Below are 139,022 nucleotides of genomic sequence, written 5' to 3'. Positions count from 1 at the left end.
GGTCTGGTTTGAGAGTGCCAAGTGGGTCCTGAAAAATGAAACTCAGAACACTGGCTTGTGAATTTGTTTCCCAGGCAAAAAGCCAGTACAATGGTTCAGAGTAATGCCGCCTTAAATTGCCGGGCGACTCTGGGAGATCCGCCTCTCGCAGGATGCCTCCAAGACGCAAGGTGGCACCAGTGCCAACCTTGTCTGGTTTGAGAGTGTCAAGTGGGTCCTGAAAAATGACACCCAGAACAGTGGCTTGTGAGTTTTGTTTCCCAGGGAAAAAGCCTGTATAATGGTTCAGGGTCCTGTGGCCTTAAATTGCCGGGTCCCTCCTGGAATTGCACCTCTCGCAGGATGCCTCCCAGACGCAAGGTGGCACCAGTGCCAAGTTGGTCTGGTTTGAGAGTGCCAAGTGGGTCCTGAAAACTGACACCCAGAACAGTGGCTTCTGAGTTTTGTTTCCCAGGGAAAAAGCCTGTACTATGATTCAGAGTAATGCCACCTTAAAGAGCCGAGTAACTCTGGGAGATCCGCCTCTCGCAGGATGCCTCCCAGACGCAAGGTGGCACCAGTGCCAACTTGGTCTGGTTTGAGAGTGCCAAGTGGGTCCTGAAAACTGACACCCAGAACAGTGGCTTGTGAGTTTTGTTTCCCAGGGAAAAAGGCCTGTAGATGGGTTCAGGGGCCTGAGGCCAAAAGAGGTCAGGTGACTCATGGAATTCCGCCTCTCGCAGGATGCCTCCCAGACGCAAGGTGGCACCAGTGCCAACTTGGTCTAGTTTGACAGTGCCATGTGGGTCCTGCAAACTGACACCCAGAACAGTGGCTTGTGAGTTTTGTTTCCCAGGGCAAAAGCCTGTACAATGGTTCAGGGTCCTGCGGCCTTAAATCGCCGGGTGACTCCTGGAATTGCGCCTCTCGCAGGATGCCTCCCAGACGCAAGGTGGCACCAGTGCCAACTTGGTCTGGTTTGAGAGTGTCAAGTGGGTCCTGAAAACTGACACCCAGAACAGTGGATTGTGAGTTTTGTTTCCAAGGGAAAAAGCCTGTACAATGGTTCAGGGTCTGGCCGCCTTAAAGAGCCGGGTGACTCCTGGAGATCCGCATCTCGCAGGATGCCTCCCAGACGCAAGGTGGCACCAGTGCCAACTTGGTCTTGTTTGAGAGTGTCAAGTGGGTCCTGAAAAATGACACCCAGAACAGTGGCCTGTGAGTTTTGTTTCCCAGGGAAAAAGGCCTGTAGAAGGGTTCAGGGGCCTGAGGCCAAAAGTGGTCAGGCGACTCATGGAATTCGGCCTACTGCAGGATGCCTCCCAGACGCAAAGTGGCACGAGTGCAAACTTGGTCTGGTTTGAGAGTGCCAACTGGGTCCTGAAAACTGACACCCAGAACAGTGGCTTGTGAGTTTTGTTTCCCAGGGAAAAAGGCCTGTATAATGGTTCAGGGTCCTGCGGCCTTAAATCGCCGGGTGCCTCCTCGAATTGCACCTCTCGCAGGATGCCTCCCAGACGCAAGGTGGCACCAGTGCCAACTTGTTCTGGTTTGAGAGTGTCAAGTGGGTCCTGAAAACTGACACCCAGAACAGTGGCTTGTGAGTTTTGTTTCCCAGGGAAAAAGCCTGTACAATGGTTAAGGGTCCTGCGGCCATAAATTGCCGGGTGCCTCCTGGAATAGCACCTCTCCAGGATGTCACAAAGACGCAAGGTGGCAGCAGTGCCAATTTGGTCTGCTTTGAGAGTGTCAAGTGGGTCCTGAAAACTGACACCCAGAACAGTGGCTTGTGAGTTTTGTTTCCCAGGGAAAAAGCCTGTACAATGGTTCAGGGTAATGCCGCCTTAAATAGCCGGGTGGCTCCTGGAATTGCACCTCTCGCAGGATGCCTCCCAGACGCAAGGTGGCACCAGTGCCAACTTGGTCTGGTTTGAGAGTGTCAAGTGGGTCCTGAAAACTGACACCCAGAACAGTGGCTTGTGAGTTATGTTTCCCAGGGAAAAAGCCTGTACAATGGTTCAGGGTAATGCCGCCTTAAATTGCCGGGCGACTCCTGGAATAGCACCTCTCCAGGATGTCACAAAGACGCAAGGTGGCAGCAGTGCCAATTTGGTCTGCTTTGAGAGTGTCAAGTGGGTCCTGAAAACTGACACCCAGAACACTGGCTTGTGAGTTTTGTTTCTCAGGGAAAAAGCCTGTACAATGGTTCAGAGTAGTGCCGCCTTAAATAGCCGGGTGACTCCTGGAGATCCGCCTCTCGCAGGATGCCTCGCAGACGCAAGGTGGCACCAGTGCCAACTTGGTCTGGTTTGAGAGTGTCAAGTGGGTCCTGAAAACTGACACCCAAAACAGTGGCCTGTGAGTTTGATTCCCAGGGAAAAAGGCCTGTAGAAGGGTTCAGGGGCCTGAGGCCAAAAGTGGTCAGGCGACTCATGGAATTCGGCCTCCCGCAGGATGCCTCCCAGACGCAAAGTGGCACGAGTGCAAACTTGGTCTGGTTTGAGAGCACCAACTGGGTCCTGAAAACTGACACCCAGAACATTGGCTTCTGAGTTTTGTTTCCCAGGGAAAAAGCCTATACAATGGTTCAGGGTAATGCCGCCTTAAATCGCCGGGTGACTCTGGGAGATCCGCCTCTTGCAGGATGCCTCCCAGACGCAAGGTGGCACCAGTGCCAACTTGGTCTGGTTTGAGAGTGTCAAGTGGGTCCTGTAAACTGACACCCAGAACAGTGGCTTGTGAGTTTTGTTTCCCAGGGAAAAAGCCTGTATAATGGTTCAGGGTCCTGCGGCCTTAAATCGCCGGGCGCCTCCTCGTATTGCACCTCTCGCAGGATGCCTCCCAGACGCAAGGTGGCACCAGTGCCTACTTGGTCTGGTTTGAGAGTGTCAAGTGGGTCCTGAAAACTGACACCCAGAACAGTAGCTTGTGAGTTTTGTTTCCCAGGGAAAAAGCCTGTACAATGGTTCAGGGTCCTGCTGGCCTTAAATTGCCGGGTGCCTCCTGGAATAGCACCCCTCCAGGATGTCACAAAGACGCAAGGTGGCAGCAGTGCCAATTTGGTCTGCTTTGAGAGTGTCAAGTGGGTCCTGAAAACTGACACCCAGAACAGTGGCTTGTGAGTTTTGTTTCCCAGGGAAAAAGCCTGTACAATGGTTCAGGGTAATGCCGCCTTAAATAGCCGGGTGGCTCCTGGAATTGCACCTCTCGCAGGATGCCTCGCAGACGCAAGGTGGCACCAGTGCCAACTTGGTCTGGTTTGAGAGTGCCAAGTGGGTCCTGAAAAATGACACCCAGAACAGCGGCTTGTGAGTTTTGTTTCCCAGGGAAAAAGCCTGTACAATGGTTCAGGGTAATGCCGCCTTAAAGAGCCGGGTGACTCTGGGAGATCCGCCTCTCGCAGGATGCCCCTCAGACGCAAGGTGGCACCAGTGCCAACTTGGTCTGGTTTGAGAGTGTCAAGTGGGTCCTGAAAACTGACACCCAGAACAGTGGCTTGTGAGTTTTATTTCCCAGGGAAAAAGGCCTGTAGATGGGTTCAGGGGCCTGAGGCCAAAAGAGGTCAGGTGACTCATGGAATTCGGGCTCCCGCAGGATGCCTCCCAGACGCAAAGTGGCAGCAGTGCCAACTTGGTCTGGCTTGAGAGTGTCAAGTGGGTCCTGAAAACTGACACCCAGAACAGTGGCTTGTGAGTTTTGTTTCCCAGGGCAAAAGCCTGTACAATGGTTCAGGGTCATGCGGCCTTAAATCGCCGGGTGCCTCCTGGAATTGCGCCTCTCGCAGGATGCCTCCCAGACGCAAGGTGGCACCAGTGCCTACTTGGTCTGGTTTGAGAGTGTCAAGTGGGTCCTGAAAACTGACACCCAGAACAGTGGCTTGTGAGTTTTGTTTCCCAGGGAAAAAGCCTGTACAATAGTTCAGGTTCCTGCTGGCCTTAAATTGCCGGGTGCCTCCTGGAATAGCACCTCTCCAGGATGTCACAAAGACGCAAGGTGGCAGCAGTGCCAATTTGGTCTGCTTTGAGAGTGTCAAGTGGGTCCTGAAAAATGACACCCAGAACAGTGGCTTGTGAGTTTTGTTTCCCAGGGAAAAAGCCTGTACAATGGTTCAGGGTAATGCCACCTTAAATCGCCGGGTGACTCCTGGAATTGCGCCTCTCGCAGGATGCCTCCCAGACGCAAGGTGGCACCAGTGCCAACTTGGTCTGGTTTGAGAGTGCCAAGTGGGTCCTGCAAACTGACACCCAGAACAGTGGCTTGTGAGTTTTATTTCCGAGGGAAAAAGGCCTGTAGATGGGTTCAGGGGCCTGAGGCCAAAAGAGGTCAGGTGACTCATGGAATTCGGGCTCCCGCAGGATGCCTCCCAGACGCAAAGTGGCAGCAGTGCCAACTTGGTCTGGCTTGAGAGTGCCACGTGGGTCCTGAAAACTGACACCCAGAACAGTGGCTTCTGAGTTTTGTTTCCCAGGGCAAAAGCCTGTACAATGGTTCAGGGTCTGGCCGCCTTAAATCGCCGGGTGCCTCCTGGAATTGCGCCTCTCGCAGGATGCCTCCCAGACGCAAGGTGGCACCAGTGCCAACTTGGTCTGGTTTGAGAGTGCCAAGTGGGTCCTGAAAAATGAAACTCAGAACACTGGCTTGTGAGTTTTGTTTCCCAGGCAAAAAGCCTGTACAATGGTTCAGAGTAATGCCGCCTTAAATTGCCGGGCGACTCTGGGAGATCCGCCTCTCGCAGGATGCCTCCAAGACGCAAGGTGGCACCAGTGCCAACCTTGTCTGGTTTGAGAGTGTCAAGTGGGTCCTGAAAAATGACACCCAGAACAGTGGCTTGTGAGTTTTGTTTCCCAGGGAAAAAGCCTGTATAATGGTTCAGGGTCCTGTGGCCTTAAATTGCCGGGTCCCTCCTGGAATTGCACCTCTCGCAGGATGCCTCCCAGACGCAAGGTGGCACCAGTGCCAACTTGGTCTGGTTTGAGAGTGCCAAGTGGGTCCTGAAAACTGACACCCAGAACAGTGGCTTCTGAGTTTTGTTTCCCAGGGAAAAAGCCTGTACAATGGTTCAGATTAATGCCACCTTAAAGAGCCGGGTGACTCTGGGAGATCCGCCTCTCGCAGGATGCCTCGCAGACGCAAGGTGGCACCAGTGCCAACTTGGTCTGGTTTGAGAGTGTCAAGTGGGTCCTGAAAACTGACACCCAGAACAGTGGCTTGTGAGTTTTGTTTCCCAGGGAAAAAGGCCTGTAGATGGGTTCAGGGGCCTGAGGCTAAAAGAGGTCAGGTGACTCATGGAATTCCGCCTCTCGCAGGATGCCTCCCAGACGCAAGGTGGCACCAGTGCCAACTTGGTCTAGTTTGACAGTGCCATGTGGGTCCTGCAAACTGACACCCAGAACAGTGGCTTGTGAGTTTTGTTTCCCAGGGAAAAAGCCTGTACAATGGTTCAGGGTCCTTCAGCCTTAAATTGCCGGGTGACTCCTGGAGATCTGCCTCTCGCAGGATGCCTCCCAGACGCAAGGTGGCACCAGTGCCAACTTGGTCTGGTTTGAGAGTGCCAAGTGGGTCCTGCAAACTGACACCCAGAACAGTGGATTGTGAGTTTTGTTTCCAAGGGAAAAAGCCTGTACAATGGTTCAGGGTCTGGCCGCCTTAAAGAGCCGGGTGACTCCTGGAGATCCGCATCTCGCAAGATGCCTCCCAGACGCAAGGTGGCACCAGTGCCAACTTGGTCTGGTTTGAGAGTGTCATGTGGGTCCTGAAAAATGACAACCAGAACAGTGGCCTGTGAGTTTTGTTTCCCAGGGAAAAAGGCCTGTAGAAGGGTTCAGGGGCCTGAGGCCAAAAGTGGTCAGGCGACTCATGGAATTCGGCCTCCCGCAGGATGCCTCCCAGACGCAAAGTGGCACGAGTGCAAACTTGGTCTGGTTTGAGAGTGCCAACTGGGTCCTGAAAACTGACACCCAGAACAGTGGCTCTGAGTTTTGTTTCCCAGGGAAAAAGCCTATACAATGGTTCAGGGTAATGCCGCCTTAAATCGCCGGGTGACTCTGGGAGATCTGCCTCTTGCAGGATGCCTCCCAGACGCAAGGTGGCAGCAGTGCCAACTTGGTCTGGTTTGAGAGTGTCAAGTGGGTCCTGTAAACTGACACCCAGAACAGTGGCTTGTGAGTTTTGTTTCCCAGGGAAAAAGCCTGTATAATGGTTCAGGGTCCTGCGGCCTTAAATCGCCGGGTGCCTCCTCGAATTGCACCTCTCGCAGGATGCCTCCCAGACGCAAGGTGGCACCAGTGCCAACTTGGTCTGGTTTGAGAGTGTCAAGTGGGTCCTGAAAACTGACACCCAGAACAGTGGCTTGTGAGTTTTGTTTCCCAGGGAAAAACCCTGTACAATGGTTTAGGGTCCTGCGGCCATAAATTGCCGGGTGCCTCCTGGAATAGCACCTCTCCAGGATGTCACAAAGACGCAAGGTGGCAGTAGTGCCAATTTGGTCTGCTTTGAGAGTGTCAAGTGGTTCCTGAAAACTGACACCCAGAACAGTGGCTTGTGAGTTTTGTTTCCCAGGGAAAAAGCCTGTACAATGGTTCTGGGTAATGCCACCTTAAATAGCCGGGTGACTCTGGGAGATCCTCCTCTTGCAGGATGCCTCCCAGACGCAAGGTGGCACCAGTGCGAACTTGGTCTGGTTTGAGAGTGTCAATTGGGTCCTGAAAACAGACACTCAGCACAGTGGCTTGTGAGATTTGTTTCCCAGGGGAAAAGCCTGTATAATGGTTCAGGGTCCTGCGGCCTTAAATCGCCGGGTGCCTCCTCGATTTGCACCTCTCGCAGGATGCCTCCCAGACGCAAGGTGGCACCAGTGCCAACTTGGTCTGGTTTGAGAGTGTCAAGTGGGTCCTGAAAACTGACACCCAGAACAGTGGCTTGTGAGTTTTGTTTCCCAGGGAAAAAGCCTGTACAATGGTTCAGGGTCCTGCGGCCTTAAATTGCCAGGTGCCTCCTGGAATAGCACCTCTCCAGGATGTCAGAAAGACGGAAGGTGGCAGCAATGCCAATTTGGTCTGCTTTGAGAGTGCCAACTGGCTCCTGCAAACTGACACCCAGAACACTGGATTGTGAGTTTTGTTTCCAAGGGAAAAAGCCTGTACAATGGTTCAGGGTCTGGCCGCCTTAAAGAGCCGGGTGACTCCTGGAGATCCGCATCTCGCAGGATGCCTCCCAGACGCAAGGTGGCACCAGTGCCAACTTGGTCTGGTTTGAGAGTGTCAAGTGGGTCCTGAAAAATGACACCCAGAACAGTGGCCTGTGAGTTTTGTTTCCCAGGGAAAAAGGCCTGTAGAAGGGTTCAGGGGCCTGAGGCCAAAAGTGGTCAGGCGACTCATGGAATTCGGCCTCCCGCAGGATGCCTCCCAGACGCAAAGTGGCACGAGTGCAAACTTGGTCTGGTTTGAGAGTGCCAACTGGGTCCTGAAAACTGACACCCAGAACAGTGGCTTGTGAGTTTTGTTTCCCAGGGAAAAAGCCTATACAATGGTTCAGGGTAATGCCGCCTTAAAGAGCCGGGTGACTCTGGGAGATCCGCCTCTTGCAGGATGCCTCCCAGACGCAAGGTGGCACCAGTGCCAACTTGGTCTGGATTGAGAGTGTCAAGTGGGTCCTGTAAACTGACACCCAGAACAGTGGCTTGTGAGTTTTTTTTCCCAGGGAAAAAGGCCTGTATAATGGTACAGGGTCCTGCGGCCTTAAATCGCCGGGTGCCACCTCGAATTGCACCTCTGGCAGGATGCCTCCCAGACGCAAGGTGGCACCAGCGCCAACTTGGTCTGGTTTGAGAGTGCCAAGTGGGTCCTGAAAACTGACACCCAGAACACTGGCTTGTGAGTTTTGTTTCCTAGGGCAAAAGCCTGTACAATGGTTCAGGGTCCTGCGGCCTTAAATCGCCGGGTGCCTCCTGGAATTGCGCCTCTCGCAGGATGCCTCCCAGACGCAAGGTGGCACCAGTGCCAACTTGGTCTGGTTTGAGGGTGTCAAGTGGGTCCTGCAAACTGACACCCAGAACAGTGGCTTGTGAGTTTTGTTTCCCAGGGAAAAATCCTGTATAAAGGTTCAGGGTCCTGCGGCCTTAAATTGCCGGGGACCACCTGGAATTTCACCTCTCGCAGGATGCCTCCCAGACGCAAGGATGCAGCAGTGCCAACTTGGTCTGGTTTGAGAGTGCCGAGTGGGTCCTGAAAAATGAAACTCAGAACACTGGGTTGTGAGTTTTGTTTCCCAGGTAAAAAGCCTGTACAATGGTTCAGGGTAATGCCGCCTTAAATTGCCGGGCGACTCTGGGAGATCCGCCTCTCGCAGGATGCCTCCAAACGCAAGGTGGCACCAGTGCCAACCTTGTCTGGTTTGAGAGTGTCAAGTGGGTCCTGAAAAATGACACCTAGAACAGTGGCTTGTGAGTTTTGTTTCCCAGGGAAAAAGCCTGTATAATGGTTCAGGGTCCTGTGGCCTTAAATAGCCGGGTGGCTCCTGGAATTGCACCTCTCGCAGGATGCCTCCCAGACGCAAGGTGGCACCAGTGCCAACTTGTTCTGGTTTGAGAGTGTCAAGTGGGTCCTGAAAACTGACACCCAGAACAGTGGCTTGTGAGTTTTGTTTCCCAGGGAAAAAGCCTGTACAATGGTTAAGGGTCCTGCGGCCATAAATTGCCGGGTGCCTCCTGGAATAGCACCTCTCCAGGATGTCACAAAGACGCAAGGTGGCAGCAGTGCCAATTTGGTCTGCTTTGAGAGTGTCAAGTGGGTCCTGAAAACTGACACCCAGAACAGTGGCTTGTGAGTTTTGTTTCCCAGGGAAAAAGCCTGTACAATGGTTCAGGGTAATGCCGCCTTAAATAGCCGGGTGGCACCTGGAATTGCACCTCTCGCAGGATGCCTCCCAGACGCAAGGTGGCACCAGTGCCAACTTGGTCTGGTTTGAGAGTGTCAAGTGGGTCCTGAAAACTGACACCCAAAACAGTGGCCTGTGAGTTTTGTTTCCCAGGGAAAAAGGCCTGTAGAAGGGTTCAGGGGCCTGAGGCCAAAAGTGGTCAGGCGACTCATGGAATTCGGCCTCCCGCAGGATGCCTCCCAGACGCAAAGTGGCACGAGTGCAAACTTGGTCTGGTTTGAGAGCACCAACTGGGTCCTGAAAACTGACACCCAGAACATTGGCTTCTGAATTTTGTTTCCCAGGGAAAAAGCCTATACAATGGTTCAGGGTAATGCCGCCTTAAATCGCCGGGTGACTCTGGGAGATCCGCCTCTTGCAGGATGCCTCCCAGACGCAAGGTGGCACCAGTGCCAACTTGGTCTGGTTTGAGAGTGTCAAGTGGGTCCTGTAAACTGACACCCAGAACAGTGGCTTGTGAGTTTTGTTTCCCAGGGAAAAAGCCTGTATAATGGTTCAGGGTCCTGCGGCCTTAAATCGCCGGGCGCCTCCTCGAATTGCACCTCTCGCAGGATGCCTCCCAGACGCAAGGTGGCACCAGTGCCTACTTGGTCTGGTTTGAGAGTGTCAAGTGGGTCCTGAAAACTGACACCAGAACAGTAGCTTGTGAGTTTTGTTTCCCAGGGAAAAAGCCTGTACAATGGTTCAGGGTCCTGCTGGCCTTAAATTGCCGGGTGCCTCCTGGAATAGCACCCCTCCAGGATGTCACAAAGACGCAAGGTGGCAGCAGTGCCAATTTGGTCTGCTTTGAGAGTGTCAGGTGGGTCCTGAAAACTGACACCCAGAACAGTGGCTTGTGAGTTTTGTTTCCCAGGGAAAAAGCCTGTACAATGGTTCAGGGTAATGCCGCCTTAAATAGCCGGGTGGCTCCTGGAATTGCACCTCTCGCAGGATGCCTCGCAGACGCAAGGTGGCACCAGTGCCAACTTGGTCTGGTTTGAGAGTGCCAAGTGGGTCCTGAAAAATGACACCCAGAACAGCGGCTTGTGAGTTTTGTTTCCCAGGGAAAAAGCCTGTACAATGGTTCAGGGTAATGCCGCCTTAAAGAGCCGGGTGACTCTGGGAGATCCGCCTCTCGCAGGATGCCCCTCAGACGCAAGGTGGCACCAGTGCCAACTTGGTCTGGTTTGAGAGTGTCAAGTGGGTCCTGAAAACTGACACCCAGAACAGTGGCTTGTGAGTTTTATTTCCCAGGGAAAAAGGCCTGTAGATGGGTTCAGGGGCCTGAGGCCAAAAGAGGTCAGGTGACTCATGGAATTCGGGCTCCCGCAGGATGCCTCCCAGACGCAAAGTGGCAGCAGTGCCAACTTGGTCTGGTTTGAGAGTGTCAATTGGGTCCTGAAAACAGACACTCAGCACAGTGGCTTGTGAGATTTGTTTCCCAGGGGAAAAGCCTGTATAATGGTTCAGGGTCCTGCGGCCTTAAATCGCCGGGTGCCTCCTCGATTTGCACCTCTCGCAGGATGCCTCCCAGACGCAAGGTGGCACCAGTGCCAACTTGGTCTGGTTTGAGAGTGTCAAGTGGGTCCTGAAAACTGACACCCAGAACAGTGGCTTGTGAGTTTTGTTTCCCAGGGAAAAAGCCTGTACAATGGTTCAGGGTCCTGCGGCCTTAAATTGCCAGGTGCCTCCTGGAATAGCACCTCTCCAGGATGTCAGAAAGACGCAAGGTGGCAGCAATGCCAATTTGGTCTGCTTTGAGAGTGCCAAGTGGCTCCTGCAAACTGACACCCAGAACAGTGGATTGTGAGTTTTGTTTCCAAGGGAAAAAGCCTGTACAATGGTTCAGGGTCTGGCCGCCTTAAAGAGCCGGGTGACTCCTGGAGATCCGCATCTCGCAGGATGCCTCCCAGACGCAAGGCGGCACCAGTGCCAACTTGGTCTGGTTTGAGAGTGTCAAGTGGGTCCTGAAAAATGACACCCTGAACAGTGGCCTGTGAGTTTTGTTTCCCAGGGAAAAAGGCCTGTAGAAGGGTTCAGGGGCCTGAGGCCAAAAGTGGTCAGGCGACTCATGGAATTCGGCCTCCCGCAGGATGCCTCCCAGACGCAAAGTGGCACGAGTGCAAACTTGGTCTGGTTTGAGAGTGCCAACTGGGTCCTGAAAACTGACACCCAGAACAGTGGCTTGTGAGTTTTGTTTCCCAGGGAAAAAGCCTATACAATGGTTCAGGGTAATGCCGCCTTAAATAGCCGGGTGACTCTGGGAGATCCGCCTCTTGCAGGATGCCTCCCAGACGCAAGGTGGCACCAGTGCCAACTTGGTCTGGATTGAGAGTGTCAAGTGGGTCCTGTAAACTGACACCCAGAACAGTGGCTTGTGAGTTTTGTTTCCCAGGGAAAAAGCCTGTATAATGGTTCAGGGTCCTGCGGCCTTAAATCGCCGGGCGCCTCCTCGAATTGCACCTCTCGCAGGATGCCTCCCAGACGCAAGGTGGCACCAGCGCCAACTTGGTCTGGTTTGAGAGTGCCAAGTGGGTCCTGAAAACTGACACCCAGAACAGTGGCTTGTGAGTTTTGTTTCCTAGGGCAAAAGCCTGTACAATGGTTCAGGGTCCTGCGGCCTTAAATCGCCGGGTGCCTCCTGGAATTGCGCCTCTCGCAGGATGCCTCCCAGACGCAAGGTGGCACCAGTGCCAACTTGGTCTGGTTTGAGGGTGTCAAGTGGGTCCTGAAAACTGACACCCAGAACAGTGGCTTGTGAGTTTTGTTTCCCAGGGAAAAATCCTGTATAAAGGTTCAGGGTCCTGCGGCCTTAAATTGCCGGGGACCACCTGGAATTTCACCTCTCGCAGGATGCCTCCCAGACGCAAGGATGCAGCAGTGCCAACTTGGTCTGGTTTGAGAGTGCCGAGTGGGTCCTGAAAAATGAAACTCAGAACACTGGGTTGTGAGTTTTGTTTCCCAGGTAAAAAGCCTGTACAATGGTTCAGGGTAATGCCGCCTTAAATTGCCGGGCGACTCTGGGAGATCCGCCTCTCGCAGGATGCCTCCAAACGCAAGGTGGCACCAGTGCCAACCTTGTCTGGTTTGAGAGTGTCAAGTGGGTCCTGAAAAATGACACCTAGAACAGTGGCTTGTGAGTTTTGTTTCCCAAGGAAAAAGCCTGTATAATGGTTCAGGGTCCTGTGGCCTTAAATAGCCGGGTGGCTCCTGGAATTGCACCTCTCGCAGGATGCCTCCCAGACGCAAGGTGGCACCAGTGCCAACTTGGTCTGGTTTGAGAGTGCCAAGTGTGTCCTGCAAACTGACACACAGAACAGTGGATTGTGAGTTTTGTTTCCAAGGGAAAAAGCCTGTACAATGGTTCAGGGTCTGGCCGCCTTAAAGAGCCGGGTGACTCCTGGAGATCCGCATCTCGCAGCATACCTCCCAGATGCAAGGTGGCACCAGTGCCAACTTGGTCTGGTTTGAGAGTGTCAAGTGGGTCCTGAAAAATGACACCCAGAACAGTGGCCTGTGAGTTTTGTTTCCCAGGGAAAAAGGCCTGTAGAAGGGTTCAGGGGCCTGAGGCCAAAAGTGGTCAGGCGACTCATGGAATTCGGCCTCCCGCAGGATGCCTCCCAGACGCAAAGTGGCACGAGTGCAAACTTGGTCTGGTTTGAGAGTGCCAACTGGGTCCTGAAAACTGACACCCAGAACAGTGGCTTGTGAGTTTTGTTTCCCAGGGAAAAAGCCTATACAATGGTTCAGGGTAATGCCGCCTTAAAGAGCCGGGTGACTCTGGGAGATCCGCCTCTTGCAGGATGCCTCCCAGACGCAAGGTGGCACCAGTGCCAACTTGGTCTGGTTTGAGAGTGTCAAGTGGGTCCTGTAAACTGACACCCAGAACAGTGGCTTGTGAGTTTTGTTTCCCAGGGAAAAAGCCTGTAGAATGGTTCAGGGTCCTTCAGCCTTAAATTGCCGGGTGACTCCTGGAGATCTGCCTCTCGCAGGATGCCTCCCAGACGCAAGGTGGCACCAGTGCCAACTTGGTCTGGTTTGAGAGTGCCAAGTGGGTCCTGCAAACTGACACCCAGAACAGTGGATTGTGAGTTTTGTTTCCAAGGGAAAAAGCCTGTACAATGGTTCAGGGTCTGGCCGCCTTAAAGAGCCGGGTGATTCCTGGAGATCCGCATCTCGCAGGATGCCTCCAGACGCAAGGTGGCACCAGTGCCAACTTGGTCTGGTTTGAGAGTGTCAAGTGGGTCCTGAAAATTGACACCCAGAACTCACAGTGGCCTGTGAGTTTTGTTTCCCAGGGAAAAAGGCCTGTAGAAGGGTTCAGGGGCCTGAGGCCAAAAGTGGTCAGGCGACTCATGGAATACGGCCTCCTGCAGGATGCCTCCCAGACGCAAAGTGGCACGAGTGCAAACTTGGTCTGGTTTGAGAGTGCCAACTGGGTCCTGAAAACTGACACCCAGAACAGTGTCTTGTGAGTTTTGTTTCCCAGGGATAAAGGCCTGTATAATGGTTCAGGGTCCTGCGGCCTTAAATCGCCGGGTGCCTCCTCGAATTGCACCTCTCGCAGGATGCCTCCCAGACGCAAGGTGGCACCAGTGCCAACTTGGTCTGGTTTGAGAGTGTCAAGTGGGTCCTGAAAACTGACACCCAGAACAGTGGCTTGTGAGTTTTGTTTCCCAGGGAAAAAGCCTGTACCATGCTTTAGGGTCCTGCGGCCATAAATTGCCGGGTGCCTCCTGGAATAGCACCTCTCCAGGATGTCACAAAGACGCAAGGTGGCAGCAGTGCCAATTTGGTCTGCTTTGAGAGTGTCAAGTGGGTCCTGAAAACTGACACCCAGAACAGTGGCTTGTGAGTTTTGTTTCCCAGGGAAAAAGCCTGTATAATGGTTCAGGGTCCTGTGGCCTTAAATAGCCGGGTGGCTCCTGGAATTGCACCTCTCGCAGGATGCCTCCCAGACGCAAGGTGGCACCAGTGCCAACTTGGTCTGGTTTGAGAGTGCCAAGTGTGTCCTGCAAACTGACACACAGAACAGTGGATTGTGAGTTTTGTTTCCAAGGGAAAAAGCCTGTACAATGGTTCAGGGTCTGGCCGCCTTAAAGAGCCGGGTGACTCCTGGAGATCCGCATCTCGCAGGATACCTCCCAGATGCAAGGTGGCACCAGTGCCAACTTGGTCTGGTTTGAGAGTGTCAAGTGGGTCCTGAAAAATGACACCCAGAACAGTGGCCTGTGAGTTTTGTTTCCCAGGGAAAAAGGCCTGTAGAAGGGTTCAGGGGCCTGAGGCCAAAAGTGGTCAGGCGACTCATGGAATTCGGCCTCCCGCAGGATGCCTCCCAGACGCAAAGTGGCACGAGTGCAAACTTGGTCTGGTTTGAGAGTGCCAACTGGGTCCTGAAAACTGACACCCAGAACAGTGGCTTGTGAGTTTTGTTTCCCAGGGAAAAAGCCTATACAATGGTTCAGGGTAATGCCGACTTAAAGAGCCGGGTGACTCTGGGAGATCCGCCTCTTGCAGGATGCCTCCCAGACGCAAGGTGGCACCAGTGCCAACTTAGTCTGGTTTGAGAGTGTCAAGTGGGTCCTGTAAACTGACACCCAGAACAGTGGCTTGTGAGTTTTTTTTCCCAGGGAAAAAGGCCTGTATAATGGTACAGGGTCCTGCGGCCTTAAATCGCCGGGTGCCACCTCGAATTGCACCTCTGGCAGGATGCCTCCCAGACGCAAGGTGGCACCAGCGCCAACTTGGTCTGGTTTGAGAGTGCCAAGTGGGTCCTGAAAACTGACACCCAGAACAGTGGCTTGTGAGTTTTGTTTCCTAGGGCAAAAGCCTGTACAATGGTTCAGGGTCCTGCGGCCTTAAATCGCCGGGTGCCTCCTGGAATTGCGCCTCTCGCAGGATGCCTCCCAGACGCAAGGTGGCACCAGTGCCAACTTGGTCTGGTTTGAGGGTGTCAAGTGGGTCCTGCAAACTGACACCCAGAACAGTGGCTTGTGAGTTTTGTTTCCCAGGGAAAAATCCTGTATAAAGGTTCAGGGTCCTGCGGCCTTAAATTGCCGGGGACCACCTGGAATTGCACCTCTCGCAGGATGCCTCCCAGACGCAAGGATGCAGCAGTGCCAACTTGGTCTGGTTTGAGAGTGCCGAGTGGGTCCTGAAAAATGAAACTCAGAACACTGGGTTGTGAGTTTTGTTTCCCAGGCAAAAAGCCTGTACAATGGTTCAGGGTAATGCCGCCTTAAATTGCCGGGCGACTCTGGGAGATCCGCCTCTCGCAGGATGCCTCCAAGACGCAAGGTGGCACCAGTGCCAACCTTGTCTGGTTTGAGAGTGTCAAGTGGGTCCTGAAAAATGACACCTAGAACAGTGGCTTGTGAGTTTTGTTTTCCAGGGAAAAAGCCTGTATAATGGTTCAGGGTCCTGTGGCCTTAAATAGCCGGGTGGCTCCTGGAATTGCACCTCTCGCAGGATGCCTCCCAGACGCAAGGTGGCACCAGTGCCAACTTGGTCTGGTTTGAGAGTGTCAATTGGGTCCTGAAAACAGACACTCAGCACAGTGGCTTTTGAGTTTTGTTTCCCAGGGAAAAAGCCTGTATAATGGCTCAGGGTCTGGCCGCCTTAAAGAGCCGGGTGACTACTGGAGAGCCGCATCTCGCAGGATGCCTCCCAGACGCAAGGTGGCACCAGTGCCAACTTGGTCTGGTTTGAGAGTGTCAAGTGGGTCCTGAAAAATGACACCCAGAACAGTGGCCTGTGAGTTTTGTTTCCCAGGGAAAAAGGCCTGTAGAGGGGTTCAGGGGCCAGAGGCCAAAAGTGGTCAGGCGACTCATGGAATTCGGCCTCCCGCAGGATGCCTCCCAGACGCAAAGTGGCACGAGTGCAAACTTGGTCTGGTTTGAGAGTGCCAACTGGGTCCTGAAAACTGACACCCAGAACAGTGGCTTCTGAGTTTTGTTTCCCAGGGAAAAAGCCTATACAATGGTTCAGGGTAATGCCGCCTTAAAGAGCCGGGTGACTCTGGGAGATCCGCCTCTTGCAGGATGCCTCCCAGACGCAAGGTGGCACCAGTGCCAACTTGGTCTGGTTTGAGAGTGCGAAGTGGGTCCTGAAAACTGACACCCAGAACAGTGGCTTGTGAGTTTTGTTTCCCAGGGAAAAAGGCCTGTAGATGGGTTCAGGGGCCTGAGGCTAAAAGAAGTCAGGTGACTCATGGAATTCCGCCTCTCGCAGGATGCCTCCCAGACGCAAGGTGGCACCAGTGCCAACTTGGTCTAGTTTGACAGTGCCATGTGGGTCCTGCAAACTGACACCCAGAACAGTGGCTTGTGAGTTTTGTTTCCCAGGGAAAAAGCCTGTACAATGGTTCAGGGTCCTTCAGCCTTAAATTGCCGGGTGACTCCTGGAGATCTGCCTCTCGCAGGATGCCTCCCAGACGCAAGGTGGCACCAGTGCCAACTTGGTCTGGTTTGAGAGTGCCAAGTGGGTCCTGCAAACTGACACCCAGAACAGTGGATTGTGAGTTTTGTTTCCAAGGGAAAAAGCCTGTACAATGGTTCAGGGTCTGGCCGCCTTAAAGAGCCGGGTGACTCCTGGAGATCCGCATCTCGCAGGATGCCTCCCAGACGCAAGGTGGCACCAGTGCCAACTTGGTCTGGTTTGAGAGTGTCAAGTGGGTCCTGAAAAATGACACCCAGAACAGTGGCCTGTGAGTTTTGTTTCCCAGGGAAAAAGGCCTGTAGAAGGGTTCAGGGGCCTGAGGCCAAAAGTGGTCAGGCGACTCATGGAATTCGGCCTCCCGCAGGATGCCTCCCAGACGCAAAGTGGCACGAGTGCAAACTTGGTCTGGTTTGAGAGTGCCAACTGGGTCCTGAAAACTGACACCCAGAACAGTGGCTTCTGAGTTTTGTTTCCCAGGGAAAAAGCCTATACAATGGTTCAGGGTAATGCCGCCTTAAAGAGCCGGGTGACTCTGGGAGATCCGCCTCTTGCAGGATGCCTCCCAGACGCAAGGTGGCACCAGTGCCAACTTGGTCTGGTTTGAGAGTGTCAAGTGGGTCCTGTAAACTGACACCCAGAACAGTGGCTTGTGAGTTTTGTTTCCCAGGGAAAAAGCCTGTAGAATGGTTCAGGGTCCTTCAGCCTTAAATTGCCGGGTGACTCCTGGAGATCTGCCTCTCGCAGGATGCCTCCCAGACGCAAGGTGGCACCAGTGCCAACTTGGTCTGGTTTGAGAGTGCCAAGTGGGTCCTGCAAACTGACACCCAGAACAGTGGATTGTGAGTTTTGTTTCCAAGGGAAAAAGCCTGTACAATGGTTCAGGATCTGGCCGCCTTAAAGAGCCGGGTGACTCCTGGAGATCCGCATCTCGCAGGATGCCTCCAGACGCAAGGTGGCACCAGTGCCAACTTGGTCTGGTTTGAGAGTGTCAAGTGGGTCCTGAAAATTGACACCCAGAACTCACAGTGGCCTGTGAGTTTTGTTTCCCAGGGAAAAAGGCCTGTAGAAGGGTTCAGGGGCCTGAGGCCAAAAGTGGTCAGGCGACTCATGGAATACGGCCTCCTGTAGGATGCCTCCCAGACGCAAAGTGGCACGAGTGCAAACTTGGTCTGGTTTGAGAGTGCCAACTGGGTCCTGAAAACTGACACCCAGAACAGTGTCTTGTGAGTTTTGTTTCCCAGGGATAAAGGCCTGTATAATGGTTCAGGGTCCTGCGGCCTCAAATCGCCGGGTGCCTCCTCGAATTGCACCTCTCGCAGGATGCCTCCCAGACGCAAGGTGGCACCAGTGCCAACTTGGTCTGGTTTGAGAGTGTCAAGTGGGTCCTGAAAACTGACACCCAGAACAGTGGCTTGTGAGTTTTGTTTCCCAGGGAAAAAGCCTGTACCATGCTTTAGGGTCCTGCGGCCATAAATTGCCGGGTGCCTCCTGGAATAGCACCTCTCCAGGATGTCACAAAGACGCAAGGTGGCAGCAGTGCCAATTTGGTCTGCTTTGAGAGTGTCAAGTGGGTCCTGAAAATTGACACCCAGAACTCACAGTGGCCTGTGAGTTTTGTTTCCCAGGGAAAAAGGCCTGTAGAAGGGTTCAGGGGCCTGAGGCCAAAAGTGGTCAGGCGACTCATGGAATACGGCCTCCTGTAGGATGCCTCCCAGACGCAAAGTGGCACGAGTGCAAACTTGGTCTGGTTTGAGAGTGCCAACTGGGTCCTGAAAACTGACACCCAGAACAGTGTCTTGTGAGTTTTGTTTCCCAGGGATAAAGGCCTGTATAATGGTTCAGGGTCCTGCGGCCTCAAATCGCCGGGTGCCTCCTCGAATTGCACCTCTCGCAGGATGCCTCCCAGACGCAAGGTGGCACCAGTGCCAACTTGGTCTGGTTTGAGAGTGTCAAGTGGGTCCTGAAAACTGACACCCAGAACAGTGGCTTGTGAGTTTTGTTTCCCAGGGAAAAAGCCTGTACCATGCTTTAGGGTCCTGCGGCCATAAATTGCCGGGTGCCTCCTGGAATAGCACCTCTCCAGGATGTCACAAAGACGCAAGGTGGCAGCAGTGCCAATTTGGTCTGCTTTGAGAGTGTCAAGTGGGTCCTGAAAACTGACACCCAGAACAGTGGCTTGTGAGTTTTGTTTCCCAGGGAAAAAGCCTGTATAATGGTTCAGGGTCCTGTGGCCTTAAATAGCCGGGTGGCTCCTGGAATTGCACCTCTCGCAGGATGCCTCCCAGACGCAAGGTGGCACCAGTGCCAACTTGGTCTGGTTTGAGAGTGCCAAGTGTGTCCTGCAAACTGACACACAGAACAGTGGATTGTGAGTTTTGTTTCCAAGGGAAAAAGCCTGTACAATGGTTCAGGGTCTGGCCGCCTTAAAGAGCCGGGTGACTCCTGGAGATCCGCATCTCGCAGGATACCTCCCAGATGCAAGGTGGCACCAGTGCCAACTTGGTCTGGTTTGAGAGTGTCAAGTGGGTCCTGAAAAATGACACCCAGAACAGTGGCCTGTGAGTTTTGTTTCCCAGGGAAAAAGGCCTGTAGAAGGGTTCAGGGGCCTGAGGCCAAAAGTGGTCAGGCGACTCATGGAATTCGGCCTCCCGCAGGATGCCTCCCAGACGCAAAGTGGCACGAGTGCAAACTTGGTCTGGTTTGAGAGTGCCAACTGGGTCCTGAAAACTGACACCCAGAACAGTGGCTTGTGAGTTTTGTTTCCCAGGGAAAAAGCCTATACAATGGTTCAGGGTAATGCCGACTTAAAGAGCCGGGTGACTCTGGGAGATCCGCCTCTTGCAGGATGCCTCCCAGACGCAAGGTGGCACCAGTGCCAACTTAGTCTGGTTTGAGAGTGTCAAGTGGGTCCTGTAAACTGACACCCAGAACAGTGGCTTGTGAGTTTTTTTTCCCAGGGAAAAAGGCCTGTATAATGGTACAGGGTCCTGCGGCCTTAAATCGCCGGGTGCCACCTCGAATTGCACCTCTGGCAGGATGCCTCCCAGACGCAAGGTGGCACCAGCGCCAACTTGGTCTGGTTTGAGAGTGCCAAGTGGGTCCTGAAAACTGACACCCAGAACAGTGGCTTGTGAGTTTTGTTTCCTAGGGCAAAAGCCTGTACAATGGTTCAGGGTCCTGCGGCCTTAAATCGCCGGGTGCCTCCTGGAATTGCGCCTCTCGCAGGATGCCTCCCAGACGCAAGGTGGCACCAGTGCCAACTTGGTCTGGTTTGAGGGTGTCAAGTGGGTCCTGCAAACTGACACCCAGAACAGTGGCTTGTGAGTTTTGTTTCCCAGGGAAAAATCCTGTATAAAGGTTCAGGGTCCTGCGGCCTTAAATTGCCGGGGACCACCTGGAATTGCACCTCTCGCAGGATGCCTCCCAGACGCAAGGATGCAGCAGTGCCAACTTGGTCTGGTTTGAGAGTGCCGAGTGGGTCCTGAAAAATGAAACTCAGAACACTGGGTTGTGAGTTTTGTTTCCCAGGCAAAAAGCCTGTACAATGGTTCAGGGTAATGCCGCCTTAAATTGCCGGGCGACTCTGGGAGATCCGCCTCTCGCAGGATGCCTCCAAGACGCAAGGTGGCACCAGTGCCAACCTTGTCTGGTTTGAGAGTGTCAAGTGGGTCCTGAAAAATGACACCTAGAACAGTGGCTTGTGAGTTTTGTTTTCCAGGGAAAAAGCCTGTATAATGGTTCAGGGTCCTGTGGCCTTAAATAGCCGGGTGGCTCCTGGAATTGCACCTCTCGCAGGATGCCTCCCAGACGCAAGGTGGCACCAGTGCCAACTTGGTCTGGTTTGAGAGTGTCAATTGGGTCCTGAAAACAGACACTCAGCACAGTGGCTTTTGAGTTTTGTTTCCCAGGGAAAAAGCCTGTATAATGGCTCAGGGTCTGGCCGCCTTAAAGAGCCGGGTGACTACTGGAGAGCCGCATCTCGCAGGATGCCTCCCAGACGCAAGGTGGCACCAGTGCCAACTTGGTCTGGTTTGAGAGTGTCAAGTGGGTCCTGAAAAATGACACCCAGAACAGTGGCCTGTGAGTTTTGTTTCCCAGGGAAAAAGGCCTGTAGAGGGGTTCAGGGGCCAGAGGCCAAAAGTGGTCAGGCGACTCATGGAATTCGGCCTCCCGCAGGATGCCTCCCAGACGCAAAGTGGCACGAGTGCAAACTTGGTCTGGTTTGAGAGTGCCAACTGGGTCCTGAAAACTGACACCCAGAACAGTGGCTTCTGAGTTTTGTTTCCCAGGGAAAAAGCCTATACAATGGTTCAGGGTAATGCCGCCTTAAAGAGCCGGGTGACTCTGGGAGATCCGCCTCTTGCAGGATGCCTCCCAGACGCAAGGTGGCACCAGTGCCAACTTGGTCTGGTTTGAGAGTGCGAAGTGGGTCCTGAAAACTGACACCCAGAACAGTGGCTTGTGAGTTTTGTTTCCCAGGGAAAAAGGCCTGTAGATGGGTTCAGGGGCCTGAGGCTAAAAGAAGTCAGGTGACTCATGGAATTCCGCCTCTCGCAGGATGCCTCCCAGACGCAAGGTGGCACCAGTGCCAACTTGGTCTAGTTTGACAGTGCCATGTGGGTCCTGCAAACTGACACCCAGAACAGTGGCTTGTGAGTTTTGTTTCCCAGGGAAAAAGCCTGTACAATGGTTCAGGGTCCTTCAGCCTTAAATTGCCGGGTGACTCCTGGAGATCTGCCTCTCGCAGGATGCCTCCCAGACGCAAGGTGGCACCAGTGCCAACTTGGTCTGGTTTGAGAGTGCCAAGTGGGTCCTGCAAACTGACACCCAGAACAGTGGATTGTGAGTTTTGTTTCCAAGGGAAAAAGCCTGTACAATGGTTCAGGGTCTGGCCGCCTTAAAGAGCCGGGTGACTCCTGGAGATCCGCATCTCGCAGGATGCCTCCCAGACGCAAGGTGGCACCAGTGCCAACTTGGTCTGGTTTGAGAGTGTCAAGTGGGTCCTGAAAAATGACACCCAGAACAGTGGCCTGTGAGTTTTGTTTCCCAGGGAAAAAGGCCTGTAGAAGGGTTCAGGGGCCTGAGGCCAAAAGTGGTCAGGCGACTCATGGAATTCGGCCTCCCGCAGGATGCCTCCCAGACGCAAAGTGGCACGAGTGCAAACTTGGTCTGGTTTGAGAGTGCCAACTGGGTCCTGAAAACTGACACCCAGAACAGTGGCTTCTGAGTTTTGTTTCCCAGGGAAAAAGCCTATACAATGGTTCAGGGTAATGCCGCCTTAAAGAGCCGGGTGACTCTGGGAGATCCGCCTCTTGCAGGATGCCTCCCAGACGCAAGGTGGCACCGGTGCCAACTTGGTCTGGTTTGAGAGTGTCAAGTGGGTCCTGTAAACTGACACCCAGAACAGTGGCTTGTGAGTTTTGTTTCCCAGGGAAAAAGGCCTGTATAATGGTTCAGGGTCCTGCGGCCTTAAAACGCCGGGTGCCTCCTCGAATTGCACCTCTCGCAGGATGCCTCCCAGACGCAAGGTGGCACCAGTGCCAACTTGGTCTGGTTTGAGAGTGTCAAGTGGGTCCTGAAAACTGACACCCAGAACAGTGGCTTGTGAGTTTTGTTTCCCAGGGAAAAAGCCTGTACAATGGTTTAGGGTCCTGCGGCCATAAATTGCCGGGTGCCGCCTGGAATAGCACCTCTCCAGGATGTCACAAAGACGCAAGGTGGCAGCAGTGCCAATTTGGTCTGCTTTGAGAGTGTCAAGTGGGTCCTGAAAACTGACACCCAGAACAGTGGCTTGTGAGTTTTGTTTCCCAGGGAAAAAGCCTGTACAATGGTTCAGGGTAATGCCGCCTTAAATAGCCGGGTGGCTCCTGGAATTGCACCTCTCGCAGGATGCCTCCCAGACGCAAGGTGGCACCAGTGCCAACTTGGTCTGGTTTGAAAGTGCCAAGTGGGTCCTGAAAAATGACACCCAGAACAGCGGCTTGTGAGTTTTGTTTCCCAGGGAAAAAGCCTGTACAATGGTTCAGGGTAATGCCACCTTAAATTGCCGGGTGACTCTGGGTGATCCTCCTCTTGCAGGATGCCTCCCAGACGCAAGGTGGCACCAGTGCCAACTTGGTCTGGTTTGAGAGTGTCAATTGGGTCCTGAAAACAGACACTCAGCACAGTGGCTTGTGAGATTTGTTTCTTAGGGAAAAAGCCTTTATAATGGTTCAGGGTCCTGCGGCCTTAAATCGCCGGGTGCCTCCTCGAATTGCACCTCTCGCAGGATGCCTCCCAGACGCAAGGTGGCACCAGTGCCAACTTGGTCTGGTTTGAGAGTGTCTAGTGGGTCCTGAAAACTGACACCCAGAACAGTGGCTTGTGAGTTTTGTTTCCCAGGGAAAAAGCCTGTATAATGGTTCAGGGTCCTGCGGCCTTAAATCGCCGGGTGCCTCCTCGAATTGCACCTCTCGCAGGATGCCTCCCAGACGCAAGGTGGCAGCAGTGCCAACTTGGTCTGGTTTGAGAGTGTCAAGTGGGTCCTGAAAACTGACACCCAGAACAGTGGCTTGTGAGTTTTGTTTCCCAGGGAAAAAGCCTGTACAATGGTTCAGGGTCCTGCAGCCTTAAATTGCCGGGTGCCTCCTGGAATAGCACCTCTCCAGGATGTCAGAAAGACGCAAGGTGGCAGCAGTGCCAATTTGGTCTGCTTTGAGAGTGCCAAGTGGGTCCTGCAAACTGACACCCAGAACAGTGGATTGTGAGTTTTGTTTCCAAGGGAAAAAGCCTGTACAATGGTTTAGGGTCTGGCCGCCTTAAAGAGCCGGGTGACTCCTGGAGATCCGCATCTCGCAGGATGCCTCCCAGACGCAAGGTGGCACCAGTGCCAACTTGGTCTGGTTTGAGAGTGTCAAGTGGGTCCTGAAAAATGACACCCAGAACAGTGGCCTGTGAGTTTTGTTTCCCAGGGAAAAAGGCCTGTAGAAGGGTTCAGGGGCCTGAGGCCAAAAGTGGTCAGGCAACTCATGGAATTCGGCCTCCCGCAGGATGCCTCCCAGACGCAAAGTGGCACGAGTGCAAACTTGGTCTGGTTTGAGAGTGCCAACTGGGTCCTGAAAACTGACACCCAGAACAGTGGCTTCTGAGTTTTGTTTCCCAGGCAAAAAGCCTATACAATGGTTCAGGGTAATGCCGCCTTAAAGAGCCGGGTGACTCTGGGAGATCCGCCTCTTGCAGGATGCCTCCCAGACGCAAGGTGGCACCAGTGCCAACTTGGTCTGGTTTGAGAGTGTCAAGTGGGTCCTGTAAACTGACACCCAGAACAGTGGCTTGTGAGTTTTGTTTCCCAGGGAAAAAGGCCTGTATAATGGTTCAGGGTCCTGCGGCCTTAAATCGCCGGGTGCCTCCTCGAATTGCACCTCTCGCAGGATGCCTCCCAGACGCAAGGTGGCAGCAGTGCCAACTTGGTCTGGTTTGAGAGTGTCAAGTGGGTCCTGAAAACTGACACCCAGAACAGTGGCTTGTGAGTTTTGTTTCCCAGGGAAAAACCCTGTACAATGGTTTAGGGTCCTGCGGCCATAAATTGCCGGGTGCCTCCTGGAATTGCACCTCTCCAGGATGTCACAAAGACGCAAGGTGGCAGCAGTGCCAATTTGGTCTGCTTTGAGAGTGTCAAGTGGGTCCTGAAAACTGACACCCAGAACAGTGGCTTGTGAGTTTTGTTTCCCAGGGAAAAAGCCTATACAATGGTTCAGGGTAATGCCGCCTTAAAGAGCCGGGTGACTCTGGGAGATCCGCCTCTTGCAGGATGCCTCCCAGACGCAAGGTGGCACCAGTGCCAACTTGGTCTGGTTTGAGAGTGTCAAGTGGGTCCTGTAAACTGACACCCAGAACAGTGGCTTGTGAGTTTTGTTTCCCAGGGAAAAAGCCTGTATAATGGTTCAGGGTCCTGCGGCCTTAAATCGCCGGGTGCCTCCTCGCATTGCACCTCTCGCAGGATGCCTCCCAGACGCAACGTGGCACCAGTGCCAACTTGGTCTGGTTTGAGAGTGTCAAGTGGGTCCTGAAAACTGACACCCAGAACAGTGGCTTGTGAGTTTTGTTTCCCAGGGTAAAAGCCTGTAAAATGGTTTAGGGTCCTGCGGCCATAAATATCCGGGTGCCTCCTGGAATAGCACCTCTCCAGGATGTCACAAAGACGCAAGGTGGCAGCAGTGCCAATTTGGTCTGCTATGAGAGTGTCAAGTGGTTCCTGAAAAGTGACACCCAGAACAGTGGCTTGTGAGTTTTGTTTCCCAGGGAAAAAGCCTGTACAATGGTTCTGGGTAATGCCACCTTAAATAGCCGGGTGACTCTGGGAGATCCTCCTCTTGCAGGATGCCTCCCAGACGCAAGGTGGCACCAGTGCCAACTTGGTCTGGTTTGAGAGTGTCAATTGGGTCCTGAAAACAGACACTCAGCACAGTGGCTTGTGAGATTTGTTTCCCAGGGGAAAAGCCTGTATAATGGTTCAGGGTCCTGCGGCCTTAAATCGCCGGGTGCCTCCTCGATTTGCACCTCTCGCAGGATGCCTCCCAGACGCAAGGTGGCAGCAGTGCCAACTTGGTCTGGTTTGAGAGTGTCAAGTGGGTCCTGAAAACTGACACCCAGAACAGTGGCTTGTGAGTTTTGTTTCCCAGGGAAAAAGCCTGTACAATGGTTCAGGGTCCTGCAGCCTTAAATTGCCGGGTGCCTCCTGGAATAGCACCTCTCCAGGATGTCAGAAAGACGCAAGGTGGCAGCAGTGCCAATTTGGTCTGCTTTGAGAGTGCCAAGTGGGTCCTGCAAACTGACACCCAGAACAGTGGATTGTGAGTTTTGTTTCCAAGGGAAAAAGCCTGTACAATGGTTTAGGGTCTGGCCGCCTTAAAGAGCCGGGTGACTCCTGGAGATCCGCATCTCGCAGGATGCCTCCCAGACGCAAGGTGGCACCAGTGCCAACTTGGTCTGGTTTGAGAGTGTCAAGTGGGTCCTGAAAAATGACACCCAGAACAGTGGCCTGTGAGTTTTGTTTCCCAGGGAAAAAGGCCTGTAGAAGGGTTCAGGGGCCTGAGGCCAAAAGTGGTCAGGCAACTCATGGAATTCGGCCTCCCGCAGGATGCCTCCCAGACGCAAAGTGGCACGAGTGCAAACTTGGTCTGGTTTGAGAGTGCCAACTGGGTCCTGAAAACTGACACCCAGAACAGTGGCTTCTGAGTTTTGTTTCCCAGGCAAAAAGCCTATACAATGGTTCAGGGTAATGCCGCCTTAAAGAGCCGGGTGACTCTGGGAGATCCGCCTCTTGCAGGATGCCTCCCAGACGCAAGGTGGCACCAGTGCCAACTTGGTCTGGTTTGAGAGTGTCAATTGGGTCCTGAAAACAGACACTCAGCACAGTGGCTTCTGAGATTTGTTTCCCAGGGGAAAAGCCTGTATAATGGTTCAGGGTCCTGCGGCCTTAAATCGCCGGGTGCCTCCTCGATTTGCACCTCTCGCAGGATGCCTCCCAGACGCAAGGTGGCAGCAGTGCCAACTTGGTCTGGTTTGAGAGTGTCAAGTGGGTCCTGAAAACTGACACCCAGAACAGTGGCTTGTGAGTTTTGTTTCCCAGGGAAAAAGCCTGTACAATGGTTCAGGGTCCTTCAGCCTTACATTGCCGGGTGACTCCTGGAATAGCACCTCTCCAGGATGTCAGAAAGACGCAAGGTGGCAGCAGTGCCAATTTGGTCTGCTTTGAGAGTGCCAAGTAGGTCCTGCAAACTGACACCCAGAACAGTGGATTGTGAGTTTTGTTTCCAAGGGAAAAAGCCTGTACAATGGTTCAGGGTCGGGCCGCCTTAAAGAACCGGGTGACTCCTGGAGATCCGCATCTCGCAGGATGCCTCCCAGACGCAAGGTGGCACCAGTGCCAACTTGGTCTGGTTTGAAATTGCCAAGTGGGTCCTGAAAAATGACACCCAGAACAGCGGCTTGTGAGTTTTGTTTCCCAGGGAAAAAGGCCTGTAGAAGGGTTCAGGGGCCTGAAGCCAAAAGTGGTCAGGCGACTCATGGAATTCGGCCTCCCGCAGGATGCCTCCCAGACGCAAAGTGGCACGAGTGCAAACTTGGTCTGGTTTGAGAGTGCCAAGTGGGTCCTGAAAACTGACACCCAGAACAGTGGCTTCTGAGTTTTGTTTCCCAGGCAAAAAGCCTATACAATGGTTCAGGGTAATGCCGCCTTAAAGAGCCGGGTGACTCTGGGAGATCCGCCTCTTGCAGGATGCCTCCCAGACGCAAGGTGGCACCGGTGCCAACTTGGTCTGGTTTGAGAGTGTCAAGTGGGTCCTGTAAACTGACACCCAGAACAGTGGCTTGTGAGTTTTGTTTCCCAGGGAAAAAGGCCTGTATAATGGTTCAGGGTCCTGCGGCCTTAAAACGCCGGGTGCCTCCTCGAATTGCACCTCTCGCAGGATGCCTCCCAGACGCAAGGTGGCACCAGTGCCAACTTGGTCTGGTTTGAGAGTGTCAAGTGGGTCCTGAAAACTGACACCCAGAACAGTGGCTTGTGAGTTTTGTTTCCCAGGGAAAAAGCCTGTACAATGGTTTAGGGTCCTGCGGCCATAAATTGCCGGGTGCCGCCTGGAATAGCACCTCTCCAGGATGTCACAAAGACGCAAGGTGGCAGCAGTGCCAATTTGGTCTGCTTTGAGAGTGTCAAGTGGGTCCTGTAAACTGACACCCAGAACAGTGGCTTGTGAGTTTTGTTTCCCAGGGAAAAAGCCTGTACAATGGTTCAGGGTAATGCCTCCTTAAATAGCCGGGTGGCTCCTGGAATTGCACCTCTCGCAGGATGCCTCCCAGACGCAAGGTGGCACCAGTGCCAACTTGGTCTGGTTTGAAAGTGTCAATTGGGTCCTGAAAAATGACACCCAGAACAGCGGCTTGTGAGTTTTGTTTCCCAGGGAAAAAGCCTGTACAATGGTTCAGGGTAATGCCACCTTAAATTGCCGGGTGACTCTGGGTGATCCTCCTCTTGCAGGATGCCTCCCAGACGCAAGGTGGCACCAGTGCCAACTTGGTCTGGTTTGAGAGTGTCAAGTGGGTCCTGTAAACTGACACCCAGAACAGTGGCTTGTGAGTTTTGTTTCCCAGGGAAAAAGGCCTGTATAATGGTTCAGGGTCCTGCGGCCTTAAATCGCCGGGTGCCTCCTCGAATTGCACCTCTCGCAGGATGCCTCCCAGACGCAAGGTGGCACCAGTGCCAACTTGGTCTGGTTTGAGAGTGTCAAGTGGGTCCTGAAAACTGACACCCAGAACAGTGGCTTGTGAGTTTTGTTTCCCAGGGAAAAAGCCTGTACAATGGTTTAGGGTCCTGCGGCCATAAATTGCCGGGTGCCTCCTGGAATAGCACCTCTCCAGGATGTCACAAAGACGCAAGGTGGCAGCAGTGCCAATTTGGTCTGCTATGAGAGTGTCAAGTGGTTCCTGAAAAGTGACACCCAGAACAGTGGCTTGTGAGTTTTGTTTCCCAGGGAAAAAGCCTGTACAATGGTTCTGGGTAATGCCACCTTAAATAGCCGGGTGACTCTGGGAGATCCTCCTCTTGCAGGATGCCTCCCAGACGCAAGGTGGCACCAGTGCCAACTTGGTCTGGTTTGAGAGTGTCAATTGGGTCCTGAAAACAGACACTCAGCACAGTGGCTTGTGAGATTTGTTTCCCAGGGGAAAAGCCTGTATAATGGTTCAGGGTCCTGCGGCCTTAAATCGCCGGGTGCCTCCTCGATTTGCACCTCTCGCAGGATGCCTCCCAGACGCAAGGTGGCAGCAGTGCCAACTTGGTCTGGTTTGAGAGTGTCAAGTGGGTCCTGAAAACTGACACCCAGAACAGTGGCTTGTGAGTTTTGTTTCCCAGGGAAAAAGCCTGTACAATGGTTCAGGGTCCTGCAGCCTTAAATTGCCGGGTGCCTCCTGGAATAGCACCTCTCCAGGATGTCAGAAAGACGCAAGGTGGCACCAGTGCCAACTTGGTCTGGTTTGAGAGTGTCAAGTGGGTCCTGAAAACTGACACCCAGAACAGTGGATTGTGAGTTTTGTTTCCAAGGGAAAAAGCCTGTACAATGGTTTAGGGTCTGGCCGCCTTAAAGAGCCGGGTGACTCCTGGAGATCCGCATCTCGCAGGATGCCTCCCAGACGCAAGGTGGCACCAGTGCCAACTTGGTCTGGTTTGAGAGTGTCAAGTGGGTCCTGAAAAATGACACCCAGAACAGTGGCCTGTGAGTTTTGTTTCCCAGGGAAAAAGGCCTGTAGAAGGGTTCAGGGGCCTGAGGCCAAAAGTGGTCAGGCAACTCATGGAATTCGGCCTCCCGCAGGATGCCTCCCAGACGCAAAGTGGCACGAGTGCAAACTTGGTCTGGTTTGAGAGTGCCAACTGGGTCCTGAAAACTGACACCCAGAACAGTGGCTTCTGAGTTTTGTTTCCCAGGCAAAAAGCCTATACAATGGTTCAGGGTAATGCCGCCTTAAAGAGCCGGGTGACTCTGGGAGATCCGCCTCTTGCAGGATGCCTCCCAGACGCAAGGTGGCACCAGTGCCAACTTGGTCTGGTTTGAGAGTGTCAAGTGGGTCCTGTAAACTGACACCCAGAACAGTGGCTTGTGAGTTTTGTTTCCCAGGGAAAAAGGCCTGTATAATGGTTCAGGGTCCTGCGGCCTTAAATCGCCGGGTGCCTCCTCGAATTGCACCTCTCGCAGGATGCCTCCCAGACGCAAGGTGGCACCAGTGCCAACTTGGTCTGGTTTGAGAGTGTCAAGTGGGTCCTGAAAACTGACACCCAGAACAGTGGCTTGTGAGTTTTGTTTCCCAGGGAAAAACCCTGTACAATGGTTTAGGGTCCTGCGGCCATAAATTGCCGGGTGCCTCCTGGAATTGCACCTCTCCAGGATGTCACAAAGACGCAAGGTGGCAGCAGTGCCAATTTGGTCTGCTTTGAGAGTGTCAAGTGGGTCCTGAAAACTGACACCCAGAACAGTGGCTTGTGAGTTTTGTTTCCCAGGGAAAAAGCCTATACAATGGTTCAGGGTAATGCCGCCTTAAAGAGCCGGGTGACTCTGGGAGATCCGCCTCTTGCAGGATGCCTCCCAGACGCAAGGTGGCACCAGTGCCAACTTGGTCTGGTTTGAGAGTGTCAAGTGGGTCCTGTAAACTGACACCCAGAACAGTGGCTTGTGAGTTTTGTTTCCCAGGGAAAAAGCCTGTATAATGGTTCAGGGTCCTGCGGCCTTAAATCGCCGGGTGCCTCCTCGAATTGCACCTCTCGCAGGATGCCTCCCAGACGCAAGGTGGCACCAGTGCCAACTTGGTCTGGTTTGAGAGTGTCAAGTGGGTCCTGAAAACTGACACCCAGAACAGTGGCTTGTGAGTTTTGTTTCCCAGGGTAAAAGCCTGTAAAATGGTTTAGGGTCCTGCGGCCATAAATATCCGGGTGCCTCCTGGAATAGCACCTCTCCAGGATGTCACAAAGACGCAAGGTGGCAGCAGTGCCAATTTGGTCTGCTATGAGAGTGTCAAGTGGTTCCTGAAAACTGACACCCAGAACAGTGGCTTGTGAGTTTTGTTTCCCAGGGAAAAAGCCTGTACAATGGTTCTGGGTAATGCCACCTTAAATAGCCGGGTGACTCTGGGAGATCCTCCTCTTGCAGGATGCCTCCCAGACGCAAGGTGGCACCAGTGCCAACTTGGTCTGGTTTGAGAGTGTCAATTGGGTCCTGAAAACAGACACTCAGCACAGTGGCTTCTGAGATTTGTTTCCCAGGGGAAAAGCCTGTATAATGGTTCAGGGTCCTGCGGCCTTAAATCGCCGGGTGCCTCCTCGATTTGCACCTCTCGCAGGATGCCTCCCAGACGCAAGGTGGCAGCAGTGCCAACTTGGTCTGGTTTGAGAGTGTCAAGTGGGTCCTGAAAACTGACACCCAGAACAGTGGCTTGTGAGTTTTGTTTCCCAGGGAAAAAGCCTGTACAATGGTTCAGGGTCCTTCAGCCTTAAATTGCCGGGTGACTCCTGGAATAGCACCTCTCCAGGATGTCAGAAAGACGCAAGGTGGCAGCAGTGCCAATTTGGTCTGCTTTGAGAGTGCCAAGTAGGTCCTGCAAACTGACACCCAGAACAGTGGCTTGTGAGTTTTGTTTCCAAGGGAAAAAGCCTGTACAATGGTTCAGGGTCTGGCCGCCTTAAAGAACCGGGTGACTCCTGGAGATCCGCATCTCGCAGGATGCCTCCCAGACGCAAGGTGGCACCACTGCCAACTTGGTCTGGTTTGAGAGTGTCAAGTGGGTCCTGAAAAATGACACCCAGAACAGCGGCTTGTGAGTTTTGTTTCCCAGGGAAAAAGGCCTGTAGAAGGGTTCAGGGGCCTGAAGCCAAAAGTGGTCAGGCGACTCATGGAATTCGGCCTCCCGCAGGATGCCTCCCAGACGCAAAGTGGCACGAGTGCAAACTTGGTCTGGTTTGAGAGTGCCAACTGGGTCCTGAAAACTGACACCCAGAACAGTGGCTTCTGAGTTTTGTTTCCCAGGCAAAAAGCCTATACAATGGTTCAGGGTAATGCCGCCTTAAAGAGCCGGGTGACTCTGGGAGATCCGCCTCTTGCAGGATGCCTCCCAGACGCAAGGTGGCACCAGTGCCAACTTGGTCTGGTTTGAGAGTGTCAAGTGGGTCCTGTAAACTGACACCCAGAACAGTGGCTTGTGAGTTTTGTTTCCCAGGGAAAAAGGCCTGTATAATGGTTCAGGGTCCTGCGGCCTTAAATCGCCGGGTGCCTCCTCGAATTGCACCTCTGGCAGGATGCCTCCCAGACGCAAGGTGGCACCAGTGCCAACTTGGTCTGGTTTGAGAGTGTCAAGTGGGTCCTGAAAACTGACACCCAGAACAGTGGCTTGTGAGTTTTGTTTCCCAGGGTAAAAGCCTGTAAAATGGTTTAGGGTCCTGCGGCCATAAATATCCGGGTGCCTCCTGGAATAGCACCTCTCCAGGATGTCACAAAGACGCAAGGTGGCAGCAGTGCCAATTTGGTCTGCTATGAGAGTGTCAAGTGGTTCCTGAAAACTGACACCCAGAACAGTGGCTTGTGAGTTTTGTTTCCCAGGGAAAAAGCCTGTACAATGGTTCTGGGTAATGCCACCTTAAATAGCCGGGTGACTCTGGGAGATCCTCCTCTTGCAGGATGCCTCCCAGACGCAAGGTGGCACCAGTGCCAACTTGGTCTGGTTTGAGAGTGTCAATTGGGTCCTGAAAACAGACACTCAGCACAGTGGCTTCTGAGATTTGTTTCCCAGGGGAAAAGCCTGTATAATGGTTCAGGGTCCTGCGGCCTTAAATCGCCGGGTGCCTCCTCGATTTGCACCTCTCGCAGGATGCCTCCCAGACGCAAGGTGGCAGCAGTGCCAACTTGGTCTGGTTTGAGAGTGTCAAGTGGGTCCTGAAAACTGACACCCAGAACAGTGGCTTGTGAGTTTTGTTTCCCAGGGAAAAAGCCTGTACAATGGTTCAGGGTCCTTCAGCCTTAAATTGCCGGGTGACTCCTGGAATAGCACCTCTCCAGGATGTCAGAAAGACGCAAGGTGGCAGCAGTGCCAATTTGGTCTGCTTTGAGAGTGCCAAGTAGGTACTGCAAACTGACACCCAGAACAGTGGATTGTGAGTTTTGTTTCCAAGGGAAAAAGCCTGTACAATGGTTCAGGGTCTGGCCGCCTTAAAGAACCGGGTGACTCCTGGAGATCCGCATCTCGCAGGATGCCTCCCAGACGCAAGGTGGCACCAGTGCCAACTTGGTCTGGTTTGAAAGTGCCAAGTGGGTCCTGAAAAATGACACCCAGAACAGCGGCTTGTGAGTTTTGTTTCCCAGGGAAAAAGGCCTGTAGAAGGGTTCAGGGGCCTGAAGCCAAAAGTGGTCAGGCGACTCATGGAATTCGGCCTCCCGCAGGATGCCTCCCAGACGCAAAGTGGCACGAGTGCAAACTTGGTCTGGTTTGAGAGTGCCAACTGGGTCCTGAAAACTGACACCCAGAACAGTGGCTTGTGAGTTTTGTTTCCCAGGGAAAAAGCCTATACAATGGTTCAGGGTAATGCCGCCTTAAAGAGCCGGGTGACTCTGGGAGATCCGCCTCTTGCAGGATGCCTCCCAGACGCAAGGTGGCACCAGTGCCAACTTGGTCTGGTTTGAGAGTGTCAATTGGGTCCTGAAAACAGACACTCAGCACAGTGGCTTGTGAGATTTGTTTCCCAGGGAAAAAGCCTGTATAATGGTTCAGGGTCCTGCGGCCTTAAATCGCCGGGTGCCTCCTCGATTTGCACCTCTCGCAGGATGCCTCCCAGACGCAAGGTGGCACCAGTGCCAACTTGGTCTGGTTTGAGAGTGTCAAGTGGGTCCTGAAAACTGACACCCAGAACAGTGGCTTGTGAGTTTTGTTTCCCAGGGAAAAAGCCTGTACAATGGTTCAGGGTCCTGCGGCCTTAAATTGCCGGGTGCCTCCTGGAATAGCACCTCTCCCGGATGTCACAAAGACGCAAGGTGGCAGCAGTGCCAATTTGGTCTGCTTTGAGAGTGTCAAGTGGGTCCTGAAAACTGACACCCAGAACACTGGCTTATGAGTTTTGTTTCTCAGGGAAAATGCCTGTAAAATGGTTCAAAGTAGTGCCGCCTTAAATAGCCGGGTGACTCCTGGAGATCCGCCTCTCGCAGGATGCCTCGCAGACGCAAGGTGGCACCAGTGCCAACTTGGTCTGGTTTGAGAGTGTCAAGTGGGTCCTGAAAACTGACACCCAAAACAGTGGCCTGTGAGTTTTGTTTCCCAGGGAAAAAGGCCTGTAGAAGGGTTCAGGGGCCTGAGGCCAAAAGTGATCAGGCGACTCATAGAATTCGGCCTCCCGCGGGATGCCTCCCAGACGCAAAGTGGCACGAGTGCAAACTTGGTCTGCTTTGAGAGCACCAACTGGGTCCTGAAAACTGACACCCAGAACAGTGGCTTCTGAGTTTTGTTTCCCAGGGAAAAAGCCTATATAATGGTTCAGGGCAATGCCGCCTTAAAGAGCCGGGTGACTCTGGGAGATCCGCCTCTCGCAGGATGCCTCCCAGACGCAAGGTGGCACCAGTGCCAACTTGGTCTGGTTTGAGAGTGTCAAGTGGGTCCTGTAAACTGACACCCAGAACAGTGGCTTGTGAGTTTTGTTTCCCAGGGAAAAAGCCTGTATAATGGTTCAGGGTCCTGCGGCCTTAAATCGCCGGGTGCCTCCTCGAATTGCACCTCTCGCAGGATGCCTCCCAGACGCAAGGTGGCACCAGTGCCAACTTGGTCTGGTTTGAGAGTGTCAAGTGGGTCCTGAAAACTGACACCCAGAACAGTGGCTTGTGAGTTTTGTTTCCCAGGGAAAAAGCCTGTACAATGGTTCAGGGTCCTGCTGGCCTTAAATTGCCGGGTGCCTCCTGGAATAGCACCTCTCCAGGATGTCACAAAGACGCAAGGTGGCAGCAGTGCCAATTTGGTCTGCTTTGAGAGTGTCAAGTGGGTCCTGAAAACTGACACCCAGAACAGTGGCTTGTGAGTTTTGTTTCCCAGGGAAAAAGCCTGTACAATGGTTCAGGGTAATGCCGCCTTAAATAGCCGGGTGGCTCCTGGAATTGCACCTCTCGCAGGATGCCTCCCAGACGCAAGGTGGCACCAGTGCCAACTTGGTCTGGTTTGAGAGTGCCAAGTGGGTCCTGAAAAATGACACCCAAAACAGCGGCTTGTGAGTTTTTTTTCCCAGGGAAAAAGCCTGTACAATGGTTCAGGGTAATGCCGCCTTAAATAGCCGGGTGACTCTCGGAGATCTTCCTCTTGCAGGATGCCTCCCAGACGGAAGGTGGCACCAGTGCCAACTTGGTCTGGTTTGAGAGTGTCAATTGGGTCCTGAAAACAGACACTCAGCACAGTGGCTTGTGAGTTTTGTTTCCCAGGGCAAAAGCCTGTACAATGGTTCAGGGTCCTGCGGCCTTAAATCGCTGGGTGCCTCCTGGAATTGCGCCTCTCGCAGGATGCCTCCCAGACGCAAGGTGGCACCAGTGCCAACTTGGTCTGGTTTGAGAGTTCCAAGTGGGTCCTGAAAAATGAAACTCAGAACACTGGCTTGTGAGTTTTGTTTCCCAGGCAAAAAGCCTATACAATGGTTCAGAGTAATGCCGCCTTAAATTGCCGGGCGTCTCTGGGAGATCCGCCTCTCGCAGGATGCCTCCAAGACGCAAGGTGGCACCAGTGCCAACCTTGTCTGGTTTGAGAGTGTCAAGTGGGTCCTGAAAAATGACACCCAGAACAGTGGCTTGTGAGTTTTGTTTCCCAGGGAAAAAGCCTGTATAATGGTTCAGGGTCCTGTGGCCTTAAATTGCCGGGTCCCTCCTGGAATTGCACCTCTCGCAGGATGCCTCCCAGACGCAAGGTGGCACCAGTGCCAAGTTGGTCTGGTTTGAGAGTGCCAAGTGGGTCCTGAAAAATGACAACCAGAACAGTGGCCTGTGAGTTTTGTTTCCCAGGGAAAAAGGCCTGTAGAAGGGTTCAGGGGCCTGAGGCCAAAAGTGGTCAGGCGACTCATGGAATTCGGCGTCCCGCAGGATGCCTCCCAGACGCAAAGTGGCACGAGTGCAAACTTGGTCTGGTTTGAGAGTGCCAACTGGGTCCTGAAAACTGACACCCAGAACAGTGGCTTGTGAGTTTTGTTTCCCAGGGAAAAAGCCTATACAATGGTTCAGGGTAATGCCGCCTTAAAGAGCCGGGTGACTCTGGGAGATCCGCCTCTTGCAGAATGCCTCCCAGACGCAAGGTGGCACCAGTGCCAACTTGGTCTGGTTTGAGAGTGCGAAGTGGGTCCTGAAAACTGACACCCAGAACAGTGGCTTGTGAGTTTTGTTTCCCAGGGAAAAAGGCCTGTAGATGGGTTCAGGGGCCTGAGGCTAAAAGAGGTCAGGTGACTCAGGGAATTCCGCCTCTCGCAGGATGCCTCCCAGACGCAAGGTGGCACCAGTGCCAACTTGGTCTAGTTTGACAGTGCCATGTGGGTCCTGCAAACTGACACCCAGAACAGTGGCTTGTGAGTTTTGTTTCCCAGGGAAAAAGCCTGTACAATGGTTCAGGGTCCTTCAGCCTTAAATTGCCGGGTGACTCCTGGAGATCTGCCTCTCGCAGGATGCCTCCCAGACGCAAGGTGGCACCAGTGCCAACTTGGTCTGGTTTGAGAGTGCCAAGTGGGTCCTGCAAACTGACACCCAGAACAGTGGATTGTGAGTTTTGTTTCCAAGGGAAAAAGCCTGTACAATGGTTCAGGGTCTGGCCGCCTTAAAGAGCCGGGTGACTCCTGGAGATCCGCATCTCGCAGGATGCCTCCCAGACGCAAGGTGGCACCAGTGCCAACTTGGTCTGGTTTGAGAGTGTCAAGTGGGTCCTGAAAAATGACAACCAGAACAGTGGCCTGTGAGTTTTGTTTCCCAGGGAAAAAGGCCTGTAGAAGGGTTCAGGGGCCTGAGGCCAAAAGTGGTCAGGCGACTCATGGAATTCGGCCTCCCGCAGGATGCCTCCCAGACGCAAAGTGGCACGAGTGCAAACTTGGTCTGGTTTGAGAGTGCCAACTGGGTCCTGAAAACTGACACCCAGAACAGTGGCTTCTGAGTTTTGTTTCCCAGGGAAAAAGCCTATACAATGGTTCAGGGTAATGCCGCCTTAAAGAGCCGGGTGACTCTGGGAGATCCGCCTCTTGCAGGATGCCTCCCAGACGCAAGGTGGCACCAGTGCCAACTTGGTCTGGTTTGAGAGTGCCAAGTGGGTCCTGAAAAATGACACCCAGAACAGCGGCTTGTGAGTTTTGTTTCCCAGGGAAAAAGCCTGTACAATGGTTCAGGGTAATGCCGCCTTAAATAGCCGGGTGACTCTGGGAGATCCTCCTCTTGCAGGATGCCTCCCAGACGCAAGGTGGCACCAGTGCCAACTTGGTCTGGTTTGAGAGTGTCAATTGGGTCCTGAAAACAGACACTCAGCACAGTGCCTTCTGAGTTTTGTTTCCCAGGGAAAAAGCCTATACAATGGTTCAGGGTAATGCCGCCTTAAAGAGCCGGGTGACTCTGGGAGATCCGCCTCTCGCAGGATGCCCCTCAGACGCAAGGTGGCACCAGTGCCAACTTGGTCTGGTTTGAGAGTGTCAAGTGGGTCCTGAAAACTGACACCCAGAACACTGGCTTATGAGTTTTGTTTCTCAGGGAAAATGCCTGTAAAATGGTTCAAAGTAGTGCCGCCTTAAATAGCCGGGTGACTCCTGGAGATCCGCCTCTCGCAGGATGCCTCGCAGACGCAAGGTGGCACCAGTGCCAACTTGGTCTGGTTTGAGAGTGTCAAGTGGGTCCTGAAAACTGACACCCAAAACAGTGGCCTGTGAGTTTTGTTTCCCAGGGAAAAAGGCCTGTAGAAGGGTTCAGGGGCCTGAGGCCAAAAGTGATCAGGCGACTCATAGAATTCGGCCTCCCGCGGGATGCCTCCCAGACGCAAAGTGGCACGAGTGCAAACTTGGTCTGCTTTGAGAGCACCAACTGGGTCCTGAAAACTGACACCCAGAACAGTGGCTTCTGAGTTTTGTTTCCCAGGGAAAAAGCCTATATAATGGTTCAGGGCAATGCCGCCTTAAAGAGCCGGGTGACTCTGGGAGATCCGCCTCTCGCAGGATGCCTCCCAGACGCAAGGTGGCACCAGTGCCAACTTGGTCTGGTTTGAGAGTGTCAAGTGGGTCCTGTAAACTGACACCCAGAACAGTGGCTTGTGAGTTTTGTTTCCCAGGGAAAAAGCCTGTATAATGGTTCAGGGTCCTGCGGCCTTAAATCGCCGGGTGCCTCCTCGAATTGCACCTCTCGCAGGATGCCTCCCAGACGCAAGGTGGCACCAGTGCCAACTTGGTCTGGTTTGAGAGTGTCAAGTGGGTCCTGAAAACTGACACCCAGAACAGTGGCTTGTGAGTTTTGTTTCCCAGGGAAAAAGCCTGTACAATGGTTCAGGGTCCTGCTGGCCTTAAATTGCCGGGTGCCTCCTGGAATAGCACCTCTCCAGGATGTCACAAAGACGCAAGGTGGCAGCAGTGCCAATTTGGTCTGCTTTGAGAGTGTCAAGTGGGTCCTGAAAACTGACACCCAGAACAGTGGCTTGTGAGTTTTGTTTCCCAGGGAAAAAGCCTGTACAATGGTTCAGGGTAATGCCGCCTTAAATAGCCGGGTGGCTCCTGGAATTGCACCTCTCGCAGGATGCCTCCCAGACGCAAGGTGGCACCAGTGCCAACTTGGTCTGGTTTGAGAGTGCCAAGTGGGTCCTGAAAAATGACACCCAAAACAGCGGCTTGTGAGTTTTTTTTCCCAGGGAAAAAGCCTGTACAATGGTTCAGGGTAATGCCGCCTTAAATAGCCGGGTGACTCTCGGAGATCTTCCTCTTGCAGGATGCCTCCCAGACGGAAGGTGGCACCAGTGCCAACTTGGTCTGGTTTGAGAGTGTCAATTGGGTCCTGAAAACAGACACTCAGCACAGTGGCTTGTGAGTTTTGTTTCCCAGGGCAAAAGCCTGTACAATGGTTCAGGGTCCTGCGGCCTTAAATCGCTGGGTGCCTCCTGGAATTGCGCCTCTCGCAGGATGCCTCCCAGACGCAAGGTGGCACCAGTGCCAACTTGGTCTGGTTTGAGAGTTCCAAGTGGGTCCTGAAAAATGAAACTCAGAACACTGGCTTGTGAGTTTTGTTTCCCAGGCAAAAAGCCTATACAATGGTTCAGAGTAATGCCGCCTTAAATTGCCGGGCGTCTCTGGGAGATCCGCCTCTCGCAGGATGCCTCCAAGACGCAAGGTGGCACCAGTGCCAACCTTGTCTGGTTTGAGAGTGTCAAGTGGGTCCTGAAAAATGACACCCAGAACAGTGGCTTGTGAGTTTTGTTTCCCAGGGAAAAAGCCTGTATAATGGTTCAGGGTCCTGTGGCCTTAAATTGCCGGGTCCCTCCTGGAATTGCACCTCTCGCAGGATGCCTCCCAGACGCAAGGTGGCACCAGTGCCAAGTTGGTCTGGTTTGAGAGTGCCAAGTGGGTCCTGAAAAATGACAACCAGAACAGTGGCCTGTGAGTTTTGTTTCCCAGGGAAAAAGGCCTGTAGAAGGGTTCAGGGGCCTGAGGCCAAAAGTGGTCAGGCGACTCATGGAATTCGGCGTCCCGCAGGATGCCTCCCAGACGCAAAGTGGCACGAGTGCAAACTTGGTCTGGTTTGAGAGTGCCAACTGGGTCCTGAAAACTGACACCCAGAACAGTGGCTTGTGAGTTTTGTTTCCCAGGGAAAAAGCCTATACAATGGTTCAGGGTAATGCCGCCTTAAAGAGCCGGGTGACTCTGGGAGATCCGCCTCTTGCAGGATGCCTCCCAGACGCAAGGTGGCACCAGTGCCAACTTGGTCTGGTTTGAGAGTGCGAAGTGGGTCCTGAAAACTGACACCCAGAACAGTGGCTTGTGAGTTTTGTTTCCCAGGGAAAAAGGCCTGTAGATGGGTTCAGGGGCCTGAGGCTAAAAGAGGTCAGGTGACTCATGGAATTCCGCCTCTCGCAGGATGCCTCCCAGACGCAAGGTGGCACCAGTGCCAACTTGGTCTAGTTTGACAGTGCCATGTGGGTCCTGCAAACTGACACCCAGAACAGTGGCTTGTGAGTTTTGTTTCCCAGGGAAAAAGCCTGTACAATGGTTCAGGGTCCTTCAGCCTTAAATTGCCGGGTGACTCCTGGAGATCTGCCTCTCGCAGGATGCCTCCCAGACGCAAGGTGGCACCAGTGCCAACTTGGTCTGGTTTGAGAGTGCCAAGTGGGTCCTGCAAACTGACACCCAGAACAGTGGATTGTGAGTTTTGTTTCCAAGGGAAAAAGCCTGTACAATGGTTCAGGGTCTGGCCGCCTTAAAGAGCCGGGTGACTCCTGGAGATCCGCATCTCGCAGGATGCCTCCCAGACGCAAGGTGGCACCAGTGCCAACTTGGTCTGGTTTGAGAGTGTCAAGTGGGTCCTGAAAAATGACAACCAGAACAGTGGCCTGTGAGTTTTGTTTCCCAGGGAAAAAGGCCTGTAGAAGGGTTCAGGGGCCTGAGGCCAAAAGTGGTCAGGCGACTCATGGAATTCGGCCTCCCGCAGGATGCCTCCCAGACGCAAAGTGGCACGAGTGCAAACTTGGTCTGGTTTGAGAGTGCCAACTGGGTCCTGAAAACTGACACCCAGAACAGTGGCTTCTGAGTTTTGTTTCCCAGGGAAAAAGCCTATACAATGGTTCAGGGTAATGCCGCCTTAAAGAGCCGGGTGACTCTGGGAGATCCGCCTCTTGCAGGATGCCTCCCAGACGCAAGGTGGCACCAGTGCCAACTTGGTCTGGTTTGAGAGTGCCAAGTGGGTCCTGAAAAATGACACCCAGAACAGCGGCTTGTGAGTTTTGTTTCCCAGGGAAAAAGCCTGTACAATGGTTCAGGGTAATGCCGCCTTAAATAGCCGGGTGACTCTGGGAGATCCTCCTCTTGCAGGATGCCTCCCAGACGCAAGGTGGCACCAGTGCCAACTTGGTCTGGTTTGAGAGTGTCAATTGGGTCCTGAAAACAGACACTCAGCACAGTGCCTTCTGAGTTTTGTTTCCCAGGGAAAAAGCCTATACAATGGTTCAGGGTAATACCGCCTTAAAGAGCCGGGTGACTCTGGGAGATCCGCCTCTCGCAGGATGCCCCTCAGACGCAAGGTGGCACCAGTGCCAACTTGGTCTGGTTTGAGAGTGTCAAGTGGGTCCTGAAAACTGACACCCAGAACAGTGGCTTGTGAGTTTTATTTCCCAGGGAAAAAGGCCTGTAGATGGGTTCAGGGGCCTGAGGACAAAAGAGGTCAGGTGACTTATGGAATTCGGGCTCCCGCAGGATGCCTCCCAGACGCAAAGTGGCAGCAGTGCCAACTTGGTCTGGCTTGAGAGTGCCACGTGGGTCCTGAAAACTGACACCCAGAACAGTGGCTTGTGAGTTTTGTTTCCCAGGGCAAAAGCCTGTACAATTGTTCAGGGTCCTGCGGCCTTAAATTGCCGGGTCCCTCCTGGAATTGCACCTCTCGCAGGATGCCTCCCAGACGCAAGGTGGCACCAGTTCCAAGTTGGTCTGATTTGAGAGTGCCAAGTGGGTCCTGAAAACTGACACCAAGAACAGTGGCTTCTGAGTTTTGTTTCCCAGGGAAAAAGCCTGTACAATGGTTCAGAGTAATGCCACCTTAAAGAGCCGGGTGACGCTGGGAGATCCGCCTCTCGCAGGATGCCTTCCAGACGCAAGGTGGCACCAGTGCCAACTTGGTCTGGTTTGAGAGTGCGAAGTGGGTCCTGAAAACTGACACCCAGAACAGTGGCTTGTGAGTTTTGTTTCCCAGGGAAAAAGGCCTGTAGATGGGTTCAGGGGCCTGAGGCTAAAAGAGGTCAGGTGACTCATGGAATTCCGCCTCTCGCAGGATGCCTCCCAGACGCAAGGTGGCACCAGTGCCAACTTGGTCTAGTTTGACAGTGCCATGTGGGTCCTGCAAACTGACACCCAGAACAGTGGCTTGTGAGTTTTGTTTCCCAGGGAAAAAGCCTGTACAATGGTTCAGGGTCCTTCAGCCTTAAATTGCCGGGTGACTCCTGGAGATCTGCCTCTCGCAGGATGCCTCCCAGACGCAAGGTGGCACCAGTGCCAACTTGGTCTGGTTTGAGAGTGCCAAGTGGGTCCTGCAAACTGACACCCAGAACAGTGGATTGTGAGTTTTGTTTCCAAGGGAAAAAGCCTGTACAATGGTTCAGGGTCTGGCCGCCTTAAAGAGCCGGGTGACTCCTGGAGATCCGCATCTCGCAGGATGCCTCCCAGACGCAAGGTGGCACCAGTGCCAACTTGGTCTGGTTTGAGAGTGTCAAGTGGGTCCTGAAAAATGACAACCAGAACAGTGGCCTGTGAGTTTTGTTTCCCAGGGAAAAAGGCCTGTAGATGGGTTCAGGGGCCTGAGGCCAAAAGAGGTCAGGCGACTCATGGAATTCGGGCTCCCGCAGGATGCCTCCCAGACGCAAAGTGGCAGCAGTGCCAACTTGGTCTGGCTTGAGAGTGCCACGTGGGTCCTGAAAACTGACACCCAGAACAGTGGCTTGTGAGTTTTGTTTCCCAGGGCAAAAGCCTGTACAATTGTTCAGGGTCCTCCGGCCTTAAATCGCCGGGTGCCTCCTGGAATTGCGCCTCTCGCAGGATGCCTCCCAGACGCAAGGTGGCACCAGTGCCAACTTGGTCTGGTTTGAGAGTGCCAAGTGGGGCCTGAAAAATGAAACTCAGAACACTGGCTTGTGAGTTTTGTTTCCCAGGCAAAAAGCCTGTAGAATGGTTCAGAGTAATGCCGCCTTAAATTGCCGGGCGACTCTGGGAGATCCGCCTCTCGCAGGATGCCTCCAAGACGCAAGGTGGCACCAGTGCCAACCTTGTCTGGTTTGAGAGTGTCAAGTGGGTCCTGAAAAATGACACCCAGAACAGTGGCTTGTGAGTTTTGTTTCCCAGGGAAAAAGCCTGTATAATGGTTCAGGGTCCTGTGGCCTTAAATTGCTGGGTCCCTCCTGGAATTGCACCTCTCGCAGGATGCCTCCCAGACGCAAGGTGGCACCAGTGCCAACTTGGTCTGGTTTGAGAGTGCGAAGTGGGTCCTGAAAACTGACACCCAGAACAGTGGCTTGTGAGTTTTGTTTCCCAGGGAAAAAGGCCTGTAGATGGGTTCAGGGGCCTGAGGCTAAAAGAGGTCAGGTGACTCATGGAATTCCGCCTCTCGCAGGATGCCTCCCAGACGCAAGGTGGCACAAGTTCCAACTTGGTCTAGTTTGACAGTGCCATGTGGGTCCTGCAAACTGACACCCAGAACAGTGGCTTGTGAGTTTTGTTTCCCAGGGAAAAAGCCTGTACAATGGTTCAGGGTCCTTCAGCCTTAAATTGCCGGGTGACTCCTGGAGATCTGCCTCTCGCAGGATGCCTCCCAGACGCAAGGTGGCACCAGTGCCAACTTGGTCTGGTTTGAGAGTGCCAAGTGGGTCCTGCAAACTGACACCCAGAACAGTGGATTGTGAGTTTTGTTTCCAAGGGAAAAAGCCTGTACAATGGTTCAGGGTCTGGCCGCCTTAAAGAGCCGGGTGACTCCTGGAGATCCGCATCTCGCAGGATGCCTCCAAGACGCAAGGTGGCACCAGTGCCAACTTGGTCTGGTTTGAGAGTGTCAAGTGGGTCCTGAAAAATGACAACCAGAACAGTGGCCTGTGAGTTTTGTTTCCCAGGGAAAAAGGCCTGTAGATGGGTTCAGGGGCCTGAGGCCAAAAGAGGTCAGGCGACTCATGGAATTCGGGCTCCCGCAGGATGCCTCCCAGACGCAAAGTGGCAGCAGTGCCAACTTGGTCTGGCTTGAGAGTGCCACGTGGGTCCTGAAAACTGACACCCAGAACAGTGGCTTGTGAGTTTTGTTTCCCAGGGCAAAAGCCTGTACAATTGTTCAGGGTCCTCCGGCCTTAAATCGCCGGGTGCCTCCTGGAATTGCGCCTCTCGCAGGATGCCTCCCAGACGCAAGGTGGCACCAGTGCCAACTTGGTCTGGTTTGAGAGTGCCAAGTGGGTCCTGAAAAATGAAACTCAGAACACTGGCTTGTGAGTTTTGTTTCCCAGGCAAAAAGCCTGTAGAATGGTTCAGAGTAATGCCGCCTTAAATTGCCGGGCGACTCTGGGAGATCCGCCTCTCGCAGGATGCCTCCAAGACGCAAGGTGGCACCAGTGCCAACCTTGTCTGGTTTGAGAGTGTCAAGTGGGTCCTGAAAAATGACACCCAGAACAGTGGCTTGTGAGTTTTGTTTCCCAGGGAAAAAGCCTGTATAATGGTTCAGGGTCCTGTGGCCTTAAATTGCCGGGTCCCTCCTGGAATTGCACCTCTCGCAGGATGCCTCCCAGACGCAAGGTGGCACCAGTGCCAACTTGGTCTGGTTTAAGAGTGTCAAGTGGGTCCTGAAAACTGACACCCAGAACAGTGGCTTGTGAGTTTTGTTTCCCAGGGAAAAAGCCTGTACAATGGTTTAGGGTCCTGCGGCCATAAATTTCCGGGTGCCTCCTGGAATAGCACCTCTCCAGGATGTCACAAAGACGCAAGGTGGCAGCAGTGCCAATTTGGTCTGCTTTGAGAGTGTCAACTGGGTCCTGAAAACTGACACCCAGAACAGTGGCTTATGAGTTTTGTTTCCCATGGAAAAAGCCTGTACAATGGTTCTGGGTAATGCCACCTTAAATAGCCGGGTGACTCTGGGAGATCCTCCTCTTGCAGGATGCCTCCCAGACGCAAGGTGGCACCAGTGCCAACTTGGTCTGGTTTGAGAGTGTCAATTGGGTCCTGAAAACTGACACTAAGCACAGTGGCTTATGAGATTTGTTTCCCAGGGGAAAAGCCTGTATAATGGTTCAGGGTCCTGCGGCCTTAAATCGCCGGGTGCCTCCTCGATTTGCACCTCTCGCAGGATGCCTCCCAGACGCAAGGTGGCACCAGTGCCAACTTGGTCTGGTTTGAGAGTGTCAAGTGGGTCCTGAAAACTGACACCCAGAACAGTGGCTTGTGAGTTTTGTTTCCCAGGGAAAAAGCCTGTACAATGGTTCAGGGTCCTGCGGCCTTAAATTGCTGGGTGCCTCCTGGAATAGCACCTCTCCAGGATGTCAGAAAGACGCAAGGTGGCAGCAGTGCCAATTTGGTCTGCTTTGAGAGTGTCAAGTGGGTCCTGAAAACTGACACCCAGAAGACTGGCTTGTGAGTTTTGTTTCTCAGGGAAAAAGCCTGTACAATGGTTCAGAGTAGTGCCGCCTTAAATAGCCGGGTGACTCCTGGAATTGCACCTCTCGCAGGATGCCTCCCAGACGCAAGGTGGCACCAGTGCCAACTTGTTCTGGTTTGAGAGTGTCAATTGGGTCCTGAAAACAGACACTCAGCACAGTGCCTTCTGAGTTTTGTTTCCCAGGGAAAAAGCCTATACAATGGTTCAGGGTAATGCCGCCTTAAAGAGCCGGGTGACTCTGGGAGATCCGCCTCTCGCAGGATGCCCCTCAGACGCAAGGTGGCACCAGTGCCAACTTGGTCTGGTTTGAGAGTGTCAAGTGGGTCCTGAAAACTGACACCCAGAACAGTGGCTTGTGAGTTTTGTTTCCCTGGGAAAAAGGCCTGTAGCTGGGTTCAGGGGCCTGAGGCCAAAAGAGGTCAGGTGACTCATGGAATTCCGCCTCTTGCAGGATGCCTCCCAGACGCAAGGTGGCACCAGTGCCAACTTGGTCTAGTTTGACAGTGCCATGTGGGTCCTGCAAACTGACACCCAGAACAGTGGCTTGTGAGTTTTGTTTCCCCAGGGAAAAAGCCTGTACAATGGTTTAGGGTCCTTCAGCCTTAAATTGCCGGGTGACTCCTAGAGATCTGCCTCTCGCAGGATGCCTCCCAGACGCAAGGTGGCACCAGTGCCAACTTGGTCTGGTTTGAGAGTGCCAAGTGGGTCCTGCAAACTGACACCCAGAACAGTGGATTGTGAGTTTTGTTTCCAAGGGAAAAAGCCTGTACAATGGTTCAGGGTCTGGCCGCCTTAAAGAGCCGGGTGACTCCTGGAGATCCGCATCTCGCAGGATGCCTCCAAGACGCAAGGTGGCACCAGTGCCAACTTGGTCTGGTTTGAGAGTGTCAAGTGGGTCCTGAAAAATGACAACCAGAACAGTGGCCTGTGAGTTTTGTTTCCCAGGGAAAAAGGCCTGTAGAAGGCTTCAGGCGCCTGAGGCCAAAAGTGGTCAGGCGACTCATGGAATTCGGCCTCCCGCAGGATGCCTCCCAGACGCAAAGTGGCACGAGTGCAAACTTGGTCTGGTTTGAGAGTGCCAACTGGGTCCTGAAAACTGACACCCAGAACAGTGGCTCTGAGTTTTGTTTCCCAGGGAAAAAGCCTATACAATGGTTCAGGGTAATGCCGCCTTAAATCGCCGGGTGACTCTGGGAGATCCGCCTCTTGCAGGATGCCTCCCAGACGCAAGGTGGCAGCAGTGCCAACTTGGTCTAGTTTGAGAGTGTCAAGTGGGTCCTGTAAACTGACACCCAGAACAGTGGCTTGTGAGTTTTGTTTCCCAGGGAAAAAGCCTGTATAATGGTTCAGGGTCCTGCGGCCTTAAATCGCCGGGTGCCTCCTCGAATTGCACCTCTCGCAGGATGCCTCCCAGACGCAAGGTGGCACCAGTGCCAACTTGGTCTGGTTTGAGAGTGTCAAGTGGGTCCTGAAAACTGACACCCAGAACAGTGGCTTGTGAGTTTTGTTTCCCAGGGAAAAAGCCTGTACAATGGTTCTGGGTAATGCCACCTTAAATAGCCGGGTGACTCTGGGAGATCCTCCTCTTGCAGGATGCCTCCCAGACGCAAGGTGGCACCAGTGCCAACTTGGTCTGGTTTGAGAGTGTCAATTGGGTCCTGAAAACAGACACAGCACAGTGGCTTGTGAGATTTGTTTCCCAGGGGAAAAGCCTGAATAATGGTTCAGGGTCCTGCGGCCTTAAATCGCCGGGTACCTCCTCGATTTGCACCTCTCGCAGGATGCCTCCCAGACGCAAGGTGGCACCAGTGCCAACTTGGTCTGGTTTGAGAGTGTCAAGTGGGTCCTGAAAACTGACACCCAGAACAGTGGCTTGTGAGTTTTGTTTCCCAGGGAAAAAGCCTGTACAATGGTTCAGGGTCCTGCGGCCTTAAATTGCCGGGTGCCTCCTGGAATAGCACCTCTCCAGGATGTCAGAAAGACGCAAGGTGGCAGCAATGCCAATTTGGTCTGCTTTGAGAGTGCCAAGTGGCTCCTGCAAACTGACACCCAGAACAGTGGATTGTGAGTTTTGTTTCCAAGGGAAAAAGCCTGTACAATGGTTCAGGGTCTGGCCGCCTTAAAGAGCCGGGTGACTCCTGGAGATCCGCATCTCGCAGGATGCCTCCCAGACGCAAGGTGGCACCAGTGCCAACTTGGTCTGGTTTGAGAGTGTCAAGTGGGTCCTGAAAAATGACACCCAGAACAGTGGCCTGTGAGTTTTGTTTCCCAGGGAAAAAGGCCTGTAGAAGGGTTCAGGGGCCTGAGGCCAAAAGTGGTCAGGCGACTCATGGAATTCGGCCTCCCGCAGGATGCCTCCCAGACGCAAAGTGGCACGAGTGCAAACTTGGTCTGGTTTGAGAGTGCCAACTGGGTCCTGAAATCTGACACCCAGAACAGTGGCTTCTGAGTTTTGTTTCCCAGGGAAAAAGCCTATACAATGGTTCAGGGTAATGCCGCCTTAAAGAGCCGGGTGACTCTGGGAGATCCGCCTCTTGCAGGATGCCTCCCAGACGCAAGGTGGCACCAGTGCCAACTTGGTCTGGTTTGAGAGTGCCAAGTGGGTCCTGTAAACTGACACCCAGAACAGTGGCTTGTGAGTTTTGTTTCCCAGGGAAAAAGGCCTGTATAATGGTACAGGGTCCTGCGGCCTTAAATCGCCGGGTGCCACCTCGAATTGCACCTCTGGCAGGATGCCTCCCAGACGCAAGGTGGCACCAGCGCCAACTTGGTCTGGTTTGAGAGTGCCAAGTGGGTCCTGAAAAATGACACCCAGAACAGCGGCTTGTGAGTTTTGTTTCCCAGGGAAAAAGCCTGTACAATGGTTCAGGGTAATGCCGCCTTAAATAGCCGGGTGACTCTGGGAGATCCTCCTCTTGCAGGATGCCTTCCAGACGCAAGGTGGCACCAGTGCCAACTTGGTCTGGTTTGAGAGTGTCAATTGGGTCCTGAAAACAGACACTCAGCACAGTGCCTTCTGAGTTTTGTTTCCCAGGGAAAAAGCCTATACAATGGTTCAGGGTAATGCCGCCTTAAAGAGCCGGGTGACTCTGGGAGATCCGCCTCTCGCAGGATGCCCCTCAGACGCAAGGTGGCACCAGTGCCAACTTGGTCTGGTTTGAGAGTGTCAAGTGGGTCCTGAAAACTGACACCCAGAACAGTGGCTTGTGAGTTTTATTTCCCAGGGAAAAAGGCCTGTAGATGGGTTCAGGGGCCTGAGGCCAAAAGAGGTCAGGTGACTTATGGAATTCGGGCTCCCGCAGGATGCCTCCCAGACGCAAAGTGGCAGCAGTGCCAACTTGGTCTGGCTTGAGAGTGCCACGTGGGTCCTGAAAACTGACACCCAGAACAGTGGCTTGTGAGTTTTGTTTCCCAGGGCAAAAGCCTGTACAATGGTTCAGGGTCCTGCGGCCTTAAATCGCCGGGTGCCTCCTGGAATTGCGCCTCTCGCAGGATGCCTCCCAGACGCAAGGTGGCACCAGTGCCAACTTGGTCTGGTTTGAGAGTGCCAAGTGGGTCCTGAAAAATGAAACTCAGAACACTGGCTTGTGAGTTTTGTTTCCCAGGCAAAAAGCCTGTACAATGGTTCAGAGTAATGCCGCCTTAAATTGCCGGGCGACTCTGGGAGATCCGCCTCTCGCAGGATGCCTCCAAGACGCAAGGTGGCACCAGTGCCAACCTTGTCTGGTTTGAGAGTGTCAAGTGGGTCCTGAAAAATGACACCCAGAACAGTGGCTTGTGAGTTTTGTTTCCCAGGGAAAAAGCCTGTATAATGGTTCAGGGTCCTGTGGCCTTAAATTGCCGGGTCCCTCCTGGAATTGCACCTCTCGCAGGATGCCTCCCAGACGCAAGGTGGCACCAGTGCCAAGTTGGTCTGGTTTGAGAGTGCCAAGTGGGTCCTGCAAACTGACACCCAGAACAGTGGCTTGTGAGTTTTGTTTCCCAGGGAAAAAGCCTGTAGAATGGTTAAGGCTCCTTCAGCCTTAAATTGCCGGGTGACTCCTGGAGATCTGCCTCTCGCAGGATGCCTCCCAGACGCAAGGTGGCACCAGTGCCAACTTGGTCTGGTTTGAGAGTGCCAACTGGGTCCTGAAAACTGACACCCAGAACAGTGCCTTATGAGTTTTGTTTCCCAGGGAAAAAGCCTATACAATGGTTCAGGGTAATGCCGCCTTAAAGAGCCGGGTGACTCCTGGAGATCCGCATCTCGCAGGATGCCTCCCAGACGCAAGGTGGCACCAGTGCCAACTTGGTCTGGTTTGAGAGTGTCAAGTGGGTCCTGAAAACTGACACCCAGAACAGAAGCTTCTGAGTTTTGTTTCCCAGGGAAAAAGCCTAGACAATGGTTCAGGGTAATGCCGCCTTAAATCGCCGGGTGACTCTGGGAGATCCGCCTCTTGCAGGATGCCTCCCAGACGCAAGGTGGCACCAGTGCCAACTTGGTCTGGTTTGAGAGTGTCAAGTGGGTCCTGTAAACTGACACCCAAAACACTGGCTTGTGAGTTTTGTTTCCCAGGGAAAAAGCCTGTATAATGGTTCAGGGTCCTGCGGCCTTAAATCGCCGGGTGCCTCCTCGAATTGCACCTCTCGCAGGATGCCTCCCAGACGCAAGGTGGCACCAGTGCCAACTTGGTCTGGTTTGAGAGTGTCAAGTGGGTCCTGAAAACTGACACTCAGCACAGTGGCTTGTGAGTTTTGTTTCCCAGGGAAAAAGCCTGTACAATGGTTCAGGGTCCTGCGGCCTTAAATTGCCGGGTGCCTCCTGGAATAGTACCTCTCCAGGATGTCAGAAAGACGCAAGGTGGCAGCAGTGCCAATTTGGTCTGGTTTGAGAGTGCCAAGTGGGTCCTGCAAACTGACACCCAGAACAGTGGATTGTGAGTTTTGTTTCCAAGGGAAAAAGCCTGTACAATGGTTCAGGGTCTGGCCGCCTTAAAGAGCCGGGTGACTCCTGGAGATCCGCATCTCGCAGGATGCCTTCCAGACGCAAGGTGGCACCAGTGCCAACTTGGTCTGGTTTGAGAGTGTCAAGTGGGTCCTGAAAACTGACACCCAGAACAGTGGCTTGTGAGTTTTGTTTCCCAGGGAAAAAGCCTGTACAATGGTTTAGGGTCCTGCGGCCATAAATTGCCGGGTGCCTCCTGGAATAGCACCTCTCCAGGATGTCACAAAGACGCACGGTGGCAGCAGTGCCAATTTGGTCTGCTATGAGAGTGTCAAGTGGTTCCTGAAAACTGACACCCAGAACAGTGGCTTGTGAGTTTTGTTTCCCAGGGAAAAAGCCTGTACAATGGTTCTGGGTAATGCCACCTTAAAGAGCCGGGTGACTCTGGGAGATCCTCCTCTTGCAGGATGCCTCCCAGACGCAAAGTGGCACCAGTGCCAACTTGGTCTGGTTTGAGAGTGTCAATTGGGTCCTGAAAACAGACACTCAGCACAGTGGCTTGTGAGATTTGTTTCCCAGGGGAAAAGCCTGTATAATGGTTCAGGGTCCTGCGGCCTTAAATCGCCGGGTGCCTCCTCGATTTGCACCTCTCGCAGGATGCCTCCCAGACGCAAGGTGGCACCAGTGCCAACTTGGTCTGGTTTGAGAGTGTCAAGTGGGTCCTGAAAACTGACACCCAGAACAGTGGCTTGTGAGTTTTGTTTCCCAGGGAAAAAGCCTGTACAATGGTTTAGGGTCCTGCGGCCATAAATTGCCGGGTGCCTCCTGGAATAGCACCTCTCCAGGATGTCACAAAGACGCACGGTGGCAGCAGTGCCAATTTGGTCTGCTATGAGAGTGTCAAGTGGTTCCTGAAAACTGACACCCAGAACAGTGGATTGTGAGTTTTGTTTCCAAGGGAAAAAGCCTGTACAATGGTTCAGGGTCTGGCCGACTTAAAGAGCCGGGTGACTCCTGGAGATCCGCATCTCGCAGGATGCCTCCCAGACGCAAGGTGGCACCAGTGCCAACTTGGTCTGGTTTGAGAGTGTCAAGTGGGTCCTGAAAAATGACACCCAGAACAGTGGCCTGTGAGTTTTGTTTCCCAGGGAAAAAGGCCTGTAGAAGGGTTCAGGGGCCTGAGGCCAAAAGTGGTCAGGCAACTCATGGAATTCGGCCTCCCGCAGGATGCCTCCCAGACGCAAGGTGGCACGAGTGCAAACTTGGTCTGGTTTGAGAGTTCCAAGTGGGTCCTGCAAACTGACACCCAGAACAGTGGCTTCTGAGTTTTGTTTCCCAGGGAAAAAGCCTATACAATGGTTCAGGGTAATGCCGCCTTAAAGAGCCGGGTGACTCTGGGAGATCCGCCTCTTGCAGGATGCCTCCCAGACGCAAGGTGGCACCAGTGCCAACTTGGTCTGGTTTGAGAGTGTCAAGTGGGTCCTGTAAACTGACACCCAGAACAGTGGCTTGTGAGTTTTGTTTCCCAGGGAAAAAGGCCTGTATAATGGTTCAGGGTCCTGTGGCCTTAAATCGCCGGGTGCCTCCTCGAATTGCACCTCTCGCAGGATGCCTCCCAGACGCAAGGTGGCACCAGTGCCAACTTGGTCTGGTTTGAGAGAGTCAAGTGGGTCCTGAAAACTGACATCCACAACAGTGGCTTGTGAGTTTTATTTCCCAGGGAAAAAGGCCTGTAGATGGGTTCAGGGGCCTGAGGCCAAAAGAGGTCAGGTGACTCATGGAATTCGGGCTCCCGCAGGATGCCTCCCAGACGCAAAGTGGCAGCAGTGCCAACTTGGTCTGGCTTGAGAGTGCCACGTGGGTCCTTCAAACTGACACCCAGAACAGTGGCTTGTGAGTTTTGTTTCCCAGGGCAAAAGCCTGTACAATGGTTCAGGGTCCTGCGGCCTTAAATCGCCGGGTGCCTCCTGGAATTGCGCCTCTCGCAGGATGCCTCCCAGACGCAAGGTGGCACCAGTGCCAACTTGGTCTGGTTTGAGAGTGCCAAGTGGGTCCTGAAAAATGAAACTCAGAACACTGGCTTGTGAGTTTTGTTTCCCAGGCAAAAAGCCTGTACAATGGTTCAGAGTAATGCCGCCTTAAATTGCCGAGCGACTCTGGGAGATCCGCCTCTCGCAGGATGCCTCCAAGAGGCAAGGTGGCACCAGTGCCAACCTTGTCTGGTTTGAGAGTGTCAAGTGGGTCCTGAAAAATGACACCCAGAACAGTGGCTTGTGAGTTTTGTTTCCCAGGGAAAAAGCCTGTATAATGGTTCAGGGTCCTGTGGCGTTAAATTGCCGGGTCCCTGCTGGAATTGCACCTCTCGCAGGATGCCTCCCAGATGCAAGGTGGCACCAGTGCCAAGTTGGTCTGGTTTGAGAGTGCCAAGTGGGTCCTGCAAACTGACACCCAGAACAGTGGCTTGTGAGTTTTGTTTCCCAGGGAAAAAGCCTGTAGAATGGTTCAGGGTCCTTCAGCCTTAAATTGCCGGGTGACTCCTGGAGATCTGCCTCTCGCAGGATGCCTCCCAGACGCAAGGTGGCACCAGTGCCAACTTGGTCTGGTTTGAGAGTGCCAACTGGGTCCTGAAAACTGACACCCAGAACAGTGCCTTATGAGTTTTGTTTCCCAGGGAAAAAGCCTATACAATGGTTCAGGGTAATGCCGCCTTAAAGAGCCGGGTGACTCCTGGAGATCCGCATCTCGCAGGATGCCTCCCAGACGCAAGGTGGCACCAGTGCCAACTTGGTCTGGTTTGAGAGTGTCAAGTGGGTCCTGAAAAATGACAACCAGAACAGTGGCCTGTGAGTTTTGTTTCCCAGGGAAAAAGGCCTGTAGAAGGGTTCAGGGGCCTGAGGCCAAAAGTGGTCAGGCGACTCATGGAATTCGGCCTCTCGCAGGATGCCTCCCAGACGCAAAGTAACACGAATGCAAACTTGGTCTGGTTTGAGAGTGCCAACTGGGTCCTGAAAACTGACACCCAGAACAGAGGCTTCTGAGTTTTGTTTCCCAGGGAAAAAGCCTAGACAATGGTTCAGGGTAATGCCGCCTTAAAGAGCCGGGTGACTCTGGGAGATCCGCCTCTTGCAGGATGCCTCCCAGAAGCAAGGTGGCACCAGTGCCAACTTGGTCTGGTTTGAGAGTGTCAAGTTGGTCCTGTAAACTGACACCCAAAACAGTGGCTTGTGAGTTTTGTTTACCAGGGAAAAAGCCTGTATAATGGTTCAGGGTCCTGCGGCCTTAAATCGCCAGGTGCCTCCTCGAATTGCACCTCTCGCAGGATGCCTCCCAGACGCAAGGTGGCACCAGTGCCAACTTGGTCTGGTTTGAGAGTGTCAAGTGGGTCCTGAAAACTGACACCCAGAACAGTGGCTTGTGAGTTTTGTTTCCCAGGGAAAAAGCCTGTACAATGGTTTAGGGTCCTGCGGCCATAAATTGCCGGGTGCCTCCTGGAATAGCACCTCTCCAGGATGTCACAAAGACGCACGGTGGCAGCAGTGCCAATTTGGTCTGCTATGAGAGTGTCAAGTGGTTCCTGAAAACTGACACCCAGAACAGTGGCTTGTGAGTTTTGTTTCCCAGGGAAAAAGCCTGTACAATGGTTCTGGGTAATGCCACCTTAAATAGCCGGGTGTCTCTGGGAGATCCTCCTCTTGCAGGATGCCTCCCAGACGCAAGGTGGCACCAGTGCCAACTTGGTCTGGTTTGAGAGTGTCAATTGGGTCCTGAAAGCAGACACTCAGCACAGTGGCTTGTGAGATTTGTTTCCCAGGGGAAAAGCCTGTATAATGGTTCAGGGTCCTGCGGCCTTAAATCGCCGGGTGCCTCCTCGATTTGCACCTCTCGCAGGATGCCTCCCAGACGCAAGGTGGCAGCAGTGCCAACTTGGTCTGGTTTGAGAGTGTCAAGTGGGTCCTGAAAACTGACACCCAGAACAGTGGCTTGTGAGTTTTGTTTCCCAGGGAAAAAGCCTGTACAATGGTTCAGGGTCCTGCGGCCTTAAATTGCCGGGTGCCTCCTGGAATAGTACCTCTCCAGGATGTCAGAACGACGCAAGGTGGCAGCAGTGCCAATTTGGTCTGCTTTGAGAGTGCCAAGTGGGTCCTGCAAACTGACACCCAGAACAGTGTATTGTGAGTTTTCTTTCCAAGGGAAAAAGCCTGTACAATGGTTCAGGGTCTGGCTGCCTTAAAGAGCCGGGTGACTCCTGGAGATCCGCATCTCGCAGGATGCCTCCCAGACGCAAGGTGGCACCAGTGCCAACTTGGTCTGGTTTGAGAGTGTCAAGTGGGTCCTGAAAAATGACACCCAGAACAGTGGCCTGTGAGTTTTGTTTCCCAGGGAAAAAGGCCTGTAGAAGGGTTCAGGGGCCTGAGGCCAAAAGTGGTCAGGCGACTCATGGAATTCGGCCTCCCGCAGGATGCCTCCCAGACGCAAAGTGGCACGAGTGCAAACTTGGTCTGGTTTGAGAGTGCCAACTGGGTCCTGAAAACTGACACCCAAAACAGTGGCGTGTGAGTTTTGTTTCCCAGGGAAAAAGGCCTGTAGAAGTGTTCAGCGGCCTGAGGCCAAAAGTGGTCAGGCGAATCATGGAATTCGGCCTCCCGCAGGATGCCTCCCAGACGCAAAGTGGCACGAGTGCAAACTTGGTCTGGTTTGAGAGCACCAACTGGGTCCTGAAAACTGACACCCAGAACAGTGGCTTCTGAGTTTTGTTTCCCAGGGAAAAAGCCTATACAATGGTTCAGGGTAATGCCGCCTTAAAGAGCCGGGTGACTCTGGGAGATCCGCCTCTCGCAGGATGCCTCCCAGACGCAAGGTGGCACCAGTGCCAACTTGGTCTGGTTTGAGAGTATCAAGTGGGTCCTGTAAACTGACACCCAGAACAGTGGCTTGTGAGTTTTGTTTCCCAGGGAAAAAGCCTGTATAATGGTTCAGGGTCCTGCGGCCTTAAATCGCCGGGTGCCTCCTCGAATTGCACCTCTCGCAGGATGCCTCCCAGACGCAAGGTGGCACCAGTGCCAACTTGGTCTGGTTTGAGAGTGTCAAGTGGGTCCTGAAAACTGACACCCAGAACAGTGGCTTGTGAGTTTTGTTTCCCAGGGAAAAAGCCTGTACAATGGTTCAGGGTCCTGCTGGCCTTAAATTGCCGGGTGCCTCCTGGAATAGCACCTCTCCAGGATGTCAGAAAGACGCAAGGTGGCAGCAGTGCCAATTTGGTCTGCTTTGAGAGTGTCAAGTGGGTCCTGAAAACTGACACCCAGAACAGTGGCTTGTGAGTTTTGTTTCCCAGGGAAAAAGCCTGTACAATGGTTCAGGGTAATGCCGCCTTAAATAGCCGGGTGGCTCCTGGAATTGCACCTCTCGCAGGATGCCTCCCAGACGCAAGGTGGCACCAGTGCCAACTTGGTCTGGTTTGAGAGTGCCAAGTGGGTCCTGAAAAATGACACCCAGAACAGCGGCTTGTGAGTTTTGTTTCCCAGGGAAAAAGCCTGTTCAATGGTTCAGGGTAATGCCGCCTTAAATAGCCGGGTGACTCTGGGAGATCCTCCTCTTGCAGGATGCCTCCCAGACGCAAGGTGGCACCAGCGCCAACTTGGTCTGGTTTGAGAGTGTCAATTGGGTCCTGAAAACAGACACTCAGCACAGTGCCTTATGAGTTTTGTTTCCCAGGGAAAAAGCCTATACAATGGTTCAGGGTAATGCCGCCTTAAAGAGCCGGGTGACTCTGGGAGATCCGCCTCTCGCAGGATGCCCCTCAGACGCAAGGTGGCACCAGTGCCAACTTGGTCTGGTTTGAGAGTGTCAAGTGGGTCCTGAAAACGGACACCCAGAACAGTGGCTTGTGAGTTTTATTTCCCAGGGAAAGAGGCCTGTAGATGGGTTCAGGGGCCTGAGGCCAAAAGAGGTCAGGTGACTCATGGAATTCGGGCTCCCGCAGGATGCCTCCCAGACGCAAGGTGGCACCAGTGCCAACTTGGTCTGGCTTGAGACTGCCACGTGGGTCCTGAAAACTGACACCCAGAACAGTGGCTTGTGAGTTTTGTTTCCCAGGCAAAAAGCCTGTACAATGGTTCAGAGTAATGCCGCCTTAAATTGCCGGGCGACTCTGGGAGATCCGCCTCTCGCAGGATGCCTCCAAGACGCAAGGTGGCACCAGTGCCAACCTTGTCTGGTTTGAGAGTGTCAAGTGGGTCCTGAAAAATGACACCCAGAACAGTGGCTTGTGAGTTTTGTTTCCCAGGGAAAAAGCCTGTATAATGGTTCAGGGTCCTGTGGCCTTAAATTGCCGGGTCCCTCCTGGAATTGCACCTCTCGCAGGATGCCTCCCAGACGCAAGGTGGCACCAGTGCCAAGTGTGTCTGGTTTGAGAGTGCCAAGTGGGTCCTGAAAACTGACACCCAGAAGAGTGGCTTCTGAGTTTTGTTTCCCAGGGAAAAAGCCTATACAATGGTTCAGGGTAATGCCACTTTAAAGAGCCGGGTGACTCTGGGAGATCCGCCTCTCGCAGGATGCCTCCCAGACGCAAGGTGGCACCAGTGCCAACTTGGTCTGGTTTGAGAGTGCGAAGTGGGTCCTGAAAACTGACACCCAGAACAGTGGCTTGTGAGTTTTGTTTCCCAGGGAAAAAGGCCTGTAGATGGGTTCAGGGGCCTGCGGCCTGAAAGTGCCGGGTGCCTCCTGGAATTCGGCCTCTCGCAGGATGCCTCCCAGACGCAAGGTGGCACCAGTGCCAACTTGGTCTAGTTTTACAGTGCCATGTGGGTCCTGCAAACTGACACCCAGAACAGTGGCTTGTGAGTTTTGTTTCCCAGGGAAAAAGCCTGTACAATGGTTCAGGGTCCTTCAGCCTTAAATTGCCGGGTGACTCCTGGAGATCTGCCTCTCGCAGGATGCCTCCCAGACGCAAGGTGGCACCAGTGCCAACTTGGTCTGGTTTGAGAGTGCCAAGTGGGTCCTGCAAACTGACACCCAGAACAGTGGATTGTGAGTTTTGTTTCCCAGGGAAAAAGCCTGTATAATGGCTCAGGGTCTGGCCGCTTTAAAGAGCCGGGTGACTGCTGGAGATCCGCATCTCGCAGGATGCCTCCCAGACGCAAGGTGGCACCAGTGCCAACTTGGTCTGGTTTGAGAGTGTCAAGTGGGTCCTGAAAAATGACACCCAGAACAGTGGCCTGTGAGTTTTGTTTCCCAGGGATAAAGGCCTGTAGAAGGGTTCAGGGGTCTGAAGCCAAAAGTGGTCAGGCGACTCATGGAATTCGGCCTCCCGCAGGATGCCTCCCAGACGCAAAGTGGCACGAGTGCAAACTTGGTCTGGTTTGAGAGTGCCAACTGGGTCCTGAAAACTGACACCCAGAACAGTGGCTTGTGAGTTTTGTTTCCCAGGGAAAGAGCCTATACAATGGTTCAGGGTAATGCCGCCTTAAAGAGCCGGGTGACTCTGGGAGATCCGCCTCTTGCAGGATGCCTCCCAGACGCAAGGTGGCACCAGTGCCAACTTGGTCTGGTTTGAGAGTGTCAATTGGGTCCTGAAAACAGACACTCAGCACAGTGGCTTGTGAGATTTGTTTCCCAGGGAAAAAGCCTGTATAATGGTTCAGGGTCCTGCGGCCTTAAATCGCCGGGTGCCTCCTCGATTTGCACCTCTCGCAGGATGCCTCCCAGACGCAAGGTGGCACCAGTGCCAACTTGGTCTGGTTTGAGAGTGTCAAGTGGGTCCTGAAAACTGACACCCAGAACAGTGGCTTGTGAGTTTTGTTTCCCAGGGAAAAAGCCTGTACAATGGTTCAGGGTCCTGCGGCCTTAAATTGCCAGGTGCCTCCTGGAATAGCACCTCTCCAGGATGTCACAAAGACGCAAGGTGGCAGCAGTGCCAATTTGGTCTGCTTTGAGAGTGTCAAGTGGGTCCTGAAAACTGACACCCAGAACAGTGGCTTGTGAGTTTTGTTTCTCAAGGAAAAAGCCTGTAAAATGGTTCAGAGTAGTGCCGCCTTAAATAGCCGGGTGACTCCTGGAGATCCGCCTCTCGCAGGATGCCTCGCAGACGCAAGGTGGCACCAGTGCCAACTTGGTCTGGTTTGAGAGTGTCAAGTGGGTCCTGAAAACTGACACCCAAAACAGTGGCCTGTGAGTTTTGTTTCCCAGGGAAAAAGGCCTGTAGAAGGGTTCAGGGGCCTGCGGCCTTAAATTGCCGGGTGCGCCCTAGAGATCCACCTCTCGCAGGATGCCTCCCAGACGCAAGGTAACACCAGTGCCAACTTGGTCTGGTTTGAGAGTGCCAGGTGGCTCATGCAAACTGAAACCCAGAACAGTGGCTTGTGAGTTTTGTTTCCCAGGGAACAAGCCTGCACAATGGTTCAGGGTCCTGCGGCCTTAAATTGCCGGGTGCCTCCTGGAATTGCACCTCTCGCAGGATGTTTCTCCGACGCTAAGTGGCACCTGTGCCCACGTAGTCTGGTTTGAGAGTGCCAAGTGGGTCCTGAAAACTGACACCCAGAACAGTGGCTTGTGAGTTTTGTTTCCCAGGGAAAAAGCCTGTACAATTGTTCAGAGGCCTGCGGCCTTAAATTGCCGGGTGCCTCCTGGAATTCGGCCTCTCGCAGGATGCCTCCCAGACGCAAGGTGGCACCAGTGCCAACTTTGTCTGGTTTCAGAGTGTCAAGTGGGTCCTTAAAACTGACACCCAGAAAAGTGGCTTGTGAGTTTTGTTTCCCAAGGAAAAAGCCTGTAGAATGGTTCAGGGTCCTCCGGCCTTAAATTGCCGGGTGCCTCTTGGAATTGCACCTCTCGCAGGATGCCTCCCAGACACAAGGTGGCACCAGTGCCAACTTGGTCTTGTTTGAGAGTGCAAGGTGGCTCCTCCAAACTGACACCCAGAACAGTGGTTTGTTAGTTTTATTTCCCAGGGAAAAAGCCTGTACAATGGTTCAGGGGCCTGAGGCCTTAAATTGCCGGGTGCCTCCTGGAATGCGGCCTCTTGCAAGATTCCTCCCAGACGCAAGATGGCACCAGTTCCAACTTGGTCTGGTTTAAGAGTGCCAAGTGGGTCCTGAAAACTGACACCCCGAACAGTGGCTTCTGAGTTTTGTTTCCCAGGGAAAAAGCCTGTACAATTGTTCAGGGTCCTGCGGACATAAATTTCCGGGTGCCTCCTGGAATTGCACCTTTCGCAGGATGCCTCCCAGACGCAAAATAACACCAGTGCAAACTTGGTCTGGTTAGATAGTGCCAAGTGGGTCCTGCAAACTGACACCCAGAACAGTGGGTTCTGAGTTTTGTTTCCCAGGGAAGAAGCCTGTACAATTGTTCAGAGGGCTGCGACCTTCAATTGCCGAGTGCCTCCTGGAATTGCACCTCTCGCAGGATGCCTCCCAGACGCAAGGTGGCACCAGTTCCAACTTGGTCTGGTTTAAGAGTGCCAAGTGGGTCCTGAAAACTGACACCCAGAACAGAGACTTGTGAGTTTTGTTTCCGAAGGAAAAAGCCTGTAGAATGGTTCAGGGTCCTAGGCCTTAAATTGCCGGGTGATTCCTGGAGATCCGCCTCTCGCAGGATGCCTCCTAGACGCAAAATTACACCAGTGCCAACTTGGTCTAGTTTGAGAGTGCCAAGTGGGTCCTGTAAACTGACAGCCAGAACAGTGGCTTGTGAGTTTTGTTTCCCAGGGAAAAAGCCTGTACAATGGTTCAGGGTAATGCCACCTTCAATTGCCGTGTGCCTCCTGGAGATCCGCCTCTCGCAGGATGCCTCCCAGACGCAAGGTGGTACCAGTTCCAACTTGGTCTGGTTTAAGAGTGCCAAGTGGGGCCTGCAAACTGACACCCAGAACAGTGGCTTGTGAGTTTTGTTTCCCAGGGAAAAAGCCTGTACAATTGTTCAGAGGCCTGCGGCCTTCAAGTGCAGAGTGCCGCCTGGAATTGCGCCTCTCGCAGGATGCCTCCCAGACGCAAGGTGGCACCAGTGCCAACCTGGCCTGGTTTGAGAGTGCCAAGTGGGTCCTGAAAACTGACACCCAGAACAGTGGCTTGTGAGTTTTGTTTCCCAGGGAAAAAGCCTGTACAATTGTTCAGAGTCTTGTGGCCTTAAATTGCCGGGTGCCTCCTGGAATTGCGCCTCTCGCAGGATGCCTCCCAGACGCAAGGTGGCACCAGTGCCAACTTGTTCTGGTTTGAGAGTGTCAAGTGGGTCCTGAAAACTGACACCCAGAACAGTGTCTTCTGTGTTTTGTTTCCCAGGGAAAAAGCCTGTACAATGGTTCAGGGTCCTGCAGCCTTAAATTGCCAGGTGCCTCCTGGAATTGCACCTCTCGCAAGATGCCTCCCAGACGCCAGGTGGAACCAGAGCCATCTTGGTCTAGTTTAAGAGTGCCAAGTGGGTCCTGAAAACTGACACCCAGAACAGTGGCTTCTGAGTTTTGTTTCCCAGGGAAAAAGCCTGTACAATGGTTCAGGGGCCTGAGGCCTTAAATTGCCGGGTGCCTCCTGGAATTCGGACTCTCGCAGGATGCCTCCCAGACGCAAGGTGGCACCATTGCCAACTTGGTCTAGCTTAAGAGTGCAAAGTGGGTCCGGAAAACTGACACCCAGAACAGTGGCTTGTGAGTTTTGTTTCCCAAGGAAAAAGCCTGTACAATGGTTCAGGGGCCAGCGGCCTTAAATTGCCTGGTGCCTCCTGGAATTCCGCCTCTAGCAGGATGTTTCTCAGATTCTATGTGGCGCCGGTGCCCACTTAGTCTTCTTTGAGAGTGCCAAGTGGGTCCTGAAAACTGACACCCAGAACAGTGGCTTCTGAGTTTTGTTTCCCAGGGAACAAGCCTGTACAATGGTTCAGGGGCCAGCGGCCTTAAATTGCCGGGTGCCTCCTGGAATTCCGCCTCTCGCAGGATGCCTCCCAGACGCAAAGTTGAACCAGTGCCAACTTGGTCTTCTTTGAGAGTGCCATGTGGGTCCTGAAAACTGACACCCAGAACAGTGGCTTCTGAGTTTTGTTTCCCAGGGAAAAAGCCTGTACAATGGTTCAGGGTCCTGCGGCCTTAAATTGCCGGGTGCCTCCTGGAATTCGGCCTCTCGCAGGATGCCTCCCAGACGCAAGGTGGCACCAGTGCCAACTTGGTCTGGTTTGAGAGTGTCAAGTCGGTTCTGAAAACTGACACCCAGAACAGTGGCTTGTGAGTTTTGTTTCACAGAGAAAAATCCTGTACAATGGTTCAGGGTCCTGCGGCCTTAAATTGCCGGGTGCCTCCTGTAATTCGGCCTCTCGCAGGATGCCTCCCAGACGAGAGGTGGCACCAGTGCCAACTTGGTCTGGTTTAAGAGTGCCAAGTGGGTCCTGCAAACTGACACCCAGAACAGTGGCTTGTGAATTTTGTTTCCCAGGGAACAAGCCTGCACAATGGTTCAGGGTAATGCTGCCTTAAATTGCCGGGTGCCTCCTGGAATTGCACCTCTCGCAGGATGTTTCTCAGATGCTAAGTGGCACCGGTGCCCACTTAGTCTGGTTTGAGAGTGCCAAGTGGGTCCTGAAAACTGACACCCAGAACAGTGGCTTGTGAGTTTTGTTTCCCAGGGAACAATCCTGTACAATGGTTCAGGGGCCTGCGGCCTTAAATTGCCGGTTGCCTCCTGGAATTGCACCCTCGCAGGATGCCTCCCAGACGAAAGGTGGCACCAGTTCGACTTGGTCTGGTTTAAGAGTGCCAGGTGGCTCCTGCAAACTGACACCCAGAACAGTGGCTTGTGAGTTTTGTTTCCCAGGGAAAAAGCCTGTGCAATGGTTCAGGGTCCTGCGGCCCTAAATTGCTGGGTGCCTCCTGGAATTGCACCTCTCGCAGGATGCCTCCCAGACGCCAGGTGGCACCAGTTCCAGCTTGGTCTGGTTTAAGAGTTCCAAGTGGGTCCTGCAAACTGACACCCAGAACAGTGGTTTGTTAGTTTTATTTCCCAGGGAAAAAGCCTGTACAATGGTTCAGGGGTCAGAGGCCTTAAATTGCCGAGTGCCTCCTGGAATTCGGCCTCTCGCAAGATGCCTCCCAGACGCAATATGGCACCAGTTCCAACTTGGTCTGGTGTAAGATTGCCAAGTGGGTCCTGAAAACTGACACCCACAACAGTGTCTTTTGAGTTTTGTTTCCCAGCGAAAAAGCCTGTACAATGGTTCAGGGTCCTGCGGCCTTAAATAGCCGGGTGCCTCCTGGAATTCTGCCTCTCGCAGGATGCCTCCCAGACGCAAGGTGACACCAGTGCCAACTTTGTCTTGTTTCAGAGTGTCAAGTGGGTCCTTAAAACTGACACCCAGAAAAGTGGCTTGTGAGTTTTGTTTCCCAAGGAAAAAGCCTATAGAATGGTTCAGGGTCCTGCGGCCTTAAATTGCCGGGTGCCTCCTGGAATTGCACCTCTCGCAGGATGCCTCCCAGACGCAAGGTGGCACCAGTGCCAACTTGGTCTTGTTTGAGAGTGCCAGGTGGCTCCTGCAAACTGACACCCAGAACAGTGGTTTGTTAGTTTTATTTCCCAGGGAAAAAGCCTGTACAATGGTTCAGGGGCCTGAGGCCTTATGTTGCCGGGTGCCTCCTGGAATTCGGCCTCTTGCAAGATGCCTCCCAGACGCAAGATGGCACCAGTTCCAACTTGGTCTGGTTTAAGATTGCCAAGTGGGTCCTGAAAACTGACACCCAGAACAGTGGCTTGTGAGTTTTGTTTCCCAGGGAAAAAGCCTGTACAATTGTTCAGGGTTCTGAGGGCTTAAATTTCCTGGTGCCTCCTGGAATTGCGCCTCTCGCAGGATGCCTCCCAGACGCAAGATGGCCCAAGTGCCAACTTGGTCTGGTTTGACAGTGTCAAGTGGGTCCTGTAAACTGACAGCCAGAACAGTGGCTTGTGAGTTTTGTTTCCCAGGGAAAAAGCCTGTACAATGGTTCAGGGGTCAGAGGCCTTAAATTGCCGGGTGACTCCTGGAGATCCGCCTCTCAAAGGACGCCTCCCAGACGCAAAATGACACCAGTGCCAACTTGGTCTAGTTTGAGAGTGCCAAGTGGGTCCTGCAAACTGACACCCAGAACAGTGGCTTGTGAGTTTTGTTTCCCAGGGAAAAAGCCTGTACAATGGTTCAGGGTCCTCCGGCCTTAAATTGCCGGGTGCCTCCTGGAATTACACCTCTCGCAGGATGTTTCTCAGATGCTAAGTGGCAACCGTGCCCACTTAGTCTGGTTTGAGAGTGCCAAGTGGGTCCTGAAAACTGACACCCAGAACAGTGGCTTGTGAGTTTTGTTTCCCAGGGAACAATCCTGTACAATGGTTCAGGGGCCTGCGGCCTTAAATTGCCGGGTGCCTCCTGGAATTGCACCCTCGCAGGATGCCTCCCAGACGAAAGGTGGCACCAGTTCGACTTGGTCTGGTTTAAGAGTGCCAGGTGGCTCCTGCAAACGGACAGCCAGAAAAGTGGCTTGTGAGTTTTGTTTCCCAGGGAAAAAGCCTGTATAATGGTTCAGGGGACTGAGGCCTTAAATTGCCGAGTACCTCCTGTAATTCGGCCTCTCGCAGGATGCCTCCCAGACGCAAGGTGCCACCAGTGCCAACTTGGTCTGGTTTGAGAGTGCCAGGTGGCTCATGCAAACTGACACCCAGAACAGTGGCTTCTGATTTTTGTTTCCCAGGGAACAAGCCTGTACAATGGTTCAGGGTCCTGCGGCCTTAAATTGCCGGGTGCCTCCTGGAATTGCACCTCTCGCAGGATGTTTCTCAGATGCTAAGTGGCACCGGTGCCCACTTACTGTGGTTTGAGAGTGCCAAGTGGGTCCTGAAAACTGACACCCAGAACAGTGGCTTGTGAGTTTTGTTTCCCAGGGAACAATCCTGTACAATGGTTTAGGGGCCTGCGGCCTTAAATTGCCGGGTGCCTCCTGGAATTGCACCCTCGCAGGATGCCTCCCAGACGAAAGGTGGCACAAGTTCGACTTCGTCTGGTTTAAGAGTGCCAGGTGGCTCCTGCAAACGGACACCCAGAACAGTGGCTTTTGAGTTTTGTTTCCCAAGGAAAAAGCCTGTACACTGCTTCAGGGTCCTGCGGCCTTAAATCGCTGGGTGCCTCCTGGAATTCCGCCTCTCGCAGGATGCCTCCCAGACGCAAGGTTGAACCAGTGCCATCTTGGTCTGGTTTAAGAGTGCCAAGTGGGTCCTGAAAACTGACACCCAGAACAGTGGCTTGTGAATTTTGTTTCCCAGGGAAAAAGCCTGTACAATGGTTCAGGGTCCTGCGGCCTTAAATTGCCGGGTGTCTCCTGGAATTCGCCCTCACGCAGGATGCCTCCCAGACGCCAGGTGGCACCAGTGCCAACTTGGTCTGGTTTGAGAGTGTCAAGTGGGTCCTGAAAACTGACACCCAGAAAAGTGGCTTGTGAGTTTTGTTTCCCAAGGAAAAAGCCTATAGTATGGTTCACGGTCATGCAGCCTTAAATTGCCGGGTGCCTCCTGGAATTTGGCCTCTCGCAGGATGCCTCCCAGACGCAAGGTGGCACCAGTGCCAACTTGGTCTGGTTTCAGAGTGTCCAGTGGGTCCTTAAAACTGACACCCAGAACAGTGGCTTGTGAGTTTTGTTTCCCAAGGAAAAAGCCTGTACAATGGTTCAGGGTCCTGTGGCCTGAAATTGCCGGGTGCCTCCTGGAATTGCACCTCTCGCAGGATGCCTCCCAGACACAAGGTGGCACCAGTGCCAACTTGGTCTGGTTTCAGATTGCCAAGTGGGTCCTGAAAAGTGACACCCAGAACAGTGGCTTGTGAGTTTTGTTTCCCAGGGAAAAAGCCTGTACAATGGTTCAGGGGTCTGAGGCCTTAAATTGCCGGGTGCCTCCTGGAATTCGGCCTCTCGCAGGATGCCTCCCAGACGCAAGGTGGCACCAGTGCCAACTTGGTCTGGTTTGAGAGTGTCAAGTGGGTCCTGAAAACTGACACCCAGAACAGTGGCTTGTGAGTTTTGTTTCCCAAGGAAAAAGCCTGTAGAATGGTACAGGGTCCTGCGGCCTGAAATTGCCGGGTGCCTCCTGGAATTGCACCTCTCGCAGGATGCCTCCCAGACACCAGGTGGCACCAGTGCACACTTGGTCTTGTTTGAGAGTGCCAGGTGGCTCCTGCAAACTGACACCCAGAACAGTGGCTTGTGAGTTTTGTTTCCCAGGGAACAAGCCTGTAGAATGGTTCAGGGTCCTGCGGCCTTAAATTGCCGGGTGCCTCCTGGAATTGCACCTCTCGCTGGATGTTTCTCAGACGCTAAGTGGCACCCGTGCCCACTTAGTCTGGTTTGAGAGTGCCAAGTGGGTCTTGAAAACTGACACCCAGAACAGTGGCTTGTGAGTTTTGTTTCCCAGGGAACAATCCTGGACAATGGTTCAGGGGCCTGAGGCCTTAAATTGCCGGGTGCCTCCTAGAATTGCACCCTCGCAGGATGCCTCCCAGACGAAAGGTGGCACCAGTTCGACTTGGTCTTGTTTAAGAGTGCCAGGTGACTCCTGCAAAAGGACATTCAGAACAGTGGCTTGTGAGTTTTGTTTCCCAGGGAAAAAGCCTGTACAATGGTTCAGGGGCCTGAGGCCTTAAATTGCCGGGTGCCTCCTGGAATTCGGCCTCTCGCAGGATGCCTCCCAGACGCAAGGTTGAACCAGAACCATCTTGGTCTGGTTTAAGAGTGCCAAGTGGGTCCTGAAAACTGACACCCACACCAGTGGCTTGTGAGTTTTGTTTCCCAGGGAAAAAGCCTGTACAATGGTTCAGGGGTCTGAGGCCTTAAATTGCCGGGTGCCTCCTGGAATTCGGCCTCTCGCAGGATGCCTCCCAGACGCAAGGTGGCACCAGTGCCAACTTGGTCTGGTTTAAGAGTGCCAACTGGGTCCTGAAAACTGACACCCAGAACAGTGGCTTGTGAGTTTTGTTTCCCAGGGAAAAAGCCTGTACAATTGTTCAGAGGCCTGCGGCCTTAAATTGCCGGGTGCCTTCTGTAATTCGGCCTCTCGCAGGATGCCTCCCAGACACAAGGTGGCACCAGTGCCAACTTGGTCTGGTTTCAGAGTGTCCAGTGGGTCCTTAAAACTGACACCCAGAACAGTGGCTTGTGAGTTTTGTTTCCCAAGGAAAAAGCCTGTAGAATGGTTCAGGGTCCTGCGGCCTTAAATTGCCGGGTGCCTCCTGGAATTGCACCTCTCGCAGGATGCCTCCCAGACACAAGGTGGCACCAGTGCCAACTTGGTCTTGTTTGAGAGTGCAAGGTGGCTCCTGCAAACTGACACCCAGAACAGTGGCTTGTGAGTTTTGTTTCCGAAGGAAAAAGCCTGTAGAATGGTTCAGGGTCCTAGGCCTTAAATTGCCGGGTGATTCCTGGAATTGCACCTCTCGCAGGATGCCTCCCAGACACAAGGTGGCACCAGTGCCAACTTGGTCTTGTTTGAGAGTGCAAGGTGGCTCCTGCAAACTGACACCGAGAACAGTGGCTTGTGAGTTTTGTTTCCCAGGGAAAATGGCTGTACAATGGTTCAGGGTCCTGAGGCCTTAAATTGCTGGGTGCCTCCTGGAATTGCACGTCTCGCAGGATGCCTCCCAGACGCAAGGTGGCACCAGTTCCATCTTGGTCTGGTTTAAGAGTTCCAAGTGGGTCCTGCAAACTGACACCCAGAACAGTGGTTTGTGAGTTTTATTTCCCAGGGAAAAAGCCTGTACAATGGTTCAGGGGCCTGAGGCCTTAAATTGCCGGGTGCCTCCTGGAATTCGGCCTTTCGCAAGATGCCTCCCAGACGCAAGATGGCACCAGTTCCAACTTGGTCTGGTTTAAGATTGCCATGTGGGTCCTGAAAACTGACACCCAGAACAGTGGCTTGTGAGTTTTGTTTCCCAAGGAAAAAGCCTGTAGAATGGTTCAGGGTCCTCCGGCCTTAAATTGCCAGGTGCCTCCAGGAATTGCACCTCTCGCAGGATGCCTCCCAGACACAAGGTGTCACCAGTGCCAACTTAGTCTTGTCTGAGAGTGCAAGGTGGCTCCTGCAAACTGACACCCAGAACAGTGGCTTGTGAGTTTTGTTTCCCAGGGAACAAGCCTGTAAAATTGCTCAGGGTCCTGCGGCCTTAAATTGCCGGGTGCCTCCTGGAATTGCAACTCTCGCAGGATGTTTCTCAGACGCTAAGCGGCACCGGTGCCCACTTAGTCTGGTTTGAGAGTGCCAAGTGGGTCCTGAAAATTGACACCCAGAACAGTGGCTTGTGAGTTTTGTTTCCCAGGGAACAATCCTGTACAATGGTTCAGGGGCCTGCGGCCTTCAATTGCCGGGGGCCTCCTGGAATTGCACCCTCGCAGGATGCCTCCCAGACGAAAGGTGGCACCAGTTCGAACTTGGTCTGATTTAAGAGTGCCAGGTGGCTCCTCCAAACGGACACCCAGAACAGTGGCTTGTGAGTTTTGTTTCCCAGGGAAAAAGCCTGTACAATTGTTCAGGGTTCTGAGGGCTTAAATAGCCGGGTGCCTCCTGGAATTGCGCCTCTCGCAAGATGTCTCCCAGACGCAAGGTGGCACAAGTGCCAACTTGGACTGGTTTGAGAGTGTCAAGTGGGTCCTGCAAACTGACACCCAGAACAGTGGCTTCTGAGTTTTGTTTCCAAGGGAAAAAGCCTGTACAATGGTTCAGGGGTCTGAGGCCTTAAATTGCCGAGTGCCTCCTGTAATTCGGCCTCTCGCAGGATGCCTCCCAGACGCAACGTGGCACCAGTGCCAACTTGGTCTTGTTTGAGAGTGCCAAGTGGGTCCTGCAAACTGACACCCAGAACAGTGGCTTGTGAGTTTTGTTTCCCAGGGAAAAAGCCTGTACAATGGTTCAGGGGCCTGAGGCCTTAAATTGCCGGGTGCCTCCTGGAATTGCACCTCTCGCAGGATGCCTCCCAGACGCAAGGTGGCACCAGTGCCAACTTGATCTGGTTTAAGAATGCCAAGTGTGTCCTGCAAACTGACACCCAGAACAGTGGCTTCTGAGTTTTGTTTCCCAGGGAAAAAGCCTGTACAATGGTTCAGGGTCCTGCGGCCTTAAATTGCCGGGTGCCTCCTGTAATTCGGCCTCTCGCAGGATGCCTCCCAGACGCAAAATGACACCAGTTCCAACTTGGTCTAGTTTGAGAGTGCCAAGTGGGTCCTGAAAACTGACACCCAGAACAGTGGCTTCTGAGTTTTGTTTCCCCGGGAAAAAGCCTGTACAATGGTTCAGAGGCCTGCGGCCTTCAATTGCCGAGTGCCTCCTGGAGATGCGCCTCTCGCAGTATGCCTCCCAGACGCAAGGTGGTACCAGTTCAAACTTGGTCTGGTTTAAGAGTGCCAAGTGGTTCCTGAAAACTGACACCCAGAACAGAGACTTGTGAGTTTTGTTTCCGAAGGAAAAACCTGTAGAATGGTTCAGGGTCCTGGGCCTTAAATTGCCGGGTGATTCCTGGAATTGTACCTCTCGCAGGATGCCTCCCAGACACAAGGTGGCACCAGTGCCAACTTGGTCTTGTTTGAGAGTGCAAGGTGGCTCCTGCAAACTGACACCGAGAACAGTGGCTTGTGAGTTTTGTTTCCCAGGGAAAAAGCCTGTAAAATGGTTCAGGGGCCTGAGGCCTTAAATTGCTGGGTGCCTCTTGGAATTGCACGTCTCGCAGGATGCCTCCCAGACGCAAGGTGGCACCAGTTCCATCTTGGTCTGGTTTAAGAGTTCCAAGTGGGTCCTGCAAACTGACACCCAGAACAGTGGTTTGTGAGTTTTATTTCCCAGGGAAAAAGCCTGTACAATGGTTCAGGGGCCTGAGGCCTTAAATTGCCGGGTGCCTCCTGGAATTCGGCCTTTCGCAAGATGCCTCCCAGACGCAAGATGGCACCAGTTCCAACTTGGTCTGGTTTAAGATTGCCATGTGGGTCCTGAAAACTGACACCCAGAACAGTGGCTTGTGAGTTTTGTTTCCCAAGGAAAAAGCCTGTAGAATGGTTCAGGGTCCTCCGGCCTTAAATTGCCAGGTGCCTCCAGGAATTGCACCTCTCGCAGGATGCCTCCCAGACACAAGGTGTCACCAGTGCCAACTTAGTCTTGTCTGAGAGTGCAAGGTGGCTCCTGCAAACTGACACCCAGAACAGTGGCTTGTGAGTTTTGTTTCCCAGGGAACAAGCCTGTAAAATTGCTCAGGGTCCTGCGGCCTTAAATTGCCGGGTGCCTCCTGGAATTGCAACTCTCGCAGGATGTTTCTCAGACGCTAAGTGGCACCGGTGCCCACTTAGTCTGGTTTGAGAGTGCCAAGTGGGTCCTGAAAACTGACACCCAGAACAGTGGCTTGTGAGTTTTGTTTCCCAGGGAACAATCCTGTACAATGGTTCAGGGGCCTGCGGCCTTCAATTGCCGGGGGCCTCCTGGAATTGCACCCTCGCAGGATGCCTCCCAGACGAAAGGTGGCACCAGTTCGAACTTGGTCTGATTTAAGAGTGCCAGGTGGCTCCTCCAAACGGACACCCAGAACAGTGGCTTGTGAGTTTTGTTTCCCAGGGAAAAAGCCTGTACAATTGTTCAGGGTTCTGAGGGCTTAAATAGCCGGGTGCCTCCTGGAATTGCGCCTCTCGCAAGATGTCTCCCAGACGCAAGGTGGCACAAGTGCCAACTTGGACTGGTTTGAGAGTGTCAAGTGGGTCCTGCAAACTGACACCCAGAACAGTGGCTTCTGAGTTTTGTTTCCCAGGGAAAAAGCCTGTACAATGATTCAGGGTCCTGCGGCCTGAAATTGCCTGGTGCCCCCTGGAATTCCGCCTCTCGCAGGATGCCTCCCAGACGCAAGGTTGAACCAGTGCCATCTTGGTCTGGTTTAAGAGTGCCAAGTGGGTCCTGAAAACTGACACCCAGAACAGTGGCTTGTGAGTTTTGTTTCCCAGGGAAAAAGCCAGTACAATGGTTCAGGGGTCTGAGGCCTTAAATTGCCGGGTGCTGCCTGGAATTCGGCCTCTCGCAGGATGCCTCCCAGACACAAGGTGTCACTAGTGCCAACTTAGTCTTGTCTGAGAGTGCAAGGTGGCTCCTGCAAACTGACACCCAGAACAGTGGCTTGTGAGTTTTGTTTCCCAGGGAACAATCCTGTACAATGGTTCAGGGGCCTGCGGCCTTCAATTGCCGGGGGCCTCCTGGAATTGCACCCTCGCAGGATGCCTCCCAGACGAAAGGTGGCACCAGTTCGAACTTGGTCTGATTTAAGAGTGCCAGGTGGCTCCTCCAAACGGACACCCAGAACAGTGGCTTGTGAGTTTTGTTTCCCAGGGAAAAAGCCTGTACAATTGTTCAGGGTTCTGCGGCCTTAAATTGCCGGATGCCTCCTGGAATTCCGCCTCTCGCAGGATGCCTCCCAGACGCAAGGTTGAACCAGTGCCATCTTGGTCTGGTTTAAGAGTGCCAAGTGGTTCCTGAAAACTGACACCCAGAACAGTGGCTTGTGAGTTTTGTTTCCCAGGGAAAAAGCCTGTACAATTGTTCAGGGTTCTGAGGGCTTAAATAGCCGGGTGCCTCCTGGAATTGCGCCTCTCGCAAGATATCTCCCAGACGCAAGGTGGCACAAGTGCCAACTTGGTCTGGTTTGAGAGTGTCAAGTGGGTCCTGAAAACTGACACCCAGAACAGTGGCTTCTGAGTTTTGTTTCCCAGGGAAAAAGCCTGTACAATGGTTCAGGGGTCTGAGGCCTTAAATTGCCGAGTGCCTCCTGTAATTCGGCCTCTCGCAGGATGCCTCCCAGACGCAAGGTGGCACCAGTGCCTACTTGGTCTTGTTTGAGAGTGCCAGGTGGCTCCTGCAAACTGACACCCAGAACAGTGGCTTGTGAGTTTTGTTTCCCAGGGAACAAGCCTGCACAATGGTTCAGGGTCCTCCGGCCTTAAATTGCCGGGTGCCTCCTGGAATTGCACCTCTCGCAGGATGTTTCTCAGACGCTAAGTGGCACCGGTGCCCACTTAGTCCGGTTTGAGAGTGCCAGGTGGCTCCTGCAAACAAACACCCAGAACAGTGGCTTGTGAGTTTTGTTTCCCAGGGAAAAAGCCTGTACAATGATTCAGGGGCCTGCGGCCTTAAATTGCCGGGTGCCCCCTGGAATTCCGCCTCTCGCAGGATGCCTCCCAGACGCAAGGTTGAACCAGTGCCATCTTGGTCTGGTTTGAGAGTGCCAAGTGGGTCCTGAAAACTGACACCCAGAACAGTGGCTTGTGAGTTTTGTTTCCCAGGGAAAAAGCCAGTACAATTGTTCAGGGGTCTGAGGCCTTAAATTGCCGGGTGCTGCCTGGAATTCGGCCTCTCGCAGGATGCCTCCCAGACGCAAGGTGGCACCAGTTCGAACTTGGTCTGATTTAAGAGTGCCAGGTGGCTCCTCCAAACGGACACCCAGAACAGTGGCTTGTGAGTTTTGTTTCCCAGGGAAAAAGCCTGTACAATTGTTCAGGGTTCTGAGGGCTTAAATAGCCGGGTGCCTCCTGGAATTGCGCCTCTCGCAGGATGCCTCCCAGACGCAAGGTGGCACCAGTGCCAACTTGGTCTGGTTTGAGAGTGTCAAGTGGGTCCTGCAAACTGACACCGAGAACAGTGGCTTGTGAGTTTTGTTTCCCATGGAAAAAGCCTGTAGAATGGTTCAGGGGCCTGAGGCCTTAAATTACTGGGTTTCTCCTGGAATTCGGCCTCTCGCAGGATGCCTCCCAGACGCAAGGTGGCACCAGTTCCAACTTGGTCTGGTTTAAGAGTGCCAGGTGGGTCCTGCAAACTGACACCCAGAACAGTGGTTTCTTAGTTTTATTTCCCAGGGAAAAAGCCTGTACAATGGTTCAGGTGCCTGAGGCCTTAAATTGCCGGGTGCCTCCTGGAATTCGGCCTCTCGCAAGATGCCTCCCAGACGCAAGATGGCACCAGTTCCAACTTGGTCTGGTTTAAGATTGCCAAGTGGGTCCTGAAAACTGACACCCAGAACAGTGGCTTGTGAGTTTTGTTTCACAGCGAAAAAGCCTGTACAATGGTTCAGGGTCCTGCGGCCTTAAATTGCCGGGTGCCTCCTGGAATTCCGCCTCTCGCAGGATGCCTCCTAGACGAGAGGTGGCACCAGTGCCAACTTGGTCTGGTTTGAGAGTGCAAGGTGGCTCCTGCAAACTGACACCCAAAACAGTGGTTTGTTAGTTTTATTTCCCAGGGAAAAAGCCTGTACAATGGTTCAGGGGCCTGAGGCCTTAAATTGCCGGGTGCCTCCTGGAATTCGGCCTCTTGCAAGATGCCTCCCAGACGCAAGGTGGCACCAGTGCCAACTTGGTCTGGTTTCAGATTGCCAAGTGGCTCCTGAAAAGTGACACCCAGAACAGTGGCTTGTGAGTTTTGTTTCCCAGGGAAAAAGCCTGTACAATGGTTCAGGGTTCTGAGGGCCTAAATTGCCGGGTGCCTCCTGGAATTGCGCCTCTCGCAGGATGCCTCCCAGACGCAAGGTGGCACCAGTGCCAACTTGGTCTGGTTTGAGAGTGTCAAGTGGTTCCTGAAAACTGACACCCAGAAGAGTGGCTTGTGAGTTTTGTTTCCCAAGGAAAAAGCCTGTAGAATGGTTCAGGGTCCTGCGGCCTGAAATTGCCGGGTGCCTCCTGGAATTGCACCTCTCGCAGGATGCCTCCCAGACGCCAGGTGGCAACAGTGCCAACTTGGTCTTGTTTGAGAGTGCCAAGTGGGTCCTGCAAACTGACACCCAGAACAGTGGCTTGTGAGTTTTGTTTCCCAGGGAAAAAGCCTGTACAATGGTTCAGGGGCCTGAGGCCTTAAATTGCCGGGTGCCTCCTGGAATTGCACCTCTCGCAGGATGCCTCCCAGACGCAAGGTGGCACCAGTGCCAACTTGATCTGGTTTAAGAATGCCAAGTGTGTCCTGCAAACTGACACCCAGAACAGTGGCTTCTGAGTTTTGTTTCCCAGGGAAAAAGCCTGTACAATGGTTCAGGGTCCTGCGGCCTTAAATTGCCGGGTGCCTCCTGTAATTCGGCCTCTCGCAGGATGCCTCCCAGACGCAAAATGACACCAGTTCCAACTTGGTCTAGTTTGAGAGTGCCAAGTGGGTCCTGCAAACTGACACCCAGAACAGTGGCTTCTGAGTTTTGTTTCCCAGGGAAAAAGCCTGTACAATGGTTCAGAGGCCTGCGGCCTTCAATTGCCGAGTGCCTCCTGGAGATGCGCCTCTCGCAGTATGCCTCCCAGACGCAAGGTGGTACCAGTTCAAACTTGGTCTGGTTTAAGAGTGCCAAGTGGGTCCTGAAAACTGACACCCAGAACAGAGACTTGTGAGTTTTGTTTCCGAAGGAAAAAGCCTGTAGAATGGTTCAGGGTCCTAGGCCTTAAATTGCCGGGTGATTCCTGGAATTGCACCTCTCGCAGGATGCCTCCCAGACACAAGGTGGCACCAGTGCCAACTTGGTCTTGTTTGAGAGTGCAAGGTGGCTGCTGCAAACTGACACCGAGAACAGTGGCTTGTGAGTTTTGTTTCCCAGGGAAAATGCCTGTACAATGGTTCAGGGTCCTGAGGCCTTAAATTGCTGGGTGCCTCCTGGAATTGCACGTCTCGCAGGATGCCTCCCAGACGCAAGGTGGCACCAGTTCCATCTTGGTCTGGTTTAAGAGTTCCAAGTGGGTCCTGCAAACTGACACCCAGAACAGTGGTTTGTGAGTTTTATTTCCCAGGGAAAAAGCCTGTAAAATGGTTCAGGGGCCTGAGGCCTTAAATTGCCGGGTGCCTCCTGGAATTCGGCCTTTCGCAAGATGCCTCCCAGACGCAAGATGGCACCAGTTCCAACTTGGTCTGGTTTAAGATTGCCATGTGGGTCCTGAAAACTGACACCCAGAACAGTGGCTTGTGAGTTTTGTTTCCCAAGGAAAAAGCCTGTAGAATGGTTCAGGGTCCTCCGGCCTTAAATTTCCAGGTGCCTCCAGGAATTGCACCTCTCGCAGGATGCCTCCCAGACACAAGGTGTCACCAGTGCCAACTTAGTCTTGTCTGAGAGTGCAAGGTGGCTCCTGCAAACTGACACCCAGAACAGTGGCTTGTGAGTTTTGTTTCCCAGGGAACAAGCCTGTAAAATTGCTCAGGGTCCTGCGGCCTTAAATTGCCGGGTGCCTCCTGGAATTGCAACTCTCGCAGGATGTTTCTCAGACGCTAAGCGGCACCGGTGCCCACTTAGTCTGGTTTGAGAGTGCCAAGTGGGTCCTGAAAACTGACACCCAGAACAGTGGCTTGTGAGTTTTGTTTCCCAGGGAACAATCCTGTACAATGGTTCAGGGGCCTGCGGCCTTCAATTGCCGGGGGCCTCCTGGAATTGCACCCTCGCAGGATGCCTCCCAGATGAAAGGTGGCACCAGTTCGAACTTGGTCTGATTTAAGAGGGCCAGGTGGCTCCTCCAAACGGACACCCAGAACAGTGGCTTGTGAGTTTTGTTTCCCAGGGAAAAAGCCTGTACAATTGTTCAGGGTTCTGAGGGCTTAAATAGCCGGGTGCCTCCTGGAATTGCGCCTCTCGCAAGATGTCTCCCAGACGCAAGGTGGCACAAGTGCCAACTTGGACTGGTTTGAGAGTGTCAAGTGGGTCCTGCAAACTGACACCCAGAACAGTGGCTTCTGAGTTTTGTTTCCCAGGGAAAAAGCCTGTACAATGGTTCAGGGGTCTGAGGCCTTAAATTGCCGAGTGCCTCCTGTAATTCGGCCTCTCGCAGGATGCCTCCCAGACGCAACGTGGCACCAGTGCCAACTTGGTCTTGTTTGAGAGTGCCAAGTGGGTCCTGCAAACTGACACCCAGAACAGTGGCTTGTGAGTTTTGTTTCCCAGGGAAAAAGCCTGTACAATGGTTCAGGGGCCTGAGGCCTTAAATTGCCGGGTGCCTCCTGGAATTGCACCTCTCGCAGGATGCCTCCCAGACGCAAGGTGGCACCAGTGCCAACTTGATCTGGTTTAAGAATGCCAAGTGTGTCCTGCAAACTGACACCCAGAACAGTGGCTTCTGAGTTTTGTTTCCCAGGGAAAAAGCCTGTACAATGGTTCAGGGTCCTGCGGCCTTAAATTGCCGGGTGCCTCCTGTAATTCGGCCTCTCGCAGGATGCCTCCCAGACGCAAAATGACACCAGTTCCAACTTGGTCTAGTTTGAGAGTGCCAAGTGGGTCCTGCAAACTGACACCCAGAACAGTGGCTTCTGAGTTTTGTTTCCCCGGGAAAAGGCCTGTACAATGGTTCAGAGGCCTGCGGCCTTCAATTGCCGAGTGCCTCCTGGAGATGCGCCTCTCGCAGGATGCCTCCCAGACGCAAGGTGGTACCAGTTCAAACTTGGTCTGGTTTAAGAGTGCCAAGTGGTTCCTGAAAACTGACACCCAGAACAGAGACTTGTGAGTTTTGTTTCCCAAGGAAAAAGCCTGTAGAATGGTTCAGGGTCCTGGGCCTTAAATTGCCGGGTGATTCCTGGAATTGCACCTCTCGCAGGATGCCTCCCAGACACAAGGTGTCACCAGTGCCAACTTGGTCTTGTTTGAGAGTGCAAGGTGGCTCCTGCAAACTGACACCGAGAACAGTGGCTTGTGAGTTTTGTTTCCCAGGGAAAAAGCCTGTACAATGGTTCAGGGGCCTGAGGCCTTAAATTGCTGGGTGCCTCCTGGAATTGCACGTCTCGCAGGATGCCTCCCAGACGCAAGGTGGCACCAGTTCCATCTTGGTCTGGTTTAAGAGTTCCAAGTGGGTCCTGCAAACTGACACCCAGAACAGTGGTTTGTGAGTTTTATTTCCCAGGGAAAAAGCCTGTACAATGGTTCAGGGGCCTGAGGCCTTAAATTGCCGGGTGCCTCCTGGAATTCGGCCTTTCGCAAGATGCCTCCCAGACGCAAGATGGCACCAGTTCCAACTTAGTCTGGCTTAAGATTGCCATGTGGGTCCTGAAAACTGACACCCAGAACAGTGGCTCGTGAGTTTTGTTTCCCAAGGAAAAAGCCTGTAGAATGGTTCAGGGTCCTCCGGCCTTAAATTGCCAGGTGCCTCCAGGAATTGCACCTCTCGCAGGATGCCTCCCAGACACAAGGTGTCACCAGTGCCAACTTAGTCTTGTCTGAGAGTGCAAGGTGGCTCCTGCAAACTGACACCCAGAACAGTGGCTTGTGAGTTTTGTTTCCCAGGGAACAAGCCTGTAAAATTGCTCAGGGTCCTGCGGCCTTAAATTGCCGGGTGCCTCCTGGAATTGCAACTCTCGCAGGATGTTTCTCAGACGCTAAGTGGCACCGGTGCCCACTTAGTCTGGTTTGAGAGTGCCAAGTGGGTCCTGAAAACTGACACCCAGAACAGTGGCTTGTGAGTTTTGTTTCCCAGGGAACAATCCTGTACAATGGTTCAGGGGCCTGCGGCCTTCAATTGCCGGGGGCCTCCTGGAATTGCACCCTCGCAGGATGCCTCCCAGACGAAAGGTGGCACCAGTTCGAACTTGGTCTGATTTAAGAGTGCCAGGTGGCTCCTCAAAACGGACACCCAGAACAGTGGCTTGTGAGTTTTGTTTCCCAGGGAAAAAGCCTGTACAATTGTTCAGGGTTCTGAGGGCTTAAATAGCCGGGTGCCTCCTGGAATTGCGCCTCTCGCAAGATGTCTCCCAGACGCAAGGTGGCACAAGTGCCAACTTGGACTGGTTTGAGACTGTCAAGTGGGTCCTGCAAACTGACACCCAGAACAGTGGCTTCTGAGTTTTGTTTCCCAGGGAAAAAGCCTGTACAATGATTCAGGGTCCTGCGGCCTGAAATTGCCGGGTGCCCCCTGGAATTCCGCCTCTCGCAGGATGCCTCCCAGACGCAAGGTTGAACCAGTGCCATCTTGGTCTGGTTTAAGAGTGCCAAGTGGGTCCTGAAAACTGACACCCAGAACAGTGGCTTGTGAGTTTTGTTTCCCAGGGAAAAAACCAGTACAATGGTTCAGGGGTCTGAGGCCTTAAATTGCCGGGTGCTGCCTGGAATTCGGCCTCTCGCAGGATGCCTCCCAGACACAAGGTGTCACCAGTGCCAACTTAGTCTTGTCTGAGAGTGCAAGGTGGCTCCTGCAAACTGACACCCAGAACAGTGGCTTGTGAGTTTTGTTTCCCAGGGAACAATCCTGTACAATGGTTCAGGGGCCTGCGGCCTTCAATTGCCGGGGGCCTCCTGGAATTGCACCCTCGCAGGATGCCTCCCAGACGAAAGGTGGCACCAGTTCGAACTTGGTCTGATTTAAGAGTGCCAGGTGGCTCCTCCAAACGGACACCCAGAACAGTGGCTTGTGAGTTTTGTTTCCCAGGGAAAAAGCCTGTACAATTGTTCAGGGTTCTGCGGCCTTAAATTGCCGGATGCCTCCTGGAATTCCGCCTCTCGCAGGATGCCTCCCAGACGCAAGGTTGAACCAGTGCCATCTTGGTCTGGTTTAAGAGTGCCAAGTGGTTCCTGAAAACTGACACCCAGAACAGTGGCTTGTGAGTTTTGTTTCCCAGGGAAAAAGCCTGTACAATTGTTCAGGGTTCTGAGGGCTTAAATAGCCCGGTGCCTCCTGGAATTGCGCCTCTCGCAAGATATCTCCCAGACGCAAGGTGGCACAAGTGCCAACTTGGTCTGGTTTGAGAGCGTCAAGTGGGTCCTGAAAACTGACACCCAGAACAGTGGCTTCTGAGTTTTGTTTCCCAGGGAAAAAGCCTGTACAATGGTTCAGGGGTCTGAGGCCTTAAATTGCCGAGTGCCTCCTGTAATTCGGCCTCTCGCAGGATGCCTCCCAGACGCAAGGTGGCACCAGTGCCTACTTGGTCTTGTTTGAGAGTGCCAGGTGGCTCCTGCAAACTGACACCCAGAACAGTGGCTTGTGAGTTTTGTTTCCCAGGGAACAAGCCTGCACAATGGTTCAGGGTCCTCCGGCCTTAAATTGCCGGGTGCCTCCTGGAATTGCACCTCTCGCAGGATGTTTCTCAGACGCTAAGTGGCACCGGTGCCCACTTAGTCCGGTTTGAGAGTGCCAGGTGGCTCCTGCAAACTGACACCCAGAACAGTGGCTTGTGAGTTTTGTTTCCCAGGGAACAATCCTTTACAATGGTTCAGGGGCCTGCGGCCTTAAATTGCCGGGTGCCTCCTGGAATTGCACCCTCGCAGGATGCCTCCCAGACGAAAGGTGGCACCAGTTCGACTTGGTCTGGTTTAAGAGTGCCAGGTGGCTCCTGCAAACAAACACCCAGAACAGTGGCTTGTGAGTTTTGTTTCCCAGGGAAAAAGCCTGTACAATGATTCAGGGGCCTGCGGCCTTAAATTGCCGGGTGCCCCCTGGAATTCCGCCTCTCGCAGGATGCCTCCCAGACGCAAGGTTGAACCAGTGCCATCTTGGTCTGGTTTGAGAGTGCCAAGTGGGTCCTGAAAACTGACACCCAGAACAGTGGCTTGTGAGTTTTGTTTCCCAGGGAAAAAGCCAGTACAATTGTTCAGGGGTCTGAGGCCTTAAATTGCCGGGTGCTGCCTGGAATTCGGCCTCTCGCAGGATGCCTCCCAGACGCAAGGTGGCACCAGTTCGAACTTGGTCTGATTTAAGAGTGCCAGGTGGCTCCTCCAAACGGACACCCAGAACAGTGGCTTGTGAATTTTGTTTCCCAGGGAAAAAGCCTGTACAATTGTTCAGGGTTCTGAGGGCTTAAATAGCCGGGTGCCTCCTGGAATTGCGCCTCTCGCAAGATGTCTCTCAGACGCAAGGTGGCACAAGTGCCAACTTGGACTGGTTTGAGAGTGTCAAGTGGGTCCTGCAAACTGACACCCAGAACAGTGGCTTGTGAGTTTTGTTTCCCAGGGAAAAAGCCTGTACAATGGTTCAGGGGTCTGAGGCCTTAAATTGCCGAGTGCCTCCTGTAATTCGGCCTCTCGCAGGATGCCTCCCAGACGCAACGTGGCACCAGTGCACACTTGGTCTTGTTTGAGAGTGCCAAGTGGGTCCTGCAAACTGACACCCAGAACAGTGGCTTGTGAGTTTTGTTTCCCAGGGAAAAAGCCTGTACAATGGTTCAGGGGCCTGAGGCCTTAAATTGCCGGGTGCCTCCTGGAATTGCACCTCTCGCAGGATGCCTCCCAGACGCAAGGTGGCACCAGTGCCAACTTGATCTGGTTTAAGAATGCCAAGTGTGTCCTGCAAACTGACACCCAGAACAGTGGCTTCTGAGTTTTGTTTCCCAGGGAAAAAGCCTGTACATTGGTTCAGGGTCCTGCGGCCTTAAATTGCCGGGTGCCTCCTGTAATTCGGCCTCTCGTAGGATGCCTCCCAGACGCAAAATGACACCAGTGCCAACTTGGTCTAGTTTGAGAGTGCCAAGTGGGTCCTGCAAACTGACACCCAGAACAGTGGCTTCTGAGTTTTGTTTCCCCGGGAAAAAGCCTGTACAATGGTTCAGAGGCCTGCGGCCTTCAATTGCCGAGTGCCTCCTGGAGATGCGCCTCTCGCAGTATGCCTCCCAGACGCAAGGTGGTACCAGTTCAAACTTGGTCTGGTTTAAGAGTGCCAAGTGGTTTCTGAAAACTGACACCCAGAACAGAGACTTGTGAGTTTTGTTTCCGAAGGAAAAAGCCTGTAGAATGGTTCAGGGTCCTGGGCCTTAAATTGCCGGGTGATTCCTGGAATTGCACCTCTCGCAGGATGCCTCCCAGACACAAGGTGGCACCAGTGCCAACTTGGTCTTGTTTGAGAGTGCAAGGTGGCTCCTGCAAACTGACACCCAGAACAGTGGCTTGTGAGTTTTGTTTCCCAGGGAAAAAGCCTGTGCAATGGTTCAGGGGCCTGAGGCCTTAAATTGCCGGGTGCCTCCTGGAATTGCACGTCTCGCAGGATGCCTCCCAGACGCAAGGTGGCACCAGTTCCATCTTGGTCTGGTTTAAGAGTTCCAAGTGGGTCCTGCAAACTGACACCCAGAACAGTGGTTTGTGAGTTTTATTTCCCAGGGAAAAAGCCTGTACAATGGTTCAGGGGCCTGAGGCCTTAAATTGCCGGGTGCCTCCTGGAATTCGGCCTTTCGCAAGATGCCTCCCAGACGCAAGATGGCACCAGTTCCAACTTGGTCTGGTTTAAGATTGCCATGTGGGTCCTGAAAACTGACACCCAGAACAGTGGCTTGTGAGTTTTGTTTCCCAAGGAAAAAGCCTGTAGAATGGTTCAGGGTCCTCCGGCCTTAAATTGCCGGGTGCCTCCTGGAATTGCAACTCTCGCAGGATGTTTCTCAGACGCTAAGTGGCACCGGTGCCCACTTAGTCTGGTTTGAGAGTGCCAAGTGGGTCCTGAAAACTGACACCCAGAACAGTGGCTTGTGAGTTTTGTTTCCCAGGGAACAATCCTGTACAATGGTTCAGGGGCCTGCGGCCTTCAATTGCCGGGGGCCTCCTGGAATTGCACCCTCGCAGGATGCCTCCCAGACGAAAGGTGGCACCAGTTCGAACTTGGTCTGATTTAAGAGTGCCAGGTGGCTCCTCAAAACGGACACCCAGAACAGTGGCTTGTGAGTTTTGTTTCCCAGGGAAAAAGCCTGTACAATTGTTCAGGGTTCTGCGGCCTTAAATTGCCGGGTGCCTCCTGGAATTCCGCCTCTCGCAGGATGCCTCCCAGACGCAAGGTTGAACCAGTGCCATCTTGGTCTGGTTTGAGACTGTCAAGTGGGTCCTGAAAACTGACACCCAGAACAGTGGCTTGTGAGTTTTGTTTCCCAGGGAAAAAGCCTGTACAATGATTCAGGGTCCTGCGGCCTGAAATTGCCGGGTGCCCCCTGGAATTCCGCCTCTCGCAGGATGCCTCCCAGACGCAAGGTTGAACCAGTGCCATCTTGGTCTGGTTTAAGAGTGCCAAGTGGGTCCTGAAAACTGACACCCAGAACAGTGGCTTGTGAGTTTTGTTTCCCAGGGAAAAAACCAGTACAATGGTTCAGGGGTCTGAGGCCTTAAATTGCCGGGTGCTGCCTGGAATTCGGCCTCTCGCAGGATGCCTCCCAGACACAAGGTGTCACCAGTGCCAACTTAGTCTTGTCTGAGAGTGCAAGGTGGCTCCTGCAAACTGACACCCAGAACAGTGGCTTGTGAGTTTTGTTTCCCAGGGAACAATCCTGTACAATGGTTCAGGGGCCTGCGGCCTTCAATTGCCGGGGGCCTCCTGGAATTGCACCCTCGCAGGATGCCTCCCAGACGAAAGGTGGCACCAGTTCGAACTTGGTCTGATTTAAGAGTGCCAGGTGGCTCCTCCAAACGGACACCCAGAACAGTGGCTTGTGAGTTTTGTTTCCCAGGGAAAAAGCCTGTACAATTGTTCAGGGTTCTGCGGCCTTAAATTGCCGGATGCCTCCTGGAATTCCGCCTCTCGCAGGATGCCTCCCAGACGCAAGGTTGAACCAGTGCCATCTTGGTCTGGTTTAAGAGTGCCAAGTGGTTCCTGAAAACTGACACCCAGAACAGTGGCTTGTGAGTTTTGTTTCCCAGGGAAAAAGCCTGTACAATTGTTCAGGGTTCTGAGGGCTTAAATAGCCCGGTGCCTCCTGGAATTGCGCCTCTCGCAAGATATCTCCCAGACGCAAGGTGGCACAAGTGCCAACTTGGTCTGGTTTGAGAGCGTCAAGTGGGTCCTGAAAACTGACACCCAGAACAGTGGCTTCTGAGTTTTGTTTCCCAGGGAAAAAGCCTGTACAATGGTTCAGGGGTCTGAGGCCTTAAATTGCCGAGTGCCTCCTGTAATTCGGCCTCTCGCAGGATGCCTCCCAGACGCAAGGTGGCACCAGTGCCTACTTGGTCTTGTTTGAGAGTGCCAGGTGGCTCCTGCAAACTGACACCCAGAACAGTGGCTTGTGAGTTTTGTTTCCCAGGGAACAAGCCTGCACAATGGTTCAGGGTCCTCCGGCCTTAAATTGCCGGGTGCCTCCTGGAATTGCACCTCTCGCAGGATGTTTCTCAGACGCTAAGTGGCACCGGTGCCCACTTAGTCCGGTTTGAGAGTGCCAGGTGGCTCCTGCAAACTGACACCCAGAACAGTGGCTTGTGAGTTTTGTTTCCCAGGGAACAATCCTTTACAATGGTTCAGGGGCCTGCGGCCTTAAATTGCCGGGTGCCTCCTGGAATTGCACCCTCGCAGGATGCCTCCCAGACGAAAGGTGGCACCAGTTCGACTTGGTCTGGTTTAAGAGTGCCAGGTGGCTCCTGCAAACAAACACCCAGAACAGTGGCTTGTGAGTTTTGTTTCCCAGGGAAAAAGCCTGTACAATGATTCAGGGGCCTGCGGCCTTAAATTGCCGGGTGCCCCCTGGAATTCCGCCTCTCGCAGGATGCCTCCCAGACGCAAGGTTGAACCAGTGCCATCTTGGTCTGGTTTGAGAGTGCCAAGTGGGTCCTGAAAACTGACACCCAGAACAGTGGCTTGTGAGTTTTGTTTCCCAGGGAAAAAGCCAGTACAATTGTTCAGGGGTCTGAGGCCTTAAATTGCCGGGTGCTGCCTGGAATTCGGCCTCTCGCAGGATGCCTCCCAGACGCAAGGTGGCACCAGTTCGAACTTGGTCTGATTTAAGAGTGCCAGGTGGCTCCTCCAAACGGACACCCAGAACAGTGGCTTGTGAATTTTGTTTCCCAGGGAAAAAGCCTGTACAATTGTTCAGGGTTCTGAGGGCTTAAATAGCCGGGTGCCTCCTGGAATTGCGCCTCTCGCAAGATGTCTCTCAGACGCAAGGTGGCACAAGTGCCAACTTGGACTGGTTTGAGAGTGTCAAGTGGGTCCTGCAAACTGACACCCAGAACAGTGGCTTGTGAGTTTTGTTTCCCAGGGAAAAAGCCTGTACAATGGTTCAGGGGTCTGAGGCCTTAAATTGCCGAGTGCCTCCTGTAATTCGGCCTCTCGCAGGATGCCTCCCAGACGCAACGTGGCACCAGTGCACACTTGGTCTTGTTTGAGAGTGCCAAGTGGGTCCTGCAAACTGACACCCAGAACAGTGGCTTGTGAGTTTTGTTTCCCAGGGAAAAAGCCTGTACAATGGTTCAGGGGCCTGAGGCCTTAAATTGCCGGGTGCCTCCTGGAATTGCACCTCTCGCAGGATGCCTCCCAGACGCAAGGTGGCACCAGTGCCAACTTGATCTGGTTTAAGAATGCCAAGTGTGTCCTGCAAACTGACACCCAGAACAGTGGCTTCTGAGTTTTGTTTCCCAGGGAAAAAGCCTGTACATTGGTTCAGGGTCCTGCGGCCTTAAATTGCCGGGTGCCTCCTGTAATTCGGCCTCTCGTAGGATGCCTCCCAGACGCAAAATGACACCAGTGCCAACTTGGTCTAGTTTGAGAGTGCCAAGTGGGTCCTGCAAACTGACACCCAGAACAGTGGCTTCTGAGTTTTGTTTCCCCGGGAAAAAGCCTGTACAATGGTTCAGAGGCCTGCGGCCTTCAATTGCCGAGTGCCTCCTGGAGATGCGCCTCTCGCAGTATGCCTCCCAGACGCAAGGTGGTACCAGTTCAAACTTGGTCTGGTTTAAGAGTGCCAAGTGGTTTCTGAAAACTGACACCCAGAACAGAGACTTGTGAGTTTTGTTTCCGAAGGAAAAAGCCTGTAGAATGGTTCAGGGTCCTGGGCCTTAAATTGCCGGGTGATTCCTGGAATTGCACCTCTCGCAGGATGCCTCCCAGACACAAGGTGGCACCAGTGCCAACTTGGTCTTGTTTGAGAGTGCAAGGTGGCTCCTGCAAACTGACACCCAGAACAGTGGCTTGTGAGTTTTGTTTCCCAGGGAAAAAGCCTGTGCAATGGTTCAGGGGCCTGAGGCCTTAAATTGCCGGGTGCCTCCTGGAATTGCACGTCTCGCAGGATGCCTCCCAGACGCAAGGTGGCACCAGTTCCATCTTGGTCTGGTTTAAGAGTTCCAAGTGGGTCCTGCAAACTGACACCCAGAACAGTGGTTTGTGAGTTTTATTTCCCAGGGAAAAAGCCTGTACAATGGTTCAGGGGCCTGAGGCCTTAAATTGCCGGGTGCCTCCTGGAATTCGGCCTTTCGCAAGATGCCTCCCAGACGCAAGATGGCACCAGTTCCAACTTGGTCTGGTTTAAGATTGCCATGTGGGTCCTGAAAACTGACACCCAGAACAGTGGCTTGTGAGTTTTGTTTCCCAAGGAAAAAGCCTGTAGAATGGTTCAGGGTCCTCCGGCCTTAAATTGCCGGGTGCCTCCTGGAATTGCAACTCTCGCAGGATGTTTCTCAGACGCTAAGTGGCACCGGTGCCCACTTAGTCTGGTTTGAGAGTGCCAAGTGGGTCCTGAAAACTGACACCCAGAACAGTGGCTTGTGAGTTTTGTTTCCCAGGGAACAATCCTGTACAATGGTTCAGGGGCCTGCGGCCTTCAATTGCCGGGGGCCTCCTGGAATTGCACCCTCGCAGGATGCCTCCCAGACGAAAGGTGGCACCAGTTCGAACTTGGTCTGATTTAAGAGTGCCAGGTGGCTCCTCCAAACGGACACCCAGAACAGTGGCTTGTGAGTTTTGTTTCCCAGGGAAAAAGCCTGTACAATTGTTCAGGGTTCTGCGGCCTTAAATTGCCGGGTGCCTCCTGGAATTCCGCCTCTCGCAGGATGCCTCCCAGACGCAAGGTTGAACCAGTGCCATCTTGGTCTGGTTTAAGAGTGCCAAGTGGGTCCTGAAAACTGACACCCAGAACAGTGGCTTGTGAGTTTTGTTTCCCAGGGAAAAAGCCTGTACAATTGTTCAGGGTTCTGAGGGCTTAAATAGCCGGGTGCCTCCTGGAATTGCGCCTCTCGCAAGATATCTCCCAGACGCAAGGTGGCACAAGTGCCAACTTGGTCTGGTTTGAGAGTGTCAAGTGGGTCCTGAAAACTGACACCCAGAACAGTGGCTTCTGAGTTTTGTTTCCCAGGGAAAAAGCCTGTAGAATGGTTCAGGGGTCTGAGGCCTTAAATTGCCGAGTGCCTCCTGTAATTCGGCCTCTCGCAGGATGCCTCCCAGACGCAAGGTGGCACCAGTGCCTACTTGGTCTTGTTTGAGAGTGCCAGGTGGCTCCTGCAAACTGACACCCAGAACAGTGGCTTGTGAGTTTTGTTTCCCAGGGAACAAGCCTGCACAATGGTTCAGGGTCCTCCGGCCTTAAATTGCCGGGTGCCTCCTGGAATTGCACCTCTCGCAGGATGTTTCTCAGACGCTAAGTGGCACCGGTGCCCACTTAGTCCGGTTTGAGAGTGCCAGGTGGCTCCTGCAAACTGACACCCAGAACAGTGGCTTGTGAGTTTTGTTTCCCAGGGAACAATCCTGTACAATGGTTCAGGGGCCTGCGGCCTTAAATTGCCGGGTGCCTCCTGGAATTGCACCCTCGCAGGATGCCTCCCAGACGAAAGGTGGCACCAGTTCGACTTGGTCTGGTTTAAGAGTGCCAGGTGGCTCCTGCAAACAAACACCCAGAACAGTGGCTTGTGAGTTTTGTATCCCAGGGAAAAAGCCTGTACAATTGTTCAGAGGCCTGCGGCCTTAAATTGCCGGGTGCCTCCTGGAATTGCACCTCTCGCAGGATGCCTCCCAGACGCAAGGTGGCACCAGTGCCAACTTGGTCTGGTTTGAGAGTGTCAAGTGGGTCCTGTAAACTGACACCCAGAACAGTGGCTTGTGAGTTTTGTTTCCCAAGGAAAAAGCCTGTAGAATGCTTTAGGGTCCTGCGGCCTTAAGTTGCCGGGTGCCTCCTGGAATTGCACCTCTCGCAGGATGCCTCTCAGACACAAGGTGGCACCAGTGCCAACTTGGTCTTGTTTGAGAGTGCCAAGTCGGTCCTGCAAACTGACACCCAGAACAGTGGCTTGTGAGTTTTGTTTCACAGCGAAAAAGCCTGTACAATGGTTCAGGGTCCTGCGGCCTTAAATTGCCGGGTGCCTCCTGGAATTGCACCTCTCGCAGGATGCCTCCCAGACACAAGGTGGCACCAGTGCCAACTTGGTCTTGTTTGAGAGTGCAAGGTGGCTCCTGCAAACTGACACCGAGAACAGTGGCTTGTGAGTTTTGTTTCCCAGGGAAAAAGCCTGTACAATGGTTCAGGGGCCTGAGGCCTTAAATTGCTGGGTGCCTCCTGGAATTGCACGTCTCGCAGGATGCCTCCCAGACGCAAGGTGGCACCAGTTCCATCTTGGTCTGGTTTAAGAGTTCCAAGTGGGTCCTGCAAACTGACACCCAGAACAGTGGTTTGTTAGTTTTATTTCCCAGGGAAAAAGCCTGTACAATGTTTCAGGGGCCTGAGGCCTTAAATTGCCGGGTGCCTCCTGGAATTCGGCATTTTGCAGGATGCCTCCCAGACGCAAGATGGCACCAGTTCCAACTTGGTCTGGTTTAAGATTGCCAAGTGAGTCCTGAAAACTGACACCCAGAACAGTGGCTTGTGAGTTTTGTTTCCCAAGGAAAAAGCCTGTAGAATGGTTCAGGGTCCTCCGGCCTTAAATTGCCAGGTGCCTCCTGGAATAGCACCTCTCGCAGGATGCCTCCCAGACACAAGGTGTCACCAGTGCCAACTTAGTCTTGTCTGAGAGTGCAAGGTGGCTCCTGCAAACTGACACCCAGAACAGTGGCTTGTGAGTTTTGTTTCCCAGGGAACAAGCCTGTAAAATTACTCAGGGTCCTGCGGCCTTAAATTGCAGGGTGCCTCCTGGAATTGCAACTCTCGCAGGATGTTTCTCAGACGCTAAGTGGCACCGGTGCCCACTTAGTCTGGTTTGAGAGTGCCAAGTGGGTCCTGAAAACTGACACCCAGAACAGTGGCTTGTGCGTTTTGTTTCCCAGGGAACAATCCTGTACAATGGTTCAGGGGCCTGCGGCCTTCAATTGCCGGGTGCCTCCTGGAATTCGGCCTCTCGCAGGATGCCTCCCAGACGAAAGGTGGCACCAGTTCGAACTTGGTCTGATTTAAGAGTGCCAGGTGGCTCCTCCAAACGGACACCCAGAACAGTGGCTTGTGAGTTTTGTTTCCCAGGGAACAATCCTGTAGAATGCTTCAGGGTTCTGCGGCCTGAAATTGCCTGGTGCCTCCTGGAATTGCACCTCTCGCAGGATGCCTCCCAGACGCCAGGTGGCAACAGTGCCAACTTGGTCTTGTTTGAGAGTGCCAAGTGGGTCCTGCAAACTGACACCCAGAACAGTGGCTTGTGAGTTTTGTTTCCCAGGGAAAAAGCCTGTACAATGGTTCAGGGGCCTGAGGCCTTAAATTGCCGGGTGCCTCCTGGAATTGCACCTCTCGCAGGATGCCTCCCAGACGCAAGGTGGCACCAGTGCCAACTTGATCTGGTTTAAGAATGCCAAGTGTGTCCTGCAAACTGACACCCAGAACAGTGGCTTCTGAGTTTTGTTTCCCAGGGTAAAAGCCTGTACAATGGTTCAGGGTCCTGCGGCCTTAAATCGCCGGGTGCCTCCTGTAATTCGGCCTCTCGCAGGATGCCTCCCAGACGCAAAATGACACCAGTTCCAACTTGGTCTAGTTTGAGAGTGCCAAGTGGGTCCTGAAAACTGACACCCAGAACAGTGGCTTCTGAGTTTTGTTTCCCCGGGAAAAAGCCTGTACAATGGTTCAGAGGCCTGCGGCCTTCAATTGCCGAGTGCCTCCTGGAGATCCGCCTCTCGCAGTATGCCTCCCAGACGCAAGGTGGTACCAGTTCCAACTTGGTCTGGTTTAAGAGTGCCAAGTGGGTCCTGAAAACTGACACCCAGAACAGAGACTTGTGAGTTTTGTTTCCCAAGGAAAAAGCCTGTAGAATGGTTCAGGGTCCTGCGGCCTTAAATTGCCGGGTGCCTCCTGGAATTGCACCTCTCGCAGGATGCCTCCCAGACACAAGGTGGCACCAGTGCCAACTTGGTCTTGTTTGAGAGTGCAAGGTGGCTCCTGCAAACTGACACCGAGAACAGTGGCTTGTGAGTTTTGTTTCCCAGGGAAAAAGCCTGTACAATGGTTCAGGGGCCTGAGGCCTTAAATTGCTGGGTGCCTCCTGGAATTGCACGTCTCGCAGGATGCCTCCCAGACGCAAGGTGGCACCAGTTCCATCTTGGTCTGGTTTAAGAGTTCCAAGTGGGTCCTGCAAACTGACACCCAGAACAGTGGTTTGTGAGTTTTATTTCCCAGGGAAAAAGCCTGTACAATGGTTCAGGGGCCTGAGGCCTTAAATTGCCGGGTGCCTCCTGGAATTCGGCCTTTCGCAAGATGCCTCCCAGACGCAAGATGGCACCAGTTCCAACTTAGTCTGGTTTAAGATTGCCATGTGGGTCCTGAAAACTGACACCCAGAACAGTGGCTTGTGAGTTTTGTTTCCCAAGGAAAAAGCCTGTAGAATGGTTCAGGGTCCTCCGGCCTTAAATTGCCAGGTGCCTCCTGGAATTGCACCTCTCGCAGGATGCCTCCCAGACACAAGGTGTCACCAGTGCCAACTTAGTCTTGTCTGAGAGTGCAAGGTGGCTCCTGCAAACTGACACCCAGAACAGTGGCTTGTGAGTTTTGTTTCCCAGGGAACAAGCCTGTAAAATTGCTCAGGGTCCTGCGGCCTTAAATTGCCGGGTGCCTCCTGGAATTGCAACTCTCGCAGGATGTTTCTCAGACGCTAAGTGGCACCGGTGCCCACTTAGTCTGGTTTGAGAGTGCCAAGTGGGTCCTGAAAACTGACACCCAGAACAGTGGCTTGTGAGTTTTGTTTCCCAGGGAACAATCCTGTACAATGGTTCAGGGGCCTGCGGCCTTCAATTGCCGGGTGCCTCCTGGAATTGCACCCTCGCAAAATGCCTCCCAGACGAAAGGTGGCACCAGTTCGAACTTGGTCTGATTTAAGAGTGCCAAGTGGCTCCTCCAAACGGACACCCAGAACAGTGGCTTGTGAGTTTTGTTTCCCAGGGAAAAAGCCTGTAGAATGGTTCAGGGGCCTGCGGCCTTAAATTGCCGGGTGCCTCCTGGAATTCCGCCTCTCGCAGGATGCCTCCCAGACGCAAGGTTGAACCAGTGCCATCTTGGTCTGGTTTAAGAGTGCCAAGTGGTTCCTGAAAACTGACACCCAGAACAGTGGCTTGTGAGTTTTGTTTCCCAGGGAAAAAGCCTGTACAATTGTTCAGGGTTCTGAGGGCTTAAATAGCCGGGTGCCTCTTGGAATTGCGCCTCTCGCAGGATGTCTCCCAGACGCAAGGTGGCACAAGTGCCAACTTGGTCTGGTTTGAGAGTGTCAAGTGGGTCCTGAAAACTGACACCCAGAACAGTGGCTTCTGAGTTTTGTTTCCCAAGGAAAAAGCCTGTAGAATGCTTCAGGGTCCTGCGGCCTGAAATTGCCTGGTGCCACCTGGAATTGCACCTCTCGCAGGATGCCTCCCAGACGCCAGGTGGCAACAGTGCCAACTTGGTCTTGTTTGAGAGTGCCAAGTGGGTCCTGCAAACTGACACCCAGAACAGTGGCTTGTGAGTTTTGTTTCCCAGGGAAAAAGCCTGTACAATGGTTCAGGGGCCTGAGGCCTTAAATTGCCGGGTGCCTCCTGGAATTGCACCTCTCGCAGGATGCCTCCCAGACGCAAGGTGGCACCAGTGCCAATTTGATCTGGTTTAAGAATGCCAAGTGTGTCCTGCAAACTGACACCCAGAACAGTGGCTTCTGAGTTTTGTTTCCCAGGGAAAAAGCCTGTACAATGGTTCAGGGTCCTGCGGCCTTAAATCGCCGGGTGCCTCCTGTAATTCGGCCTCTCGCAGGATGCCTCCCAGACGCAAAATGACACCAGTTCCAACTTGGTCTAGTTTGAGAGGGCCAAGTGGGTCCTGAAAACTGACACCCAGAACAGTGGCTTCTGAGTTTTGTTTCCCCGGGAAAAAGCCTGTACAATGGTTCAGAGGCCTGCGGCCTTCAATTGCCGAGTGCCTCCTGGAGATCCGCCTCTCGCAGTATGCCTCCCAGACGCAAGGTGGTACCAGTTCCAACTTGGTCTGGTTTAAGAGTGCCAAGTGGGTCCTGAAAACTGACACCCAGAACAGAGACTTGTGAGTTTTGTTTCCCAAGGAAAAAGCCTGTAGAATGGTTCAGGGTCCTGCGGCCTTAAATTGCCGGGTGCCTCCTGGAATTGCACCTCTCGCAGGATGCCTCCCAGACACAAGGTGGCACCAGTGCCAACTTGGTCTTGTATGAGAGTGCAAGGTGGCTCCTGCAAACTGACATCGAGAACAGTGGCTTGTGAGTTTTGTTTCCCAGGGAACAAGCCTGCACAATGGTTCAGGGTCCTCCGGCCTTAAATTGCCAGGTGCCTCCTGGAATTGCACCTCTCGCAGGATGCCTCCCAGACACAAGGTGTCACCAGTGCCAACTTAGTCTTGTCTGAGAGTGCAAGGTGGCTCCTGCAAACTGACACCCAGAACAGTGGCTTGTGAGTTTTGTTTCCCAGGGAACAAGCCTGCACAATGGTTCAGGTTCCTCCCGCCTTAAATTGCCGGGTGCCTCCTGGAATTGCAACTCTCGCAGGATGTTTCTCAGACGCTAAGTGGCACCGGTGCCCACTTAGTCTGGTTTGAGAGTGCCAAGTGGGTCCTGAAAACTGACACCCAGAACAGTGGCTTGTGAGTTTTGTTTCCCAGGGAACAATCCTGTACAATGGTTCAGGGGCCTGCGGCCTTCAATTGCCGGGTGCCTCCTGGAATTGCACCCTCGCAGGATGCCTCCCAGACGAAAGGTGGCACCAGTTCGAACTTGGTCTGATTTAAGAGTGCCAGGTGGCTCCTCCAAACGGACACCCAGAACAGTGGCTTGTGAGTTTTGTTTCCCAGGGAAAAAGCCTGTAAAATGGTTCAGGGGCCTGCGGCCTTAAATTGCCGGGTGCCTCCTGGAATTCCGCCTCTCGCAGGATGCTTCCCAGACGCAAGGTTGAACCAGTGCCATCTTGGTCTGGTTTAAGAGTGCCAAGTGGTTCCTGAAAACTGACACCCAGAACAGTGGCTTGTGAGTTTTGTTTCCCAGGGAAAAAGCCTGTACAATTGTTCAGGGTTCTGAGGGCTTAAATAGCCGGGTGCCTCCTGGAATTGCGCCTCTCGCAGGATGTCTCCCAGACGCAAGGTGGCACAAGTGCCAACTTGGTCTGGTTTGAGAGTGTCAAGTGGGTCCTGAAAACTGACACCCAGAACAGTGGCTTCTGAGTTTTGTTTCCCAAGGAAAAAGCCTGTACAATGGTTCAGGGGCCTGAGGCCTTAAATTGCCGGGTGCCTCCTGGAATTGCACGTCTCGCAGGATGCCTCCCAGACGCAAGGTGGCACCAGTTCCATCTTGGTCTGGTTTAAGAGTTCCAAGTGGGTCCTGCAAACTGACACCCAGAACAGTGGTTTGTTAGTTTTATTTCCCAGGGAAAAAGCCTGTACATTGGTTCAGGGTCCTGCGGCCTTAAATTGCCGGGTGCCTCCTGGAATTCGGCCTTTTGCAAGATGCCTCCCAGACGCAAGATGGCACCAGTTCCAACTTGGTCTAGTTTAAGATTGCCAAGTGAGTCCTGAAAACTGACACCCAGAACAGTGGCTTGTGAGTTTTGTTTCCCAAGGAAAAAGCCTGTAGAATAGTTCAGGGTCCTCCGGCCTTAAATTGCCGGGTGCCTCCTGGAATTCCGCCTCTCGCAGGATGCCTCCCAGACGCAAGGTTGAACCAGTGCCATCTTGGTCTGGTTTAAGAGTGCCAAGTGGTTCCTGAAAACTGACACCCAGAACAGTGGCTTGTGAGTTTTGTTTCCCAGGGAAAAAGCCTGTACAATTGTTCAGGGTTCTGAGGGCTTAAATAGCCGGGTGCCTCTTGGAATTGCGCCTCTCGCAGGATGTCTCCCAGACGCAAGGTGGCACAAGTGCCAACTTGGTCTGGTTTGAGAGTGTCAAGTGGGTCCTGAAAACTGACACCCAGAACAGTGGCTTGTGAGTTTTGTTTCCCAAGGAAAAAGCCTGTAGAATGCTTCAGGGTCCTGCGGCCTGAAATTGCCTGGTGCCACCTGGAATAGCACCTCTCGCAGGATGCCTCCCAGACGCCAGGTGGCACCAGTGCCAACTTGGTCTTGTTTGAGAGTGCCAAGTGGGTCCTGCAAACTGACACCCAGAACAGTGGCTTGTGAGTTTTGTTTCCCAGGGAAAAAGCCTGTACAATGGTTCAGGGGCCTGAGGCCTTAAATTGCCGGGTGCCTCCTGGAATTGCACCTCTCGCAGGATGCCTCCCAGACGCAAGGTGGCACCAGTGCCAATTTGATCTGGTTTAAGAGTGCCAAGTGTGTCCTGCAAACTGACACCCAGAACAGTGGCTTGTGAGTTTTGTTTCCCAGGGAAAAAGCCTGTACAATGGTTCAGGGTCCTGCGGCCTTAAATCGCCGGGTGCCTCCTGTAATTCGGCCTCTCGCAGGATGCGTCCCAGACGCAAAATGACACCAGTTCCAACTTGGTCTAGTTTGAGAGGGCCAAGTGGGTCCTGAAAACTGACACCCAGAACAGTGGCTTCTGAGTTTTGTTTCCCCGGGAAAAAGCCTGTACAATGGTTCAGAGGCCTGCGGCCTTCAATTGCCGAGTGCCTCCTGGAGATCCGCCTCTCGCAGTATGCCTCCCAGACGCAAGGTGGTACCAGTTCCCACTTGGTCTGGTTTAAGAGTGCCAAGTGGGTCCTGAAAACTGACACCCAGAACAGAGACTTGTGAGTTTTGTTTCCCAAGGAAAAAGCCTGTAGAATGGTTCAGGGTCCTGCGGCCTTAAATTGCCGGGTGCCTCCTGGAATTGCACCTCTCGCAGGATGCCTCCCAGACACAAGGTGGCACCAGTGCCAACTTGGTCTTGTTTGAGAGTGCAAGGTGGCTCCTGCAAACTGACATCGAGAACAGTGGCTTGTGAGTTTTGTTTCCCAGGGAAAAAGCCTGTACAATGGTTCAGGGGCCTGAGGCCTTAAATTGCTGGGTGCCTCCTGGAATTGCACGTCTCGCAGGATGCCTCCCAGACGCAAGGTGGCACCAGTTCCATCTTGGTCTGGTTTAAGAGTTCCAAGTGGGTCCTGCAAACTGACACCCAGAACAGTGGTTTGTGAGTTTTATTTCCCAGGGAAAAAGCCTGTACAATGGTTCAGGGGCCTGAGGCCTTAAATTGCCGGGTGCCTCCTGGAATTCGGCCTTTCGCAAGATGCCTCCCAGACGCAAGATGGCACCAGTTCCAACTTAGTCTGGTTTAAGATTGCCATGTGGGTCCTGAAAACTGACACCCAGAACAGTGGCTTGTGAGTTTTGTTTCCCAAGGAAAAAGCCTGTAGAATGGTTCAGGGTCCTCCGGCCTTAAATTGCCAGGTGCCTCCTGGAATTGCACCTCTCGCAGGATGCCTCCCAGACGCCAGGTGGCACCAGTGCCAACTTGGTCTTGTTTGAGAGTGCCAAGTGGGTCCTGCAAACTGACACCCAGAACAGTGGCTTGTGAGTTTTGTTTCCCAGGGAAAAAGCCTGTACAATGGTTCAGGGGCCTGAGGCCTTAAATTGCCGGGTGCCTCCTGGAATTGCACCTCTCGCAGGATGCCTCCCAGACGCAAGGTGGCACCAGTGCCAATTTGATCTGGTTTAAGAGTGCCAAGTGTGTCCTGCAAACTGACACCCAGAACAGTGGCTTGTGAGTTTTGTTTCCCAGGGAAAAAGCCTGTACAATGGTTCAGGGTCCTGCGGCCTTAAATCGCCGGGTGCCTCCTGTAATTCGGCCTCTCGCAGGATGCGTCCCAGACGCAAAATGACACCAGTTCCAACTTGGTCTAGTTTGAGAGGGCCAAGTGGGTCCTGAAAACTGACACCCAGAACAGTGGCTTCTGAGTTTTGTTTCCCCGGGAAAAAGCCTGTACAATGGTTCAGAGGCCTGCGGCCTTCAATTGCCGAGTGCCTCCTGGAGATCCGCCTCTCGCAGTATGCCTCCCAGACGCAAGGTGGTACCAGTTCCCACTTGGTCTGGTTTAAGAGTGCCAAGTGGGTCCTGAAAACTGACACCCAGAACAGAGACTTGTGAGTTTTGTTTCCCAAGGAAAAAGCCTGTAGAATGGTTCAGGGTCCTGCGGCCTTAAATTGCCGGGTGCCTCCTGGAATTGCACCTCTCGCAGGATGCCTCCCAGACACAAGGTGGCACCAGTGCCAACTTGGTCTTGTTTGAGAGTGCAAGGTGGCTCCTGCAAACTGACATCGAGAACAGTGGCTTGTGAGTTTTGTTTCCCAGGGAAAAAGCCTGTACAATGGTTCAGGGGCCTGAGGCCTTAAATTGCTGGGTGCCTCCTGGAATTGCACGTCTCGCAGGATGCCTCCCAGACGCAAGGTGGCACCAGTTCCATCTTGGTCTGGTTTAAGAGTTCCAAGTGGGTCCTGCAAACTGACACCCAGAACAGTGGTTTGTGAGTTTTATTTCCCAGGGAAAAAGCCTGTACAATGGTTCAGGGGCCTGAGGCCTTAAATTGCCGGGTGCCTCCTGGAATTCGGCCTTTCGCAAGATGCCTCCCAGACGCAAGATGGCACCAGTTCCAACTTAGTCTGGTTTAAGATTGCCATGTGGGTCCTGAAAACTGACACCCAGAACAGTGGCTTGTGAGTTTTGTTTCCCAAGGAAAAAGCCTGTAGAATGGTTCAGGGTCCTCCGGCCTTAAATTGCCAGGTGCCTCCTGGAATTGCACCTCTCGCAGGATGCCTCCCAGACACAAGGTGTCACCAGTGCCAACTTAGTCTTGTCTGAGAGTGCAAGGTGGCTCCTGCAAACTGACACCCAGAACAGTGGCTTGTGAGTTTTGTTTCCCAGGGAACAAGCCTGTAAAATTGCTCAGGGTCCTGCGGCCTTAAATTGCCGGGTGCCTCCTGGAATTGCAACTCTCGCAGGATGTTTCTCAGACGCTAAGTGGCACCGGTGCCCACTTAGTCTGGTTTGAGAGTGCCAAGTGGGTCCTGAAAACTGACACCCAGAACAGTGGCTTGTGAGTTTTGTTTCCCAGGGAACAATCCTGTACAATGGTTCAGGGGCCTGCGGCCTTCAATTGCCGGGTGCCTCCTGGAATTGCACCCTCGCAGGATGCCTCCCAGACGAAAGGTGGCACCAGTTCGAACTTGGTCTGATTTAAGAGTGCCAGGTGGCTCCTCCAAACGGACACCCAGAACAGTGGCTTGTGAGTTTTGTTTCCCAGGGAAAAAGCCTGTAAAATGGTTCAGGGGCCTGCGGCCTTAAATTGCCGGGTGCCTCCTGGAATTCCGCCTCTCGCAGGATGCCTCCCAGACGCAAGGTTGAACCAGTGCCATCTTGGTCTGGTTTAAGAGTGCCAAGTGGTTCCTGAAAACTGACACCCAGAACAGTGGCTTGTGAGTTTTGTTTCCCAGGGAAAAAGCCTGTACAATTGTTCAGGGTTCTGAGGGCTTAAATAGCCGGGTGCCTCCTGGAATTGCGCCTCTCGCAGGATGTCTCCCAGACGCAAGGTGGCACAAGTGCCAACTTGGTCTGGTTTGAGAGTGTCAAGTGGGTCCTGAAAACTGACACCCAGAACAGTGGCTTCTGAGTTTTGTTTCCCAAGGAAAAAGCCTGTACAATGGTTCAGGGGCCTGAGGCCTTAAATTGCTGGGTGCCTCCTGGAATTGCACGTCTCGCAGGATGCCTCCCAGACGCAAGGTGGCACCAGTTCCATCTTGGTCTGGTTTAAGAGTTCCAAGTGGGTCCTGCAAACTGACACCCAGAACAGTGGTTTGTTAGTTTTATTTCCCAGGGAAAAAGCCTGTAGAAGGGTTCAGGGGCCTGAGGCCTTAAATTGCCGGGTGCCTCCTGGAATTCGGCCTTTTGCAAGATGCCTCCCAGACGCAAGATGGCACCAGTTCCAACTTGGTCTAGTTTAAGATTGCCAAGTGAGTCCTGAAAACTGACACCCAGAACAGTGGCTTGTGAGTTTTGTTTCCCAAGGAAAAAGCCTGTAGAATGGTTCAGGGTCCTCCGGCCTTAAATTGCCAGGTGCCTCCAGGAATTGCACCTCTCGCAGGATGCCTCCCAGACACAAGGTGGCACCAGTGCCAACTTAGTCTTGTCTGAGAGTGCAAGGTGGCTCCTGCAAACTGACACCCAGAACAGTGGCTTGTGAGTTTTGTTTCCCAGGGAACAAGCCTGTAAAATTGCTCAGGGTCCTGCGGCCTTAAATTGCCGGGTGCCTCCTGGAATTGCAACTCTCGCAGGATGTTTCTCAGACGCTAAGTGGCACCGGTGCCCACTTAGTCTGGTTTGAGAGTGCCAAGTGGGTCCTGAAAACTGACACCCAGAACAGTGGCTTGTGAGTTTTGTTTCCCAGGGAACAATCCTGTACAATGGTTCAGGGGCCTGCGGCCTTCAATTGCCGGGTGCCTCCTGGAATTCGGCCTCTCGCAGGATGCCTCCAGACGAAAGGTGGCACCAGTTCGAACTTGGTCTGATTTAAGAGTGCCAGGTGGCTCCTTCAAACGGATACCCAGAACAGTGGCTTGTGAGTTTTGTTTCCCAGGGAAAAAGCCTGTACAATTGTTCAGAGTTCTGAGGGCTTAAATTGCCGGGTGCCTCCTGGAATTGCGCCTCTCGCAGGATGTCTCCCAGACGCAAGGTGGCACAAGTGCCAACTTGGTCTGGTTTGAGAGTGTCAAGTGGGTCCTGCAAACTGACACCCAGAACAGTGGCTTCTGAGTTTTGTTTCCCAGGGAAAAAGCCTGTACAATGGTTCAGGGGTCTGAGGCCTTAAATTGCCGAGTGCCTCCTGTAATTCGGCCTCTCTCAGGATGCCTCCCAGACGCAAGGTGGCACCAGTGCCAACTTGGTCTTGTTTGAGAGTGCCAAGTGGGTGCTGAAAACTTACACCCAGAACAGTTGCTTGTGAGTTTTGTTTCCCAAGGAAAAAGCCTGTAGAATGGTTCAGGGTCCTGCGGCCTGAAATTGCCGTGTGCCTCCTGGAATTGCGCCTCTCGCAGGATGCCTCCCAGACGCCAGGTGGCACCAGGGCCAACTTGGTCTGGTTTGAGAGTGCCAGGTGGCTCCTGCAAACTGACACCCAGAACAGTGGCTTCTGAGTTTTGTTTCCCAGGGAACAAGCCTGCACAATGGTTCAGGGTCCTCCGGCCTTAAATTGCCGGGTGCCTCCTGGAATTGCACCTCTCGCAGGATGTTTCTCAGACGCTAAGTGGCACCGGTGCCCACTTAGTCTGGTTTGAGAGTGCCAAGTGGGTCCTGAAAACTGACACCCAGAACAGTGGCTTGTGAGTTTTGTTTCCCAGGGAACAATCCTGTACAATGGTTCAGGGGCCTGCGGCCTTAAATTGCCGGGTGCCTCCTGGAATTGCACCCTCGCAGGATGCCTCCCAGACGAAAGGTGGCACCAGTTCGACTTGGTCTGGTTTAAGAGTGCCAGGTGGCTCCTGCAAACGGACACCCAGAACAGTGCCTTGTAAGTTTTGTTTCCCAGGGAAAAAGCCTGTACAATGATTCAGGGGCCTGCGGCCTTAAATTGCCGGGTGCCCCCTGGAATTCCGCCTCTCGCAGGATGCCTCCCAGACGCAAGGTTGAACCAGTGCCATCTTGGTCTGGTTTAAGAGTGCCAAGTGGGTCCTGAAAACTGACACCCAGAACAGTGGCTTGTGAGTTGTGTTTCCCAGGGAAAAAGCCTGTACAATGGTTCAGGGGTCTGAGGCCTTAAATTGCCGGGTGCCGCCTGGAATTCGGCCTCTCGCAGGATGCCTCCCAGACGCAAGGTGGCACCAGTGCCAACTTGGTCTGGTTTAAGAGTGCCAAGTGGGTCCTGAAAACTGACACCCAGAATAGTGGCTTGTGAGTTTTGTTTCCCAGGGAAAAAGCCTGTACAATTGTTCAGAGGCCTGCGGCCTTAAAATGCCGGGTGCCTCCTGGAATTGCACCTCTCGCAGGATGCCTCCCAGACGCAAGGTGGCACCAGTGCCAACTTGGTCTGGTTTCAGAGTGTCAAGTGGGTCCTTAAAACTGACACCCAGAACAGTGGCTTGTGAGTTTTGTTTCCCAAGGAAAAAGCCTGTAGAATGGTTCAGGGTCCTGCGACCTTAAATTGCCAGGTGCCTCGTGGAATTGCACCTCTCGCAGGATGCCTCCCAGACACAAGGTGGCACCAGTGCCAACTTGGTCTTGTTTGAGAGTGCAAGGTGGCTCCTGCAAACTGACACCGAGAACAGTGGCTTGTGAGTTTTGTTTCCCAGGGAAAAAGCCTGTACAATGGTTCAGGGGCCTGAGGCCTTAAATTACTGGGTGCCTCCTGGAATTGCACCTCTCGCAGGATGCCTCCCAGACGCAAGGTGGCACCAGTTCCAACTTGGTCTGGTTTAAGAGTTCCAAGTGGGTCCTGCAAACTGACACCCAGAACAGTGGTTTGTTAGTTTTATTTCCCAGGGAAAAAGCCTGTACAATGGTTCAGGTGCCTGAGGCCTTAAATTGCCGGGTGCCTCCTGGAATTCGGCCTCTCGCAAGATGCCTCCCAGACGCAAGATGGCACCAGTTCCAACTTGGTCTGGTTTAAGATTGCCAAGTGGGTCCTGAAAAGTGACGCCCAGAACAGTGGCTTGTGAGTTTTGTTTCCCAAGGAAATAGCCTGTACAATGGTTCAGGGTCCTGCGGCCTTAAATTGCCGGGTGCCTCCTGGAATTCCGCCTCTCGCAGGATGCCTCCCAGACGCAAGGTGGCACCAGTGCCAACTTGGTCTGGTTTGAGAGTGCCAATTGGGTCCTGAAAACTGACACCCAGAACAGTGGCTTCTGAGTTTTGTTTCCCCGGGAAAAAGCCTGTACAATGGTTCAGAGGCCTGTGGCCTTCAATTGCCGAGTGCCTCCTGGAGATCCGCCTCTCGCAGTATGCCTCCCAGACGCAAGGTGGTACCAGTTCCAACTTGGTCTGGTTTAAGAGTGCCAAGTGGGTCCTGAAAACTGACACCCAGAACAGAGACTTGTGAGTTTTGTTTCCCAAGGAAAAAGCCTGTAGAATGGTTCAGGGTCCTGCGGCCTTAAATTGCCGGGTGCCTCCTGGAATTGCACCTCTCGCAGGATGCCTCCCAGACGCAAGGTGGCACCAGTGCCAACTTGGTCTGGTTTCAGAGTGCAAGGTGGCTCCTGCAAACTGACATCGAGAACAGTGGCTTGTGAGTTTTGTTTCCCAGGGAAAAAGCCTGTACAATGGTTCAGGGGCCTGAGGCCTTAAATTGCTGGGTGCCTCCTGGAATTGCACGTCTCGCAGGATGCCTCCCAGACGCAAGGTGGCACCAGTTCCATCTTGGTCTGGTTTAAGAGTTCCAAGTGGGTCCTGCAAACTGACACCCAGAACAGTGGTTTGTGAGTTTTATTTCCCAGGGAAAAAGCCTGTACAATGGTTCAGGGGCCTGAGGCCTTAAATTGCCGGGTGCCTCCTGGAATTCGGCCTTTCGCAAGATGCCTCCCAGACGCAAGATGGCACCAGTTCCAACTTAGTCTGGTTTAAGATTGCCATGTGGGTCCTGAAAACTGACACCCAGAACAGTGGCTTGTGAGTTTTGTTTCCCAAGGAAAAAGCCTGTAGAATGGTTCAGGGTCCTCCGGCCTTAAATTGCCAGGTGCCTCCTGGAATTGCACCTCTCGCAGGATGCCTCCCAGACACAAGGTGTCACCAGTGCCAACTTAGTCTTGTCTGAGAGTGCAAGGTGGCTCCTGCAAACTGACACCCAGAACAGTGGCTTGTGAGTTTTGTTTCCCAGGGAACAATCCTGTACAATGGTTCAGGGGCCTGCGGCCTTCAATTGCCGGGTGCCTCCTGGAATTGCACCCTCGCAGGATGCCTCCCAGACGAAAGGTGGCACCAGTTCGAACTTGGTCTGATTTAAGAGTGCCAAGTGGCTCCTCCAAACGGACACCCAGAACAGTGGCTTGTGAGTTTTGTTTCCCAGGGAAAAAGCCTGTAGAATGGTTCAGGGGCCTGCGGCCTTAAATTGCCGGGTGCCTCCTGGAATTCCGCCTCTCGCAGGATGCCTCCCAGACGCAAGGTTGAACCAGTGCCATCTTGGTCTGGTTTAAGAGTGCCAAGTGGTTCCTGAAAACTGACACCCAGAACAGTGGCTTGTGAGTTTTGTTTCCCAGGGAAAAAGCCTGTACAATTGTTCAGGGTTCTGAGGGCTTAAATAGCCGGGTGCCTCCTGGAATTGCGCCTCTCGCAGGATGTCTCCCAGACGCAAGGTGGCACAAGTGCCAACTTGGTCTGGTTTGAGAGTGTCAAGTGGGTCCTGAAAACTGACACCCAGAACAGTGGCTTCTGAGTTTTGTTTCCCAAGAAAAAAGCCTGTAGAATGCTTCAGGGTCCTGCGGCCTGAAATTGCCTGGTGCCTCCTGGAATTGCACCTCTCGCAGGATGCCTCCCAGACGCCAGGTGGCAACAGTGCCAACTTGGTCTTGTTTGAGAGTGCCAAGTGGGTCCTGCAAACTGACACCGAGAACAGTGGCTTGTGAGTTTTGTTTCCCAGGGAAAAAGCCTGTACAATGGTTCAGGGGCCTGAGGCCTTAAATTGCCGGGTGCCTCCTGGAATTGCACCTCTCGCAGGATGCCTCCCAGACGCAAGGTGGCACCAGTGCCAATTTCATCTGGTTTAAGAATGCCAAGTGTGTCCTGCAAACTGACACCCAGAACAGTGGCTTCTGAGTTTTGTTTCCCAGGGAAAAAGCCTGTACAATGGTTCAGGGTCCTGCGGCCTTAAATCGCCGGGTGCCTCCTGTAATTCGGCCTCTCGCAGGATGCCTCCCAGACGCAAAATGACACCAGTGCCAACTTGGTCTAGTTTGAGAGTGCCAAGTGGGTCCTGAAAACTGACACCCAGAACAGTGGCTTCTGAGTTTTGTTTCCCCGGGAAAAAGCCTGTAGAATGGTTCAGAGGCCTGCGGCCTTCAATTGCCGAGTGCCTCCTGGAGATCCGCCTCTCGCAGTATGCCTCCCAGACGCAAGGCGGTACCAGTTCCAACTTGGTCTGGTTTAAGAGTGCCAAGTGGGTCCTGAAAACTGACACCCAGAACAGAGACTTGTGAGTTTTGTTTCCCAAGGAAAAAGCCTGTAGAATGGTTCAGGGTCCTGCGGCCTTAAATTGCCGGGTGCCTCCTGGAATTGCACCTCTCGCAGGATGCCTCCCAGACACAAGGTGGCACCAGTGCCAACTTGGTCTTGTTTGAGAGTGCAAGGTGGCTCCTGCAAACTGACACCGAGAACAGTGGCTTGTGAGTTTTGTTTCCCAGGGAAAAAGCCTGTACAATGGTTCAGGGGCCTGAGGCCTTAAATTGCTGGGTGCCTCCTGGAATTGCACGTCTCGCAGGATGCCTCCCAGACGCAAGGTGGCACCAGTTCCATCTTGGTCTGGTTTAAGAGTTCCAAGTGGGTCCTGCAAACTGACACCCAGAACAGTGGCTTGTGAGTTTTATTTCCCAGGGAAAAAGCCTGTACAATGGTTCAGGGGCCTGAGGCCTTAAATTGCCGGGTGCCTCCTGGAATTCGGCCTTTCGCAAGATGCCTCCCAGACGCAAGATGGCACCAGTTCCAACTTAGTCTGGTTTAAGATTGCCATGTGGGTCCTGAAAACTGACACCCAGAACAGTGGCTTGTGAGTTTTGTTTCCCAAGGAAAAAGCCTGTAGAATGGTTCAGGGTCCTCCGGCCTTAAATTGCCAGGTGCCTCCTGGAATTGCACCTCTCGCAGGATGCCTCCCAGACACAAGGTGTCACCAGTGCCAACTTAGTCTTGTCTGAGAGTGCAAGGTGGCTCCTGCAAACTGACACCCAGAACAGTGGCTTGTGAGTTTTGTTTCCCAGGGAACAAGCCTGTAAAATTGCTCAGGGTCCTGCGGCCTTAAATTGCCGGGTGCCTCCTGGAATTGCAACTCTCGCAGGATGTTTCTCAGACGCTAAGTGGCACCGGTGCCCACTTAGTCTGGTTTGAGAGTGCCAAGTGGGTCCTGAAAACTGACACCCAGAACAGTGGCTTGTGAGTTTTGTTTCCCAGGGAACAATCCTGTACAATGGTTCAGGGGCCTGCGGCCTTCAATTGCCGGGTGCCTCCTGGAATTGCACCCTCGCAGGATGCCTCCCAGACGAAAGGTGGCACCAGTTCGAACTTGGTCTGATTTAAGAGTGCCAGGTGGCTCCTCCAAACGGACACCCAGAACAGTGGCTTGTGAGTTTTGTTTCCCAGGGAAAAAGCCTGTACAATGGTTCAGGGGCCTGCGGCCTTAAATTGCCGGGTGCCTCCTGGAATTCCGCCTCTCGCAGGATGCCTCCCAGACGCAAGGTTGAACCAGTGCCATCTTGGTCTGGTTTAAGAGTGCCAAGTGGTTCCTGAAAACTGACACCCAGAACAGTGGCTTGTGAGTTTTGTTTCCCAGGGAAAAAGCCTGTACAATTGTTCAGGGTTCTGAGGGCTTAAATAGCCGGGTGCCTCCTGGAATTGCGCCTCTCGCAGGATGTCTCCCAGACGCAAGGTGGCACAAGTGCCAACTTGGTCTGGTTTGAGAGTGTCAAGTGGCTCCTGAAAACTGACACCCAGAACAGTGGCTTCTGAGTTTTGTTTCCCAGGAAAAAAGCCAGTACAATGGTTCAGGGGTCTGAGGCCTTAAATTGCCGGGTGCTGCCTGGAATTCGGCCTCTCGCAGGATGCCTCCCAGACGCAAGGTGGCACCAGTGCCAACTTGGTCTGGTTTAAGAGTGCCAAGTGGGTCCTGAAAACTGACACCCAGAATAGTGGCTTCTGAGTTTTGTTTCCCAGGGAAAAAGCCTGTACAATTGTTCAGAGGCCTGCGGCCTTAAATTGCCGGGTGCCTCCTGGAATTGCACCTCTCGCTGGATGCCTCCCAGACGCAAGGTGGCACCAGTGCCAACTTGGTCTGGTTTCAGAGTGTCAAGTGGGTCCTTAAAACTGACACCCAGAACAGTGGCTTGTGAGTTTTGTTTCCCAAGGAAAAAGCCTGTAGAATGCTTCAGGGTCCTGCAGCCTGAAATTGCCGGATGCCTCCTGGAATTGCACCTCTCGCAGGACGCCTCTCAGAAACAAGGAGGCACCAGTGCCAACTTGGTCTTGTTTGAGAGTGCCAAGTCGGTCCTGCAAACTGACACCCAGAACAGTGGCTTGTGAGTTTTGTTTCCCAAGGAAAAGGCCTGTAGAATGGTTCAGGGTCCTGCGGCCTTAAACTGCCTGGTGCATCCTGGAATTGTACCTCTCGCAGGATGCCTCCCAGACACAAGGTGGCACCAGTGCCAACTTGGTCTTGTTTGAGAGTGCAAGGTGGCTCCTGCAAACTGACACCCAGAACAGTGGTTTTTTAGTTTTATTTCCCATGGAAAAAGCCTGTACAATGGTTCAGGGGCCTGAGGCCTTAAATTGCCGGGTGCCTCCTGGAATTCGGCCTCTTGCAAGATGCCTCCCAGACGCAAGATGGCACCAGTTCCAACTTGGTCTGGTTTAAGAGTGCCAAGTGGGTCCTGAAAACTGACACCCAGAACAGTGGCTTGTGAGTTTTGTTTCCCAGGGAAAAAGCCTGTACAATTGTTCAGGGTTCTGAGGGCTTAAATATCCCGGTGCCTCCTGGAATTGCGCCTCTCGCTGGATGCCTCCCAGACGCAAGGTGGCACCAGTGCCAACTTGGTCTGGTTTGAGAGTGTCAAATGGTTCTGAATACTGAAACCCAGAACAGTGGCTTGTGAGTTTTGTTTCCCAAGGAAAAAGCCTGTAGAATGCTTCAGGGTACTGCGGCCTGAAATTGCCCGGTGCCTCCTGGAATTGCACCTCTCGCAGGATGCCTCCCAGACGCCAGGTGGCACCATTGCACACTTGGTCTTGTTTGAGAGTGCCAAGTGGGTCCTGCAAACTGACACCCAGAACAGTGGCTTGTGAGTTTTGTTTCCCAGGGAAAAAGCCTGTACAATGGTTCAGGGGCCTGAGGCCTTAAATTGCCGGGTGCCTCCTGGAATTGCACCTCTCGCAGGATGCCTCCCAGACGCAAGGTGGCACCAGTGCCTACTTGATCTGGTTTAAGAATGCCAAGTGTGTCCTGCAAACTGACACCCAGAACAGTGGCTTCTGAGTTTTGTTTCCCAGGAAAAAAGCCTGTAGAATGGTTCAGGGTCCTGCGGCCTTAAATCGCCGGGTGCCTCCTGTAATTCGGCCTCTCGCAGGATGCCTCCCAGACGCAAAATGACACCAGTTCCAACTTGGTCTAGTTTGAGAGTGCCAAGTGGGTCCTGAAAACTGACACCCAGAACAGTGGCTTCTGAGTTTTGTTTCCCCGGGAAAAAGCCTGTACAATGGTTCAGAGGCCTGCGGCCTTCAATTGCCGAGTGCCTCCTGGAGATCCGCCTCTCGCAGTATGCCTCCCAGACTCAAGGTGGTACCAGTTCCAACTTGGTCTGGTTTAAGAGTGCCAAGTGGGTCCTGAAAACTGACACCCAGAACAGAGACTTGTGAGTTTTGTTTCCCAAGGAAAAAGCCTGTAGAATGGTTCAGGGTCCTGCGGCCTTAAATTGCCGGGTGCCTCCTGGAATTGCACCTCTCGCAGGATGCCTCCCAGACACAAGGTGGCACCAGTGCCAACTTGGTCTTGTTTGAGAGTGCAAGGTGGCTCCTGCAAACTGACACCGAGAACAGTGGCTTGTGAGTTTTGTTTCCCAGGGAAAAAGCCTGTACAATGGTTCAGGGGCCTGAGGCCTTAAATTGCTGGGTGCCTCCTGGAATTGCACGTCTCGCAGGATGCCTCCCAGACGCAAGGTGGCACCAGTTCCATCTTGGTCTGGTTTAAGAGTTCCAAGTGGGTCCTGCAAACTGACACCCAGAACAGTGGTTTGTGAGTTTTATTTCCCAGGGAAAAAGCCTGTACAATGGTTCAGGGGCCTGAGGCCTTAAATTGCCGGGTGCCTCCTGGAATTCGGCCTTTCGCAAGATGCCTCCCAGACGCAAGATGGCACCAGTTCCAACTTAGTCTGGTTTAAGATTGCCATGTGGGTCCTGAAAACTGACACCCAGAACAGTGGCTTGTGAGTTTTGTTTCCCAAGGAAAAAGCCTGTAGAATGGTTCAGGGTCCTCCGGCCTTAAATTGCCAGGTGCCTCCTGGAATTGCACCTCTCGCAGGATGCCTCCCAGACACAAGGTGTCACCAGTGCCAACTTAGTCTTGTCTGAGAGTGCAAGGTGGCTCCTGCAAACTGACACCCAGAACAGTGGCTTGTGAGTTTTGTTTCCCAGGGAACAAGCCTGTAAAATTGCTCAGGGTCCTGCGGCCTTAAATTGCCGGGTGCCTCCTGGAATTGCAACTCTCGCAGGATGTTTCTCAGACGCTAAGTGGCACCGGTGCCCACTTAGTCTGGTTTGAGAGTGCCAAGTGGGTCCTGAAAACTGACACCCAGAACAGTGGCTTGTGAGTTTTGTTTCCCAGGGAACAATCCTGTACAATGGTTCAGGGGCCTGCGGCCTTCAATTGCCGGGTGCCTCCTGGAATTGCACCCTCGCAGGATGCCTCCCAGATGAAAGGTGGCACCAGTTCGAACTTGGTCTGATTTAAGAGTGCCAGGTGGCTCCTCCAAACGGACACCCAGAACAGTGGCTTGTGAGTTTTGTTTCCCAGGGAAAAAGCCTGTACAATGGTTCAGGGGCCTGCGGCCTTCAATTGCCGGGTGCCTCCTGGAATTCCGCCTCTCGCAGGATGCCTCCCAGACGCAAGGTTGAACCAGTGCCATCTTGGTCTGGTTTAAGAGTGCCAAGTGGTTCCTGAAAACTGACACCCAGAACAGTGGCTTGTGAGTTTTGTTTCCCAGGGAAAAAGCCTGTACAATTGTTCAGGGTTCTGAGGGCTTAAATAGCCGGGTGCCTCCTGGAATTGCGCCTCTCGCAGGATGTCTCCCAGACGCAAGGTGGCACAAGTGCCAACTTGGTCTGGTTTGAGAGTGTCAAGTGGGTCCTGAAAACTGACACCCAGAACAGTGGCTTGTGAGTTTTGTTTCCCAAGGAAAAAGCCTGTAGAATGCTTCAGGGTCCTGCGGCCTGAAATTGCCTGGTGCCTCCTGGAATTGCACCTCTCGCAGGATGCCTCCCAGACGCCAGGTGGCAACAGTGCCAACTTGGTCTTGTTTGAGAGTGCCAAGTGGGTCCTGCAAACTGACACCCAGAACAGTGGCTTGTGAGTTTTGTTTCCCAGGGAAAAAGCCTGTACAATGGTTCAGGGGCCTGAGGCCTTAAATTGCCGGGTGCCTCCTGGAATTGCACCTCTCGCAGGATGCCTCCCAGACGCAAGGTGGCACCAGTGCCAACTTGATCTGGTTTAAGAATGCCAAGTGTGTCCTGCAAACTGACACCCAGAACAGTGGTTTGTGAGTTTTATTTCCCAGGGAAAAAGCCTGTACAATGGTTCAGGGGCCTGAGGCCTTAAATTGCCGGGTGCCTCCTGGAATTCGGCCTTTCGCAAGATGCCTCCCAGACGCAAGATGGCACCAGTTCCAACTTGGTCTGGTTTAAGATTGCCATGTGGGTCCTGAAAACTGACACCCAGAACAGTGGCTTGTGAGTTTTGTTTCCCAGGGAACAATCCTGTACAATGGTTCAGGGGCCTGCGGCCTTAAATTGCCGGGGGCCTCCTGGAATTGCACCCTCGCAGGATGCCTCCCAGACGAAAGGTGGCACCAGTTCCAACTTGGTCTGATTTAAGAGTGCCAGGTGGCTCCTCCAAACGCACACCCAGAACAGTGGCTTGTGAGTTTTGTTTCCCAGGGAAAAAGCCTGTACAATTGTTCAGGGTCCTGCGGCCTTAAATTGCCGGGTGCCTCCTGGAATTCCGCCTCTCGCAGGATGCCTCCCAGACGCAAGGTTGAACCAGTGCCATCTTGGTCTGGTTTAAGAGTGCCAAGTGGTTCCTGAAAACTGACACCCAGAACAGTGGCTTGTGAGTTTTGTTTCCCAGGGAAAAAGCCTGTACATTTGTTCAGGGTTCTGAGGGCTTAAATAGCCGGGTGCCTCCTGGAATTGCGCCTCTCGCAAGATGTCTCCCAGACGCAAGGTGGCACAAGTGCCAACTTGGTCTGGTTTGAGAGTGTCAAGTGGGTCCTGAAAACTGACACCCAGAACAGTGGCTTCTGAGTTTTGTTTCCCAGGGAAAAAGCCTGTACAATGGTTCAGGGGTCTGAGGCCTTAAATTGCCGAGTGCCTCCTGTAATTCGGCCTCTCGCAGGATGCCTCCCAGACGCAACGTGGCACCACTGCCAACTTGGACTTGTTTGAGAGTGCCAGGTGGCTCCTGCAAACTGACACCCAGAACAGTGGCTTGTGAGTTTTGTTTCCCAGGGAACAAGCCTGCACAATGGTTCAGGGTCCTCCGGCCTTAAATTGCCGGGTGCCTCCTGGAATTGCACCTCTCGCAGGATGTTTCTCAGACGCTAAGTGGCACCGGTGCCCACTTAGTCTGGTTTGAGAGTGCCAGGTGGCTCCTGCAAACTGACACCCAGAACAGTGGCTTGTGAGTTTTGTTTCCCAGGGTAAAAGCCTGTACAATGATTCAGGGGCCTGCGGCCTTAAATTGCCGGGTGCCTCCTGGAATTGCACCCTCGCAGGATGCCTCCCAGACGAAAGGTGGCACCAGTTCGACTTGGTCTGGTTTAAGAGTGCCAGGTGGGTCCTGCAAACGGACACCCAGAACAGTGGCTTGTGAGTTTTGTTTCCCAGGGAAAAAGCCTGTACAATGATTCAGGGGCTTGCGGCCTTAAATTGCCGGGTGCCCCCTGGAATTCCGCCTCTCGCAGGATGCCTCCCAGACGCAAGGTTGAACCAGTGCCATCTTGGTCTGGTTTAAGAGTGCCAAGTGGGTCCTGAAAACTGACACCCAGAACAGTGGCTTGTGAGTTTTGTTTCCCAGGGAAAAAGCCAGTACAATGGTTCAGGGTCCTCCGGCCTTAAATTGCCAGGTGCCTCCTGGAATTCGGCCTCTCGCAGGATGCCTCCCAGACGCAAGGTGGCACCAGTGCCAACTTGGTCTGGTTTAAGAGTGCCAAGTGGGTCCTGAAAACTGACACCCAGAACAGTGGCTTGTGAGTTTTGTTTCCCAGGGAAAAAGCCTGTACAATTGTTCAGAGGCCTGCGGCCTTAAATTGCCGGGTGCCTCCTGGAATTGCACCTCTCGCAGGATGCCTCCCAGACGCAAGGTGTCACCAGTGCCAACTTGGTCTGGTTTCAGAGTGTCAAGTGGGTCCTTAAAACTGACACCCAGAACAGTGGCTTCTGAGTTTTGTTTCCCAAGGAAAAAGCCTGTAGAATGCTTCAGGGTCCTGCGGCCTTAAATTGCCGGGTGCCTCCTGGAATTGCACCTCTCGCAGGATGCCTCTCAGACACAAGGTGGCACCAGTGCCAACTTGGTCTTGTTTGAGAGTGCCAAGTCGGTCCTGCAAACTGACACCCAGAACAGTGGCTTGTGAGTTTTGTTTCACAGGGAAAAAGCCTGTACAATGGTTCAGGGTCCTGCGGCCTTAAATTGCCGGGTGCCTCCTGGAATTGCACCTCTCGCAGGATGCCTCCCAGACACAAGGTGGCACCAGTGCCAACTTGGTCTTGTTTGAGAGTGCAAGGTGGCTCCTGCAAACTGACACCGAGAACAGTGGCTTGTGAGTTTTGTTTCCCAGGGAAAAAGCCTGTACAATGGTTCAGGGGCCTGAGGCCTTAAATTGCCGGGTGCCTCCTGGAATTCGGCCTTTCGCAAGATGCCTCCCAGACGCAAGATGGCACCAGTTCCAACTTGGTCTGGTTTAAGATTGCCAAGTGAGTCCTGAAAACTGACACCCAGAACAGTGGCTTGTGAGTTTTGTTTCTCAAGGAAAAAGCCTTTTCAGGGTCCTGCGGCCTTAAATTGCCGGGTGCCTCCTGGAATTCCGCCTGTCGCAGGATGCCTCCCAGACACAAGGTGTCACCAGCGCCAACTTAGTCTTGTCTGAGAGTGCAAGGTGGCTCCTGCAAACTGACACCCAGAACAGTGGCTTGTGAGTTTTGTTTCCCAGGGAAAAAGCCTGTACAATGGTTCAGGGGCCTGAGGCCTTAAATTGCTGGGTGCCTCCTGGAATTGCACGTCTCGCAGGATGCCTCCCAGACCCAAGGTGGCACCAGTTCCATCTTGGTCTGGTTTAAGAGTTCCAAGTGGGTCCTGCAAACTGACACCCAGAACAGTGGTTTGTGAGTTTTATTTCCCAGGGAAAAAGCCTGTACAATGGTTCAGGGGCCTGAGGCCTTAAATTGCCGGGTGCCTCCTGGAATTCGGCCTTTCGCAAGATGCCTCCCAGACGCAAGATGGCACCAGTTCCAACTTGGTCTGGTTTAAGATTGCCATGTGGGTCCTGAAAACTGACACCCATAACAGTGGCTTGTGAGTTTTGTTTCCCAAGGAATATGCCTGTAGAATGGTTCAGGGTCCTCCGGCCTTAAATTGCCAGGTGCCTCCAGGAATTGCACCTCTCGCAGGATGCCTCCCAGACACAAGGTGGCACCAGTGCCAACTTAGTCTTGTCGGAGAGTGCAAGGTGGCTCCTGCAAACTGACACCCAGAACAGTGGCTTGTGAGTTTTGTTTCCCAGGGAAAAAGCCTGTACAATGGTTCAGGGGCCTGCGGCCTTAAATTGCCGGGTGCCTCCTGGAATTGCAACTCTCGCAGGATGTTTCTCAGACGCTAAGTGGCACCGGTGCCCACTTAGTCTGGTTTGAGAGTGCCAAGTGGGTCCTGAAAACTGACACCCAGAACAGTGGCTTGTGAGTTTTGTTTCCCAGGGAACAATCCTGTACAATGGTTCAGGGGCCTGCGGCCTTCAATTGCCGGGGGCCTCCTGGAATTGCACCCTCGCAGGATGCCTCCCAGACGAAAGGTGGCACCATTTGGAACTTGGTCTGATTTAAGAGTGCCAGGTGGCTCCTCCAAACGGACACCCAGAACAGTGGCTTGTGAGTTTTGTTTCCCAGGGAAAAAGCCTGTACAGTTGTTCAGGGTTCTGCGGCCTTAAATTGCCGGGTGCCTCCTGGAATTCCGCCTCTCGCAGGATGCCTCCCAGACGCAAGGTTGAACCAGTGCCATCTTGGTCTGGTTTAAGAGTGCCAAGTGGTTCCTGAAAACTGACACCCAGAACAGTGGCTTGTGAGTTTTGTTTCCCAGGGAAAAAGCCTGTACAATTGTTCAGGGTTCTGAGGGCTTAAATAGCCGGGTGCCTCCTGGAATTGCGCCTCTCGCAAGATGTCTCCCAGACGCAAGGTGGCACAAGTGCCAACTTGGTCTGGTTTGAGAGTGTCAAGTGGGTCCTGCAAACTGACACCCAGAACAGTGGCTTCTGAGTTTTGTTTCCCAGGGAAAAAGCCTGTACAATGGTTCAGGGTCCTGCGGCCTTAAATTGCCGGGTGCCTCCTGGAATTGCACCTCTCGCAGGATGCCTCCCAGACACAAGGTGGCACCAGTGCCAACTTGGTCTTGTTTGAGAGTGCAAGGTGGCTCCTGCAAACTGACACCGAGAACAGTGGCTTGTGAGTTTTGTTTCCCAGGGAAAAAGCCTGTACAATGGTTCAGGGGCCTGAGGCCTTAAATTGCTGGGTGCCTCCTGGAATTGCACGTCTCGCAGGATGCCTCCCAGACGAAAGGTGGCACCAGATCCATCTTGGTCTGGTTTAAGAGTTCCAAGTGGGTCCTGCAAACTGACACCCAGAACAGTGGTTTGTTAGTTTTATTTCCCAGGGAAAAAGCCTGTACAATGGTTCAGGGGCCTGAGGCCTTAAATTGCCGGGTGCCTCCTGGAATTCGGCCTTTCGCAAGATGCCTCCCAGACGCAAGATGGCACCAGTTCCAACTTGGTCTAGTTTGAGAGTGCCAAGTGGGTCCTGCAAACTGACACCCAGAACAGTGGCTTCTGAGTTTTGTTTCCCAGGGAAAAAGCCTGTACAATGGTTCAGAGCCCTGCAGCCTTCAATTGCCGTGTGCCTCCTGGAGATCCGCCTCTCGCAGGATGCCTCCCAGACGCAAGGTGGCACCAGTTCCAACTTGGTCTGGTTTAAGAGTGCCAAGTGGGTCCTGAAAACTGACACCCAGAACAGAGACTTGTGAGTTTTGTTTCCCAGGGAAAAAGCCTGTACAATGGTTCCGGGTCCTGCGGCCTTAAATTGCCGGGTGCCTCCTGGAGATCCGCCTCTTGCAGGATGCCTCCCAGACGCAAAATGACACCAGTGCCAACTTGGTCTGGTTTGAGAGTGCCAAGTGGGTCCTGCAAACTGACACCCAGAACAGTGGCTTCTGAGTTTTGTTTCCCAGGGAAAAAGCCTGTACAATGGTTCAGGGGTCTGAGGCCTTAAATTGCCGGGTGCCTCCTGTAATTCGGCCTCTCGCAGGATGCCTCCCAGACGCAAGGTGGCACCAGTGCCAACTTGGTCTGGTTTGAGAGTGTCAAGTGGGTCCTAAAAACTGACACCCAGAACAGTGGCTTGTGAGTTTTGTTTCCCAGGGAACAAGCCTGTACAACGGTCCAGGGTGCTCCGGCCTTAATTTGCGGGGTGCCTCCTGGAATTGCACCTCTCGCAGGATGCCTCCCAGACGCCAGGTGGCACCAGTGCACACTTGGTCTTGTTTGAGAGTGCCAAGTGGGTCCTGAAAACTGACACCCAGAACAGTGGCTTGTGAGTTTTGTTTCCCAGAGAAAAAGCCTGTACAATGGTTCAGGGTCCTGAGGCCTTAAATTGCCGGGTGCCTCCCGGAATTCGGCCTCTCGCAGGATGCCTCCCAGACGCCAGGTGGCACCAGTGCACACTTGGTCTTGTTTGAGAGTGCCAAGTGGGTCCTGCAAACTGTCACCCAGAACAGTGGCTTGTGAGTTTTGTTTCCCAGGGAAAAAGCCTTTACAATTGTTAAGCGTAATGCCGCCTTAAATAACCGGGTGACTCCTGGAGATCCGCCTCTCGCAGGATGCCTCCCAGACGCAAGGTGGCACCAGTTCCAACTTGGTCTGGTTTAAGAGTGCCAAGTGGGTCCTGAAAACTGACACCCAGAACAGTGGCTTCTGAGTTTTGTTTCCCAGGGAAAAAGCCTGTACAATGGTTCAGGCGTCTTAGGCCTTAAATTGCCGGGTGCCTCCTGGAATTGCGCCTCTCGCAGGATGCCTCCCAGACGCAAAGTGGCACCAGTGCCATCTTGGTCTGGTTTGAGAGTGCCAAGTGGGTCCTGAAAACTGACATCCAGAACAGTGGCTTGTGAGTTTTGTTTCCCAGGGAAAAAGCCTGTAGAATGGTTCAGGGTCATGCGGCCTTAAATTGCTGGCTGCCTCCTGGAATTCGGCCTCTCGCAGGATGCCTCGCAGACGCAAGGTGGCACCAGTGCCAACTTGGTCTGGTTTAAGACTGCCAAGTGGGTCCTGGAAACTGACACCCAGAACAGTGGTTTGTTAGTTTTGTTTCCCAGGGAAAAAGTCTATACAATGGTTCAGGGTCCTGCGGCCTTAAATTGCCGGGTGCCTCCTGGAGATCCGCCTCTCACAGGATGCCTCCCAGACGCAAAATTACACCAGTGCCAACTTGGTCTAGTTTGAGAGTGCCAAGTGTGTCCTGCAAACTGACACCCAGAACAGTGGCTTCTGAGTTTTGTTTCCCAGGGAAAAAGCCTGTACAATGGTTCAGGGGCCTGAGGCCTTAAATTGCCGGGTGCCTCCTGTAATTCGGCCTCTCGCAGGATGCCTCCCAGACGCCAGGTGGCACCAGTGCACACTTGGTCTTGTTTGAGAGTGCCAAGTGGGTCCTGCAAACTGACACCCAGAACAGTGGCTTGTGAGTTTTGTTTCCCAGGGAAAAAGCCTGTTGAATGGTTCACGGTCCTGCGGCCTTAAATTGCCGGGTGCCTCCTGGAATTCCGCCTCTCGCAGGTCCTCCCAGACGCAAGGTGACACCAGTGCCAACTTGGTCTGGTTTGAGAGTGCCAAGTGGGGCCTGGAAACTGACACCCAGAACAGTGGCTTCTACGATTCGTTTCCCTGGGAAAAAGCCAGTAAAATTGCTCAGGGTCCTGCGGCCCTAAATTTCCGTGTGCCTCCTGGAATTCGGCCTCTCGCAGGATGCCTCCCAGACGCAAGGTGTCACCAGTGCCAACTTGGTCTGGTTTGAGAGTGCCAAGAGGGTCCTGAAAACTGACACCCAGAACAGTGGCTTGTGAGTTTTGTTTCCCAGGGAACAAGCCTGTACAACGGTTCATGGTCCTCCGGCCTTAAGTTGCCGGGTGCCTCCTGAAATTGTGCCTTTCGCAGGATGTTTCCCAGACGCTAAGCGGCACCGGTGCTCATTTAGTCTCGTTTTAGAGTGCCAATAGGGTCCTGAAAACTGTCACCCAGAACAGTGGCTTGTGAGTTTTGTTTCCCAGGGAAAAAGCCTTTACAATTGTTAAGCGTAATGCCGCCTTAAATAACCGGGTGACTCCTGGAGATCCGCCTCTCGCAGGATGCCTCCCAGACGCAAGGTGGTACCCGTCCCAACTTGGTCTGGTTTAAGAGTGCCAAGTGGGTCCTGAAAACTGACACCCAGAGCAGAGACTTGTGAGTTTTGTTTCCCAGGGAAAAAAGCCTGTACAATGGTTCAGGGTCTTGCGGCCGTAAATTGCCGGGTGCCTCCTGGAATTGCACCTCTCGCAGGATGCCTCCCAGACGCAAGGTGGCACCAGTTCCAACTTGGTCTGGTTTAAGAGTGCCAAGTGGGTCCTGAAAACTGACACCCAGAACAGTGGCTTCTGAGTTTTGTTTCCCAGGGAAAAAGCCTGTACAATGGTTCAGGCGTCTTAGGCCTTAAATTGCCGGGTGCCTCCTGGAATTGCGCCTCTCGCAGGATGCCTCCCAGACGAAAAGTGGCACCAGTGCCATCTTGGTCTGGTTTGAGAGTGCCAAGTGGGTCCTGCAAACTGACACCCAGAACAGTGGCTTCTGAGTTTTGTTTCCCAGGGAAAAAGCCTGTACAATGGTTCAGAGGCCTGCGGCCTTCAATTGCCGTGTGCCTCCTGGAGATCCGCCTCTCGCAGGATGCCTCCCAGACGCAAGGTGGTACCAGTTCCAACTTGGTCTGGTTTGAGAGTGCCAAGTGGGTCCTGAAAACTGACACCCAGAACAGAGACTTGTGAGTTTTGTTTCCCAGGGAAAAAGCCTGTAGAATGGTTCAGGGTCCTGCGGCCTTAAATTGCCGGGTGCCTCCTGGAGATCCGCCTCTCGCAGGATGCCTCCCAGACGCAAAATGACACCAGTGCCAACTTGGCCTGGTTTGAGAGTGCCAAGTGGGTCCTGCAAACTGACACCCAGAACAGTGGCTTGTGAGTTTTGTTTCCCAGGGAAAAAGCCTGTACAATGGTTCAGGGTCCTGCGGCCTTAAATTGCCGAGTGCCTCCTGGAATTTGGCCTCTCGCAGGATGCCTCCTAGACGCCAGGTGGCACCAGAGCCATCTTGGTCTGGTTTGAGAGTGCCAAGTGGGTCCTGCAAACTGAAACCAAGAACAGTGGCTTGTGAGTTTTGTTTCCCAGGGAAAAAGCCTGTAGAATGGTTCAGGGTCCTGAGGCCTTAAATTGCCGGGTGCCTCCTGGAGATCCGCCTCTCGCAGGATGCCTCCCAGACGCAAAATTACACCAGTGCCAACTTGGTCTAGTTTGAGAGTGCCAAGTGGGTCCTGCAAACTGACACCCAGAACAGTGGCTTCTGAGTTTTGTTTCCCAGGGAAAAAGCCTGTAGAATGGTTCAGAGGCCTGCAGCCTTCAATTGCCGTGTGCCTCCTGGAGATCCGCCTCTCGCAGGATGCCTCCCAGACGCAAGGTGGTACCAGTTCCAACTTGGTCTGGTTTAAGAGTGCCAAGTGGGTCCTGTAAACTGACACCCAGAACAGAGACTTGTGAGTTTTGTTTCCCAGGGAAAAAGCCTGTACCATGGTTCAGGGTCCCGCGGCCTTAAATTGCCGGGTGCCTCCTGGAATTCGGCCTCTCGCAGGATGCCTCCCAGACGCAAGGTGGCACCAGTTTCAACTTGGTCAAGTTTAAGAGTGCCAAGTAGGTCCTGAAAACTGACACCCAGAACAGTGGCTTGTGAGTTTTGTTTCCCAGGGAAAAAGCCTGTAGAATGGTTCAGGGCCCTGAGGCCTTAAATTGCCGGGTGCCTCCTGGAGATCCGCCTCTTGCAGGATGCCTCCCAGACGCAAAATGACACCAGTGCCAACTTGGTCTGGTTTGAGAGTGCCAAGTGGGTCCTGCAAACTGACACCCAGAACAGTGGCTTCTGAGTTTTGTTTCCCAGGGAAAAAGCCTGTACAATGGTTCAAAGGTCTGAGGCCTTAAATTGCCGGGTGCCTCCTGTAATTCGGCCTCTCGCAGGATGCCTCCCAGACGCAAGGTGTCACCAGTGCCAACTTGGTCTGGTTTGAGAGTGTCAAGTGGGTCCTGAAAACTGACACCCAGAACAGTGGCTTGTGAGTTTTGTTTCCCAGGGAAAAAGCCTGTAGAATGGTTCAGGGTCCTGCGGCCTTCAATTGCCGGGTGCCTCCTGGAATTGCACCTCTCGCAGGATGCCTCCCAGACGCAAGGTGGCACCAGTTCCAACTTGGTCTGGTTTAAGAGTTCCAAGTGGGTCCTGAAAACTGACACCCAGAACCGTGGTTTGTTAGTTTTATTTCCCAGGGAAAAAGCCTGTACAGTGGTTCAGGGGCCTGAGGCCTTAAATTGCCGGGTGCCTCCTGGAATTCGGCCTCTCGCAGGATGCCTCCCAGACGCAAGGTGGCACCAGTTCCAACTTGATCTGGTTTAAGAGTGCCAAGTGGGTCCTGAAAACTGACACCCAGAACAGTGGCTTCTGAGTTTTGTTTCCCAGGGAAAAAGCCTGTAGAATGGTTCAGGGTCCTGAGGCCTTAAATTGCCGAGTGCCTTCTGGAATTTGGCCTCTCGCAGGATGCCTCCCAGACGCCAGGTAGCACCAGTGCCATCTTGGTCTGGTTTAAGAGTGCCAAGTGGGTCCTGAAAACTGACACCCAGAACAGTGGCTTCTGAGTTTTGTTTCCCAGGGAAAAAGCCTGTAGAATGGTTCAGGGTCCTGCGGCCTTAAATTGCCGGGTGCCTCCTGGAGATCCGCCTCTCACAGGATGCCTCCCAGACGCAAAATTACACCAGTGCCAACTTGGTCTAGTTTGAGAGTGCCAAGTGGGTCCTGCAAACTGACACCCAGAACAGTGGCTTCTGAGTTTTGTTTCCCAGGGAAAAAGCCTGTACAATGGTTCAGGGGCCTGAGGCCTTAAATTGCCGAGTGCCTCCTGTAATTCGGCCTCTCGCAGGATGCCTCCCAGACGCCAGGTGGCACCAGTGCCAACTTGGTCTGGTTTGAGAGTGTCAAGTGGGTCCTGAAAACTGACACCCAGAACAGTGGCTTGTGCGTTTTGTAGCCCAGGGAAAAAGCCTGTAGAATGGTTCAGGGTCCTGCGGCCTTAAATTGCCGGGTGCCTCCTGGAATTCGGCCTCTCGCAGGATGCCTCCCAGACGCAAAATGACACCAGTGCCAACTTGGTCTAGTTTGAGAGTGCCAAGTGGGTCCTGCCAACTGACACCCAGAACAGTGGCTGGTGAGTTTTGTTTCCCAGGGAAAAAGCCTGTATAATGGTTCAGAGGCCTGCGGCCTTCAATTGCCGTGTGCCTCCTGGAGATCCGCCTCTCGCAGGATGCCTCCCAGACGCAAGGTGGCACCAGTGCCAACTTGGTCTGGTTTAAGACTGCCAAGTGGGTCCTGGAAACTGACACCCAGAACAGTGGTTTGTTAGTTTTGTTTCCCAGGGAAAAAGTCTATACAATGGTTCAGGGGCCTGAGGCATTAAATTGCCGGGTGCCTCCTGGAATTCGGCCTCTCGCAGGATGCCTCCCAGAACCAAGGTGGCACCAGTGCAAACTTGGCCTGGTTTGAGAGTGCCAAGTGGGTCCTGCAAACTGAAAACCAGAACAGTGGCGTCTGAGTTTTGTTTCCCAGGGAAAAAGCCTGTACAATGGTTCAGGGTCCTTCGGCACTAAATTTCCGTGTGACTCCTGGAATTGCGCCTTTCGCAGGATGCCTCCCAGACGCAAAATGACACCAGTGCCAACTTGGTCTGGTTTGAGAGTGCCAAGTGGGTCCTGCAAACTGACACCCAGAACAGTGGCTTCTGAGTTTTGTTTCCCAGGGAAAAAGCCTGTAAAATTGTTCAGAGGCCTGCGGCCTTAAATTGCCGAGTGCCTCCCGGAATTGCATCTCTCGCAGGATGCCTCCCAGACGCAAGGTGGCACCAGTTCCAACTTGGTCTGGTTTAAGAGTTCCAAGTGGGTCCTGAAAACTGACACCCAGAACAGTGGCTTCTGAGTTTTGTTTCCCAGGGAAAAAGCCTGTACAATGGTTCAGGGGTCTGAGGCCTTAAATTGCCAAGTGCCTCCTGTAATTCGGCCTCTCGCAGGATGCCTCCCAGACGCCAGGTGGCACCAGTGCCAACTTGGTCTGGTTTGAGAGTGTCAAGTGGGTCCTGAAAACTGACACCCAGAACAGTGGCTGTTGAGTTTTGTTTCCCAGGGAACAAGCCTGTACAACGGTCCAGGGTGGTCCGGCCTTAAATTGCAGGGTGCCTCCTGGAATTGCACCTCTCGCAGGATGCCTCCCAGACGCCAGGTGGCACCAGTGCACACTTGGTCTTGTTTGAGAGTGCCAGGTGGGTCCTGCCAACTGACACCCAGAACAGTGGCTGGTGAGTTTTGTTTCCCAGGGAAAAAGCCTGTATAATGGTTCAGAGGCCTGCGGCCTTCAATTGCCGTGTGCCTCCTGGAGATCCGCCTCTCGCAGGATGCCTCCCAGACGCAAGGTGGCACCAGTGCCAACTTGGTCTGGTTTAAGACTGCCAAGTGGGTCCTGGAAACTGACACCCAGAACAGTGGTTTGTTAGTTTTGTTTCCCAGGGAAAAAGTCTATACAATGGTTCAGGGGCCTGAGGCATTAAATTGCCGGGTGCCTCCTGGAATTCGGCCTCTCGCAGGATGCCTCCCAGAACCAAGGTGGCACCAGTGCAAACTTGGCCTGGTTTGAGAGTGCCAAGTGGGTCCTGCAAACTGAAAACCAGAACAGTGGCGTCTGAGTTTTGTTTCCCAGGGAAAAAGCCTGTACAATGGTTCAGGGTCCTTCGGCACTAAATTTCCGTGTGACTCCTGGAATTGCGCCTTTCGCAGGATGCCTCCCAGACGCAAAATGACACCAGTGCCAACTTGGTCTGGTTTGAGAGTGCCAAGTGGGTCCTGCAAACTGACACCCAGAACAGTGGCTTCTGAGTTTTGTTTCCCAGGGAAAAAGCCTGTAAAATTGTTCAGAGGCCTGCGGCCTTAAATTGCCGAGTGCCTCCCGGAATTGCATCTCTCGCAGGATGCCTCCCAGACGCAAGGTGGCACCAGTTCCAACTTGGTCTGGTTTAAGAGTTCCAAGTGGGTCCTGAAAACTGACACCCAGAACAGTGGCTTCTGAGTTTTGTTTCCCAGGGAAAAAGCCTGTACAATGGTTCAGGGGTCTGAGGCCTTAAATTGCCAAGTGCCTCCTGTAATTCGGCCTCTCGCAGGATGCCTCCCAGACGCCAGGTGGCACCAGTGCCAACTTGGTCTGGTTTGAGAGTGTCAAGTGGGTCCTGAAAACTGACACCCAGAACAGTGGCTGTTGAGTTTTGTTTCCCAGGGAACAAGCCTGTACAACGGTCCAGGGTGGTCCGGCCTTAAATTGCAGGGTGCCTCCTGGAATTGCACCTCTCGCAGGATGCCTCCCAGACGCCAGGTGGCACCAGTGCACACTTGGTCTTGTTTGAGAGTGCCAGGTGGCTCCTGCAAACTGACACCCAGAACAGTGGCTTGTGCGTTTTGTATCCCAGGGAAAAAGCCTGTAGAATGGTTCAGGGCCCTGAGGCCTTAAATTGCCGGGTGCCTCCTGGAATTCGGCCTCTCGCAGGATGCCTCCCAGACGCAAAATGACACCAGTGCCAACTTGGTCTAGTTTGAGAGTGCCAAGTGGGTCCTGCAAACTGACACCCAGAACAGTGGCTTCTGAGTTTTGTTTCCCAGGGAAAAAGCCTGTATATGGTTCAGAGGCCTGCGGCCTTCAATTGCCGTGTGCCTCCTGGAGATCTGCCTCTCGCAGGATGCCTCCCAGACGCAAGGTGGTACCAGTTCCAAATTGGTCTGGTTTGAGAGTTCCAAGTGGGTCCTGAAAACTGACACCCAGAACAGAGACTTGTGAGTTTTGTTTCCCAGGGAAAAAGCCTGTACAATGGTTCAGGGTCCCGCGGCCTTAAATTGCCGGGTGCCTCCTGGAATTCGGCCTCTCGCAGGATGCCTCCCAGACGCAAGGTGGCACCAGTTCCAACTTGGTCTGGTTTGAGAGTGCCAAGTGGGTCCTGAAAACTGACACCCAGAACAGTGGCTTGTGAGTTTTGTTTCCCAGGGAAAAAGCCTGTAGAATGGTTCAGGGCCCTGCGGCCTTAAATTGCCGGGTGCCTCCTTGAATTCGGCCTCTCGCAGGATGCCTCCTAGACGCAAGGTGGCTCCAGTGCCATCTTGGTCTGGTTTGAGAGACCAAGTGCGTCCTGCAAACTGAAACCAAGAACAGTGGCTTCTGAGATTTGTTTCCCAGGGAAAAAGCCTGTAGAATGGTTCAGGGTCCTGCGGCCTTAAATTGCCAGGTGCCTCCTGGAGATCCGCCTCTCGCAGGATGGCTCCCAGACGCAAAATGACACCAGTGCCAACTTGGTCAAGTTTGAGAGTGCCAAGTGGGTCCTGCAAACTGACACCCAGAACAGTGGCTTCTGAGTTTTGTTTCCCAGGGAAAAAGCCTGTAGAAAGGTTCAGAGGCCTGCGGCCTTAAATTGCCGGGTGCCTCCTGGAGATCCGCCTCTCGCAGGATGCCTCCCAGACGCAAAATGACACCAGTGCCAACTTGGTCTGGTTTGAGAGTGCCAAGTGGGTCCTGCAAACTGACACCCAGAACAGTGGCTTCTGAGTTTTGTTTCCCAGGGAACAAGCCTGTACAACGGTCCAGCGTGCTCCGGCCTTAAATTGCAGGGTGCCTCTTGGAATTGCACCTCTCGCAGGATTCCTCCCAGACGCAAGGTGGCACCAGTGCACACTTGGTCTTGTTTGATAGTGCCAGGTGGGTCCTGCAAACTGACACCCACAAGAGTGGCTTGTGAGTTTTGTTTCCCAGAGAAAAAGCCTGTACAATGGTTCAGGGTCCTGAGGCCTTAAATTGCCGGGTGCCTCCCGGAATTCGGCCTCTCGCAGGATGCCTCCCAGACGCAAGGTGGCACCAGTTCCAACTTGGTCTGGTATAAGATTGCCAAGTGGCTCCTGAAAACTGACACCCAGAACAGTGGCTTGTGAGTTTTGTTTCCCAAGGAAAAAGCCTGTAGAATGGTTCAGGGTTCTGCGACCTTAAATTGCCGGGTGCCTCCTGGAATTGCGCCTCTCGCAGGATGCCTCCCAGACGCAAGGTGGCACCAGTGCCAACTTGGTCTGGTTTGAGAGTGCCAAGTGGGGCCTGGAAACTGACACCCAGAACAGTGGCTTGTGAGTTTTGTTTCCCAGGGAAAAAGCCTGTAAAATTCCTCTGGGTCCTGCGGCCTTAAATTTCCGTGTGCCTCCTGGAATTCGACCTCTCGCAGGATGCCTCCCAGCTGCAAGGTGGCACCAGTGCCAACTTGGTCTGGCTTGAGAGTGCCAAGTGGGTCCTGAAAACTGACACCTAGAACAGTGGCTTGTGAGTTTTGTTTCCCAGGGAAAAAGCCTGTACAACGGTTCATGGTCCTCCGGCCTTAAATTGCCGGGTGCCTCCTGGTATTGTGCCTTTCGCAGGATGTTTCCCAGACGCTAAGCGGCACCGGTGCTCATTTAGTCTCATTTTAGAGTGCCAATAGGGTCCTGAAAACTGTCACCCAGAACAGTGGCTTTTGAGTTTTGTTTCCCAGGGAATAAGCCTTTACAATTGTTCAGCGTAATGCCGCCTTAAATAGCCGGGTGACTCCTGGAGATCCGCCTCTCGCAGGATGCCTCCCAGACGCAAGGTTGCGCCAGTTCCAACTTGGTCTGGTTTGAGAGTGCCAAGTGGGTCCTGCAAACTGACACCCAGAACAGTGGATTCTGAGTTTTGTTTCCCAGGGAAAAAAGCCTGTAGAATGGTTCAGGGGCCTGAGGCCTAAAAATGCCGGGTGCCTCCTGGAATTGCACCTCTCGCAGGATGCCTCCCAGACGCAAGGTGGCACCTGTTCCAACTTGATCTGGTTTAAGAGTGCCAAGTGGGTCCTGGAAACTGACACCCAGAACAGTGGCTTCTGAGTTTTTTTTCCCAGGGAAAAAGCCTTTACAATGGTTCAGGGTCCTGCGGCCTTAAATTTCCGGGTGCCTCCTGGAATTGCACCTCTCGCAGGATGCCTCCCAGACGCAAAGTGGCACCAGTGCTAACTTGGTCTGGTTTGAGAGTGCCAAGTGGGTCCTGCAAACTGACACCCAGAACAGTGGCTTGTGAGTTTTTTTTCCCATGGAAAAAGCCTGTACAATTGTTCAAAGTTCTGCGGCCTTAAATTGCCGTGTGCCTCCTGGAATTGCACCTCTCGCAGGATGCCTCCCAGACGCAAGGTGGCACCAGTGCCATCTTGGTCTGGTTTGAGAGTGCCAAGTGGGTCCTGAAAACTGACACCCAGAACAGTGGCTTGTGAGTTTTGTTTCCCAGGGAAAAAGCCTGTACAATGGTTCAGGGGTCTGCGGCCTTAAATTGCTGGGTGCCTCCTGTAATTCGGCCTCTCGCAGGATGCCTCCCAGACGCAAGGTGGCACCAGTGCCAACTTGATCTGGTTTGAGAGTGTCAAGTGGGTCCTGAAAACTGACACCCAGAACAGTGGCTTGTGAGTTTTGTTTCCCAGGGAAAAAGCCTGTACAACGGTCCAGCGTGCTCCGGCCTTAAATTGCAGGGTGCCTCCTGGAATTGCACCTCTCGCAGGATGCCTCCCAGACGCAAGGTGGCACCAGTGCCAACTTGGTCTAGTTTGAGAGTGCCAAGTGGGTCCTGAAAACTGACACCTAGAACAGTGGCTTGTGAGTTTTGTTTCCCAGGGAACAAGCCTGTACAACGGTTCATGGTCCTCCGGCCTTAAATTGCCGGGTGCCTCCTGGAATTGTGCCTTTCGCAGGATGTTTCCCAGACGCTAAGCGACACCGGTGCTCATTTAGTCTCATTTTAGAGTGCCAATAGGGTCCTGAAAACTGTCAGCCAGAACAGTGGCTTGTGAGTTTTGTTTCCCAGGGAAAAAGCCTTTACAATTGTTCAGCGTAATGCCGCCTTAACTAGCCGGGTGACTCCTGGAGATCCGCCTCTCGCAGGATGCCTCCCAGAACCAAGGTGGCACCAGTGCAAACTTGGCCTGGTTTGAGAGTGCCAAGTGGGTCCTGCAAACTGACACCCAGAACAGTGGCTTGTGAGTTTTGTTTCCCAAGGAAAAAGCCTGTACAATGGTTCAGGGTCCTTCGGCACAAAATTTCCGTGTGACTCCTGGAATTGCGCCTTTCGCAGGATGCCTCCCAGACGCAAAATGACACCAGTGCCAACTTGGTCTGGTTTGAGAGTGCCAAGTGGGTCCTGCAAACTGACACCCAGAACAGTGGCTTCTGAGTTTTGTTTCCCAGGGAAAAAGCCTGTAAAATTGTTCAGAGGCCTGCGGCCTTAAATTGCCGAGTGCCTCCCGGAATTGCATCTCTCGCAGGATGCCTCCCAGACGCAAGGTGGCACCAGTTCCAACTTGGTCTGGTTTAAGAGTTCCAAGTGGGTCCTGAAAACTGACACCCAGAACAGTGGCTTCTGAGTTTTGTTTCCCAGGGAAAAAGCCTGTACAATGGTTCAGGGGTCTGAGGCCTTAAATTGCCAAGTGCCTCCTGTAATTCGGCCTCTCGCAGGATGCCTCCCAGACGCCAGGTGGCACCAGTGCCAACTTGGTCTGGTTTGAGAGTGTCAAGTGGGTCCTGAAAACTGACACCCAGAACAGTGGCTGTTGAGTTTTGTTTCCCAGGGAACAAGCCTGTACAACGGTCCAGGGTGGTCCGGCCTTAAATTGCAGGGTGCCTCCTGGAATTGCACCTCTCGCAGGATGCCTCCCAGACGCCAGGTGGCACCAGTGCACACTTGGTCTTGTTTGAGAGTGCCAGGTGGCTCCTGCAAACTGACACCCAGAACAGTGGCTTGTGCGTTTTGTATCCCAGGGAAAAAGCCTGTAGAATGGTTCAGGGCCCTGAGGCCTTAAATTGCCAGGTGCCTCCTGGAATTCGGCCTCTCGCAGGATGCCTCCCAGACGCAAAATGACACCAGTGCCAACTTGGTCTAGTTTGAGAGTGCCAAGTGGGTCCTGCAAACTGACACCCAGAACAGTGGCTTCTGAGTTTTGTTTCCAAGGGAAAAAGCCTGTATATGGTTCAGAGGCCTGCGGCCTTCAATTGCCGTGTGCCTCCTGGAGATCCGCCTCTCGCAGGATGCCTCCCAGACGCAAGGTGGTACCAGTTCCAAATTGGTCTGGTTTGAGAGTTCCAAGTGGGTCCTGAAAACTGACACCCAGAACAGAGACTTGTGAGTTTTGTTTCCCAGGGAAAAAGCCTGTACAATGGTTCAGGGTCCCGCGGCCTTAAATTGCCGGGTGCCTCCTGGAATTCGGCCTCTCGCAGGATGCCTCCCAGACGCAAGGTGGCACCAGTTCCAACTTGGTCTGGTTTGAGAGTGCCAAGTGGGTCCTGAAAACTGACACCCAGAACAGTGGCTTGTGAGTTTTGTTTCCCAGGGAAAAAGCCTGTAGAATGGTTCAGGGCCCTGCGGCCTTAAATTGCCGGGTGCCTCCTTGAATTCGGCCTCTCGCAGGATGCCTCCTAGACGCAAGGTGGCTCCAGTGCCATCTTGGTCTGGTTTGAGAGACCAAGTGCGTCCTGCAAACTGAAACCAAGAACAGTGGCTTCTGAGATTTGTTTCCCAGGGAAAAAGCCTGTAGAATGGTTCAGGGTCCTGCGGCCTTAAATTGCCAGGTGCCTCCTGGAGATCCGCCTCTCGCAGGATGGCTCCCAGACGCAAAATGACACCAGTGCCAACTTGGTCAAGTTTGAGAGTGCCAAGTGGGTCCTGCAAACTGACACCCAGAACAGTGGCTTCTGAGTTTTGTTTCCCAGGGAAAAAGCCTGTAGAAAGGTTCAGAGGCCTGCGGCCTAAAATTGCCGGGTGCCTCCTGGAAATCCGCCTCTCGCAGGATGCCTCCCAGACGCAAGGTAGTACCAGTCCTACCTTGGTCTGGTTTGAGAGTGCCAAGTGGGTCCTGAAAACTGACACCCAGAACAGAGACTTGTGAGTTTTGTTTCCCAGGGAAAAAGCCTGTATAATAGTTCAGGGTCTTGCGGCCTTAAATTGCCGGGTGCCTCCTGTAATTCGGCCTCTCGCAGGATGCCTCCCAGACGCAAGGTGGCACCAGTTCCAACTTGGTCTGGTTTAAGAGTGCCAAGTGGGTCCTGAAAACTGACACCCAGAACAGTGGCTTGTGAGTTTTGTTTCCCAGGGAAAAAGCCTGTAGAATGGTTCAGGGTCCTGCGGCCTTAAATTGCCAGGTGCCTCCTGGAGATCCGCCTCTCGCAGGATGCCTCCCAGACGCAAAATGACACCAGTGCCAACTTGGTCTGGTTTGAGAGTGCCAAGTGGGTCCTGCAAACTGACACCCAGAACAGTGGCTTCTGAGTTTTGTTTCCCAGGGAACAAGCCTGTACAACGGTCCAGCGTGCTCCGGCCTTAAATTGCAGGGTGCCTCTTGGAATTGCACCTCTCGCAGGATGCCTCCCAGACGCAAGGTGGCACCAGTGCACACTTGGTCTTGTTTGATAGTGCCAGGTGGGTCCTGCAAACTGACACCCAGAAGAGTGGCTTGTGAGTTTTGTTTCCCAGAGAAAAAGCCTGTACAATGGTTCAGGGTCCTGAGGCCTTAAATTGCCGGGTGCCTCCTGGAATTCGGCCTCTCGCAGGATGCCTCCCAGACGCAAGGTAGCACCAGTTCCAACTTGGTCTGGTATAAGATTGCCAAGTGGCTCCTGAAAACTGACACCCAGAACAGTGGCTTGTGAGTTTTGTTTCCCAGGGAACAAGCCTGTACAACGGTCCAGGGTGGTCCGGCCTTAAATTGCAGGGTGCCTCCTGGAATTGCACCTCTCGCAGGATGCCTCCCAGACGCCAGGTGGCACCAGTGCACACTTGGTCTTGTTTGAGAGTGCCAGGTGGCTCCTGCAAACTGACACCCAGAACAGTGGCTTGTGCGTTTTGTATCCCAGGGAAAAAGCCTGTAGAATGGTTCAGGGCCCTGAGGCCTTAAATTGCCGGGTGCCTCCTGGAATTCGGCCTCTCGCAGGATGCCTCCCAGACGCAAAATGACACCAGTGCCAACTTGGTCTAGTTTGAGAGTGCCAAGTGGGTCCTGCAAACTGACACCCAGAACAGTGGCTTCTGAGTTTTGTTTCCCAGGGAAAAAGCCTGTATATGGTTCAGAGGCCTGCGGCCTTCAATTGCCGTGTGCCTCCTGGAGATCTGCCTCTCGCAGGATGCCTCCCAGACGCAAGGTGGTACCAGTTCCAAATTGGTCTGGTTTGAGAGTTCCAAGTGGGTCCTGAAAACTGACACCCAGAACAGAGACTTGTGAGTTTTGTTTCCCAGGGAAAAAGCCTGTACAATGGTTCAGGGTCCCGCGGCCTTAAATTGCCGGGTGCCTCCTGGAATTCGGCCTCTCGCAGGATGCCTCCCAGACGCAAGGTGGCACCAGTTCCAACTTGGTCTGGTTTGAGAGTGCCAAGTGGGTCCTGAAAACTGACACCCAGAACAGTGGCTTGTGAGTTTTGTTTCCCAGGGAAAAAGCCTGTAGAATGGTTCAGGGCCCTGCGGCCTTAAATTGCCGGGTGCCTCCTTGAATTCGGCCTCTCGCAGGATGCCTCCTAGACGCAAGGTGGCTCCAGTGCCATCTTGGTCTGGTTTGAGAGACCAAGTGCGTCCTGCAAACTGAAACCAAGAACAGTGGCTTCTGAGATTTGTTTCCCAGGGAAAAAGCCTGTAGAATGGTTCAGGGTCCTGCGGCCTTAAATTGCCAGGTGCCTCCTGGAGATCCGCCTCTCGCAGGATGGCTCCCAGACGCAAAATGACACCAGTGCCAACTTGGTCAAGTTTGAGAGTGCCAAGTGGGTCCTGCAAACTGACACCCAGAACAGTGGCTTCTGAGTTTTGTTTCCCAGGGAAAAAGCCTGTAGAAAGGTTCAGAGGCCTGCGGCCTTAAATTGCCGGGTGCCTCCTGGAGATCCGCCTCTCGCAGGATGCCTCCCAGACGCAAAATGACACCAGTGCCAACTTGGTCTGGTTTGAGAGTGCCAAGTGGGTCCTGCAAACTGACACCCAGAACAGTGGCTTCTGAGTTTTGTTTCCCAGGGAACAAGCCTGTACAACGGTCCAGCGTGCTCCGGCCTTAAATTGCAGGGTGCCTCTTGGAATTGCACCTCTCGCAGGATTCCTCCCAGACGCAAGGTGGCACCAGTGCACACTTGGTCTTGTTTGATAGTGCCAGGTGGGTCCTGCAAACTGACACCCACAAGAGTGGCTTGTGAGTTTTGTTTCCCAGAGAAAAAGCCTGTACAATGGTTCAGGGTCCTGAGGCCTTAAATTGCCGGGTGCCTCCCGGAATTCGGCCTCTCGCAGGATGCCTCCCAGACGCAAGGTGGCACCAGTTCCAACTTGGTCTGGTATAAGATTGCCAAGTGGCTCCTGAAAACTGACACCCAGAACAGTGGCTTGTGAGTTTTGTTTCCCAAGGAAAAAGCCTGTAGAATGGTTCAGGGTTCTGCGACCTTAAATTGCCGGGTGCCTCCTGGAATTGCGCCTCTCGCAGGATGCCTCCCAGACGCAAGGTGGCACCAGTGCCAACTTGGTCTGGTTTGAGAGTGCCAAGTGGGGCCTGGAAACTGACACCCAGAACAGTGGCTTGTGAGTTTTGTTTCCCAGGGAAAAAGCCTGTAAAATTCCTCAGGGTCCTGCGGCCTTAAATTTCCGTGTGCCTCCTGGAATTCGACCTCTCGCAGGATGCCTCCCAGCTGCAAGGTGGCACCAGTGCCAACTTGGTCTGGCTTGAGAGTGCCAAGTGGGTCCTGAAAACTGACACCTAGAACAGTGGCTTGTGAGTTTTGTTTCCCAGGGAAAAAGCCTGTACAACGGTTCATGGTCCTCCGGCCTTAAATTGCCGGGTGCCTCCTGGTATTGTGCCTTTCGCAGGATGTTTCCCAGACGCTAAGCGGCACCGGTGCTCATTTAGTCTCATTTTAGAGTGCCAATAGGGTCCTGAAAACTGTCACCCAGAACAGTGGCTTTTGAGTTTTGTTTCCCAGGGAATAAGCCTTTACAATTGTTCAGCGTAATGCCGCCTTAAATAGCCGGGTGACTCCTGGAGATCCGCCTCTCGCAGGATGCCTCCCAGACGCAAGGTTGCGCCAGTTCCAACTTGGTCTGGTTTGAGAGTGCCAAGTGGGTCCTGCAAACTGACACCCAGAACAGTGGATTCTGAGTTTTGTTTCCCAGGGAAAAAAGCCTGTAGAATGGTTCAGGGGCCTGAGGCCTAAAAATGCCGGGTGCCTCCTGGAATTGCACCTCTCGCAGGATGCCTCCCAGACGCAAGGTGGCACCTGTTCCAACTTGATCTGGTTTAAGAGTGCCAAGTGGGTCCTGGAAACTGACACCCAGAACAGTGGCTTCTGAGTTTTTTTTCCCAGGGAAAAAGCCTTTACAATGGTTCAGGGTCCTGCGGCCTTAAATTTCCGGGTGCCTCCTGGAATTGCACCTCTCGCAGGATGCCTCCCAGACGCAAAGTGGCACCAGTGCTAACTTGGTCTGGTTTGAGAGTGCCAAGTGGGTCCTGCAAACTGACACCCAGAACAGTGGCTTGTGAGTTTTTTTTCCCATGGAAAAAGCCTGTACAATTGTTCAAAGTTCTGCGGCCTTAAATTGCCGTGTGCCTCCTGGAATTGCACCTCTCGCAGGATGCCTCCCAGACGCAAGGTGGCACCAGTGCCATCTTGGTCTGGTTTAAGAGTGCCAAGTGGGTCCTGAAAACTGACACCCAGAACAGTGGCTTGTGAGTTTTGTTTCCCAGGGAAAAAGCCTGTACAATGGTTCAGGGGTCTGCGGCCTTAAATTGCTGGGTGCCTCCTGTAATTCGGCCTCTCGCAGGATGCCTCCCAGACGCAAGGTGGCACCAGTGCCAACTTGATCTGGTTTGAGAGTGTCAAGTGGGTCCTGAAAACTGACACCCAGAACAGTGGCTTGTGAGTTTTGTTTCCCAGGGAAAAAGCCTGTACAACGGTCCAGCGTGCTCCGGCCTTAAATTGCAGGGTGCCTCCTGGAATTGCACCTCTCGCAGGATGCCTCCCAGACGCAAGGTGGCACCAGTGCCAACTTGGTCTAGTTTGAGAGTGCCAAGTGGGTCCTGAAAACTGACACCTAGAACAGTGGCTTGTGAGTTTTGTTTCCCAGGGAACAAGCCTGTACAACGGTTCATGGTCCTCCGGCCTTAAATTGCCGGGTGCCTCCTGGAATTGTGCCTTTCGCAGGATGTTTCCCAGACGCTAAGCGACACCGGTGCTCATTTAGTCTCATTTTAGAGTGCCAATAGGGTCCTGAAAACTGTCAGCCAGAACAGTGGCTTGTGAGTTTTGTTTCCCAGGGAAAAAGCCTTTACAATTGTTCAGCGTAATGCCGCCTTAACTAGCCGGGTGACTCCTGGAGATCCGCCTCTCGCAGGATGCCTCCCAGAACCAAGGTGGCACCAGTGCAAACTTGGCCTGGTTTGAGAGTGCCAAGTGGGTCCTGCAAACTGACACCCAGAACAGTGGCTTGTGAGTTTTGTTTCCCAAGGAAAAAGCCTGTACAATGGTTCAGGGTCCTTCGGCACAAAATTTCCGTGTGACTCCTGGAATTGCGCCTTTCGCAGGATGCCTCCCAGACGCAAAATGACACCAGTGCCAACTTGGTCTGGTTTGAGAGTGCCAAGTGGGTCCTGCAAACTGACACCCAGAACAGTGGCTTCTGAGTTTTGTTTCCCAGGGAAAAAGCCTGTAAAATTGTTCAGAGGCCTGCGGCCTTAAATTGCCGAGTGCCTCCCGGAATTGCATCTCTCGCAGGATGCCTCCCAGACGCAAGGTGGCACCAGTTCCAACTTGGTCTGGTTTAAGAGTTCCAAGTGGGTCCTGAAAACTGACACCCAGAACAGTGGCTTCTGAGTTTTGTTTCCCAGGGAAAAAGCCTGTACAATGGTTCAGGGGTCTGAGGCCTTAAATTGCCAAGTGCCTCCTGTAATTCGGCCTCTCGCAGGATGCCTCCCAGACGCCAGGTGGCACCAGTGCCAACTTGGTCTGGTTTGAGAGTGTCAAGTGGGTCCTGAAAACTGACACCCAGAACAGTGGCTGTTGAGTTTTGTTTCCCAGGGAACAAGCCTGTACAACGGTCCAGGGTGGTCCGGCCTTAAATTGCAGGGTGCCTCCTGGAATTGCACCTCTCGCAGGATGCCTCCCAGACGCCAGGTGGCACCAGTGCACACTTGGTCTTGTTTGAGAGTGCCAGGTGGCTCCTGCAAACTGACACCCAGAACAGTGGCTTGTGCGTTTTGTATCCCAGGGAAAAAGCCTGTAGAATGGTTCAGGGCCCTGAGGCCTTAAATTGCCAGGTGCCTCCTGGAATTCGGCCTCTCGCAGGATGCCTCCCAGACGCAAAATGACACCAGTGCCAACTTGGTCTAGTTTGAGAGTGCCAAGTGGGTCCTGCAAACTGACACCCAGAACAGTGGCTTCTGAGTTTTGTTTCCAAGGGAAAAAGCCTGTATATGGTTCAGAGGCCTGCGGCCTTCAATTGCCGTGTGCCTCCTGGAGATCCGCCTCTCGCAGGATGCCTCCCAGACGCAAGGTGGTACCAGTTCCAAATTGGTCTGGTTTGAGAGTTCCAAGTGGGTCCTGAAAACTGACACCCAGAACAGAGACTTGTGAGTTTTGTTTCCCAGGGAAAAAGCCTGTACAATGGTTCAGGGTCCCGCGGCCTTAAATTGCCGGGTGCCTCCTGGAATTCGGCCTCTCGCAGGATGCCTCCCAGACGCAAGGTGGCACCAGTTCCAACTTGGTCTGGTTTGAGAGTGCCAAGTGGGTCCTGAAAACTGACACCCAGAACAGTGGCTTGTGAGTTTTGTTTCCCAGGGAAAAAGCCTGTAGAATGGTTCAGGGCCCTGCGGCCTTAAATTGCCGGGTGCCTCCTTGAATTCGGCCTCTCGCAGGATGCCTCCTAGACGCAAGGTGGCTCCAGTGCCATCTTGGTCTGGTTTGAGAGACCAAGTGCGTCCTGCAAACTGAAACCAAGAACAGTGGCTTCTGAGATTTGTTTCCCAGGGAAAAAGCCTGTAGAATGGTTCAGGGTCCTGCGGCCTTAAATTGCCAGGTGCCTCCTGGAGATCCGCCTCTCGCAGGATGGCTCCCAGACGCAAAATGACACCAGTGCCAACTTGGTCAAGTTTGAGAGTGCCAAGTGGGTCCTGCAAACTGACACCCAGAACAGTGGCTTCTGAGTTTTGTTTCCCAGGGAAAAAGCCTGTACAATTGTTCAAAGTTCTGCGGCCTTAAATTGCCGTGTGCCTCCTGGAATTGCACCTCTCGCAGGATGCCTCCCAGACGCAAGGTGGCACCAGTGCCATCTTGGTCTGGTTTAAGAGTGCCAAGTGGGTCCTGAAAACTGACACCCAGAACAGTGGCTTGTGAGTTTTGTTTCCCAGGGAAAAAGCCTGTACAATGGTTCAGGGGTCTGCGGCCTTAAATTGCTGGGTGCCTCCTGTAATTCGGCCTCTCGCAGGATGCCTCCCAGACGCAAGGTGGCACCAGTGCCAACTTGATCTGGTTTGAGAGTGTCAAGTGGGTCCTGAAAACTGACACCCAGAACAGTGGCTTGTGAGTTTTGTTTCCCAGGGAAAAAGCCTGTACAACGGTCCAGCGTGCTCCGGCCTTAAATTGCAGGGTGCCTCCTGGAATTGCACCTCTCGCAGGATGCCTCCCAGACGCAAGGTGGCACCAGTGCCAACTTGGTCTAGTTTGAGAGTGCCAAGTGGGTCCTGAAAACTGACACCTAGAACAGTGGCTTGTGAGTTTTGTTTCCCAGGGAACAAGCCTGTACAACGGTTCATGGTCCTCCGGCCTTAAATTGCCGGGTGCCTCCTGGAATTGTGCCTTTCGCAGGATGTTTCCCAGACGCTAAGCGACACCGGTGCTCATTTAGTCTCATTTTAGAGTGCCAATAGGGTCCTGAAAACTGTCACCCAGAACAGTGGCTTGTGAGTTTTGTTTCCCAGGGAAAAAGCCTTTACAATTGTTCAGCGTAATGCCGCCTTAACTAGCCGGGTGACTCCTGGAGATCCGCCTCTCGCAGGATGCCTCCCAGAACCAAGGTGGCACCAGTGCAAACTTGGCCTGGTTTGAGAGTGCCAAGTGGGTCCTGCAAACTGACACCCAGAACAGTGGCTTGTGAGTTTTGTTTCCCAAGGAAAAAGCCTGTACAATGGTTCAGGGTCCTTCGGCACAAAATTTCCGTGTGACTCCTGGAATTGCGCCTTTCGCAGGATGCCTCCCAGACGCAAAATGACACCAGTGCCAACTTGGTCTGGTTTGAGAGTGCCAAGTGGGTCCTGCAAACTGACACCCAGAACAGTGGCTTCTGAGTTTTGTTTCCCAGGGAAAAAGCCTGTAAAATTGTTCAGAGGCCTGCGGCCTTAAATTGCCGAGTGCCTCCCGGAATTGCATCTCTCGCAGGATGCCTCCCAGACGCAAGGTGGCACCAGTTCCAACTTGGTCTGGTTTAAGAGTTCCAAGTGGGTCCTGAAAACTGACACCCAGAACAGTGGCTTCTGAGTTTTGTTTCCCAGGGAAAAAGCCTGTACAATGGTTCAGGGGTCTGAGGCCTTAAATTGCCAAGTGCCTCCTGTAATTCGGCCTCTCGCAGGATGCCTCCCAGACGCCAGGTGGCACCAGTGCCAACTTGGTCTGGTTTGAGAGTGTCAAGTGGGTCCTGAAAACTGACACCCAGAACAGTGGCTGTTGAGTTTTGTTTCCCAGGGAACAAGCCTGTACAACGGTCCAGGGTGGTCCGGCCTTAAATTGCAGGGTGCCTCCTGGAATTGCACCTCTCGCAGGATGCCTCCCAGACGCCAGGTGGCACCAGTGCACACTTGGTCTTGTTTGAGAGTGCCAGGTGGCTCCTGCAAACTGACACCCAGAACAGTGGCTTGTGCGTTTTGTATCCCAGGGAAAAAGCCTGTAGAATGGTTCAGGGCCCTGAGGCCTTAAATTGCCAGGTGCCTCCTGGAATTCGGCCTCTCGCAGGATGCCTCCCAGACGCAAAATGACACCAGTGCCAACTTGGTCTAGTTTGAGAGTGCCAAGTGGGTCCTGCAAACTGACACCCAGAACAGTGGCTTCTGAGTTTTGTTTCCAAGGGAAAAAGCCTGTATATGGTTCAGAGGCCTGCGGCCTTCAATTGCCGTGTGCCTCCTGGAGATCCGCCTCTCGCAGGATGCCTCCCAGACGCAAGGTGGTACCAGTTCCAAATTGGTCTGGTTTGAGAGTTCCAAGTGGGTCCTGAAAACTGACACCCAGAACAGAGACTTGTGAGTTTTGTTTCCCAGGGAAAAAGCCTGTACAATGGTTCAGGGTCCCGCGGCCTTAAATTGCCGGGTGCCTCCTGGAATTCGGCCTCTCGCAGGATGCCTCCCAGACGCAAGGTGGCACCAGTTCCAACTTGGTCTGGTTTGAGAGTGCCAAGTGGGTCCTGAAAACTGACACCCAGAACAGTGGCTTGTGAGTTTTGTTTCCCAGGGAAAAAGCCTGTAGAATGGTTCAGGGCCCTGCGGCCTTAAATTGCCGGGTGCCTCCTTGAATTCGGCCTCTCGCAGGATGCCTCCTAGACGCAAGGTGGCTCCAGTGCCATCTTGGTCTGGTTTGAGAGACCAAGTGCGTCCTGCAAACTGAAACCAAGAACAGTGGCTTCTGAGATTTGTTTCCCAGGGAAAAAGCCTGTAGAATGGTTCAGGGTCCTGCGGCCTTAAATTGCCAGGTGCCTCCTGGAGATCCGCCTCTCGCAGGATGGCTCCCAGACGCAAAATGACACCAGTGCCAACTTGGTCAAGTTTGAGAGTGCCAAGTGGGTCCTGCAAACTGACACCCAGAACAGTGGCTTCTGAGTTTTGTTTCCCAGGGAAAAAGCCTGTAGAAAGGTTCAGAGGCCTGCGGCCTAAAATTGCCGGGTGCCTCCTGGAAATCCGCCTCTCGCAGGATGCCTCCCAGACGCAAGGTAGTACCAGTCCTACCTTGGTCTGGTTTGAGAGTGCCAAGTGGGTCCTGAAAACTGACACCCAGAACAGAGACTTGTGAGTTTTGTTTCCCAGGGAAAAAGCCTGTATAATAGTTCAGGGTCTTGCGGCCTTAAATTGCCGGGTGCCTCCTGTAATTCGGCCTCTCGCAGGATGCCTCCCAGACGCAAGGTGGCACCAGTTCCAACTTGGTCTGGTTTAAGAGTGCCAAGTGGGTCCTGAAAACTGACACCCAGAACAGTGGCTTGTGAGTTTTGTTTCCCAGGGAAAAAGCCTGTAGAATGGTTCAGGGTCCTGCGGCCTTAAATTGCCGGGTGCCTCCTGGAGATCCGCCTCTCGCAGGATGCCTCCCAGACGCAAAATGACACCAGTGGCAACTTGGTCTGGTTTGAGAGTGCCAAGTGGGTCCTGCAAACTGACACCCAGAACAGTGGCTTCTGAGTTTTGTTTCCCAGGGAACAAGCCTGTACAACGGTCCAGCGTGCTCCGGCCTTAAATTGCAGGGTGCCTCTTGGAATTGCACCTCTCGCAGGATGCCTCCCAGACGCAAGGTGGCACCAGTGCACACTTGGTCTTGTTTGATAGTGCCAGGTGGGTCCTGCAAACTGACACCCAGAAGAGTGGCTTGTGAGTTTTGTTTCCCAGAGAAAAAGCCTGTACAATGGTTCAGGGTCCTGAGGCCTTAAATTGCCGGGTGCCTCCTGGAATTCGGCCTCTCGCAGGATGCCTCCCAGACGCAAGGTAGCACCAGTTCCAACTTGGTCTGGTATAAGATTGCCAAGTGGCTCCTGAAAACTGACACCCAGAACAGTGGCTTGTGAGTTTTGTTTCCCAAGGAAAAAGCCTGTAGAATGGTTCAGGGTTCTGCGACCTTAAATTGCCGGGTGCCTCCTGGAATTGCGCCTCTCGCAGGATGCCTCCCAGACGCAAGGTGGCACCAGTGCCAACTTGGTCTGGTTTGAGAGTGCCAAGTGGGGCCTGGAAACTGACACCCAGAACAGTGGCTTGTGAGTTTTGTTTCCCAGGGAAAAAGCCTGTAAAATTCCTCAGGGTCCTGCGGCCTTAAATTTCCGTGTGCCTCCTGGAATTCGACCTCTCGCAGGATGCCTCCCAGCTGCAAGGTGGCACCAGTGCCAACTTGGTCTGGCTTGAGAGTGCCAAGTGGGTCCTGAAAACTGACACCTAGAACAGTGGCTTGTGAGTTTTGTTTCCCAGGGAAAAAGCCTGTACAACGGTTCATGGTCCTCCGGCCTTAAATTGCCGGGTGCCTCCTGGTATTGTGCCTTTCGCAGGATGTTTCCCAGACGCTAAGCGGCACCGGTGCTCATTTAGTCTCATTTTAGAGTGCCAATAGGGTCCTGAAAACTGTCACCCAGAACAGTGGCTTTTGAGTTTTGTTTCCCAGGGAATAAGCCTTTACAATTGTTCAGCGTAATGCCGCCTTAAATAGCCGGGTGACTCCTGGAGATCCGCCTCTCGCAGGATGCCTCCCAGACGCAAGGTTGCGCCAGTTCCAACTTGGTCTGGTTTGAGAGTGCCAAGTGGGTCCTGCAAACTGACACCCAGAACAGTGGATTCTGAGTTTTGTTTCCCAGGGAAAAAAGCCTGTAGAATGGTTCAGGGGCCTGAGGCCTAAAAATGCCGGGTGCCTCCTGGAATTGCACCTCTCGCAGGATGCCTCCCAGACGCAAGGTGGCACCTGTTCCAACTTGATCTGGTTTAAGAGTGCCAAGTGGGTCCTGGAAACTGACACCCAGAACAGTGGCTTCTGAGTTTTTTTTCCCAGGGAAAAAGCCTTTACAATGGTTCAGGGTCCTGCGGCCTTAAATTTCCGGGTGCCTCCTGGAATTGCACCTCTCGCAGGATGCCTCCCAGACGCAAAGTGGCACCAGTGCTAACTTGGTCTGGTTTGAGAGTGCCAAGTGGGTCCTGCAAACTGACACCCAGAACAGTGGCTTGTGAGTTTTTTTTCCCATGGAAAAAGCCTGTACAATTGTTCAAAGTTCTGCGGCCTTAAATTGCCGTGTGCCTCCTGGAATTGCACCTCTCGCAGGATGCCTCCCAGACGCAAGGTGGCACCAGTGCCATCTTGGTCTGGTTTAAGAGTGCCAAGTGGGTCCTGAAAACTGACACCCAGAACAGTGGCTTGTGAGTTTTGTTTCCCAGGGAAAAAGCCTGTACAATGGTTCAGGGGCCTGCGGCCTTAAATTGCTGGGTGCCTCCTGTAATTCGGCCTCTCGCAGGATGCCTCCCAGACGCAAGGTGGCACCAGTGCCAACTTGGTCTGGTTTGAGAGTGTCAAGTGGGTCCTGAAAACTGACACCCAGAACAGTGGCTTGTGAGTTTTGTTTCCCAGGGAAAAAGCCTGTAACACGGTCCAGCGTGCTCCGGCCTTAAATTGCAGGGTGCCTCCTGGAATTGCACCTCTCGCAGGATGCCTCCCAGACGCAAAGTGGCACCAGTGCCAACTTGGTCTAGTTTGAGAGTGCCAAGTGGGTCCTGAAAACTGACACCTAGAACAGTGGCTTGTGAGTTTTGTTTCCCAGGGAACAAGCCTGTACAACGGTTCATGGTCCTCCGGCCTTAAATTGCCGGGTGCCTCCTGGAATTGTGCCTTTCGCAGGATGTTTCCCAGACGTTAAGCGACACCGGTGCTCATTTAGTCTCATTTTAGAGTGCCAATAGGGTCCTGAAAACTGTCACCCAGAACAGTGGCTTGTGAGTTTTGTTTCCCAGGGAAAAAGCCTTTACAATTGTTCAGCGTAATGCCGCCTTAACTAGCCGGGTGACTCCTGGAGATCCGCCTCTCGCAGGATGCCTCCCAGACGCAAGGTTGCGCCAGTTCCAACTTGGTCTGGTTTGAGAGTGCCAAGTGGGTCCTGCAAACTGACACCCAGAACAGTGGCTTCTGAGTTTTGTTTCCCAGGGAAAAAAGCCTGTAGAATGGTTCAGGGGCCTGAGGCCTAAAAATGCCGGGTGCCACCTGGAATTGCACCTCTCGCAGGATGCCTCCCAGACGCAAGGTGACACCTGTTCCAACTTGATCTGGTTTAAGAGTGCCAAGTGGGTCCTGGAAACTGACACCCAGAACAGTGGCTTCTGAGTTTTGTTTCCCAGGGAAAAAGCCTTTACAATGGTTCAGGGTCCTGCGGCCTTAAATTTCCGGGTGCCTCCTGGAATTGCGCCTCTCGCAGGATGCCTCCCAGACGCAAAGTGGCACCAGTGCCAACTTGGTCTGGTTTGAGAGTGCCAAGTGGGTCCTGCAAACTGACACCCAGAACAGTGGCTTGTGAGTTTTTTTTCCCATGGAAAAAGCCTGTACAATTGTTCAAAGTTCTGCGGCCTTAAATTGCCGTGTGCCTCCTGGAATTGCACCTCTCGCAGGATGCCTCCCAGACGCAAGGTGGCACCAGTGCCATCTTGGTCTGGTTTAAGAGTGCCAAGTGGGTCCTGAAAACTGAAACCCAGAACAGTGGCTTCTGAGTTTTGTTTCCCAGGGAAAAAGCCTGTACAATGGTTCAGGGGTCTGAGGCCTTAAATTGCCGGGTGCCTCCTGTAATTCTGCCTCTCGCAGGATGCCTCCAAGACGCAAGGTGGCACCAGTGCCAACTTGGTCTGGTTTGAGAGTGTCAAGTGGGTCCTGAAAACTGACACCCAGAACAGTGGCTTCTGAGTTTTGTTTCCCAGGGAACAAGCCTGTACAACGGTCCAGCGTGCTCCGGCCTTAAATTGCCGGGTGCCTCCTGGAATTGCACCTCTCGCAGGATGCCTCCCAGACGCAAAATTACACCAGTGCCAACTTGGTCTAGTTTGAGAGTGCCAAGTGGGTCCTGCAAACTGACACCCAGAACAGTGGCTTGTGAGTTTTGTTTCCCAGGGAAAAAGCCTGTATAATGGTTCAGAGGCCTGCGGCCTTCAATTGCCGTGTGCCTGCTGGAGATCCGTCTCTCGCAGGATGCCTCCCAGACACAAGGTGGTACCAGTTCCAAATTGGTCTGGTTTAAGAGTGCCAAGTGGGTCCTGAAAACTGACACCCAGAACAGAGACTTGTGAGTTTTGTTTCCCAGGGAAAAAGCCTGTACAATGGTTCAGGGTCCCGCGGCCTTAAATTGCCGGGTGCCTCCTGGAATTCGGCCTCTCGCAGGATGCCTCCCAGACGCAAGGTGGCACCAGTTCGAACTTGGTCTGGTTTGAGAGTGCCAAGTGGGTCCTGAAAACTGACACCCAGAACAGTGGCTTGTGAGTTTTGTTTCCCAGGGAAAAAGCCTGTACAATGGTTCAGGGCCCTGCGGCCTTAAATTGCCGGGTGCCTCCTGGAGATCCGCCTCTCGCAGGATGCCTCCCAGATGCAAAATGACACCAGTGCCAACTTGGTCTGGTTTGAGAGTGCCAAGTGGGTCCTGAAAACTGACACCCAGAACAGTGGCTTCTGAGTTTTGTTTCCCAGGGAAAAAGCCTGTACAATGGTTCGGGGGCCTGAGGCCTTAAATTGCCGTGTGCCTCCTGGAATTCGGCCTCTCGCAGGATGCCTCCCAGACGCAAGGTGGCTCCAGTGCCATCTTGGTCTGGTTTGAGAGTGCCAAGTGGGTCCTGAAAACTGACACCCAGAACAGTGGCTTTTGAGTTTTGTTTCCCAGGGAACAAGCCTGTACAACGGTCCAGCGTGCTCCGGCCTTAAATTGCAGGGTACCTCCTTGAATTGCACCTCTCGCAGGATGCCTCCCAGACGCCAGGTGGCACCAGTGCACACTTGGTCTTGTTTGAGAGTGCCAGGTGGCTCCTGCAACCTGACACCCAGAACAGTGGCTTGTGCGTTTTGTATCCCAGGGAAAAAGCCTGTAGAATGGTTCAGGGTCCCGCGGCCTTAAATTTCCGGGTGCCTCCTGGAATTGCGCCTCTCGCAGGATGCCTCCCAGACGCAAGGTGGCACCAGTTCCAACTTGGTCTGGTTTGAGAGTGCCAAGTGGGTCCTGAAAACTGACACCCAGAACAGTGGCTTGTGAGTTTTGTTTCCCAGGGAAAAAGCCTGTGGCATGGTTCAGGGTCCCGCGGCCTTAAATTGCCGGGTGCCTCCTGGAATTGCGCCTCTCGCAGGATGCCTCCCAGACGCAAGGTGGCACCAGTTCCAACTTGGTCTGGTTTGAGAGTGCCAAGTGGGTCCTGAAAACTGACACCCAGAACAGTGGCTTGTGAGTTTTGTTTCCCAGGGAAAAAGCCTGTAGAATGGTTCAGGGCCCTGCGGCCTTAAATTGCCGGGTGCCTCCTTGAATTCGGCCTCTCGCAGGATGCCTCCTAGACGCAAGGTGGCTCCAGTGCCATCTTGGTCTGGTTTGAGAGTGCCAAGTGTGTCCTGCAAACTGAAACCAAGAACAGTGGCTTCTGAGTTTTGTTTCCCAGGGAAAAAGCCTGTAGAATGGTTCAGGGTCCTGCGGCCTTAAATTGCCGGGTGCCTCCTGGAGATCCGCCTCTCGCAGGATGCCTCCCAGACGCAAAATGACACCAGTGCCAACTTGGTCAAGTTTGAGAGTGCCAAGTGGGTCCTGCAAACTGACACCCAGAACAGTGGCTTGTGAGTTTTGTTTCCCAGGGAAAAAGCCTGTAGAATGGTTCAGAGGCCTGCGGCCTTCAATTGCCGGGTGCCTCCTGGAGATCCGCCTCTCGCAGGATGCCTCCCAGACGCAAGGTGGTACCAGTCCCAACTTGGTCTGGTTTAAGAGTGCCAAGTGGGTCCTGAAAACTGACACCCAGAACAGAGACTTGTGAGTTTTGTTTCCCAGGGAAAAATCCTGTATAATAGTTCAGGGTCTTGCGGCCTTAAATTGCCGGGTGCCTCCTGGAATTCGGCCTCTCGCAGGATGCCTCCCAGACACAAGGTGGCACCAGTTCCAACTTGGTCTGGTTTAAGAGTGCCAAGTGGGTCCTGAAAACTGACACCCAGAACAGTGGCTTGTGAGTTTTGTTTCCCAGGGAAAAAGCCTGTAGAATGGTTCAGGGTCCTGCGGCCTTAAATTGCCGGGTGCCTCCTGGAGATCCGCCTCTCGCAGGATGCCTCCCAGACGCAAAATGACACCAGTGCCAACTTGGTCTGGTTTGAGAGTGCCAAGTGGGTCCTGCAAACTGACACCCAGAACAGTGGCTTCTGAGTTTTGTTTCCCAGGGATCAAGCCTGTACAACGGTCCAGCGTGCTCCGGCCTTAAATTGCGGGGTGCCTCTTGGAATTGCACCTCTCGCAGGATGCCTCCTAGACGCCAGGTGGCACCAGTGCACACTTGGTCTTGTTTGATAGTGCCAGGTGGCTCCTGCAAACTGACACCCAGAAAAGTGGCTTGTGAGTTTTGTTTCCCAGAGAAAAAGCCTGTACAATGGTTCAGGGTCCTGAGGCCTTAAATTGCCGGGTGCCTCCCGGAATTCGGCCTCTCGCAGG

The sequence above is a fragment of the Fringilla coelebs genome (assembly GCF_963513975.1).
Source record: "Fringilla coelebs genome assembly, contig: SCAFFOLD_33, whole genome shotgun sequence".
Classification (NCBI taxonomy): domain Eukaryota; kingdom Metazoa; phylum Chordata; class Aves; order Passeriformes; family Fringillidae; genus Fringilla; species Fringilla coelebs.
The sequence above is the reverse complement of the archived record's forward strand: the minus strand, read 5'-3'. Positions refer to the sequence as shown.